General features: G+C 44.5%; 1 protein-coding gene across 1 annotated transcript; it reads right to left on the bottom strand.

The window, feature by feature from the left end:
* Positions 1-46,473: 46,473 nt before the first annotated feature.
* On the bottom strand, positions 46,474-104,862 carry TMEM260 (transmembrane protein 260). Its single transcript, XM_014598751.3, has 16 exons — positions 104,664-104,862; positions 96,888-96,919; positions 95,977-96,128; positions 78,050-78,227; positions 75,963-76,076; positions 73,090-73,269; positions 68,467-68,507; positions 68,147-68,230; positions 66,927-67,044; positions 66,331-66,503; positions 65,562-65,733; positions 63,499-63,647; positions 60,802-60,978; positions 58,687-58,740; positions 57,266-57,356; positions 46,474-55,551 (listed from the first exon to the last, which is right to left on the bottom strand). The coding sequence occupies exons 1-16, from the start codon at positions 104,764-104,766 to the stop codon at positions 55,279-55,281; spliced, it is 2,091 nt and encodes a 696-aa protein (XP_014454237.2). The 5' UTR covers positions 104,767-104,862; the 3' UTR covers positions 46,474-55,278.
* Positions 104,863-144,179: the final 39,317 nt, after the last annotated feature.

Here is a 144,179-nt window from a genome sequence, read left to right as displayed (position 1 = left end):
GCCAGGGCCTGAGCCTCATGGAGACAAAGCCCCTAAACATACAGCCCACTTGAATTAGCAGGAAATATTTAAAGCCTGCTTAAAAAAACATAGCAATGGCCAAATTATTTTCCCATACAGAAATGTAGGCTGCACCCAGAACCTTCTTTTCCATGAACAAACTGAAATGTGAATACGCTAATGACTTGCTTGGCCCTGTCTTGCTATGCAGGTACCTAGACATTCATCCACTTGTGCCTACAATCAACGGCGCTCCATTTGTGAATGCCCATTTTGAAACGCAAATACAGGCACAACAGGGAAGCAAGGAAACATTGGATGCAGCAAAGCTTAGATGAACTCAAATATCACCAACAAGAAACCATGGAAGATGATGACGGTAGCACCGGCACTGGAAAAATAGCCTAGGAAGCAGAGTTAAAGTGTCTCTGGAATAAACAAGGATCATTTAATATTTCATTTTTGTCATAATTAGATGGCAAAGGAAGTAGCAAAGTCAAAATCACAGTGGTGCGGTGTAGTGCTGCTGTTAATAGAGTGAAGCTATTGATCCAATCACTCATTTATTTAGGAGACAGAATTTTAAATCGGAATGAGAACACAGTTATCATCAGATCAGCTATCAGCTGGATGTCCTAGGCAATTAATATGCTCTTAATATAGTGCAAATTTTAAGTCCCAATTCTGTCCTCCAATGTCTGAGTGTAGTTCACACTGACTTTGCAGAGGCACATGGTTAAAGGACCTCTGGGAAGAAGAAAAGAATAGGAGATCCTTAACGAACAGAAAATACTACGGAGCAAAAAGACAAAAAGACTTGACCAGGCAGTGAAGAAAGGAACAGGAGGCATACGCTTCAGTGAATGTTGAAAACAGAGGATCCCATCTGAGGAGGGCGCCACACAGCCTGCCTCCCTATAATGCCAGCTATATTGTACATGGATTGCACACTGCCTGAACACAGAACAGAATTGGCCCATCGTGTGCATTGCTGATGTGAGTCAATTAATCAGTGATGCTAGCTCTGGACTTGTATGACTGGTTCGTGTTAACCATAGGGCCACAACATCTGCACGCCCAAAAAAGGAGGAATTGATATCAGAGGAAATTTCCAGCTAAATCTTTCATTTTAGGTCAAAATTCATCTTGGCATCAGCCCAAACTGCCATGTGCATTACAGGATTCCCATGAAGCACCACAGCAGCCCAGTTCCCAGGGAGATGGGCCCCTATTAGGGAAGGGAAGCATGAGGAACACAAAACTACAACTCCCATGAAGCAATGGGTGATGCTACAGCAGATGCGGAGGGTAATATTGGCCCAACTCAAAGGAAGAGATGTCACTTCAATTGAAAATGTCAAAATGAAATGTTTTGACATTTCCAAACCCATTTTTTAGGAACTTTGTTGTCCAATTTGGAAGGAAAACAAATGCTGAAATATCAGGATTTCCTCGGGGACAGAAATTCCAGTTTTCAGTCAGTTCGGATATCCATATTGAGATATCTCCCTTTTCTTCCATTGATTTTCATAGCCTGAGCCACATCTTGTAGAGAACTAGGGGCTATATGCTCAGCTAATGTAAATGAGTGTAGCTCTACTGAGTTCAATGGAGCTACACTAACTTACATTTGTTGAGAATTAGGCCTGCCATCTTTTGGATACTGCCTGCCGTCTTTTGGATACCTCCTGCCCCCTTTGCAGCCACATGGCACCACTTCCTACCTGTGCTTAATTATGTGGTCCACCTCCTTCCCCATTCAAGATCCCACAATATCCCTGTGATAACATCAACAAATGCTTACTTGGGAAAGTAACATTAGGGAAATGTTTAAAATATTTTAATGCAGCTTTTACCTTCTTCTAATGCAATTTAACAGCTGGAAACAAGGAGGTGAGCCAACTCTCTGTAGACCACCATCAAATGCTCAACAGAGAACCATTGGCTCCACAATAAACAAGCATAAAACACAAGGAACCAAAAACCATCTCACACATACAGTACACAGAACAAATGCTAAGTACTATCACTACCTGTTGAGACTTAGACCTTGAATGCGGGCACAGACTGTGTTCCTCCCACACACAAACCATCTTTTATGCAACTGCAACACTATGCTGTGATACCCACTCTTCTGGTTGCCCGTAGCAATATGTTTCCATGGCTGCTTCGGGAATCTCCAGCTCTCTCGCCAGAGGACAGCCCTCCCCAACATCCCTGACATTTCCCACCCTTATATGTTTCATTACCAGCATACTGAAATTTGCCATCGTAGGGGCCTTATCCGAAGCCTATTGAAACCAATGGAAATTCTACCCTTAACTTCAAGAAGCTTTGAATGGGACCCCAAGACGCTAAGAACCTACCATTCTTTCCCTAATTGTGTATGTACGCCTAGTCCCACACCTCTAAAACACGCAGCCCTTGCTGCTAGGCCCAACAAAACAGCCTATCATCTACTTCAATTTAAATTTGGCAGTCTGTTATTATCAGAATGACGCATCTCCACTCTAACTCATTTTAAGTAAATACGAGGGGGGTTCAGAGAGTAATGGCAATTTCAAAATAAAACCAACTTATGTGAAATGAGTGAGAAACTACACAGCAACCAAGAACGCTGAGGATGACCTTGTCAAACACACCCAGCATTCGCTGCCATGTAGAGACATGATGTGGGTCAGTCAGGGATCATTGCACACAAAATCGTTATATTTTGAAATTGAAGTTACTTTTTGGAACGCTTGTAACTAGCAATATTCATCCCTAGCAGGCCTTTTACGAACAGTTCAAACCATTACAGACCAATTGCCTAATTGGAATCTCACTGCCCAAAAACAAAAGAAAGGAAGGGAGCAAGCAAGCCAGATGGACAGACAGGTTCATTTTCTATTTTATTCAACTTTTCCATGCTGCTGGTATCACCAGGCACAAGACAAGGAGAGAAAGAGTTGACAGATGGGAATCTGAAGATGTAATTCAACCAGCCTTCAAGAAAGCTTACAGTGCCATATTATGGATTAATCCACAAGGTCAGCAAACATGGTAGAGGGGAGGAGGGAAGGATGACCATGTAAGCAGATGAAGAACTAACTTGGGGACAGGAGACTGTGGGTGTGTCTACACACGCGCATTTAATGTGCATTAGTGCAATGCAAGATGCATTAAGGGTATGCATCGACACGTGTGTGCCTTTAATGCATCTTACATTGGACAATTAGGATGGTACAATTAAGAGACAGGTAGACTCCAGGTCTCTTCCTAGCTCTGCCACTGTGATGCTGTCTGTGTCCCTTCCTACCTTTTGTAACTTAGTTCAGCCGAAATCATCTCAGTGATGGATTCTCGCTCTTGTTGCCTATATGATGGCATGATTTCTATGATTTCTATAATATGGCCCCCATCTCCACTGGGGCATCTAGGGCAGTCCTGTAATATGACTAATAATCAGGGATCCTGGTTTTCCCCAATTAAAAATCACAAATTCTCTGATAAAAAATTGCAAAATCTCTGATTAAACCCCTAAATCCATCATTACAATGAAAGGCCACTGTATATAAGAAGAGGCTGGACTGCACCTTGCTGAGCTTGTCAAAGCCCAATAACATCCTGCCCAGAGCAAGGGACCGGACGTGATGATCCTATGGGTTCTACGATATCAGTCAAACACAATGTTTTCTTGATATATTTACAATTTTAAAGCAACTTGGAAGCCTCCCAGTGCCTCAATCACTATAATAAAAGAAATTCTAAATACCTATACATTTTGGTATTTGATTTTGGGAGTCCCAGCAGGTCCAACCCGGTGCTGCAGGGCACAGTGGGGCAACGCAGGGAAACTCCTTGCCATTTCGAGCTCCACGCTGCCCTGGGGAGGCATCCCTTGCCCGCATGGCAGCGGTGTGGGGGGGGGGGAAAGGCCCCACTGCCCCCTGGGAGTACGTGCAGTGGCAGGGAGCTCTCCCCAGCCCCTCGCAGGTTGGACCTGTGCCAACCGGCACAGAGCTCTTTGCAAAAGTGCAAAGTCCGCACACTTCTCTGTTAAAATGGAGGGGGAAAAAAAACACGTTTTCCTTAGGAAAAGGGGAAACTCTGCATTTTTCTCTGTTTTCCTATGGGAATGGAAAACTCAGATCCCTGATAATAAGTCATTTAAAAAAAGAAGAGCATCACTGCTTCTGCCCATGATGCCAGACTTTGAGCTTCTTCTAGCATTTCACTCCAAGCACTTAACCGACAACAATCCTGCTCCTAGGAGTCCTATGCCATACCTGTGGACTGCTACTGCAAAACTTCAATGCCCTTTTCCACAAAAATGTGTCCAAGGACTGTTTCAATTAGCAGTTTTTTCTTCAACTTCAGTCCAATTGAATGTTCCCCTAGTACAGTTCCATGCTGATAAATACAATGTCATCGCATCTCATGTTTAGTGTTTGCTTAAAGATCAATAGGTGAGGCCAGTGTTAATTGTCAAATAAAACATAAACATTGCAAAAACACACTCGTCGTTATTTTCCCGCTTGGTGACATGAACCTGGAAATCCCCAGGTGACCTTATATTCTGGCTCGTTGCCTTTCAGCTTCTTTGCATTAGATTATCTTAACCTCATGGAAATGAAGGTTTTTAATTGATCATTTTAGAATACTACAGACGTGGCAAAACTTGCACAGTCTCATGAGGATTCCCTGCTGTAGCAGGGAAAAAGAGCTCCTTCCTAGGGGATTTCAGGAGCAGAAGCCAAGTTGCACCCGGTGAAAAATTAGAAACAAATAAAATGCCCTGTACATTTTGCAGTCAAAACATGCAGTGCGCGGCCATTATTATATTAGGGTCTGTTCTTACAGAAATGGTACTAAAATTAATTACATCATCAAGATATAGATATAGATCATTCTCTCTCTCTCTATATATATATTGGGTGTTTTATAGTGTATATGCAGGTATATTGCATGTTTTATAGTGAGTTTTATATATATCTCTCTATATAAAATATATATAGAGAGATATATATAATCTATCTATCTATATATCTCTATATATAATATATATAGAGAGAGATATAAAACTTACTATAGAACACACAATTATATTAGACTTTCAGCCTTCATTTCTTTCATAAGTTTAAGTTTCTAGTCCTTTCTGATACAAGGACAACTTTAATCATGAGAAGGAAGTAAAAGCAAAGCACTTTTTGCTGCCTGAGTCTGCAGGGAGCCTGAAGCAGTAACTCTAAAATCCATAAAATAACCAAAATATGAATTTTAACTCCAGGAGACAAAAACCCTAAAATCATTTAAGGAGCATGTGACATAGGATTGGAAGTGCTCTCCAGGGGCATTTAAAAATGTATTGGATTTTTTTTACCCCCAATATCCTCGTTAAAGAAGATTTCAGACCCTCGCACCTGCGATAGGTAAGAGCCTACTTCTTATTTCCAGTCTAAATATATTTATGGCTGGTCTCCACCTGTCTGTTCTTGTGCCAGCATTATCCTTCTGGTTAAATAGCTCCTCTCTCTCCATGGTGTTAACCCCACTGATGTATTATAGATAGCAATCATAATCCCCTCTCTTACCTTTTAAGCTAAACAAGCCAAGTTCTTTTAGTCACCTCCTGTAAATCAGGTTCTTCATTTCCCTGATCATCTTATTTGTCCTTCTAGGCACTGCTCCAGTTTGAATTCACCTTTCTTGAACTTGAATGACCAAAATTATATGCAGTATTTCAGCCAGGGTCTCACATGGCTTGCATAGTATGAAGTACTAATACTGTGTAGTTCTAATTCTTCGCTATCTATTGAAAGTAGATCTCCTAGGATCATATTGCTCTGTTCACATCTGCATCACATTGGGGCACACAGTTATCTTGTGATCAGCTAATACACCCGGGTCCTTCTTCTTCTCTGTGTTTTTTAGCTATAGTGCTTATAGCCAGTGTCAGTAGGTCTTTTTAGTGGCGCCAACATGCAGAAGCTTGTATTTGGCAGCATGAAATGTCATCACATTGTTCATCACTCCAGTCTTCAGGGCCAATGAAATCTTCCAGTATAACTGTCCAGTCCTCCTCTGTACTGAAAACACCTCCTCCAAACGGGTATCACAACCGAACGCCACGAGCACACTGCTGCTTCTCGTGTCAAGGTCACTAATGAAAAGTTAGTGCATCTTAATCATCAGTTCCAAGACCGACCATTGGGTAACTCCTGTAGAAAACCTTTCCTCCGTATGATGGTTGCCCCTTCACTGAAACATGTTGTCATCACTGCTATACCCAGTTCCTTATCCAGGCTTACAGTTCTCAGGCTTTTACCCACCTTCTCCATTTTAACTGAATATTTCCCATGTGGCACTGTATCCAATGTTTTACTGAAGCACTGATGGATTAGTGCTACTGCACTTTCCTTGTCTAAAGAAAAATACCAGGAGAATTTGTCATGAACTAATTGCCCTTGATAACCCCCTGTTGCATTTTATCCCATTTTCCATTTGGTTCCATGTTGCAGAATCAGAGGGTTGGAAGAGACCTCAGGAGTCATCTAGTTTAACCCCTGCTTTAATGCAAGGGGTACTATCCCCATATGATCCCAGCCAAGGCTGATCCTGCCTCTTCTTGAAAACCTTCAATGAAGGAAATGCCACAACTGCCCTAGGAAACTTGTTTCATTGTCCTACTCTTCTGATACTAAGGAAGTTTTTCCTCTGATATTTAATCATTATAAGGCCAGTCTTTCAAAATTTGTTCTAAACCCTTGCATGCAATTGAAACCAGAATAACTGGTCTGAAGTTGCCTGGATCACTCCCCCTTCCCCTTTTCCTCCTTCTTAAGCACAGGGATTATGCTTGGTTTCTAGTCATACACTGCCATCTCAGCACCCTAAAACCTATTCATGCTGCTGGGACATGCAATTTAATGTGCCATTTCTTTTCAGTATCGTGGCATGGGAATTATGTGGCTCCTTCTGACGCAAGGGAGCACTTGAGCACAGTTGAATTTTGCTTTTCCCTTGAATGCAATGAATTTCAACTCTACATTTATTCCCAAGAGCTGTCTTGACTTTGCCCCGCTCAGTACCAGACAGATTTATTTTATTCTTAACGCCATCCTAACTGCATAGCAGCCCCACTTCTTTCCTTGGTCTCTTTATTTGCCAAGCTAAAGAACCTCCCTATACTGGCTGGCTTTTCCTTTGCAAAGTCCAACTCACCTTGCTTTTTCCAGTTGTCACTATGTCCCTACACTTTTGATCTCTGAGATGGAGCTTCCTGTTTTTCCATCATTTCAACCTATTTTCATTTCTTGTAGGCTCTTTTCTTACTCCCCATATCCTCTTTGAGGCAGTTGTTCATCCAATTAAGTCTAGAACTTTTCCTTCAATTTTTCCTGTTATTGGGGGTGACTATTCCAGACAGATTTTGTACCTTTGATTAAGAAACTCCAAACCTCTGACACATTCCAGTCTCTGAGCTCTCAGCTGACTTTGTTAACCAGTTCATTAATTTCTCAAAGGGAAAAGTTTGCCTTTTGAAACTGAAAACCTTAGTGACCTGTGTTGGTTTATCCTTCCACTTAATTTAACCCGTGTCCACTCATGATCACTTGATCCAAGTTTATTCCCCATGATCAACTTTGTATAATGTCCTCCCTAATTACCAAAGCCAAGCCACTTGGGTTTAGTGGCTGTTTAGTGAAGACAGGGGCTTGCATCACATTCAGGTATAGCTGAGTGCTACCTTCACCAGTACCATTGATGTTCCAGTTTACATGAAGGAAGTTATCTCCCACAATCATGCAGTCCCCAGTAGCATTTATCTAAAGCAACGATGCTCAACCTCCAGTTCATAGGCTAGATCCAGCCCACAGAGCCATGTCACCTGGTCCATGGGACTCCCTATGCGTCTAGAAATGGTGGGTGGATTGGTGGTAGCATTAATTCCTGCCACATTTCCAGACCTGTGGGATGCCCCGTGGGTCACATAACACAGCCCTGGGTGACAGGTTGGGTTGGCACATGGGGTCACTCCTCACTTCGATCTGGCATATGGGTTTGGTCCAGTGTGTGGCTGGATCCAGCTTGTGGGGTCAAACTGGCATGCACCCATGGATAACATGGGATCTGGCCCACAGGCCAACCCTTGCTCCATTCATTCAGCCCATGGGGCCAGAAGGATGGACAGCAGTGATCTAAAGAAATCTCTATCCAAATCCAAATCTAAGCCTGGGGGATCTATGGCAGACCCTGAGGACTATCCCAAGAGAACCTCAACTACATTTCTTCTCCAAAGTGATTTAGACCCAACCCCAGTCTGTTTGATCTATGCACTCACATCTTATTTATTTGTAGTCCACGTAATGTTTCTCTTAATATCTCCCATTGCATGGCTCCTTTTCAAGATCAAACTCCTCTCCTGGTCATGTATTAACTGCACAGTTCTGTTCACTGAGTTTGTCCAGTCCATGGGCAGATTGGAGAGGACTGGTATTCTTTGACGTTCTACCTAAAAATAAGTGCCACCCTTGTGATTTTGCCAATGTAAGATCCAGCGGACAGGACTGTGGAAATGTTCAGAGCTGGAGAATGGGCTTGGTGGCCCAAAGGGGTCTCTTGTCTTATGGCCCTAATAATATGGGTTTTGCATGTGCTACTTGGCTCCCAAGATCGCATTTAACTTTACTCTCCTCTGTATAGTACATGCATCCCCACGGGCTCTGCTGAGCTCATTATGCTTGACTCCTTAAAGTGGGTTGAGGAACAAATGGTGATACCACCTGAACACTACCTGATCGTGACACCATTAGTCAGAGTACATCTGTGGTCCTTACCTGGACCTTTCTTTTGCGAGGAATTAAATAGTTTGTTATATAGACACTTAAATTATTGCCCCTGCACCTCTGAGTTAACCCCTCGCTGAGATGAATAGCACCTTTATAGACTAACTGCAACAGAGATGCATAAGCTTTCATGAGCAGCAGCTCACATCATCAGGTGCAATAAATAGGGAGGTTCACCCCATTTTAAAGCTTTCTCTGGGCTTTACTTTTTGCAAGAAGTAGAAGGTGAGGTTCTGAAGAACCCAATAAAAGCTTTGGCAAAGTGCCAGCATGCCACGTGGACTCTTTACCAGCTGTTTTTTGTCTTTGTTAGGTCCTATGGAAGTGCAAAGTGAGTTGATTACCTCATTCTGGAGCTTTACAGATGTTTGCATCACAAATGCTACCACAATTGGTATTTTCACTGCCTGTGAGTCATAACAAACCTGGATTGACCATGGGGCACCACCTCTCCTGTACACAAGAGATTCATAGATTCATAGATGTTAGGGTCGGAAGGGACCTCAATAGATCATTGAGTCCGACCCCCTGCATAGGCAGGAAAGAGTACTGGGTCTAGATGACCCCAGCTAGATGCATGTCCTCCCAACTCTGGGTTGCATCTTATTGGTGAGGCCACGTCGTAGAGCTGTCACTGCTGCGGTCCATGATGTGTGTTCTACAGATAATTACAAGACTGTTCTTTTGAGACAGCTCCCTCAGCATCTTTTGCAATCGCTGGTGGAACAAATGATTAGAAGATGAATCCCAAGCATTAATAAGAGAAAAAGAGCCATACTGAGTCAGACCAGTAGTCCATCTAGCCTAGTAACCTGTCTCTGACAGCAGCAAGGAGTAGATGATTTAGAGAGAAAGGGTATCAACAAGGCATGTCTAGAGTGATCCATCCTCCATCAAACCTTCCCTGGTATCACCCAGCATTGGCTTACACATGTCAGAGGTTTACAGCCCTGGCTGTTCTGTTTAATAGCCAGCAACTGGCCTGTCCTCCGTGAATTTGTCTAACTTCGTTGTGAGCCTGGATATCCTCTTTGCCTCTACAACCTCCTGTGACAATGAGTTCCACAAGTTAACTACACAGTGTGTAAAAAGACACATCTCCACTAATACCGGCAAGAGAGATTGACTGATACGACCGTCAGAATGTGGTGAAACTGGTTAGATTTTGAGCTCAGCTGGTGAGCGACAGTTTTTCCCATTCTGATTGTCTTATAGATCAGTATCATTTGCCAATATTATTGAGGATGTCTTTATCTCTTCAAGCACAGTTTAATTTACATGATTAAATCATGTTTTCTTGGTATCATCCAGAGATAAGTTACCTTCTTGACTGAATGCATTAGTGGAGCACCACTAGTTATAGCACAGACTGCTCAAACATACCCGATTAAAGGGAACAGCCTCGCATTAACATTCCCATATACCTCTGTTCCACGCAAAAAGGATACGGTCTTCAGCACTCTATTATGGAAAATTATTAACAACAGGAATATAACATTATTTGGCTGAGTGTATTTAGAGTTGTGTTAATATTAACAATGCAAACAATACCTTGTTTCCAGCTCCTGCCTTTTCTGGTTTTCGGTACACCTCTAATTTTGTTTTGTCCTCGCGCAACGTGCTCTTAAACACTTACGTTCCACAGATTTCAGGCTTGATAAATATTTAACATCCTAGAAGTCTGAAGCTTAGTGGGATTCCCAGAAGGACTCTATGTTTATATAGATAATAAGGACACACAGAGATGGGATTGTAAGGATTTTAAAACATTAAAAGCAAAAAACCTAGAGTTTTGAAAGAGAGAGAAACCTTCAGGCTTCAGGGCAAAGGCAACCTCTGGCTATGGGTGTTAAGAAGATACCATGCCTTTTCCAAAATGCCCACAGTCAGGAAGGCACTTTAACATTGTTCAGTGTCATTCAGGAAAATATTTACACCTGTTCTTAACTTTGCCCATGGGTTTATAGACTTAACATGCTTAAGGGTCGTCCTGACAAGGAGTGCTTTCCTGCCTCAGGGGGCAATTGGGCTTATTGGATAAAGCACTAAGTAAGACTCAGGACTGCAGGATGTTTGCTATGGTCCTTGGGGTGGCGTCTTCCCCTTTCCTTTGCCTCAGCTTCTCCACCTGTAAAATGGAACTGATGATGCTGACTTCTCTGTGAAGTGCTGAGACAGCCGGGGATGAAAAAAATGCTCCAAGCTAGAGCTCGGCATGGGGTATTATTATCATTGGAGTTAACCAACCGCTTTGTTGCACCTTAGGCTGAAGCATCTCATGCTGACTTTTGCTGGAGATTAGGTGGAAACTGTGTTTAATCTGGCAGGTCCTAGGTGTTGAGCTCCCAGCTATGTTGACACATCTCCTTGCTAACTTTGGGAAGATGCTATATTAGGACTTTTGATTTTTGCTCTCGCACATCCCGTCTCTCTCTCATACATGCTAGCATTCACCTCCTAAGCACCAGTAGGGGAAAGTATTTTGTCTGACACAAAAACAAAACCAATGTTAACTGCTTATTAAGTTGTTGGGTGCATAGGGAGGTGAATTTGGATTTACATTAGTCAGAACTAACACCAATTTTCAATAAAATATTAACCAAACACACACAGAGTTTACATGGCTCTATCCACTACTCCAATAAAATTAATAGAGTTAGATATTTGCTCTTACTACAGCAGCCCTATTTTCACACATTACATTCCAAACACTGAAATGACACTAAATTAATTTAAAACAAATTTATATTATTGTTATTTTAAACATTACTTAATTCAATTTCCCTGTTTGCAATGCCAAGTTTGAAAATAGGATTGTTTAATGTATAAAAATGATTCAACTCTAAATGATGAACATATGCAAGCTTCCCAAATGACTTCCATCTCTGACAGGTACATGGGACTGAAAATGAGCAAAACCAGTCAAATGTAACAGTGTGCCATTCAGAGACTGGTAGCACTAAAATTAAGAAAGCATTCAGCCAGGATTTCATTAATGTCTTCTTCCATACTTGGCTATATATCCATGACATCTCATCATGGGAAGAGGTGCCACAGATTTACTTTAGTTTAATTCCTGATTGAAAAGAACCCAGAAGAAAAAAAAAAAATTGCCATGACATGCAAACTAATATCATTATTACTAGTAGTTGTGGTAAAGTAAAACATAATGCAATCAATGTTCAATTCAGAGTCAAAAGTAATTACAAAATAAATAAAAAAATAAATCCATCAAGAGTCAGTTCAAGTGAAAATTGCATTCAGAAAATACCCTTGAATGTTGCACCAGAAAGAAGACAGGTGGCATTTTAAGTTAGCTACTCTCTGCAAATTATTGGGTCAACTATTTATATTACATTTATTATTATGCTGTATTTATGTCCCAACAGCATTGCCTTTACAAGTTCCTAATGAAGAAACGCTTGGTGCATAAGGAAGCAATAACCGTGCTCTGTATTGAATGTAGTTCTTATGCCAAAGAAAAAGGTGTTTTTTAGTTAATTGCATGTTGGGGAAATTTGTTGTTTAAAACAATGCTGCATGTCTCCTCCCTCCCTCTGCAAATTGCCAGGTTACTGCCGTGTTTCCTGTTGAACAGCAATTATACATAATTTGGTCCTGAGCTTTCCACCGTTGTCCTTATGGCATGAAGGTCACAATTAAAAATGTTCATGTAGGTATGTCTTAATTGCTGACGGCTTATACATGTAATAAAGTCATTCAGAACAGCAGCAGTGTCTAGACTTTTGGGATCAAAACATTACACACCACCAAAGTTCTATAATTACTCGTGAAAACGGCATCTCCAGAAACCTCAGCCAGCACCTCCGCTAGCGGGAATGAGCATTGTTCCGCCATCACCAACGGCAATTGACTGATTTATACCACCTGATCCATTTGTTTCCCAAAGGATAACTAATTTATTGGGGAAGAAAAATAATCACAAATGCAGCACATCTATCTATGGCTGTTAGGATTTTGCTTAGCAAAAATGCAGCTACAGTAATTACACCCAAGCATGTCAGCCTTACAGATTCAAATTAACTTAACAGTTTGGTATTCAGATATTCAGCTGATCATATTTATCTCAGTGATCAGCAACACATTTTGTTGTGGTCTTAGGACTTGATCCTGACATCCTTACTCACTAGAGCAACATTTGCTCCCATGAGTAGCGCTGAGTGGAATAGGATTGCTCATATAAGAATGGCAGGAACTCAACCTTATTTATTAAACTGGTTATCTGATCATCAGCTACCTTACATGATTTATTTGTATTTTCAGTGAACAAATATTCCTAGACCTTCTATTCCTACAAATTTCACAGTGATCGCCTATCACAGCAGTCTTCCCTGGCTAAAGAGCTGGATTGGATTTATTTTAGTAGTGGTAGGGCTCGTAGTAATAGGTGGTGGCAGTAGCAATAGTATTTAGCTTTATATTCACGCTAAAGTCTCAAAGCAGCTTACAATAAATGACACACAACTCATAAAAAACAATAGCAGACAACACCCCCAAACTTGAAAAACTCTAACCCACCCCACCCTATCCCGTTCCCATTTCCCTATTACCCTTAAGAGCAAACCCTCTTGCTTAGTCCAGCCATGCTTCCCAACCCCCATTCACATCTTGATATAAAGAACCTCTTTGGAGCTCAACATGTCTGAGTGACCGTGTGGGATTGCTTAATAATATTCTAAGCACACCACCTGTGAAGTTGAATTACCTTTGCAAATGTTCATGTTCTCATACATACCATGTTCTCCCATGTAAGACAAAAATCTTATTTTTGGGAAGACAGAATGAAGAAGAAAAGATTTCTGAAGCGTCGTAGTTTCATAGATCGGGGCAGAGCCTAGTGTTCAGGTCACTCACCCTCCCTTCCCTGCATAACCAAAAGCTGAAACTCTAGCTACTGCTGAAGATTGGTGTCCATGGAGATTGGTCTACTACTCTAATTTTGAAAAGAGCCAAGAAGTTTGCAAGGCTATAAAATAGGAGAAGAAAGACCAGGAGTAACTAGTAGACAGCAAAATTCCCAGAAGAAAGGTTGGCTTGATTAGTGGAACATCAAATTAGACTGGACATTAGGAAGAACTTCTTCACAGCTAGAGTGGCCAAGGTCTGGAACGGGCTCCCAAGGGAGGTGGTGCTCTCCCCTACCCTGGGGGTCTTCAAGAGGAGGCTAGATATGCATCTAGCTGGGGTCATCTAGACCCAGCACTCTTTCCTGCCTAGGCAGGGGGTCGGACTCGATGATCTATTGAGGTCCCTTCCGACCCTAACATCTATGAATCTATGAATCTATAAGATCATTAAAAAGGAGAGACGGTTGTAAACACCTGTGGAGTGGAGAACAATGAGACATTAAATCAACCAAATCCCTTAGCTATCTGTATAGGAATGCTACTTTTGTTGCTGGTCACTTGGGTTTGAAGCAGAAATCAAAGTGGACTGCTTCTATTCTGGGCAGAAAATTAGCTTCATTGCTTAAAACGTGCACCTCAAATTGGAAGAGACTCGTTTTTGGAGAAAAATGGTGCATGGTATGCAGGAAAATACAGTATTTGCAAAGTTATGGTGACATTTATAGCTTCACTCTCTATCTGTAAAACTCACTGCTTCATTAGTGTAAAAATAGTGTCACGTTATAGACTGGTCATTGCAGGTATTTTCTTTATGTGCGGTGCAGCTGGCAAACTAAGTCACATGGGTGGTGTTTCTGTCTCTTGACTGGATGACCTCAGCTGCGAAATGCAATATTTCTGGAGGCTAGATGGCAAAGGGGATGCCTTGACTGAGGGAGCAGCACAAGGTAAGCAGGCCTAAACATTTTTAGGACACTTAAAAATCATCTCCAGATCTCTTCTCTACAGGAAAGAGGAACGTGTACTTACCTGCGTCAGATACGTAGATATAATTGATGCAGTCCCTTCGTGACTATAAGGGAGAGGGGATAATTCTTGTCTCCTATGGAGCACTTTTCTACTGTGGATCTCAAAGCATTTTACAAAGGAGATCAGGCTTGTTAGCTCCATTTTGGAGAAGGGAAAACTCATGCATATGGAAGTAAAATGACTTGCAAGCAATCATCCAGTAGGCCAGAGCCAGGAAAACATCCAGGTCATCTAAGTCACAGTCTAAGGCCTGACATGCACAGATAGTAGTAGCTGCCGGCTGTATGCATAACACCTGACCCAATTCCCACTGAAGTCAGTGGAAAGACCCTGATGAGGGACCAGGCCCATAATGAATTTGCATGGTATTTGTACTCACGGGGTAAGCAGGCCTTTCCAGAGGGTATATGTTTTCTCCCACTACAGACATTAGCACATTTTTAACAAGCCCCCCAGCAGCATACAGTAGCTTTGTCCAGAATGGTCCAAATGCAAGCGTGGGTCTTCTGACGCACAATGCATCTCGATCACCACCACCACGACCTTTTTCAAAACTTAATGCTTGAAGGATGTCATCCCAATTTCTGTTTTTAAAGCACATATATTTTAGGCCTTCATTGAAATATTTTTGGACACTAAAATAAATGTCCAAGGAAGACTAGTCACAAAGCAACTTTTTCACAAATGGACTTTGAAGCCCAGGGGGATCCTACGATTCTTTCCCTCCCCTCTGGGCAAGATGAGGTTTCTTTTCTAGCTGGGAGAACTTTTCCAATCTTTGAATTCTCCTCTGCCTGATGAAGTGTGGTTGGGCCTGAAAGCTTGCAAAGACAGAACTTTTTTTTGCTACTATTTAGTTTATCTAATAAAAGATATTGTTTCTGCCTAAGAGTTTTGTCTGCCTCTGCTTTTTAGACAAACACAGCTACCACCTATATTCCTGAAACAAGGAAGACGAATATGTTCAGCTAGAAGCTGGCTACTGCATTTCCCAGAAAAAAGGGTATTCAAAATGCTGATGGAACCAAATCAAGACCTTTCCCATTTTTTTGATGACCTTCCTCCCCCTGCATGAAAAAAGCAACAAAAAAGAATGAACTCCGGAAAAATATTCCACCCTCAGTCCCTAACCCTCAAAAGCTTACACACTTTTCTAGTTGGTGTACAAACAAATTAAACCACTGCCGTCTTGGGGCATCGTTCCACAATGCAATTGTCCATTCCAGCCAGACCCGCTTGGCCCCAAATCAGGAGAGCTCAAGAGCTCCCACTCCACTGCTTGTTCTTCCAAAGGTCTCACAAGAGGGGCTGGGTCCAAGTCCTAACCCACCCTCCTTGCCCGGTTCCTTACCAAAGCTTAGTCCGGGTGTGTCTTGGGATTCCCTGAATTCACCTTAGACTGGGAGGAAAGAAGCAAGCCACTTCCTTCTTCCCCTGAAAAGCCCAATGTGGCTGTCTCTTTGCTTAAATTCATGGGTGCAAAGCCAAAACACTCCCTCTAATGGGCTCTACCACCATTACAATCCATCTTGGACCTTACATCTTATAGTCTCAGGAGCCCATCTGCCCTTTCACTGGTTTTGCATAAGCAGACAATATATTGAAGACCTATAATGCTTTATCCCACCAGCAACTGACCCAGAGACTGCCGCCTCTGTTGACGTATAGCCAATTTGTATTGACTACAGTCAGGGTACAATCCTAAAACTCCAAAGAGCCAACCCTAATCAATCAATTTATTAGCCAAAGACAGACATTTTTTTTTTTAAGTCATAGCAGTTTCTTCTCATTGGGAGGTAACTGTTATGATTCCAAAATAGATGTTCAAATGTACCTTTAAATATCTATATCCAACCTGGCTAACAACATACAGATGACAGGCGGTTTCCATGCTTTTTTGAAACTCATTTTGACCAAGTTTTACCTTTGGATCCAGGCACAGAAGCAAGTTTCTGAGGTAAGTTAGAGTGTGAATTTACAGCATGCCAGCTAGGCCACGATAACTGCTTACCTTCTTTGACGCTTGCATTTATCCCAGGGTAATACAGTGCACATGGCAGCTACCATGAAGTACCCGGCGCGATACTTACAGTTTGGTCAGTCAGCAATCATTTTATTATATTGATTTATTTTTGTTTGACCTTATCAGGCAGATGACTTTTCTAGCAAGACTAGGGCACGGAGATCAGGTTTTATAAATGGGTTGTTTTTTATGAGTAAGTACCATATTTGCTCTACCCCACACACATTTCCACCAAAAATTTGCCTTCCAAAACTGGGGTGTGCATCTTAAGTAGGGAAGCTGATTTTCTGCCCAGAAGAGAAGCACCCCACTTTGATCCCATCACCACCCAACATTTGAAACCAACGACTTAGCAGCAGCAGTGGCATTTCTATTCAGGCAGCTGAAGGAGTCAATTGACTTAATGACTCATTGTTCTTCACTCTACAGGTGTTAATGACCACCTCTCTTTTATAATGGTCTTCACGTTTCTCTAATCAATCCAACTTTTCTTATGGCAATTTTGCTATCTAGTTACTTCTAGTTCCTCATATAGTTTCATAGCCTTATAGATAACTTTAGGTGCTTTCAAATTTGCAGATCTGTCCACGGAGACCAATCTTTAGCAATGGTTACAGCTTGAGCTTCTGGCTGAGTGGAAAAGGGAGGGTGAGCAAGCTGAGAATTAGGATCTCTCCTTCCTTTGTGAAATCAGAACTCCGGAGAAATCATTTTTTCTTCATTCTGCCTTTCCAAAAAACACAGCGAGTGTCTTATTTGGGGGGGTATTGCACGTGAGGAAATATGGTATTTTTTCCCCCCCCCCAGGTTTTTAATGTTAATGGAAAGTGTTTACTTACAACTGTTACAAGTGTCAGCTAAGCTGGAAAATGATAAATAAATTCACTGCAGCTTTACAGACATGCTTCACATCAAGCCTTTCATCATTGCATTGGGACAGCTCAGCACTCTTAACGACGCGCACCAAAATGTAAAGATGACTGAAGTCCAACTGATCAGTGGCTAACTTAAAATGGATTTAAGGAACCATCTAACAGTCACCCATTGAATATTGAAGTCCAACTGATCAGTGGCTACCTTAAAATGGATTTAAGGAACCATCCAACAGTCACCCATTGAATATTGAAGTCCAATTGATCAGTGGCTAACTTAAAATGGATTTAAGGAACCATTTAACACTCACACATTGAAAATCAGTATCAATTGATTTCATATCATCAGACAGGTGCTGTATACAAGACATCAATCTTTTAAAGCCATCTTTGCTTGTTGATCACTCATGGTAGCAGTTACTGGGCTCTGCAGATGCCATCTTAAGATGAATTAATTTATTCAGAAATGTGTTTTCCCAACACTGGATAGAGGGGAAGAAGACAGAAAAGGGGCAAGAGAAAGTGTGAAGGAGGAAAGAGAATACTGCATCCTCTGACTGTGATTTCAAATGAGTTGTGTGTTCTTTGGTTGTACCACGGGAGATGTAGGATGGGCAGGCGGTTATCCTGGATATTCGATAGTGTTTTTCTGACAAGGTTTTTATAAGTAGTGGTATATACACAGGCTCAAAGATGCTCTGTCAAGTATAAGGAAGGTAGAGAACAGCAAATCTATGTCTCCTATGAAGCTCTTCGGATCTGACAGCTAGATCCTAGTACCTTTTCAAAGACAAGTGAGCTCAACAAATTAGCTGGCTACCAGGGCCAAACTTTTCACCAAGCAAATGTTGACCAGGTCCCACTAAATATGCATGCCTCTACATTTGCATATGTATATCAAGCAACTGAATACACAGCTGGATACTAGCATATGCAAATACCACGTTGTACAAGCAGCACCTCAAGTTGCGAGCACAGATGAGTTTCTACTTCTTGAGAAAAGGGGTCCCTCCCTCCTCCACAATGCAAGAGGATGGCTACGATGACATTGCAAAGGGTCACCGATGACTTCACCACATCCTCAGGAGTCCTGGACGCAGCCCTTGCCTGTCTCAGCGCTCCCACATCGCAAGCTGCCTGCCAGCCGCTCTGTGAGCATGTGCTTTCTGCAAGAAAAAGGAAACTATTTATTGTCTCGGGCAGCGCAGAATCGCAGCAGACACCGTCTCATGTCTGCTCTTCATGCGTGACTGGCATGAGTCCCACGGCTCCGTCGCTGGCTGCCAGCCAAGACCAGAGTGGCATGCACCTGTCCCTGCTGGGTGACCTGGAGACCCCGAGTTGCCCTAACTGTTAGTTCTTTTCTAACATCACGTCTACTCGAATTTACCTCAGGATTTCCCCCCTCTGGGTGCCAGGGAGCTGCACTGCTGCCAACTGCTTTGCCACAGATAAGGCAAAGAACATTCCCAAGCTGCACCTCGGCCCCCTCAAAGCATTCGGCTGTAGGCTGGATGGAGCAGATGGGGCCCAGGAAGGCAGCCGCATCCTTGACACGTCGGCGAAATACCCTAGCATCATGATGTGCGCAGGCAGGAGAGCAGGGCTGGTCCCGAACATCCCTTAAAATGCAGCCCGGAGCATGAGTGAATGAGAGCTCGCTTTGCTGAAAGCTCTCAACCATGGTCAGCCTTTTCTGGATCAACCTCTAATGACACCAGCACGGTCAGTGGAGATTCAAGCTCTCGGGCATACACCAGATCGGGGCTCCTGGGTTTGTCAAAAGGGTTTATCTTTCCACAAAAAGACCCGTGCTCCACTCATTGCAGCACTGCCCTTTCACTTCGCATAGCACAAGTGAGGGTGCCGCAGTGCTCTCAGTGGCCACAGTCATGCACCTTATGCCCTTATCATCCCTCCACCCCGAGTTTGGGCTTATGATAGATGATAACATTTTGCCCTCACATAGCGCTTCCACATGTGGTCCTGCGCACACTGTGCGCCCTTGTGCAAGAGAGGAGGATAAATGGCTCTATTTGAGAAATGAGGTGGAGGAGGCACATGGAGAGGAAGAGTCTCAGCAAATGTGCAGGGCTGAAGCGAGAATAAAAGACGGGTCTCCTAACACGCAGTTCTGCATCTTACCCATAAGATCATCTTCCTTTCATCAGTGTATGGCAACTTTTCCTCTTGAAGCAGCACCAACGAATGCTTGATGAATTGTTTTCCTATTACCTTGACGCTGGCTTTGCATCATTCATCCTCTCGCATTCTATTAGAGGGACATTTTCATTTAGCTTTAACAAAAAACAAGTCTATTCAATATAATCTGCACAAAAAAATTGGCAGACGGCATGACACCCTTCTTGGTTCTGTGAAATTCTGCAGATAGGGAGAGGGAGAAAAAAAAAAATCAGTAAATTCTTTAGCTAAAAAGAGACAAATCTCATTACATAGACCTCAGTTTGAATGGCTGGATATTGCAAATCAAAAGGGAACCATAGCAGTTGAAAGAAACAGTAGCTGCTCTGTGATCAAAAAGACAGGGAGCTTGGGCTTGTCCATCAAGGCATTGGTCTGAGGATTAGGAGAACTGGGTATAGCTCCCAGTTCTGTCACAGGCTCCCTGTGTGACCTTGGGGAACTCACTTGATCCTTTTGGGCTCGTCTGTACCACGGTGGTGGTGGGTACAGGCTGGAGGATCCACCTGCTACCTTCAGGCACACTCCAAACCCAGAAGTACACCAATGAGACCTCTCTGGGCTCATCACAGCAACTGCTCTCAAGCACGTATAACCTGGGTGTACCGGAGTGTGTACCCTGCTTTCCAGTAGAAGGGGATGGTCAGCAGGGTATACGTGCTGGAGATGGAAACTGCAGCTTGCTCACAGCTTCCCCTTCTCCAGTGTCTCTATAGAGGAAGACCAGGACACAAGATCTTAACTATATATATGGTTTATTCAGATCAAAAGGGCAGGGGGTAGAATATACTGGATGGGCGATAAAGATAAATATTTACATATAATACATTTCAAGTCAACAAATAACAGAACAGGTAAGTATAGCACTCCCCAAGACCCACAAGAGAAACCTCGCCCACGGATCCTCGGAGGGTAAGTATGTCCCAGCACTGGATGGGTAAGCACCCCCAAAATGTAAAGCACAATAAACAGTTACTAAACTCTCCAGAACAGAAAACACAACAAGCAATTCATAAACACTCCAAAATATAAGACACAGCAAACTATTAATGAACACTGCAAAATGTAAGGCGTGGTAATCCCAAATACCCCGCTCCTCTGGAGGAGTTTCTCTCTCTCTAGCCTAAACCCCCTCTGATGGGGCTATCCATTGTGTCCTTCCGCGGTGGGAAACCCCTTCCCCGAGAACTCAGGCTTCCTGGTGAGTAGGGGTCCAGCAAGGGTTCCCGGTGTTTCGTCCCCAGCGAGGCAAGCGGCTCCTGCAGTGAGTGCTCCATCTCAGCGCCCGCACGGGGTGTGTGGCTCAACAGAGAAGGGGGTCCGAACTGCCCCCTGCCCCTTCCAAGGTCCCTTGGCCCAACAGCAGCATCTGCACTGGTACTGGCCTCGTGCAGGGGTTGGAGACCCGAGCTGCCTCAAGCGTCTCCCAAGGTCCCGGTCCCTCTTGGACCCTCTGTGCAGCGACGCCTGCACTGTTCGGCCTCATTCTGGGGACCCGAGTCACCTCGAGTGGCTCCCAAGGTCCTGGTCCCTCTTGGACCCTCCCGGCAGTGACGCCTGCACCAGCTCGCCGTGCTCTCTCGTGGTGAGGGGTTGGGGATGCGGCTGCCTCCTGCTCCCGTCCGACGTCAGAGACTTCAGGCTCTTCAGGGCAACTGGAAGTGCCCTCTGGGTAGCTCTTCCCCAGCCCCGGCTTCTTCTTTCTTCTCCTTCCTCCTCATGCTGTGCACGCAGCTCCTTATATACCCTGTTGGGGCTCCGCCCCAAGATTGAAGACTGGCCAATCAGGGGGAGGTGGAGCGCAGTCTTCAATTAGGTCCGCTCCTCATCTCGTCCCAATGTCGGGGTGCGGCAGACTCCTCCCGAGGCTCCTCCCCTGCTGGTCTCTGATTGGTGGGTCCGCCCCACCAATTGCTTTGGCAATTCTCTAAGCCCAAGGAACCGGGTGAAGATCGGCAAGCCCGCCACACACACTAAAGGCTGAAAACTCAAGAGCAGCCTCAGAGACATCCCCCCCTCCCCACCCCGAGGGCCACTGCTGGCATCTTTGAGGGTTTAGAGGCTGCATATGGGTGCCAGCGGGCAGCGTGTGGACTGGTCCCTCCTGGGTGGGACATGCTGCTGACACGGTGAAGACCAAGTCTCTGTAGTAAAATGACATTTATCTGTAAAACTACAGGGAAAATATTCTCTTTTCCTCTGTCCTGGCTGTCTGAAGTGCAAGACCTCCATGGCAGGGGATGTCTCTCAGATGACTGTAAACAGTGCCAAGAACAAAGTCTCTCCCAGACTCCACCGGACAACAAGCAACACAAAAGAAATCTCCACCTTACCATTTTAGAAGTCAATGGACATTTGTAATCAACTTCAATGCATGCACAGGAGAAAGCCCAACAAGGCTTCAGCATGTATCGTTCTAAGGCCCATCAGTTATATGCTACTATAGCTATAAAAAAACCAGACATTACTGAAATAAGTTGGAGTGCCAAGGAAGAGGAAATGGACTCCATCGTAATTCTGGCATCCCTCCTCCAAGACCGAAGCCTTGAGTGACCTGCAAGCAACAAAGTGAACTAGCTGTAACAGCAGCAGCCAGGGCTGGTACAGATTAAACTGATGAACCAAAATGACCTGCCCATCCATCAGGGCACCCAACACCCAGGGAAGCCCCTACCAAATTAACTAAAATGACTTTGAGATTTACCCAGTCTGCCCAATGTGCTGTCCCTGACCAGCTTAATTAATTACCATCGTCTGCCCAGAGAATAGACTGGCATTGATCAGATTAAGTCAGTCAGATAATGTGGGGAACAGGCAAGCTGGCCACCAGCCTGGCTCGGACCAGATTAACTGCCTAAAATAATTGGGGATTTACAGAGGCTGCCCCTGAAGACTGACGCTAAATAGATTAAATAAATACACTGAAGACGGAGACTGTATTTCAGCCCATTTTTTCCCCGTTACATCCATATTTCTGACATTGCTGTGGCTGTGGCAGGGGACTAGGCTTTTATCTGGTGCTAAGAGCTGAAAACGTTGAGTAGCTGTAGGTTCCTAGGAAATTGCACTCTTCCTTTTTATTTTGGATGGGGGCATTTTGGCTGGTGGATTCAACCTCTGCATAGGTCAAACCATAGGCACCGCTGTTCACTGTACTCACTGAATAATGGCGGAAGGTCAGCAAGAGTGTGGCTGCTTGAAGCCGCAATGGAAGAAGAGTTGTGAGTCCAGTCCTAAGTCATGTGTCCTTACTGGAAAGAGAAAGAGTGTGGAAGATGTCTTTAGGATCAGGGGAACTCATAAAGCCTGTGAAGGAATCAGCTGTGGGCATCTGCAGCACAGGAGATTGGCTGCTTGCACTCGTAGGAAAACTATAATGTCAAGCCAAGAACCTTTGCTCTTTTTCATTATCTTAATATTTCATTTCAGGCATCTACCTGAATCTAAGGAAGTGGGACACTACCGTGAAGGGCTGATACTAATTGCACATAGGTTGGGCCATTCCTGACCCCAGCACTCAGAGGAGAGATCAAGGGAATCCCAAGGACCTGAGGCAGGCTGGGTTCCTGTGAAGTTCTTCTCGACTTACTGCCATTTTAATAAGATTATAAACTGGCCTCAAGCCTGTGGCTACATCAGGTAGCTCTCTATGGGCCTTACTTCTTTACATTCACCCTCTGTCTCAGCAGGCTGCCCCTTGTTCCTGCGCTTGTTAGCACGACTGCGCATGTGCACTCAAAGGACTATGGATTACTCTTATATATACAGAAGGAAGTGTCTTTGTCATTTGCTTTTTTAACATACAAAGGGGGAAAATTTGCTAAAGGGCCCCTAAAACATGTGCTTTGTAGGTGTTTGCCTCTTCCTCTACTTTTCCAGCTGAAATGAGTGCAAGACCACTCTCTTGGGTAATGAATAGGAAGGAGCATTTGCTAGCTTCTGTTATTCACCGCACAATGGGACTGCCACTCGTGGGCTGGGACGTTCCCAAGACTGACAGGGAATGGAAAGGCACAGAACTGTGAAGCAAGATGCTGTGGCCATGAGGCAACCTCTCCTTGGATTTCATCTTCCTTTTCTACTGTCTCGACACGTGGTAGACACAGGAACGTCAGGAACAGAGCACATACCCGCAGCCAGTCCAGGGGACTGGTTTAATTTGTGCTAGAGGAGCGTGAAGTGTCCAGACAGGCACCTTGGATTCATAGATTCACAGAAGCAGGGTCAGAAGGGACCTTGTAGATCATCTAATCCAACCCCCTGCCCTGGGCAGGAGAGAAAACCAGGCTCAAATGACCCCTGCCAGGTAGACATCAAGCCTCCTGTTAAAGACCCCCAGGGTAGAAGCCAGCACCACTTCCCTTGGAAGTTGGTCCCAGGTCCTAGCCGCCCTGACCATTAAGTAGTGCCTTTGGATGTCTAGTCGAAACCTACTCTCTAACAATTTGAGGCCGTTATTCCTTGTTAACCTGGGAGGCGCTAGGGTGAACAGGGTCTCTCCCAAGCCCTGCTGGTCCCCCCTAGTGAGTTTATAGGCGGTTTATAGATTGATTGAGAAAGCTAAAAAAAGAAAGAGAAATAGCACTTTCCTGGAGCAAGAGCAGACCTTTCCACACCTAGACACAAGGCCTTGGATCTGCTCCACCTGGCAAGATAAACAACACCATAAGTAGTGGCTTGTAAAAGCAGAGCACCCAATTGTCAGGCCTCCAACCATCCTCTCATCCCACACCTGCTCTGTGACCATAACGCTTCTCTGGGGTGCTGCAGATGGAGTCCCACAGAGATGTATGCAACCTCTTACCTGCTGGCCCATGTTGGAGCAGGGCTTTCTGCTCAAGGGTACATTCAGCTCAAGACCCCTTAGTGCACACACACCAGTTTAAGTCCTATGTGCTGGCAAAGATCCTCTTAACAGGTGCCTGGAAGCCCAGAGGCTGGTGTCATGTGCAAATGAATCCTTGGACACCCAACAGAGGTGGAAGACCCACTTTGGGGAGCACTCAGATGCAGCTGCAAGCCTAAGCGGTAGTGTTCAGCATGGGTTTTATGACAGAGACCTTGTTTTCCTGAAATGCACCACTGAACTTTATTCTGTATTCCACATGTGACATTACTATTGATGTGAACGGGAGCTCCCTGCATTGAGCAAATGCAAAATATACAATGAAAATCCTAACTGTGAATAAGAGGTTCCTCACCGCTGATCAGAGAGAAGACTTTTGCCCACAATCTATAAACAACACGCTATAAATAATAACTAGACATCGTGAATTCAGCATGCTGGCATGAGGGCACCTATGTTCATTTTCCCCCCTCTCTCTCTCTCTTTTGTTACTTCTGAAAAACATTTCTGAAACCATTCAGAAACGGTGGATGTGTTAGATCAGGTCATTCGGTCTTGAAATTCTCTGCAGTATAAATCAGGACCGACTTACAGAGACAGAAAGGAAATGAGCACGGAGGAGTGAAAACTATAGATCCACTCCTGGACTACAGTAATGGGAGGTGAGGTATGAATCCACAGCACTGCAGCACGGCGAAGACAGGAGATAAGAGTGTTCTGCAGATCCAGCTTGTTCTGAATCCAGCAAACTTGAGACATGTCTTTGAGAAGGGAAGTTTAGGGAAACACCTATAACACAGGATTCAAGGCTGATTCCTGGAACCCACGATCATTACAGGTGGTTGCCCTTTTCCCCATTTTCCACACAAACGCAGAAGCCAATTCTACCCCGCAAAACCCAAAGAGAAAATCTGGTATGAAAACAGAGGCCTTGCATGTGGTTCATGTAGACACATTTAATCTTAGAGCTGCATTTTTTTTTCTGCAAGTGTCCTCCCCTCCCTTCTTTTTAAATACGTGGTATTTGGCTGGTTTGCAGAGTGGACGACAATAGGGACAATGTCTGCTCGGATCAATATATATATTTTTTTTTGTGTGCACGTGAGAATTTTTTGGCAGAATCAGTGTTTGCAAGCAGCAGATAAAACTTTCGTGCTCAAGAACCACTGAGAGCCAGAAACAGCCAAAAGGGAAGCAAATCTCTGCTTAACAAGAGAAACATCAACTCATTGTTAGCCAGGTAGAGGAGACGGGAGACAGAAAACCAGAGGGCCTCCTTGTTAGACTATAAATGAAATAGTTGTTTAGCCATTACACTAAGACAGTAACTCTCTGTGCATGAACCCTCGTAAAGATAAAATCTAAATTTAGTTTACTCTCCTTATACAACACAAATGCATATGCAGCCGGGAAGCTACACAGCCCATCGATATTTTATTCACATCACACTCCAAGGAGCTCACTGACTGGAATTCAATAGAAACTGTTCTCTGTGTGAAAGTAATTTCAGAAAGTAATCTAGTTTATGGAAATGAAAGGCATCAAAACACAAAAAACACTGTTTCTGTACAAGTGCTTTGCTTCAAATATTTGACATGGAAATTTATATAATCCCTTTGGGGCACGCGGGTTTCACGAGTGTTAACATCTTTTGAAATGAATTTCACAAATGTTTATTTGGAAAACCAGGCAGACAAATAATTTAGAATATCAAGGCATCTTGTTGAATCAGCCCTAATGATACAGATCTCCGATGGTTGGGGAGGTTAAAAGGTATGCATTTTAATTGGCTGTGCGGAGGATGTCATTTTCAGGCGCTGTGCGCCATGCCAAAGATCCTTCCAAATTCTAAGCTTTCCAATACCTTCGCCTCGACTTTCTCTGTTCCTTAAAGAATGAAATGCAAACATTTTTCACCTTTTATTTAAATGTGGGAGGAATGTATTAAATACAGAACGGGCTTGGGGGAAAGACCTTAGACTTTTACCATTTATCTTGCTTTGTATATGACCTCCAGAATGGTAGCATCGGAGCGCCTCGCAAACATGAAAGAACATAGTCTTCCTGGCAGGCAGAGAAGGATTATTATTCCCATTTTGCAGAGAGATTGAGCAATTTGTCCAAGGTCACATAGAAACTCTGTGGCAGAGGCAGTAGCTGAACCCAAATCTCCAGTGGCCCAGCCCAGCATCTTACCTGAATAACTATATTTCCATCACATGAGGGCGCTGGTACTCGTACAGCTCACTCAAGGGATGTTCTTTTCATAGTCATGGCCTACTTCTTGATAAACCAATCTGCATTCAGGGTAGGCTTTGGGGAGCGTGAAGAAACTAATGGTTGAGCCACATAAGGGAAAAGGATAAATAATGAGGAGGAAAAGAAATATTGAAAGCTATCTATTCGGTGAACTCCATCCATCCTGCCCCCTGAAGGAGGCAAAATTCCTTCCAAAAAAAGTGTGTGATGGTGCAAATTAAAGATGATTTTAAGTCACAGGCAGAGGCCAGATTAAGGGTACTTGTATACCCGTAAAGCCGCAATGATGGCATTTCCTAATTTAAGTGCCTAACTTTGCAACCTTAACATTTTCTTGGCCATAACCTTTGCAACTCTATTTCTTAGGGGCCTTTTAGAAAGCAAATTGGATAAAAGCAGACATCCTCTTGTGGAAACCCTACAAAGTTCTCAGCAGAAGTGGAACTGAGTTAATATGCCCATTGCAGACCAGGCTCGCAAGCAATGACTGATAGCAGTGGCAGGTTGGTGTCTGGTATGTGAACCAATCACTAGGGAGGGACGAGTCACTCTATGTTTCATAGCTACTTGCTGACAGAGAGTTGGCAAGACCTCCCCAAACCTTTTGCTCTTCACCAGGTTCTGGAGAAGTGTGTGCATTATTGATAACCATAACCAAGACTTCCTTCCCTCTTCCCACACCTTCTCCTTCTTCACTGGTCCACCAGAAATGCGTCTTTTTGTCCCAGCTCTCCCTCAACTCCCCCTCTCCACAGCCTGCTTCTGCTGCTCCTTTGCCCTTACCCCATCCCTAAAATCTGTCTGCCCTACCTCTGCATTTCACCTCTTTGCAGTCCAGCAGTGCATCTTCTCCTGGATGCCTGGGTGATGGCTGTGGTAGAATGGAGAGCCAGGAGCAAGGCAAGTGCAAAGGGAGTCTTCAGCAAATTTAAGCAGCCAAAATGCTAACAACTTTGTAGCGAGCATTTGCCAAGCTCACAACTAGGCCAGACTTGGATCAGGTGCATTGCAACAAGGATTGACGCAAGGCAGATCTGCTTCACTACAGTTCATTTCCACTTCAAAGCATCTAAGCAACGCATAATGTGTCCAAGCGCCCGAAGACACCAGGATCTACCCACGAACACAGCGGTAAGGTTGTTTTAATGATGGATTCTTTTTCTTAATGCCGATACGAGGAACAACCGGTTCCTTTTAGATGAAATGTTTATACAAAAATGAGCAGCGCGAAGCAGATGTACCACGCAGACACATTTGGGAAAGCTAATGGCAAACACAATCTTATAATGCGGGGTATAAAAGGACCTTGGCTATGGTTGGTGCTAGCAGTCCTGCCTACAATCCTGCTTGCAACATTTCTGATTGTGATGTAAAATACAACAAAGTTAATGAGGAGCAGCTCTACTGAAGTCAATGGGTTCACAAAGTCAGCCCAAGATCTGCTTCAGGCCCACGCAACCCTGCATCAGGTTGGCCTGAAGCAGGCTGGCCACCAATTTTCCTTTTTGCTGGTGTCCTCGGTTTCCCAGGGGCTATCAGCCCCACCCCCTCCATTTCCCTAGCCACTTATACCATGCTCGTCTCCATGGTGTGTGAGCACCCTCTGCACACTCCCCAGTTCTGCAACTCCCCTCTCATTAAAGAAGCCAGCAAGTAACACAAAGCCCTCTGTTTTGCTTCAGTCTCCTTTATGAATAGGAGAAAGGAACAATAAGCAGGGGAAGCAGGAAGAAAAGTGGTTCAATACAGGGCATCAGTTTTCCTGAGAGAAAGCTTTTCAAAGCCATGCCTGTTCCATCCTCTCCCCATCAGCCGCCATCCTTCCACCCTGCCCTCTTGAAACCACGATGAAAGAGGCTTCCTAGCAATTGAATATTAAACTCAGATGATCAGTGCTGCCTAAGGGATTTGGATGTCCAGCTCCTGAAAAAAAAAAATCTGAACTCTTTACCTTTATTTGTGTTACTTATTTAACTTTATGCTTAGCAAGGTTTCGCTAAAGGCTCTAGAAACAATCGTTCAGTTGGCAGACTTCAATGTAGATTCATTGCCAGAGCAGCAGTTTGTTAGGAGAAAAATGCATCCAAGAAAACCTCAGAGTCATTTCAGGTAAACATGGAGGACTTGCATTATATAGCGTGACAGCAAGTATAGTCATACACCAGTAAAGCGGCAAGCCATTTACTGCTTTGACTAAAGGCTCCTGGAAGCCATGGGTATAATTATTAACACTGGCCCAGTAAGGGAAGCATGTCCCAACCATGATCCTTGAAGCCAGCCATCTGGTAGACTCATCCAAATTCCTAAATACTATGACTAGATTGAAGTAAGCATTGGATATATTAGTGTCCAACAACACTTGTAGTGATGAAAGGGAAGACAATAAGGGTAATCAAAGCTAAATTGAACCTCCGGAGACGGTGACTGCTTATACATGTGCTCAGAGGTGGGGCCTTTTAATTAGGGCAGTTCATGGAGAGCTGCTCTAATTAAAATGCCTCACTGTCATGTGTACAAAGCCTCTGGAGGTTTAAAAATGGCCGTGGGATGCTTTATCTAAGTTCATTCAGCAAGGTTTAGATAAAGCACCCCAGCAGCCATTTTTAAATGCACTGGGGCTTATACACGTGATGGCGAGGCCAAGCCAGAGGGTTCAGTTCATCGAGTCTGCTCGGAAGTGTCCTAATTAGAAAGCCAATGAGCACGTGTAGTCTGTGAAGAAAGACCTCATATATAAGCACCGGGCTCTTGTTGGCTAGCTCTGCCATGGGAAAGACCCTCTGAGCGACCGCCGTTCCAGTGCCCCACTCCCAGGTCAGCGCCTGGCATTGGTACCCCTTCGCCCTCCCTTAGTTATGCTACTGCCCAGGGAGGCTATACGATGCATAATGAGCTGTGTAGAAGATGGCATGGAGGCAACGGCACTGATCATGTGGGCAACAGGGATGGGAACAGCGGTTGAACGAGGGTGGCTGGGTTTCCGCAGAGGAGACTGAAGGAGGGCAGCATGGAGTGCCCTGGAGAGCTGGAGAAGCACAAACAGGAGGCCCAGTTACCCCAGTGGCCTTAAAACAGGCTCATGTCAGCTCATATCCTAGGAGCAGTGTAACTTTCCCTCCAGCTCATGAATACCTTCAGCATTTAACCTCCCCACACACACATTCACTACCCAGTCAAACAAGCCCGGTTAAGCCTCAGACTGAGCGTAACCTCACCTCGTTAGCAATGGCTATTTCAAATGAATGCAGCCCTGGGGCACCCGGCTGGAGCGCGCCGGGACACAAGCCCTGAAAACCATTTAGGATTATTCAAAAAGAAACAAACAGAAAGCCCCTTTTGCCAACAGAGAAGGAATTTTGCACAAATATCTAAGCCATCAAATGGGAGATGCTAGGAATATTTTTCTTCTCCCATTACGTCCAAAGCAGAATCCCAGGAGTGACACCGAGGACCACCTCCTCCTTCAGTGAGGCTTCCCCTCCAGGGACCCAGTCTCGTGGTAGCATGATGAAAACTCATCCTCTGCTCCCAGCCTATTTCCCTGCCCCTCGAGTCATTAGTCAACTCAACCCGTAACTCCATCTAAGAAGTTGTTTCCCCCTTTCCTCCAGCTGGGAGGCTGTACCTCCGAGCCTCACTGCTCTCAGGATCAGGCACCTTCTTCTAATACTCAGCCTAAATTTATTCGTGGCCAATTCACACCTGTTTGTTCTAGTGCCAACATTTTCCTTTAGCTTACATGACTCTTGTTCCTCCCTAGTGCTTTTGCTCCATGATGTATTTTTAGGCATCAATCATATCCCCTATGAGCCAGGGCTTTGATAGCTAGTCTTCAGTCTTCCTTCATAAGACAGGCTCTCATTTCCTGATCATCCTAGGAGCCTTTCCCTGCACCTGCTTCAGTTTGAATTCAACTTCCTTGAATATGGAGGACCAGCGTTGTCTATGGTTGTACAAGAAGATCCTATGAAAAATGATTACAAAAGTTAGAGAAAGTTCTACGGCAAGTGAGATAAGGGAGTATAGGGAGACCCCCACTAGTCCTGGGAAGCCTCCACATTTTGCACTTGCCTTGGCAAAATTACCCTGAACGTTTGTGAAATTCACCTTTTATTACTACAGGCAGCATTTTGCTTTGTATGATATGGGTTTATTCTGAAAGCGTTGTCCTCAGCTGGCTCAGATGGATGATGACATGATCATGATAGCCTTTAAAAACATGATTCTTTGGAGCTGGGTTACCCAAGCAATTGGGTATTTATATGGCTCCACTGGTAACAGAGACACTCCTTTCCTTTTGCAAACTCCCAACAAAGCAACCTGCAGTGGTTGGTAGGAGTCCAGGTTCTGCCTTTCTTTCTTGTGTGCATTTTCACAGTCCATTATTCTATACATTTGTTTAAACTAACACATGGAAACCACCACATGCCAACAGCCCAGCTTACCCAAGCAACCCTCCGGTATGCTCAGATCAACAGTCAACCCCAAGCAAGGGACAATCCTACAAAACCAACCCAGCCTGGTCAGGTCTGCAGTCATGGACGACCCCAGGATCTTGACTGATTCAGTCTAGCCATCATAAACAGCCATAAAACACCCAACCCAAGTTGCTCAGAACAAAGCTATATCACCAACCTAGCAAACTCGTGAGCCACCCAATGGCTCATCTGTCCCTGGGGTGTGTAGAATACACCACTGAAACAGCCCCACAGAAACAGAAGCTACGTTTCTAAAAGTTAATGTTCCTCAAAGGAAAATTTCACCTTGTGCTCACTCCTCCCTTCCCCGCCAAGAATAGCTTGTTGCTTTTGTTCCCTCTGAATCCTTGACATTGGTTCATAAACATGCCTTCCTTCTGGCTTCGGTACTTCTTGTGGCCCATATTACCGAAGCATTTGCCTAATGGATTCTTTAATGGATTTATCATCATAGCACACCCAGGAGGCAAGACAGGGCTTTTTACAGATAGGGAGCTGAGCTCTAGAGAGGCCAAATGTCTTAAGATGTCATGCAGAAGATCTGGGGTGAAACCTGGGATTGAATCTGAGCCTTTCATGCTCCAGCCATTGGGACATCCTTCCGCTCTATGAAACCTCTTGCTGCAGTCAGACCCATTCTCAGAGCACTGCCAATTCCCAGCGCTTCTCTCATGGGAGGACTTTCACAAGAACAAAATAGTCTTTCTAGAAGTTCACTCAATTGCTCACAAGACAACACCCATTAATTAATGAACTCCACTTCCATTGTTGACATTGGGTCTCGTTGCTATTTGTGTATACTTTTGGAATTCAAACGTATTTCCCTTCCAATCTATATACTGGAGTCTGTTTGATATCACTCTTGTATTTCAAATCAATGCTGCTTAATTCATTACCATTTGCAAAAAGTTTTTGTCAACAGTATTTAAAAGATGGTACCTGCAAGCTTTTCCTCCTGTGAACATCACACACACACACACACACACACACACTATCACGACCAGCATCAAGTGGATTGGTTGTGAAATCATTTGTTCTAAACTGTAATCAACTATATTGGATGCAATGCGTGTATGCTGAAAAGCGTATGAAAAAGGGGGCTTGAGGCCTCTTGTTTCTATAAAAAGACTACTTTCCATGGCATTTATTAATATTAATATGGAATGCTAGTCAAGAACAATACATAACAATAATGAGAATCTCAAAATCCCATCACATTTGACACTGTCATATCACCAGCTTAAGGATTAGCAGGTGAACTTTAGAGTTAAACGTATTGCTTCCCCATAATAATACTAATGATAATAAAAATAAGAGTAATAAAATCAGAAAGACTTCCTCCCCCCTGCCCACCCCCAGCTCTTAGAGCATTATGTGTTTTTGATGGATTTCTTCTTATTCTGGAGTGTACAGGAGCTTTGCGTTAAATGCGTGATTCGGATGGCAAGGTTAAAAGCTAACCTGAGAAGGAGGGAGGCTTGCTTATCTGCTTTCATTCCTGCCGAAGACTTACTTAGCCTAGGCTTTCTTTCACACTAACCCCTGACACTGACAGTCAAAGGCCTATCCACTAATACCCTCGTTTCAGCAGGTATTATTTTATATGCATGTATGTATATATATATTTCAGAAGGTTTATCGTGGGGAGGGGGTGTGCACGCATGCATGTATTGCAGGTTTATATACATATGCACACACACACACACTTGTAATATATATATGTAAACACCTGCATCTGTGTGTGTGCATGCACACGTGCGTGTGTTGCAGGTTTATATAAATATACATATGCACACACACACACAGGTGTGTACAATATATATACACACCTGCATGTATGTGTATGTGGGGGGGGGGGTGAGCGTGTGTGAGAACCCCCTCCCCACCCTGCAGAGTTTCATTTTAAACAATAAACTTACTCCAGGTGTCAGTTTTCGCTCCTATTTCTAAATGCATCTGGATAAAAAAAAAAATGCTGCAAATTTCATTGAAAATCCAAGCTATTGAGATCTAATCACTGCTTAAGCTGAGGCTTTATTCAAATCTGGATCACCAATAGGGCTTGAGATGTAAATGAAGTGCGCAAAGAGAAATAAAGCAAAAAGGGGAGGAAAAAAAAAATCTATGATAGCCTCTTCCTTCAGCCATTAGATTCGCAAGCCCTTATCAGCCAATTAATGCATACTAAAACTTTAGTGGCAGCATCAGTTTAACAGACCTAATAGCTGCAGCAAGCTCCGAGCATTAGCCAAACAAAACATACTTTCAGCAGCCTTAATATGAGACTGAAAAAGGTCAAAATAGACAGGCTTTACTGAATAAATCCCAAAGATCTATTCTAATTTCCACTCAAGGATCATTTAAGCAGTTCTTGGATGCTCTTTAGGATACTTTGATCCACGCCTAGTTTCATTAAAACTTTGTGGCTTGGTATTTTTAAACCAGATAGCTTCACTAAACTAGTTCTCCAAACGTTAGCTAAGCCGCTATGCATAAAACTACTTTCCTGTCATGGTGTCTTTAATATCACCTAAATACAGGCTGTTGCGATTTTGAAAATGAACCTTCTCTACATGCACTAAAGCTTGGGAATTTTTGCCTTTGTATTTGAAGGAGGTCTTGGGTTATACAGGAAAGGTGCTGTCTTCCTCCTGCCCTTTCCCCCTTGAAACCTAAAACTAAAATTATCTGCTGTACCTTATTTGTTCTGGAAGCAAGTTACACAGTACTTTTAACAACTGAAGTTTCCAATTGCAGGATTAGGAGCTAAGAAAACTGCCTGAAACCCCCCCTGAATGGCGTTTGAAATCCAGTTTCACGATGACAAGATGACCGCTCTCAAATCCCGGCAAAAACAAATGGTGTTTCCCATTTCTAGAGCACGCCGTGGTGATAAACCGCGTCTCACTGCCACGAAGGAAACCTTCTTGCCAGAAACCATCCTGTGCTCCCCTGGAAACAACGTTCGGCTCGGGGATAAGGCAACAATTTTCTCTTTTTCTCTGAGAGCTTGCAGGAGGCTTTATGTCTTCAGGGGCTTTTGTGGTCAGTTTGCATGACAGCAGTTAAGAGAATTACAGCAAGAGGGTTTCCAAAGAGGCCGGGCTTAGTTTGCAAGGGGAAAAAAAAAATAAACAAAGGATTAAAATGTTTTAAAAATTGGGGGTGGAATTTCCAAAGGTGCTCGCAGCCTTCCCTCGGCTCCTTTCGCCCTTCAGGGTAACAGTCCCACCGACTTTAGCAGGGGGAGAGCCCGGCCGATGCAGAGCACTGTTGAAAACCTCCATCTCACGCCAGACAAGGCAGTGTAAAATATAAGTGCTCCAGGCGGACAGGCTGGGGTGTCACTTCTGGACCAGATGTGGAACTGATTCTCAAAGGCAAACCTGCCATCCAAGGAGCTGCGCTAAAACAGCTTGCTTAGTGGTATAAAACTCTTTTGATTAGAGATTTTTTTTTAATTAATATATTGCACGCTCCAGATCAAATCATTTCCAAATCCCATTGATTAAGCAGAACTCAATCGTTGCAAAAAATGTCTCGATTGAGCAGGCAGAGCTCAATCGTTCTAAGCACCCGGTATGGCGCTCGCACGTTTTTACACTGTTATACTGGTAAAAGCCCTCGTGTGGATGCGTGGGAGGTGGAGGGGGAAGACTTGCACCAATAGTGATTCTCTTCTCGGTGGCAAGCATCTTCACACGGATCTAAGCAAGCCCACATCAGGGATGCTCACGTTAATAGTGAGCTGCAGCTACAACCGTATGTCAACAAGCCCTTCACCCAACTCCAACGCTTTAGTCACAAGATAATTCTTCCTCTCGACATGGGAAGAGATAAAGGAAAGTGGAGACACCGCTGTCGTGAGCTTTTCCAGATCCAGAAGGTGTGAGGTATTTGTGGGGCTGGGAAAGCTCGGTTGAGTTGGCTACCTCCAGCAAAGCCGGCTTTTGATTATGTTGATGAGAAAGACTGTAAACAAGACAACCATTCTTTGTTAATTAATTCCCTTCAAAGCTCTCTCCAAAAAAAAAAATCTTTAATTACACAGTTTGAAAAGCAGCGGTTACCCGATCAGCGCTATCAGCCCCACTCGCTTTTCGCTGTACGCTGCCACCTGACAGAAACATTTTGTTGTTTTCCCTGCTTCACACACCTAAGATGGGTTTGCATTAAATCCCGTCAACTCAACGCCTGACCAAAGTGCTCTGATGTCAGGTATAAAGAATGCCACCTACAGCTTAATGTCTGGAGAAAAAAAAATCCTGAGTGCTGCTAACAATGAACGGTTTTGTCTCCTTAATGCCCAGTATGCGATCGAGTGGAAATGCTACTTCCATCCTTAATCTACAAATGAAATTAAAGTTGTTGAAAGACACATGATAAAGCGGGATCCTTTGTTTCATCGGGAAGAGGGAAAAATTGAAACCACTAAATATTTTAGCAGATTTACCGAGTTTCCAATTAAACCTGGAATTATGACAGAGCCTGCATCTCGCTCGCATGCACGTGTGCACCCACACATGCCCATTTGCTGTTTGAATAAAATAAGTTCAACTTGAAGCCCCCCCTCCAACAGGAGGAGGAAGATGAAAGGAGTGGGTTTTATGAGCTTTCGAATTAGCAGCAGGCCAGCCTTTGGGAACAGGAGCAGCGGTCGGCCTGGGCACGTGGGGATCCCTAGGTCCAAGCAGGTAGAAGCAGACAGTGCTGGAGTGGTAGCAGTCTCTCACTGGGGGAGGAAGTAGATCTGCTAGGCAAGAGCACCCTCTGCCAGCTGGCATGAAGGTCTGGCTGTAGTAACATGCACCCCCCCCCTCCCCTTGATGGAGGAAAGTCACAGGAAGCAGCTTACAAAAGACAGATGAGGTGGGGACAAAAATCAGGAACAAGATTATAGATCAGTGACCGAAACGTGGGAGTGGTGAAACAGTGCAGAGCCCTGTTGCACGCTTCCTTGCCGTGCCTGGGTTTTCACCCTTCTCGCCGCAGATACCCCATGTCGTTCTGCACGGACCGATCCCTGCAAGACGAATGGAGAAAAAAGCAACCCAGCAGCCCCTCACTCCAAGATGTCAGGCACGTGGCCATCTATATCTTGGCCCTAAAGATAGATGCACCCACGAGAGATCAGTCGGAGTCCGCGCACCTCTCAAATTGTAACACACTGCAAAATTAGCAAATAGTTGAGAGATCAAGAACCATTAGCTGGATGGTGGCATCACTGGTCAAGTCCCAGCATTCAGAATAAGGCACGGGGCATGTACTTGGGAGTCCTGGGCTGATCCCGTCAGCCCTGCGGCGGGTTGCATGCTTGAGAAGCCTGGGCTGACCCTGCTCCCATTTGAAGCCAAGGAGAAGCTTTGTTGCGGGATGGAGATGGAGCTCAACCTTTCATTGACTGCTATGGGACAGGTGAGCAATCGGTCACCTCGGTTTCAACAGGGCCCGGACCCCCTTGGCCTTGTTTCTCAATTTATAAGCCTGAACCTGGAAATGTTGCTTGGGAGGTCAAACGAGCAGGTGTTGCTCTCGGGCACTGATCACCGTGCGTTAAACTGGAAGAATTATGGGGGATGAAGAATTATGAGGGAACTAGGAGACTGCACGCTGCAGAGGAGGAACACGGCCCGTGGGTACGGGAGGGAAAGATACTCGCCTGAGCGAGGCGCAGCGTTGCTTCTCATTCAGGTCCCACCTCCCCTGCACCATTTCCTCGACATTGCCATGGCCGACTAGTCTCCGGGGGCCTGACTGGACCTTCCTAAATTCCCTTGTTTGCTCTGTACCTTGTGGCACAAACTCAGGATGAAATTCATCCATGCAACGAAACAGCACAAATATGATGCACCAGGTTTGTCCCCCGAGTCCTGATTAGGGGCATAGACTCCCTGCCCAGGGGTGAGTATCATCCCTGGCAAGTGCTTGGAGATGGACATCTGACCACCATGCAAATGGGAATTTATGTAGGGAGATAACTGGCAAATCTTTCCCTGCAGTCTGCCCCTACTGTGCCACGTTAAGCCTCTCTGGGTCATCTTCTGCATGGGCTGACTCAGGGTCTGATCCCAAGTCCAGCTCTGCAGTGGTTCTTCTTGCAAGTTTTAGAGCCGTTTCCAGGCCAGGATTACTTGGGCAGTGCTGGAGGGATAGGGGCTGCACAGGAATCTGCTCCTAGCCAGAGCAAAGTCAACATGCTTCAAAATGTCAATAAAAAACCATGACTGTTTGTAAAAAGAATGAGGCTTTTCAACTGCCTCAGCTCTCCATGTGAAACCCTGACTCTGCCAAAGTCGACAGGAACTTCTACCATTGATGTCAGTGGGGCCATCGTGTTGCCTGCAGTAGTCTTAGTGACACAGACTCGTGTATCAACCGTGTTTCTTTGAACCCTGTTCCTGATGCTCCTTATGGCCGTGTCCAGATGTGCAGGGGTGTGCACTTGCAGCAGCAAAAATAGTAGGGGCGCAAATTTGTGCTATTTTTTGCTCTAGTGCATGCCCATGGACATGTGCTTTGTTGAGGGACAAATGGTCCCGTTTCGGGCAAACTGCCCTTGCGTAGCCCTCCCAGCATGCTAGAGGAACCACGGCACAACTGAAGGAGTGGAGATGCTCTGGCTGGCTGCTAGAGTGTCTCCGTGGAGGACCAAGCCTCCGTGCCTGCTGGTTCACGCTGCTGTTGCATGCACTGCACCGTGTTTTTTCCTGGTGCTTTTTTTAGCTGCTAGGATTTCCTGGTAGAAAATGTTGGCACCGTGCTGCAAATTTGCAGTGCAGGGCACATTTTCACATTTCCCACGTGATTTGTGGTGCCACAGAGGTTCAGGGCACCACAGCCCACACACCCGTGTTCCTCTGGCCCACGTGATGCACATCTCAAATGATTTGCATGGCTCTCTCAAGACGTGGGCCTTTCTACCTCTGCAAAGCTGTGGGGCTACGGGGCAGGGTGGTGGATATCTTCCAAAGATCGCACTCCTTGTCGCAGCCAAAGATTACTTTGCCTGTAAGTCTCCATGGCCCACCCTCCCTCCCTTACCAACTATCTTTTATCACCACCCTGCCAATACTGCAGACCTTGATTATCCACCTATCAATTTTTCAAATGCTTCTTCCCTTACAGGTAGGGGAGTTTACTGTAAAGATCATTCCCTCCCCGTGGTCCCCCACCAAACCCTTCTTTGGCTCTCCCTTCGGATGAGAAACGTCAGCCGTGTTAGGAAGCTGGTTTGTTGCGATTATGAGCAGTACTGTCATATGGTTTCCTTTCCATTTCTTGTGTTTGTTGAATCCAGTTGTCTTTCATCTTAAAAGCCCAGTTGTCAAGTGTTTGGGGAAGGGATTCTCATAGTGTGTAGCACAGCGGAGCTGGGACCTTTGGACATCACTGTCACTCAAATAGATGACAGCAGCAACAACCAAATGACAGAAGCAGTTACCCAACTGACTGAACTGCGGCCCATGGACTGTGTAGCCACCATACCCATGCAGAGTTAATACAAATGACAAGCCTTGGGAACTGGAATTTCTCTGGTATGAAAAGCATGAATCTGGATGACATATTCAAGGCATGCAGGTTAAATTAGGCCACTGCATCTTCATAGATCTAATCCTGCCACCTCTATTCATGTGGTCCCTTCTCTGCAACTACAGTGTACCAGTGCACCAACATAACGACAGTTTGGAGGGGTGAGGGGCACCTGGAGATCCTAGTACAGTTGACCCGAAAGCCCTATTTATCTTCAGCAACCTCTGTAATTTCCGAAGAGGGCAGCTGCAGCATTGTAGAGACTAACAAGGGGGCAGAACTCAGAATTTGATTGACCTGTTCCAACTTCTTCAGTCAACATTTAGAGAAACTTGGGAAAATAGACTAAACCCAGGGCTATAAACAATCTTTCTGAGCATTTGACAAGGACCTGGATGTTATTGCTAAGAATCAGCAATTCATGGTGCCTGCACATCCCTATCTTCTCACAACTTGAAGTAACGTTTAGCATCCTATGTCAGCGTCAGAAGACGTGGTAAGAAAGAGGCTGGCATTTAAGAATTTTTAGGAGAGGGGAGAATATATTACCCAAACCAACTCTATGAAGCCTTCCTGAAAGACAGATAAATGGGGGCCTTTATACTGCCAGCTCATCTCACCCAACAGGCAGTGGAGATGAGTCAAGGGTACAACTGGACAAAAATTATTGGAAGAGGAGTCATTTCTCTGAAAAACTGAGTTTCGGGGAGATGAAAACCGTGTGCAACTTTGGATTCAACTCAACAGGTAGTTTCAGCTGAACAAAGAGGGAAAAATCATTTGAAAATGTACTGAAACATTTAATTTTGGCATTTTTAAATGAAATAGTTTGCTTCAGGATACCTTGTTTGGAACCTCTTTAAATGAAACTTTTCATTCAAAAATTGGCATAAATTAAAAATAAATCATTAAACCCATGGATGAAGCATGCTGAAACAAAATATTTCATTTCATGTTGAACAAAATGGTTTTGGCTGATCCAAAAGGAATCTCTTTTTGGTTGATTTTACCAACCCTCCTCCCTCATAACAATTATCCCACAACTTTTCCATTTGGCCACTCAGCTAAAAAATTCATTACACTCTCAGGTCTAATCAAGAGCATCGCATCATCAAATATATAATGAATCAGGTGCAGAACCAGGAGATGGGCAAGTGCAACTTACTTTCTCCACAATGAGGCCAGGTCATCTGCTAAACCCTTGCTAACCCACCCTGATCCAAAAGGAGGAAGAATGCAGATGGAGGAACCAGCCAGGCTAAGCAGAGACACTTACCCGAGCAAAGGTCCTGCTGCCATTTGCTTTAGAAGGACGAGCAGCCTGCCCCTGAAAAGGAAAGCATCTATAATGCCTATCCATATGGAGCAAAAACATTCTCTGTCAGCTTTTGCTCGCTAAAAAGGAAAAAGGAGCAAAAGCATACTCGGTAGTATTCTTTGTTCGAGTATGCTGCCATATTTGGGCAGCATACTCAGATGATGCGCTCTGCAAACTCTGATACACTGGCTGGAACTCCACCGAAGGAAAAGGATATCAAGCCTCTGCGTGTGTCCTTCTCTGACACTGTCGGGAACGTCAGGCTCCCAAGTTCAATCCTGTTTGCAGAACAGGCAAAGAAGTTTTTAAAACTAACTGCTCTCAGGTCTGCTTCCAAGTGGATATGCCCACATGGACCTGTAGGCTCACAACACCCCTGCTGCTCACAAATGTTATACAGGAGGAAAGCATTGTACTGTCCAGCCACAAAGTACAGCCGCGGCAGTAGAGTCAGAGCTGGAGTCAGTGATAGCCCATGGCCACAAGTGTTTAGGCCTGCCTCCTTTTCTTGTACTGGAGCTGTTTCAGGTCAACTGTTTAAGCACAGGGATCAACATATGCTACAGGAAGAGAAGGGGATCCTAGGAACCACTGGATAATGCTTGCAGACAGATGATAGGCATCTTATTTTATCCCAGCAGGTAATTCACTCCCAACCCCACTGTTCAACTCTAAATCAAGAGCTTAGACCTAGTGTGTGCTAGGCCTGGAACTAGCATGTACTCACATAGGCTCTATCGCATCAGAGCCCAAGCTGACACACAGAGCCATCTTTTGCAGAGACTGTGTGTTCCCCCGCATAGTCTCTAGCACTGAGCTGGACAGTGGCCAAGTCGGGATTCCTACCACTAGTAAACCACTAGGGCTTCAAAATTAATGCTATATCCCAGGCCTCTGCTGAGTCATCTGTTAGGATGAGACACCCTCAGCCTGTGGTCGGATACAGACACCTAAATCCCTCTTCAGATGGCCCTTCAGCTGAGGTGGAGTCATGGAGCCCACGTGGCTGGAACTACACAGACCCAGGGCCCAGCTGCCTGCCACAGGGAGGTCTTGGTAACACATCTATGAAATCACCATACAGGCACAAGCCTGGGTGCTGTGGATAAACAGAGGCATTGAGTTCTCAAAACTGGCAATCCAGTGCCTTTCACTATCACTTAATTCAAAAAAAGGAAAAAAAAAAAGAAAGACCCTCCCCCCAAAAACTCAAGCCATGCAACCCTTAAGCACCTTAGAGGTGCATCTCTCATGGATGCAATACCAACAATATGGAGTCTAGCTGCCTTTTATATAACTGCTCTTCTCAAGCGGCTCAGCATTAGCTGCACTAGCCTGCTCTCATTTGATTTTTTTTTAAATTTTAAAACAGACCAGATTAACACACCTGCCAATTCTCCAGCTGTTACGACACTCCACTGAAATACTTTTAAAAGACCTTAACACACATTGGAAAAAGTCACAATCCCTTTCCCCTACAACCCTCCCCCCAACATGAAACACACCCCATCGGAGAGCACAAATTTAAAAAATAAACCCCAAATGAGAAGGAGATTAAATTATGAAGGCAGATTTTTGCTATGCAGGTCGAGAGCTGAGCTAGTTTCCATCAAGCTTTCACTTGTTCCAAGGCAGCTCCCATTTACCAGTATACACTGAGAAACTGGTAGGGAGTGGTGATGAAATCTTTTTTTGGGAGGCTGCAAAGGTACGTTCCACACGGAGATTCCCTGGTGCTTAGAAGTTACATTTGTATTTCATTTCTGTTTGCTAAAGGGTGTTATTTTTATCACATTTCTCTTCTTCCCATAGCTCTAGGAGGCACTTGAAGGATCTGTTAAATATTGTTAAGCACTAGGATCTCCAAATATCATTTTAACATGGAGTGCACATTAACAGTGGGCTGCCCTCTATAATATATAAAATAAAAACTTGTTGTGTAGCTCTGTTGCTCATGTTTGTTGCAAATTAACACTAGTCACTAAATAAAGGTCAAATGCCTGGGTATTTTAAAACTAATTAAGACAACTCCCCCCGCAACAACAAAAAAAAACAAACAACCCCCCAAAAACCATCCCCCAAAGCAAAACAAAAAACCCATCAGAACAAAAACCCCTTGAATCCATCCCAAATATTCTCTAAATTGTTCACTGCATTTTAATGCAATACTAACAGCTTTTTTTAAAAGACAGTTCTTTCTTTATGACAATTCCTATTTCTTTTCTACGTAACAGATGAGCCACTTTATAGCACAGTATTTGACACTAGAATTGCAAAGATTTACTTTTTCTCCAACACTGATGGAGCACTTTGTTCCAGATGCAAATAAACACTGCATATTTTTTTTCCTGAATCAAACGCACAATATATTCCTTTCTTGCATTCTCCCCATCTCCCAGACTTTTAATATTTATTGAAATTTCTATTTGTGCACCTTCAAAAAAAGTCAGCAGCAAAATAATGACAGATGCTCAAAGGCACGCGTCCTTCTAACGGTTGGAATGCTTGAATTTTATATTTCAAATAGCCAACCAAAAAAATTGCAGTAACGCACAGGACTTTTAACAATTAAACCAGCAATTTAACACCTTGCGTTTGTAAACAGAAAGCGTGCAACAAATGAAGGTCCCCAATGTATTGACATAAAAAAAACAAAGTTATAAATCTAAACCCTACATTCTGAACCACATTCCAAAATGTAAATAAGCGCACAAGCATGCGGCTACATATTTTTACAGAAGCAATTACAAACAAGTCTTATCAGTCCCCACTAAGTCAGAAATGCACACAATACTTATCTGTTGTGCCCTCTGCTGGATAGAGTACACAAGGCAAGCAATATTATTTCCAATTAATTTTTGGCATCATCACTCTGCATCTGCTTTAGGAATGCAAAGCGTGAAATTTGTAGTAGCAGGTTTAATATTTGATCCAGCCAAAAATATTTTTGCTACAAGGACTTACCTTTAGAAGGGTTTGTTTTTTTTTTCCGCCCCCCCTTCAACCCTCCCCAGTTTTGTTTCTTTGCCACCCAGCCTTGTTCACTGTCCAAACTAAAAAAAAAAAACCAGTCACCCAACTCAATACGTGGCAGGAATAATTTCATGCTGTGCAAAATTTGTTTAATTTCACATCCTGTAAGAATAATTACTTAGCATAATGCCACTTAAAAGGTATTTCCATCTGCAAATGCTAATGAGACGGCAAAACCTGAATCATCACTGGGAAGAATTATGGTATTTAAGAGTCACCAGTGCTCTCCAAACCCTGCCTCTCCCTCAGCAGCAGTGCCTGCAGGAAGAATTAAAATGAACTGTAACTGCAATTAAAAGACATTAAAATTTTGGTGTCAGATTGCCAGTGCACCATCATTTCTAACTATTGTGCTTTCTTTAGTTAAGAAAAAAAAGAAATCACCGGACATTACCAAAATAAAAACAGACAATCTGAGCTGGAAATACACTTGCATGGGTTTAATTTAACTTGAGAGAGTTGTTCCCCGAAACCCGCAGAATTACTGCTTTGAGTAACATTAACCGCGAGAATCAGCATTGCCAGGACGAGGGCACTACAATGATTTTGCTCCCTAGCACGTTCCAGACGAAAGAAATTGGAGGACTAAAGGGGGAAAAAAAAAAAGGTTAGATTAGCAGAGTTCTACAACAGAAAGGTTCATTACTATGGTGACAAGATCAGGCACAATGAAGAGGGAACAGAGATCCGTTTATGCTATAAATAGTATTAGGTAGAAAATGCTAGTAAGTACTAGACAGTAAATTATCTAGTGGCTGGGGGTAAATCAGAGAGGTTAACACTCTTGCGTGTACAGGCAGCATACTTCCAAGAGAGGTAAAACTCGATTTTAATTAAGATTTACTTTACAATGACATCTACCTGTCCCAAATGTAAAAAGGTTGCCAAATAAGGAGTACTACTTTTAAGTGAAAACTTTTAACTAGTTAAATTTTACATAACAGAAAACCGAAATAGGCAATGCTTAAAGAAACAGGGAAAAGAACTGAGGAAGTGACAAATGTGAATGCATAACAAAAAAGTTTCAAAGCAGTTCTTGGAGAAAAACAACCCCCAAACACTGCATCTATTCACATCATCCCCGCGCAACATATGGATCTATGGATGTTGAGTCAACGTGCTCATAAGAGCCAGATGCATGCACATATTTTCTTTATATTTAAAGCCAGATTACTCACGCTTTCAATAGTCATGGCTGCAAAAATGGGCTTTCCCTAGCAAAAGCTAGAAGAATCCTTTACCGGAATGCAAATCTGGAATTGACTAAGCGCAGTGATACAATTGATTAGTTTTAAGCAATACATTTATGAATGTGGCTTTCATACTAACCTTTCTGCTTCTGAACCACATCTTGAAATCTGCCTGCGAAACGAGGTTTTTTTCTGAAAGGTGGTAAAAACAGTCACACAAGAAAAATATTTCTTGGGAGTTATCTTATTTTTCCCACTTTTTAAAATGCACTGGCATCATTAGTTTAATGTATTAACCTCCTCAAACCCACAGAGTATCTTTTTTTCTCTCATGTTTTTTGCTTTATACAGGTAGAACAGCCCAGTAGCTGAGATGTCATGAATCACGGCTTCACTAAACATCAACATGGGCATGTTCAAATATTAGAATTTTGTAGCATTACAAAAAAGCAAAGCCTCTGGGTAAGACTTATTTGTATTTGTAAACCGGGCATATTTGGCATTAAAAAAACCTCATAGAACTCCGTTTGAACGAGACTCACAGCTGGTATCAATTGATGCCACCTCGTTGCTTTGAGCAGAGCCAGGCCAATACATACTAGCTCTTCATACTTATGTACACCCATTTTTTAAATGTTTTTATTTAAAAGCCTATTTTGCATTTAACAAAACATCCATCTGGAATAAGGCACACTTTGGGGGACAGAACAGTTAAGTGGCTACCTTTTTTGCAAGATAACCTCTGTAAGTAGGCTTTTAAAATCATGGGTGGATAGCATGCACTGCTGACCCAAAACTGAAAGTTTAAAAAACCAGAACATATTAACAGGGGGAAGGAGGGGAGGCCTGCCTCTTTCATTTCTTTTCCAAGACTGTGTTCAGCAAGTAATTTGTATACTTGGAGCAGAGAATCTGTATAACTTTTCTGATCCCCCCCCCTTATATATCTTGTAGCATATTTGGAAGTATACAAATTCATCAGAGAGAGACACAGAGCGAGAGAGAGACCATATTGGGGGAAAAGCAGTTCCAATTTGTGCATTGTTCTCCATCTGCCTTTGATCTCTGCATCTTAGCTTTAACCAAGCATGTGACAACACTAAGGGTAGAAAACAGGGTCCTCTAATTCACACAAAACACATGTTGCACTATTTGACATGCAATAGGTACCACATTTTAGCTCTTTCATGTAATGATGTGGGCATGCTATGAAGCTAGATTTCCCAGAGAAGTAAACCTTACAAATTTGCCAAGTGGAGTACGGGCCAAAAGTGACAAATATTTCTTGTTTTAAGATAATTCAGCAGTATTTTACCCCCCAAAACAGGATCTTGCCCCCAGCATCCCACTCTGGCTCACTGTAAGGCCGCTAGAAATAAAACAAAGCCAGAGAATACTTAGTGACACAACCGCAAAGACGCGTTCCTTGCTGAAACTCTCAGCTTCCACACACCTCGTGCTCTCTTGGGATAACAGCACCTGTCTAGGGTTGGGGCTCAAATCTAGACTGGCCAGACAGATCCAAATTAAACAGACTTTTAGAGGGTACTGACAATGATGTCTTCATTTGGTATCATGATCGCTGCAGAAGCTTTAGCTGCATGTTTGCTCATGTAATGATGTGCCAAGATCTTGTCCTTTAAATGTTCCCAGCATTCCCTGGAAACATGACTCATTCATTTGCGAGCGCAGGCTTTAGAACCATTTTGCATCCGTGACAAGTGTCAGGATGAGCGGGGCAGACAATCCTTCTCCAGCGTCTTCAGTGGGTGCCGTCATTGACCAGAAAACTTAAAAGGAAGCCAGAAATTGATCAGGACTCGGTTTTTGCTCAGATCCAGGCTCGTAACCTATCCCTGGGCAGGAGGCTGCCCTGGTGAATTTCCAAAATATACAACTAGTGAAACGCAGCAAAAGGATTTTGTGCTATTACCGTGTTGTTCTTCAAACTCTGCTGGGTGATACCATTTCCTGCAGTAAGCATAAAAGCACTGTAAGACATGGCAACAGTTCTTCTTTATTTGACTTGTGGCAAACAAAGAATGACGCAGGAAATTAAATTCTAAATTTAGCAACTTCTGCCTTAACAAAAAAAAAAAAAAATCAATGCACAACATAATATTTTAAGTATTTTCAATCCCTGTAACTGTTGATCTAAATTATTTTATTACTCTAGTTAAATATGGTGTGATAGTATCATGATCAAAAGCATTGCCAGACATCATGAAAGTTGCGATGCATCTTTATACCACACATGTAAGTGGTTGCAAGTGATTGAGATAATAGATGACCCTTTCCACCATATAAAAGGCAGCCCCCTGGCATCTGAAGGACTGGTCCCATGGAGGTATGCTGCTGTGAATAGGCATTTTTTATTACCCATACATACGACTGTAACAGTGACACAGCCAAACAAAATGCAACTGTTTTGGGGGGAGGAAGGGGGAAATAAAAATTCCTTCTATATTACAATTCCAGCTCCAAAATTATTCTAAAGCACAGAACGTACACAGCAAATGTCTTTGGGATGGAGAGACCTGACAATCGATCCATTGCTCCATCAACACTTTTTCACCGCGTCGAACCCTAATAGAGATTTTTCGTTATTATTTATTTTATTTTAAGCCGTCTTCCAAGGCAAACCCAGAATTTTTTGTTCCTCCCTGCGGAGAAGTTACTTTCAAGTCAGGGAAAGTTCTTGGCCCGCGATGAAAAAGTCCTTGCCAATTAGTACTCAACAACTTCAATTCATTTTTTTCTGGTTCAAGATGAGTAGGAGCCTAATAAGGCTGTGATAAAAGGGCAAAAGGCACCGAGAGCCAAAAGAGGATTAATGAGCTCCTCCATTTATTTGTCTTCCTAACAGCTGAACTGTTACAACTATTGACACTCTTCAAAAGGTTCCGCACTGAACTCCACCCAGGCTCTGCAGGCTCCAACGGGCATCCTCAAATCCAGAGAATAGAGGGGCAAGAGCTTCCTCTGTGTGATGCCAAAACCAACAAAGCCCCACGGATCAGGTAATGAAACTTCAGCTTTTCCCCCTTTGAGATTTATTTACTGGCAGCTGACGAGGGGCAAATTCAGCTCGAATTGTGTAGTCAAGGCCCTGTCAAGCCTTTAGAGGCACCCTTGTCTTGAAGCACCTTCATGACTGGCATTTCACTCAAAAGCCCCCGGCACTGGTCCTTAACAGCTTATGACATCACAAAGGACACTCCAGACAGATGCCTACATGGCATCCTGCAGCATTTTAAAAGAGAATTAGTGGTTTTAATTATGGTCGTAGTATGAAAGGGAACCATGCAAGCTCCACAGGAGACCTTTGATCAGACCCTTTTGCTAGTACAATGCCACGGAACTGTGACTATTCCTAGTAAGGGGCCTTTTCTTGCTGAATGACTCACCAGTGATCTTTGAATGCAGACAAGCTTCTAGCCCTCCCTCTTCATTAGTGAACATTTCTATACAGGGGCCTATATAGTGCTTGGAGTCTAGGAGCTATACAATTGGAGGGAAAAGAATCCCTACAGATTCTAGCCTCTACTTAGGAAGTGCTGAAGGACTCTGAGTGACTTTATTCATTAAAACAGGTTGCTATTAATTAACTGTCATAATAAAATAAAGAACTATTATTTGCATTTCTTAGTGTGCTCCCTTTAGTAATATGTATAAAAGATGCTTGTAACAAAAATGAATTTATAAGGGGGAGGGAGGGGGAAACTCCCCTCAAAAGTCTCCTTTTTTCGGGTTAGGCAGCAGGAGTCTAACTAATTATTAGGCCCAGTTCGGCAGGAGAACAAATAGAGGTAAAACACAAATATGAAAGTAATTAGGAAAATGCAAAACCCTGTTTACTTGGCAACTGATTCATGCAACTGAGACTAACGAAGAGCAAATCAGCTTTGCTTGTTTGATAAACTTAAGGGTGCCACCTAAGAGGAGCTGATAAAAAAAAAAAAATTAAACTTTGCCAGCATCTCTCGGCACTGCTGGTTAGGCGTGGAAACAGTCATATAACAATTCCTTCTGATAAAAAAAACCCAGAAGACAATGTGAAAGGTTTTAGAAAAAGGCATCTTGAAACTATTTCCGCTTTCAATATTTTACCTTTGCAGTTTTGTCATCAATGATAGGTTATAGCTGCAGTCGCACACAACACACTGCCACCTTCACCCTATGTGTTAAGATAGTGGTGTCCTGGGTCAGCATATCCAACGATATCCAAATCAAGGCATGTACCTTTCTGTGGGAGAAATAGTCTCCAACTTGCACTGCTCCCGACTAAAATATTTTATTTCCAGTATTTCAATCGGATCACAGATCTTTGCATCTCTCTCCTTTCCCAGTGATAGTAAATTTTACAAAAGCTTCCAATTATTTCAAGACTGTGCAGCTAGAAAGGGGACATCTAATCAAGGCAGAACTTGACTAACTATATTTGCCTGAATGGGTTTTCAATAATGTAGTTAACAAAAGCATTCAATAATTTGATGCCTAAATGCCTTCTGCTGTGCTGAAGGGCTGATTATGAGAGGAGAGTGCTGGTGTTCTTGTTCTAAAAGGCTGGTATGTAGGAATGTGTGATATTGTGTAGTTTCATGTGCACACTTACACAGCAATTGATAAAAACGAAGAGGGCACCATCAGCCTGAAATCTAGTCAATTAGCTCACAAGAGTTCAACCTACATCTCTGCCCCCCCTCATTTTCTGCACTTTTAAAACAGTATATTCCTATTCTTTTAACAATGTTCTTCTCTCCTCTGCTGATGTCTGAAAATCCCCCGTGCAAGAACATAAGTAAAGACAACAGATAAAGCCTGCTGTCAAATGCCCAAATACACAAAAAGAGGAAAAAAACCCCTCTTTTTTCCTCCAATGTTGTAATTTTTTGCACAACCAGCCAATCGGGGAATTACAAAGAGAAAGGGGGTTTATTTGTTTGCTCATTAAAACCTTTATAGGTTGTCGTTCACCGTGTCAAAATACAGATCTACACTAGAGATTTTGTTGCACAGATCTACACTACAGAGATTTTGCTGTGGATGAAAAGTGAAGAAATATGCATGCATGTGAATGAACACACACACAATAACTCCCCCATGATAAATTGCAGAGCCACATGATAAATATGACTTCTCCACCAGCTTCACCTGCACTCTGCTCACTAAGGCTAGGGACAGACATTCAAGAAGTCTGAGCCTGAGTTGATTCAATCTTTGCAGGTAAGTCTAACGTGCATTGCTTGAACCGATTTGGAGGTGTTAGACTGTCCCTTTTCGTTCCAGATTGCAGGCACATGCCTGCAGTAGCTCAGGCTACAAGCCAGGGGGTGTTAGAGCAGCCCTCCCTCCCCTTCCACACTGCTGAGCTGAGGGGGGGGGGGCATGGCTAGGCCCCGCAGGACACTCTGATTAAGAAGGGGTTCCCCCCTCACAGGTCAGCAAGGGAGCCAGCAGGGATTTACACAGCAATGAGATACACGGGGAGCATTTATCACCCCATCAGCAAACCATCTCTCATTAGTTCAAGGTCTTCTTAAGCAACTTGGAGGGATATTACCAGCTACCTGTTGATTAGATCCAAAGAGCCCTAAGCCGACACTGTCCTGTACGCCTTTGTCCCGTCTCCCACAGCACGGACTGTAGCCAGCATGTGGTCTGCTAGCTAATGCTGACAGGTGTCTCTGTAAGGCTGATGAGGTTGGGGGATAGCAGGAGGAAGCCAGGCAGACACAGCTGTACATCTCTGCCAGAGCTGCAACCAGGGACCAAAGGGGAGGGGCCAGCCCAGCTTTCTGGAGCACAGAGCCCAGCCCAGACAGCATGCTGGGATGCTGAGGGACTCTAATTTAATATAAACCAGGAAGGGGTCTGGGATAGACATTGCATAAACTGGTATGACCCAAATCAGTTAAGTCTGATACTACATTCATCCAGGTTTATCTTAACTGGTTTCAGCCATTTTCATACTGATTTACGTGCACTGAACCTGTTCTGTTACAGGTTTAAACCAGTTTCTGATCACTAGTTTATGTCTAACGTCTGTCCATAGCCTAAGGCATCTCCATCTCTGCTTGGTCCAACACATCAAATCCTCAGAGAACCCTTCACAGTTGCCATCTAAACGCCTTTTCTTTCTCCCTCCCACCAAGATTCAAACCAGATACAGCTCCTCTCTGCATAATCCTGCCAGGATTGTAATGTGTGATAGGCCTGAAAAAACAGAAATGGAAAACTTTGTATGATGGCAAGTAGGGTCCAACATGTGAGTGTGTGAAAATATGGTGATGCTACTTTAGAAAATGGATCTCTGAGCCCTACAGAGCTGGATTTATGATAAAAAAATCTGTCTTGTGGAGTCAGGTTAAGGTCAAACTCTTTAACACCCTTAAAACAGTTCTGGTGGAACATATATGGCATCTATATTATAAGTGGGGGATAAATCATAGGAAAGCAGGGCTGGAAGGGATCTCACAAAACCAGCTAGTCTAACTCCCTGCTCGGGGCAGGATCATCCCTCACTAAGCCATCTTAGCCAAACATCTCATCAACCTGCTCTTGAAAATTTCCAGGGATGGAGCTCCTACAATTTTAGATAGCTTGTGCCAATGCTTTGACCACACACAGTCAGAAAGTTCCTCCTAATGTCTCACCTAAACTATTGCTGCAGCTTGAGTGTACTGCTCCTAGTGCTGTGTCCTACAGCTATGGAGAAAAGCCCATCTCCATCCTCTAACTGCCCTTCGGGTATTTGAATACTGTTATCAAATCCCCTCTCAGCCTTTTTTCATCAGTCATGCTTCCCAGGCCTCTAATCATGTTTGTTTGCTCTCCACTGAATTCCTTCCAATCTCTTCACATGCTTCCTGAAGCGTGGGGCCCAAGACTGGACACAGTACTCCATCTGAGACCTTACAAGTTCTGAATAAAGCAGGAGAATCGCTTCCCTTGATTTGCAGGTGACACTTCTGTTAATACAACACAGTATGCTGTTGGATTTTTTGGCAACAAGAGCACACTCATATTCAGTTTATGGTCTACTGTAACCCCCAGGTCCTTTTCTACAGTTCTAGCAGAATAACCACTCATTCATACAGTCATAGAAAATAAGAGTTGGAAGGGACCTGAGGAAGTCATTAGTCCAATCTCCTACTCAAAGCAGAACTATCCCTAACTAGATCATCCCAGCCAAAGCATTATTTAGCTGGGCCTTAAAAACACCCAAGGATGGAGATTCTACAACCTGAGTAACCTGTTCAGGTGCTTTACTACTCTTCTGGTGAAAAAGCTCTTCCTGATATCTAACATAAACCTCCTTTGCTGCAACTTAAGCCCATTGCTCCTTGCCCATTGCACCTGCCACCATTGAGAACAGTCCAACTCCATCCTCTTTGGAACCACCCTGCAGGTAGCTGACACTGCTATTAAATTCCTTCCATCTTTCCTTCTGCAGCCTAAATAAGCCCAGTTCCCTCAGCCTCTCCTTAGAAGTCATGTGCCTCAGTCCTCTACCCATTTTCATTGCCCTCTGCTGAATTCTCCCCGATGTATCCACATCCTTTCTGTAGTGGGGGGCCCAAAACTGGACACAGTATTCCAGATGTGGCCTCACCAGTACCAAACAGAGGAGGAGAATCACTTCCCTTGATCTTCTAGAATTGCTCCTACTAATGCAGGGCACACTGTTGGCTCATATTCAGCCTCTTGTCCATGGTAACCCACAGGTCCTTTCCTGCACCTACAGTGCATCTACTACTCCCCCCAAACTTCCTGAGGGTGCATTTCATCCCATCTTCCAGATTACTGATGAAGATACTGAACAAAACTGGCCCCAGGACTGACCCCTGGGCCACTCCACTTGAGACTGGTTGCCAGCTACATAGAGTCATTGGTTACTACCCTCTGAGCCCAATGATCCAGGCAGTTTTCTATCCACCTTATGGTCCATACATGCAGCCTGTAATATCTTAGCTTGCTTGTGAGAATGTCCATATCCCCAGGCTATATTCTTTCCCAAGTGCCTGTCCTTGTTTACTTTCACCCGACTGACTGCAGACCAGTTCTCCAGTCTATCCAGATCATTCTGAATCCTAGCCCTACCCTCCAGAGCATCTACAACTACCCAACTTGGTGTTGTCTGTAAATTTGCTAAGAGTCCACTTGATCCCATCCTCCAAACCATTAATGAAGACATGAAACAATATGAGACCCAGGACAGAGCCCTGTGGAACCCCTGATACCAACTAGCCATTGAGTCATTCACAACTACTTATTCAGCCCAATGATCCAACCAGTTACATACCCACCTTACAGTACTTTTGTCTTGTCTATATTTCCTTGGCTTGACATCATTGAGAATGTCACAGGAAATAGTGTCAAAAGCCTTGCTATGGTCAAAGTAGATCACATCCAATGTGCTTCATACATCCACAAGGCCTGTCACGTTATCAGAAAAAGAAATCAGGTGGGTCAGGCATGACTTACTCTTGGTGAATCAATGCTGACTGTTCCTGACCACCTTGTTCTCCTCCAGGTGCTTCTCCATTATCTTTACAGGTATTGAGATCATACCAACTTGTCTGTAGTTTCCTGGATCCTGCTTCTTCCTTTCTTAGAGAGAGGCACTGTTTGCCGTTTTCTAATCATCTGGGACCTCACCTGACCTCCATGAGTTTTCAAAGGGGATAGCAAATGGCTCTGCAATTACCTCAGCCATTTTCCTCAGCACCTTAGGGTGCATTCTATCCAAACTAGCTAACTTGAAAGCATCTAGCTTCTCTAAGTAACACCTTACCTGTTCTGTCATAACTCTAGTCTATTTAACTGCTTCCCTATCTTTGCTGCCACCAGTGCTTGTCATTGGTAGCTGCCCCTAATTTGTGAGGAGTAAAAAAAGGCATTAAACACTTCAGTCTTCTCTGCATCATCCATAACTACTGTATTTACTTGAATTTAAAGCACCCCCCAATAATTTGACTCTATATATGGAAAATATCTAAGTTTGTTATAATTTTCCATGTATAGAATCTAATTATTGGAGGGTCATCTTTAATTCATCCCTACCCACTGCTGCAGGGGGGAGGGGGCAGGTGGTATGGGAAGGTCAAGCTGCTAGCCCCCTGCCACTTCTATGCCCCCTATCTGATCCCCCCCCGAGCTCTGGGCCCTCTCTTCTCCCCCTCCAGCCACTGCTCCCACTTCCTCCCTCCCTTACCCTTGCTCCATGGCAGGCTCTGTTCCCATTGAAGCCTGGGGCACTGAGCATAACCCCAGCCCAGCCCCCATAGCAGCTGTGCATGCTGCGCTCCACTGCTATGAGGCCAGGCTGGGGCCGTGCTATGGCTATGGTCCCAAACCCAGATAGGGGCCAGAGCCTAAGCTACAGCAGCCGCCTGCCCCCCCCACCCCATTGCCCTCATACTGGATTTTAAGAGGTCCGTCCCCCCACACCAATGTTAAATGGGGGGGAACCTCATCTTAGAATTAAATAAAAACAGTAGATCGCCTTTTGCACTCCATAAGGAACCCATTTCTTTGCTCTTCCTCTTACTCTGGACATACTCGTAGAATCCCTTTTTATTGCCTTTTATGTCTCTTGCCAGTTGGATCTCAAATTGTGCCTTGCCCTTCCTAATTTTCTCCTTGCATGCCCATGCAATGATCTTACACTCTTCCTTAGTACTAGGACCAAGTTTCCATTTTTTGGAGTACGCCTTTTTCAGTTTCAATTCAAAGAGATCGCCATTTAGCCAGGCTGCTCTCCTGGTGCACTTCCCATTCTTGTCTCATCAAGATAGTTTGTTCCTGTGCCCTTAAGAGCCTCCTTAAAAGTACAGTCAGTCAGCTTTCCCCTCAGACTTACCTCCCAGGGGATCCTGCCCACTAATTCCAGAGTTTGCTAAAGTCTGCTTTTCTGAAGCCCAATATCTTTATTCTATTGCTCTCCTTCCTTCCTTACCTTAAGATCTTGAACTTTTCTCATTTTGTGGTCAACATTTTTTTTTTTAAACAACAGTATTTATTCTTATAATGCATTTCCCCCTTACACAAAATAGTTCTGGACACCAGAATTGTACATTTGGCAACCACAAATGGACAATGTTACACTTCTATCTAGACTCGTGGTTCTCAAGTGGGGTGCTGTGAAATCCACTCAGGGGATACAGGCACCGCTGCAGGGGCCAGATGAAGCTGCTTTGCACACAGGGCTGTGGCATACGCATGCTCCTCTTGCATTAGGGTTCTCCATTAACCCTAAATCAGGAAGAAGGGCCAGCTTCTGCAGTAGCCCTACTTGGTCTGCCCTACTCACTCCTCTCAGAAACAGGTAGGACAGTTCTACCCGTCCTGTGTGCCTCTTTCTGGAAGACACTGTGCAGAGTTGGACTGCCAAGGGCTGCAGCATGAGCCGGCTCTCCAGTCTACATTAGGGTTATCAGAGAATCTTATTGAAGCAAGGAAGTCTACACGTGCCCCAGACTTTCCCAGTCTGGCTGCATACCAGGCAGGCAGGATAGTTTTACCCGGGGCAGTGGTGCGTGGTTGAGAACCACTGAGGTAAGCCGAGACCATACGAACAGTGGTTCTCAACCATGCAAGCCACCACATTCAAAAGAGCTGTAGAGGGGTGCCTTCACTGAAAAAGGAGAGAACCACTGATCGAGACAAGTGCTCGATTCCCACTGCTGCTAGTTCCATGTCTTGTAAAGAACTGTTCTCATGCTGTTAAGAACAGATTTCATTTTTAACTCCCAGTCTCAACGGTGTTAGCATTTCAGACTTGGAGAGTCAAATGGGTTCTATCCAGCCTGGCGCTTCACATCTTTTTTCCTTTTCCTCAGCCCATGCAGCTCTTTCTTCAGGTGTTTTACAGCCTGCAAAATGTCCACCCGCTGGGGATCATCCTCTGTTTTCTCTGTATAGAGGAGGAAATGTTTCACAATTTCAGAGAGCAACTCTTCAGGGTTGACATCTGTTTGATGCAGACGCAACATCCTTTCGCAAGCGATTGCGTAGTTTTTATGCCAATTGACTGGATGGTTTTTATGCAAGTTGACAATTTCCTTGTAGAGCTGTAGAAAGGAAAGAGAAAAACAGTTTCCTTTTTTTTTTTTATGGCATTGCAAAAGCACACAGTTACAGAAGATGGACATGATTATGATGGCCAGAATCTAGAATGGACCTCATTTTGTTTATAATTTGATCTAAGGTGCATGAAGCAATGCACAGAGTGCGAGCTGAAATTTCATTGAGCAGCAAAAATATCTCAAGCTACTACAATTTGACCAATTCTTTTTTATGACAGTTGCAGACGATGGAGATACCCTCAAACTACAACTTTACACACTGTCCTGAGAGAAGTGCTAGGTTACGAAAGAGATGTAACCTGTAGCGTATAAGGAAGATATCCACTCAATTGTTCGTAAGATCAGGAAAGCAGTCCAACTTCGCTGGGGATTTAACCATGTGCATACTTGAGAACACAGCTGAAGTGGGGGCTGCAACACTAACATGTACAAAGGAGGAAACTAGTAATTGTCTTAACCTAGTTTATGAGCAGGGAGAGGTGGTTAGCAGTGTTAGTTTGAAGTCAGGCAGAAGGCAAGGTAGATTTGCACCTTATAGACTAACTAAATCAGAGATGTATAGCATAAGCTTTCATGAGCCCAAGCTCGCTTCATCAGACTCATCATTTATGAAGTGAGTGTAGGATTGCAAAGGCTCTACATCTTTGATTTAGTTAGTCCATAAGGTGCAAGTCTACCTTGCCTTCCCCCTAGTTTATGAACATTTCTCTCTGTCACAGAATGACATACAGTGGCACAATTACTACTCATAGTAGGTCTACACTGGGTCTATGCTATTTCCATGGCACTCAAATCATGCCGAACGGCGTTACCCAACCAGAGGCATAGCTGAATAGTTCTACACCCCATGGAGCAGCAGTGCACAGGGAAACGGAAACAGCAGCAGCATCTGGGCTCCTGGTGGTGGCTGCTATTTTTATGCGCTCCCTAAGTTGGTGTCTGGGGTTCATGCCACACTTGCTCCCCCTTCATTACCTTACTGGCTCCAAATCTGCTCCCATCCCAGAAATGAAGCACTGCTGCTCTCAAGCAAGCTGGAGACAGATCTCAAAAGCAGTGGCTGGGGGCATCCTCGGGCTGGCTTCACTTGTAGGTTTGCTGTGTAGGGATCAGGAGTTTCTTACTGACTCTTGTCAGGAGCGCCACTAAATTAGTACAGACCCACCCTTCAGATCCTTGCTACCAAAGAGATGCGAATTAGAGACCGCAGATTGTGAGTGAGAGAGAAGCACAGCACGAGTCATTTCTGGAGAGAATAATTTAGAAAGTTATATTTGCTGGCCTACTGGCTTGGCGTGGCTACACACTGATGTGGGAGACCAGCCTACACAGCAAGCCTCAGGATGACTGCTCTACTAGCACAGGTTTAGGAGCCAAGCACAGACAACATCATTCTAGAGAACAAGGTAGTGACTGGCCAGCTGCTGCAATTGCCTGTCTTTACTAACTGAGTGATTATCTATGCAGATCACTCTGATTGCTGGGGGAAGCAAATAAAAGGGGGAAATAGGAATGAATACAACTCCTTTCACAATTGCCATGGATATAGTCTGCATGAACAAAGAGAAACACATACAGCACTTATCTTAGCAAGGTATGTGCAAGTGCCAAGGGCACTGTTATGATGTCAAAACACTAGAGAGAGCTCAACATTTACACAAAATAAAAAGGAAAAAAGGTATCAAAAAAAATCATTTACTTCGTAGGCAAACTTATAAAGTTGTGATTTTATATCTGCAGACACACTAGCTGCTTCTGCAAGGTCGAAGATGAAGAAGGCTGTTTTCATCCTGGAACACAATATAAACTTCATTAGCACGAGCATAAGACGTTCTTTAACCAGAACGAAGCCACGTCAGATTCTTAGAGAGCTCTTTAACGCTACAGAAAGCCCATGGTTACTGTATAACCTTTTTTATATCCAACTGCTTTCTTACTCTGTAGCCAAACCCTCCTCCCTCAAGACATTCCCAGCACATTCTACTAGTGAAAGAAAAAAAAGTGTATTTCTACAGGATCTGATCAAGGGAATTTATTCAGATTGAACTGCATTGATGTTAGGGACAGTCCGGATGATGCAGAGCAATGCCCTTGCCAGCAAGCCTTCCTCAAGTCCAGTGGTTCTCAACCTTTTCAGACTCAAGGCACCACTTGACTGCTGCAAGGCACTCCTCAGGAAATACCAGCTCCATGGCTTTCACTCAATGTTTTGAGTACAGAAAAATAGAACAGTAGTTATTCTGTTGCAAACAACATAGAAAGACGACAAGGCAGAATGTTTTTCACACTCTGGGTTCCTATTTGAAATATCTGGGTTTATCCAGTGAATCACTTCTACACACCTAACAGTGCTAACATTGCATGGCATCCTGCAGCACCCCTAAAGGGATCTCAAAGCACCCCAGTGTGCTATAGCCTGGTTGACAATCTCTGCTCTCTCCATTTTCCTTTGTTTATGAGGGGAAATATTAAAGTTTGTGGCAAGGCTACAACCATCTGAGGCACAGTCAATGACTGCCTACAGCACTGGAACTGCCTCTCAATTATAAAATTAGCAGCTCTTCAAAGCAAGTACTCCTGTTCCACACAGATCCATGCTCACATGTGTACCCAAAGACTGTTTTTCAAGATGACAGTCAAAGAGGGTTTATCTCTTCTTTTACAGAATTATTCTCAAGTCTTTTTGTGCTAATCATTTTCTCTCTTAAAGCTCTGATCTTTTATTAGCATTTTCCATACTGCAGGGCCTGAGAAGTTTTTTGTGGGGGGAGAGAAGAGGGGTGCGGAGGGCATTTGTGAATCACTGAAAGTTGACAGCAGTCTCCCTACTTCACCCTCTCTCATGCCCCTCTGCCCCCCACTCCAGCCACTGCAAATGAAGAAAATCAGTGGCAAATGACACCAAGGAGAATCAGCAATGAGGTAAAGTGCCGGTGGCAGCTGAAATAGAGTGATGGAAGAGTGTCTGACTACTACGGAGGAACATAAACCCACAAGGTTTGGGAAATACGGCGCTGCATAGCTATACGCTATGATTATGCTGACTACCTTGACACGAGTCCCATGCCAGCAATTTGGCATCACTAACTGCAAGTTGCAGAGGAAAGGAAGGAACCTCACCTGGCTTGCCACATCTCTTCATTGGCGACAGCCTCCCACGAAGATGGATCAAATCTAAAAGGAAACAAAAATAAAATTAAAGTCATCTGATCTACTGTACTGGATCCACCCTTGGTAGTCATGCAGCCGTTTTGCCATCTGCACACAACCATCTAACCCATTCTGCAAAGGGTATAAGCCACCAGGACAGAAGAAACAACTAAGGGACTTGAGGGGACAGGCAACACAGAAATCAGGAGGAATCTGCTCCTTCATAACTCGTTTTCTCTCTCTACTTTTCTACATGTTTCACAGTAGAGTCTCCGAAGAGAAGCACCCTTCAGAGCTCCGTTCATAGTTCTTCTGGAGTTGGCTGATTTGGCCTTAATGCTCTTTGACCCATGTAAACAGGGGAGGAAAAAAAAAAAAAAAAAAGAGACCAAGTTTCAGAGCTAAGCCCCTGGTCTTTAGCTGCCGGGTCAAACTAGTATGAACTGTACTTTAATACCACAGCTCTGAAAAAAGTAGTGCTCATATCTTTCTTTTGGATGTAGGATCCTTTTAAAAGCCCACGGACATATTTAAAAATCCAACTATGTTGTATAAAGGCTGTAAAAGGGAGGTTGAGATTCAGCAAAGTGCACTGTTATTGAGCAAGGGACTAGAGCATCTTTCTTAAATCTCATGGACCACGCTGGCATGTGGGGACGTGTTTTAGTGGTCCACAGAACAGGGGTAGCCTCAGTACATATGCTAATATGTTTTGCTGAATCACAGCTTCAGTGCTCATGGCAATATCTGGAAAAAGTATAAAAACTGCTGTGTGAGAATCTCTACACAGCTGTCAGTGCCCCCTCAACTCTGGCTTAAAGCGCCAACAAATGTCCAGTTTGGACACACCTTGCTAGTAGGGCTATGCGAAACAGCACCATTTCGTTTTGACTTCTGTTTTGCTGTTTCGAAGGGACAGTGTTTCATTTCATCATTTTGTTGCATTACGAAGCACTGTTCCATTTCAATTCATTGAAACGGTTTTGCTGTTTTGACGTTTCATCCATAGGCTATAACGGGGAATCATGAAAATGCCGAAAACTTTGTCATTTCTTGCCTGATTCAGATTAAAATTGCAGGGAAGGTACCCCTTCTGGGGGCATGAAGCCTGACAAGTTTCAAGCAGACGTGCAGAGGTTTCTAGGAAACTGCACCTACCTCAAACTGTTCAAAGCAAAGCTCATGACACTTGCTGGCAGTGGCAGCCTCCTCTCATCCAGTGCACAGATCTGGGGGCCCGCACCCCTGGGAGGGCTGCGGGGCTGTGCCAGACTCCTCCTGGGGGTGCGGGTCCCTGGATCTGCTTGTGGGATGAAAGGAGGTTGCCGCTGTTGCCTGGGACCGGTGCTGGGTGCAGCCCGAGCCCAGCGCTGGGTGCAGCCCGAGCCCAGCGCCAAGAAGATTGCTGCTGCTGCTGGCCCCAGGCAGCAGCGGCAGCCTCCTGTCATCCGGCACACAGATCTGGGGGCCTGCACCCCCAGGAGGGCTGCGGGGCTTTGCTGGACTCCTCCCAGGGGTGCGCAGATCCGGGGGCCCGCACCGGATGAGAGGAAGCTGCCGCTGCTACCTGGGACCGGGGCTGAAGCCAAGCAAGCCCAGCTTCAAAACTTGGAAACATTTCAAAGTGCCCTCATTCTGTTTCTAAGCTGTTTCAAAGCTTTTTGTTTTGGATTTGCTGTTTTGAGCTCAAAACACATAGAAACAGCTTCAAAATGAAACATCCAGCGAAATTTCGCACAGCCCTACTTGCTAGCCTTAATCATTCCTGTGACCCTAAGTGCAAGCCTCACGTAGAAACACTATTCATGATAGTGAGCAGTGCCAATCTGCACTGATTCTACAGTAGAGAAAGACTAGGATGACTTTGCTAAGCCAGTTTGCACCTGTGACCTCTGCACTTTTTGAGCCTGGCTCTCTGAAGGCAAACAGCTACATGCATTCACACTGCACACACAGCTCCTCCATTTGGGTATGCTGGTGGCAGAAAAACAATTAATAAGGGGGGAGTGGGGAAACCCACAGTGGAGTTCATGATTTAAGAGCCTAAGGAAGATAAACCTGGCAGGTAGCAGCTGGGCATCATACCTTCCGTAATCTTCAGTCCAGTTATAGATGCTCCTTGTAAGATTAATCCACTCTACTGGGTTAAAAACAGTTTTTGTAGAAACCAATTTATCACAGGCTCCCCACGGCCAAAGCGAATAGGTTTTTTTCCAGGTCGAGTCCCCCTCATGAAGCCCTATACAGACGAACACTTCCTTCCTATGGTAGTCAGAGAGAGCAAGCATTAGCTATGCAACAGACCTTCACCGGCAGTCGCACTGGGGAAGCGGAACGACCACGTGTGCCATACCTCTTTGGATAAGACCAGAGGAAGAAAATTAAAGAGGAAGAAATGAAAATGGAGTTCAAGAAACATGTGTTACTTGAAACTAATAAGGGGGGCGGAGGGGGACGACACAGAGGGATGACAACTGTTACTTGTCTCAGGAGCTAATGGCTCCCCTGCCTGGCAGCTGTTCATACCTGCGGTAGCTGTGAAAGGCAGTTTGTGGACAGGTTTCTAATGGCAGCAGCAGTGGCAAGCAACTCACTGAGCAGTCTTTGGGGATGTGTGATGGAGTCCCCTTGGCTGATCACGTGGGAGAAGGGGTCTTTCTGTGAGGTTCTTCAAACAAGCTCCCCCATGTAAGTGATGGGGGGGAAGGGGTGTTTTGATTCCCTGCTTTATAGTAAGGAAGAGGGAGATTTCCAGTTTCTTGGGGGAGACGTAGAACTCTTGCCTCCCTCCTGGTATTCAGTATGCCCCAGTACACTGGGGTCAGGCAGGAGGGCACTGGTAAAGAGATGGGCAAGCGTGGACTCCCAATATGCTGTGGGGGGTAGCTCAGCCCATCTTCTCTCTGCCTGGGCTGCAGGAGAGGCTGGCGAGGAAAGGTAGATGAAGGGAGTTCATGGAAGTCTGTACTCCATATCCATCTCAACTACTTAATAAGGCGCATCTCTACTCTGCCTTCTGCCTGACTTCAGACTAACACGGCTAACTACCTCTCTGCAGAGGGAAGGTAGAGCCAATGCAGGAACAATATGGAGCATGTCCACCCCCACAACTCTCAACACGTGTCCTTGCACCCACTCTTGGGTACAGGAGGAGAGGTTGACTCAACGTCAGCAAAGACTGAAGAAGGGGCTGGGCCAAAGCAGAGGCAAAGACTCTACCTTATCCCCATTTTGCTACCAGTGTTGTGGGCCCAGAGTCCACTTTTCCCATTCCCACTGGTCCCCCAAGTCCTTCCCGTCACCCTGCAATCCCTAACCTCTGCCACCAGAGCCAGACCCATTAAAGGCAGCAGACCAATGTTAAAACACACTTTGTAATTTTAAAAAAAGGAGCACTGCCAGACAAAAACCTTTAATAAAGATTTAAGATTAATGGCTCAGTATGCCTATCCATTAGCAGGGAGGAGTAGTACAGGAGCTCTCATTATATGTTAGCAGTTAAATAACGTGCTCACAACCACAAATGTCATCCCAGCTCTGACAGCGGTTACAACTCAAATAGTTCCTTGTTCGCAGCCTTGTGATCAGGCTACTACATCTCCTTGTTTCAGCCACTGAACACAAACAAGGAGACGTAGTGGTCCTACACCCAGCGCTACACTGTGTAACCTGGGATAACAATCACATGGGTATTTCACCATCACCTATACACTGGAGGCCCATAGTTACCATGGGGCTCACTGACAAGACCATCTCATTTTCAGTTTCTCTGGGTTAATCTGCACAGCAGTGATGCTGAAACTGATGGGCGCCTATACACATGCAGAGAGGCTCCTCATATGCTGCAATTACAATGCGCCACGTGGTAATTACCACGCTCCAGCAGACTCCAACGTTCTGTATCAGTGTTCCTGTGCTGAAAAATAGCGGTGGGGGAACTTTAACTAAAGCTCGTTCAATGAGCTTTAATTAAAGCACCCCCCGCTGCCATTCTTCAGCGGGAGGACGCTGATATACATGATGCACCAGGCGGTTTAATTGGAGCAGCTCTCAGAGCCGCCCTAATTAAAGCACCTCCCACCCGCCTCCCAGAGCACACCAATAGATGCCCTGTGGTCCCAGCCTGTACAGCACCTCCTGGATGGCTAAATTTTGGGTGTTTTGAAACATAACAAGAATGCTCTCCTGTGCACTTGGCCAGTTGGGTACTAGCATGCCGTGGTCCAGAAGCACATTTTTTCCTGACCATTCTTGGCAACCATCTCAATGCCTGAAAACCCTAAGACATTCAGCCTGGCTCATCTAAATGCAGATGCTATTCTTATTCATGTGAGTATCTAATCCTTTCTCCACTCTTCCTAAGCTATTTTTGTACGATGATTATTCCTGAAACACATTCATTCTATGCTAATCAGGTGGCCACAGTGTTCACGAAGGGGAAACTACAATGGTTAGTTCTCCACCTGCAACAATTTAAAGTACATAGGAACTTTGTTTTATTTCTTTAATGAACTACACCAACATCGTGTCGCTCTTCTTTGTGAATCACTTTTTTTTCCCCTTACTTTTGGGGGGGGGGGGAAACCAAATGATGTTTGCATCTGGATGGTGTTACTCCTGCATAGATATTCAATTTAATTGCAAAAATAATCTCACCGCTGGCGAGGAAGTCAGTGTAGAAAATTGGTCTTTTGGATGCAGTACCAGCTGCTACATAAACAATTTTTTACAAAAAAGCTTAAAGATTTTAGGAAAGCTATTACATATGAAAGAAATGCTTACTGTTTATTTACTTTGAGAAAATGATGGAGATTAAACGTGCGTGTTCCATCAGGTAACGTTCCTTCCACAGGATTCCACCGGCTTCCAGGAAAGGAGATGCCAGGTAAATGCTTAGCCACCTTGGGCAGATACCACTTGTAAGTCATCATCTACCATAAAAAAATTATAAATAAAACAAACCGTTTAAAAACCTGAACACAAAATATTGCGATGCGCAAAAGAAAGGAAAGGAATAATCTGCAGATTTGCACTGATTTTAAAAATTAGGCTGGATTTAAGGAAAAAAGTTCCTACAAATGCAGATGCATCTATAGACTGGAAATGGTACACAAGGTTTAGATGTATGCTAGGCAGCGTGCTTTGGTTTTGCAATAGGATCGCAAAAGCCCACTATACAGCTTTATTTTAAATATGCTTTGAATGCATTCGCTCACTTGTGACAAAATGAAATAAGAGATCTTTTCCATATTTAATAATTCTTACGTTTTCAAGGCTACCTGGTGAACAAAACCAGGTGTGCAAAACACCACAAATATAAATAGAAGAGGAATCAGAAAAGCAGTTCTCTGTTTTATATAAAAACTGCAACTAAGAACAGGGAAAACCCTATCCAGGGTATTGCAAAAACACACCAAAAGCAGGGGAAGATCCTCAGTATAGCAAAAATCCTTAGGAGACAATGCCAGGCCCCATTACTTCGGTCCAAGTTTGAGGCTGGCATGGAGGCTTGTGGTCAGCTTCCTCCAAGCCTTTTGCAAATGGATGAGATGCACGTCCCTTCTTTTAGCATCTTCCAGGTGTCTTTCCAACCCTGGATTTCTTCCTTTGCTGAGCAGCTGTAGGAGATATGATTCACTAACTTCTGGAGCTCTGCCTCATCCAAGTAGTTTTACCCAATACTCCTGTAGTCAGGATTCAGGCAGCCTTTCCTGTCTCTTATCTCTGTGGTTCATGCAGCTAAGAGGGGATGGAAGCCAGACAACTGACCAATGCCCCTTCCTTGCACTGGCAGCCCCTGGGTTGCTTCTGGTTGGGCACTGCCTCTTCTTCCAGGAAAAGCAAGATGACCTGTAGGCAGTGCTCCTCCCCAGAAACTGGGGGGAGAAGGGTAGCAAGAAGAGGAGGGTGCATGTAGAGAGGTAACATCTCATTGCAGGCAAGATGATCTTGGAACAAGGGGAGAGGGAAGGAGGAACCAGTCTTGCACAATAAACAGACATCTGCAGTGCGTTACAAGGCTGCAATTAAGGGCCCCATCCCAGAGCTTCTGCAAGAGTAGGAATTGCCAAGGCTGCTTTGAAGGCTTGCTGTCTCAGGAAGTCTCACTAAGCACAGCATCAGAGGCATTGGTACAACAGTCAGAGCAACCCAGCCCATCAAGGTCATTCCCTACAAACAGGGTCAGCCCATAAGGGAACTCGGGCAAGACTGCATGGTCAGAGCCAAGAACAGACATCTTGCCATCCCCCCACACTGCAGAGCATGTTCTCTTCAGAAAATGTATCTTCACTCCTTGCACAGACACATGCACAGAGTATACCAGTGCTCTCTCTCCATATTTTAAAGGGGTGAGGGGGGAAGCCTTTTCTTTTTTTAGATTTACAGATTCTCCGTATCATTCTTCCTTCACTTCTCCTTCACACCTTCAAATTCACATTGGGGTATAACCTTTGACCCTGAAATCCAGCTGCCTGGGATGCCATCTTGTGGGCGCACATGCTCCATTTTAAGCTGAGCCCAACAGTAATAAAAAACAAGTGAATCCTGGTGCTGATGCCCAGCGGGCTTCTCTCCAAAACCTTTCAAAAAAATAAGAGAGCCTCGAGACTTTGAACACATTTTCCAAGCCGTGCCCAGGCTCTTCAGTCCCTGAATTTTCAGAGTCGTAAACTGCAGGAGACGTTTATAAAAGAAAAAGTTAAAAATAGTATCACCCATCAGAAGAATTAAAAATATTAAGGGAATAAGGGAATAACTGAATTGTTATTCCCCAAATAAGGGAATAACTGAATGTTCCTACTGTAAAGCTACTGATGGCCTCTTACAGTTATTTGCTTACCTACCTCTTGATCTACTAGCGTCAGGTCAGGCCGCATTCCCTCGCAGTAGTGAACGTAACGGAGGGAGTTCCCTGGCAAGTCTCCTCTGAGCAAGAGTATTGCGTCAGGTGGCATGGAGGACAGAAGGTTTCTTGCAAACTTATCGACTACCTCGTTGCGGCTTTGATCACAAAGGCTAAACAGGAAAAGATCAAAACAGAAATTCCTCAGACTTTTGCAAAACATTGAGATTACCAAAACCATTTGATTTGATATGAAGTCATCAATGAAACTAGCATCTGGTCCTCATACAGTTCTTTTCAGCCACGTGTCTCAAGATGCGATGTAAAACTGAGCACGCCGTTCTCTGCATTTGACAGACCAAGAAATCAGGCTGCTACAGCTGAGGGCTCAAAGGCCTTGAGGCCACAAGACAGGGAAGTGCTTCCCTAGACTGAAATTGGAGAGGGAGGGACAGGGGGAGTGATACCCACACTTCAAAAAGTCTCTGATGTGTTGTAGATGAGGACCAAGGCAATACTGCCTCCAAGTTCATCTCAGGGTATAACCTTCAACCTTGAAATCCAGCTCCCAGGCCTTTCACCCCCTTACTACACCCTCCTCATTCACATCTGGAGTTCCCCCTCAGTCCTGTCCCCAAATTATTGGCCTTTTGGATGTATAAGAGGCTTGCTAATTTGAGAAGCATGGGGAGGTTTAAACAGAATCCTCCCTGCCTTTTGCAACAGGCCTGTGAAGCGACATCAGTAAGCATTTCTGGTGTATGTGTTACCTGTAATTGGCATAAATTTGACAAGTAACAAGGGCGGTAGCAGAAAGCCACTCCACACACTGCAGCATGCGGCTGTTCTCAAGCGCTGTATTTCCAACAGAGATAAGCGAGGCCAGCCCCAGCCCTGCTAGCACGGCAACAGCTGCATTGCTTTGCATCCAGAAACGTTCTACCTAAGGAACAACGTACACAGAGAATGGATCTAGCTGGCAGGCAGATCATAAATATGTATTTGTTTATAGCAGGGCCCTCGGCGCTTTCTAGACTTTCAGGACAGGACGATCTTTGCTCTGAGGAGCTCACAGTTTAAGGGCAGACAGAGATTAAGGATGAGGAACAAACAAGGATTTTTATATCTTTTTTTAAAATACAAGTCACACCTCACTTTAAAAGCATGCATTTCACGGGACCACTGCGCTCCTGCTGCACCTATTTATAAGGAAATATGCTTCGTATTTATAATTCTGAGCTCTATGCACTGTCTAAAACCTGTGTCCTCGGATGCAATCGAGAGAGGCGAGAATGGCCAAGGCCAGCGTGAAAGAAGCACCGTCCTAAAAGGATCGGACTGTAGCAATTTTTAAAATGAAACTCACCACACCCATAAACAGTGGTTTTGTAATATCCAAATTGGCTCTCCAAGCAAAGAATAACGAATAAATGCAGAGCATGCCAGTAAACAGCCATATCATCGAGGACTTCTCCTGCTTAGTCCTGTAAGAAACAACACAGCATGCTGCTGAACATGATTAAAAGGAAACAAAAAAGAAATCGTATTAAACTTGAAAAACCAGAGAGTGAAAGATCCAAGTTTTTCTATTGTCATAGGGTACAGCCAAATGTAAGGACTACACATTAAACATTTAGGGGCAGATTCTGTTCCACTTATTAGGCATCGAAGCAGATTTAGTCACCGAAGTCCACTCACGCACGTAACCGGTGGACTTGAATCTAGCCCTTTAAGTCTATCGTCTAGAAGACTCACTGGGCTGGCAGGAAAAGAAAAGTACATTTGGTCTCTAAGGTTGCTGACAGACCTTTGTTTGAAGGTGTGATGGGAATATGTGATCCCAACAATTGTGATTTGCTATTCCACACATGCATGGCAGGACATGTGATTTTGGGATCAGGGATCAGATCCCAGTCGCACCATACTTGCCAGTGTAGAGGAAGCCAGGGAACATTATACTGGGCTGTACTGGCAAGGTGCCTGACAATCAGCTGATTGTCCCATGGGCTGGTTGGAGCCCTATGTGATCCCTGGAGTCGACCAACAAACAGCTGATGATTGGCAGATCAGGAACACTTTGTTGCTTGAGCCTCAAAGTATCCTCAATCAGCTAATGATCAAGAGAGATCAGGACCCTAGGACTCGAGCCCCAGGGCACTCCTGATCAGCTGATCTTTGACAGGATCAGGACCACACCAGGGCCACCCAGTGCAGGCCTGATCATGCAGACAACTACCTGATTGTCAGTCAGTGTGGACCCCATCGGCCACACATTCAATTTAAGACGTGATGGAAATCAGCCACAAAGCTAATTACAGATATTTTGTGCAACAACTTTGTGGCAGGTTTCTTGTTTTTATTTAATCACCATTAATCCCCTACCCTTGTGATCAGGTTACCCTTTAAGACTCGATTCATTGGTTAATGACCTCTCAAAGGTAACGCCTGGCTGGGGCCTAAGAAACAGCAACTGCACGTTTCTGAAAAGTGTGCCCTGTGACTAAAAAGGTTTTATGCCACATGTCTTCAAGCCATCAATCCGTCGGTAAATAAAAACAAATTAGCGCATATTTTGCTCTGACTTACTGCACTGCTGCACATACACATGCAACAACTGCCAGTGCCTGGACGGTCCAGGACAGCTCTGCCTTCATGTGTGTCAGCTGAAAGCTGTGGAGAAATGAATATACGTTTCATCCTCAAATCACGGTCTGCACAAAACAAAACACATTTCATCCAAAGGCCAAAGATGGGCCCAGACCTGTAGGTCAACGTGGCTGCCTGCATATGTCCCAGAGGTCCCCCACAGAAGCTGTGACCTGAACAGCCTCAGCAGCACAGGGGAAGAGGTGGGGGGTGACATCCGAACCATACAGCTATGGGCAGGAGCTCAAGTTTGTACTCACAGCAGCATTTCTCGCATACTGGTTCCCGTCTCAGATTTGGCCTAAATGCAAAAAAGGACACAGTCAGGCAACTTTGCACTTAAAGAGCAGGCTGTTTGGTGGAGGGCCTGTCTTTTTATTCTGGTGGCATGGTGCCCAGGAAAAAGGAGCCCCAGCTGGTACTTACAGGCAGGGGTGGATCCGGAGTGGGAAGAGGGGGAAAGGATGCAATGATGCGGTTGCACCCCCTTTGATTTTTGCTCCATTCATACTTTAAATGCAACTGCCTGGGAGGAGCAGCAACATTTCCATTCATGTAACGCCAAGAGAATTCACTGACTGTGGCTCATTATCATCTCCCCAATTCCTGTTAATCTCTCTCCACTCCACAAGTGATAACAACCCTCTCTCTTTTTTAATGGTACGGATGTTCCACTATTCAAACTATCCTTTCTTCTGCAATTTGGCTGTCTGTTAGCCATTGCTGGTAATGTCGCTCTCCTATTTCACAGCCCTGAAGGACTTCTTTTAGCTCAGCCTAAAAACCTTAACTCAGGTGTGGCAATAGTATCTCAGCTGTAGAAAGGACCAACAGTGAAGCACTCGAGCTACTATCAAGATGATCAAGAAGGCTAGATTTTGTTGCATGAATCTGAGTAAGAGATGCAAATTTAACTATAACGACTGCAGGAGTAAGAATACAATATCCTTTGATGATGGTTTGCCTAGTTTGTTTGGTTTTTTTATTGTATTTTAAATTTATATACACTTAATCAAATTAGTGCATATTCCAATACTTATGCTTGCTTTTGACTTTGATCTTAAACTGAGTAATACAGCGCTTGCTCTGTATCACATTAGTAGGACTTCTAGTTTCTCTTCAACAGGAGAAAAATGTGTGTTGTTACATGTGATGATGTACCACACCATTTGCCCCCCCAACTTTTCAAAATCATAGATCCACCCACGCCTACATGCAAGATCATAAGTTATAACGCACATGGCAGCAACAAAGTTACCTTTTTGTCAAAGACAAAACCATGGCCGACATTTTACCATGCATCACTTCCCAATAGCCTACATAGGGATAGACAACTCCCAGCACAGGTGTCAGAGCGCACAAAAGGTATTGCTTGGCATGTGCCTTGGAGCAGACAGCGGGGAAGGGGCCAGGGCTGTGCTGCCACAACAAGGATCAGGCCCCTTGCGACTCCCCCACCATCTGCCTCTGGCATGCCAACATTTTACAAGAGGCTATGGGTGTTTTTGGCACTTGGACCAAGAAATTCGCTGACTCCTGACCTACGTTTCATTTTAAAACCCAGTTATAACATCATGCGATATGGTACATGCAGCATGAGGGCGCTCTTCATTTCAAATACCACAGCACATTTTTTTTCTGCCTACTCCAAGTATACCACACAGTTTAACACAATATGCACTGGCAAATACACATGGGTACCCAGCGTTTGCTTGGAGAATGCCCTGATGATGTGCGTGAGAGACAGACTGGTGTTGTGTTCCCACATCAGTGTCATTCACAGAATAAAATACGAGTCAAAATTGAGAAGTCTGGATTTCTTAGCCTCCGATCAACCTGAGATATTTAGACTGCCCTGCTCTTCCTGAAAGTACTGCAGCAGTTTACACTTGTTCACACTCCTTCTGTCCTCAAGCCACCTGAATGCAAAGCCATCTACAGAGGCATGCAAGTCCTAGTACCAAAGAACAGTTAATTCTTATTGGGGATATTCTAATTTAGCTGTTTTAACCATATGCATGGATCAGGAAAGAGGCTGTGTCAGAAGGATTTAAGTCTGGAGCACAGTAGAGAAGAGATCAATTCCACAAAGGAAAGTTACCACTTAATAGATTCTCATTTCTAGATCCTGACCTCTGCCCCTATCAGAGACACTCACAACACAGCGAGAAGCAAGAACAAAAAAAGTGTGGGAGAAATAAGCACAAATAGGGGGAAAAAATGCTCCTCTTCCTTATGATTAGCAATGTTTATTCTGGTGCTTCTGCTTGTAATAGCTTTCTGCTGAAGGCTGCTGCTGGTGAGGCTAAGAAATCAAACCTCTGGTGACCTGTAAAAGATGTTCCTGGATGATCAATCGGTAGCATTGCAGGTTTCTTCTCGGGTGGCTCAGAATAATGAAGTGGAATGTGCTGAGTGAGTGAAGCTCCTTTCCAGAGAACAAAGTTATACAGAAATGAATATTCATTGAGGGCACAGAGCTGGATCTACACAGTCGTGGAAGATTTGCACATTTTCAGGCCCATGCATTTAGGATGGGGGGGCAGGGGGATGAAAACACATTCCTGAAGTGGCTAGTTCTAGTAATAAAATCAACTGTAGCAGGTTCTTTTTCTTCTAGCATGCACCGGGTACTTTCCTTTGGACACCGAGTGCTACTGTATAAGGGAAGCAAGTAAGATGCCCTAAAAGGTATGGGGGAAAAAAAGTTAAACTTAGGTAAAACATTTCTCTGGAGGATTCATCTTCATGAAATTAGCCTCCAGGTTCATGTCTTCCATGATCACAGATTCTAGAAACTCTTCTTGCTAACGTAAGGATGATTACAAAATATGTCATTAAGAAAAGCAAACACAAAGGGAAAGAGATGTCATCTACCAGTGACAGACAGTCTAGTACAGGAGCAGGTTATCTCCTGGGATCTCCCTTCTCCTAAGTATAGGACAGCCTAATGACTGGGAAGGTGCTTTAGAGGTCTTGGTGATTTCCACAGTGTCCGACATCTACAGAGGTTTTCTGGATGATTTTGTGAGATAAAGAAATGATAGGTGCTGCCTTCAAATGCTCCTCCTAATACTGGAAGAAATGCAAAGGCATAGGGAAGCAATCTTTGGTCTCTTTGCCAAGAAAAAGAGCCTTGCCTTTTACCCGTTGACTGTATATATTGGGTCTATGGGGACAGCCTAAATCCCTGGATAACTGGGATATTTTTTAGTCTAACAACCCTCCTGTCCAGTTGTATACTCAGTATCCCTTTTACGTGGATCATCTGATAGAGGCCAAAGTACAAGACAGTCAAGCTCACAGGAGCATCTGCACTGATAATGCAAGGAAAGAGCCTCTTGATTCCCACTCAGTAGTTGACAATGGCTGTGCTCGTTGTGTCTGCTTGGATCAGCACATGCTCCTGTTGATGCTGGAGACCTGGGTGACAGCCTGACTATGCTCTCACCTGCAGGTAGTTAAACCCTGACCTCAAACACATTCCTTAACTGTTTGCTCGCCTCTGGCGAGCTTCAGATCCTGAGCAGCTGGCGCCCTGGGTCCTAGCATAACATGGGCTTCTCACTTTCACGTGCATGGTAGATGGGATGCATCTTGCCCGTTGGCCCTATTTCTGGGTGGAGTGAAGCCCAGCTATAATCATGCTGAAGAATGGATTTCTCACTTCCACATCCAGGCTACACGCTGCTGTTTTAGAGAAAGCTTCTCTGTGCAGGTGGGGCCAGTCTTTAGCTTTGCTGGAGTCCGAACGCAGAGCTTTGCCTTACAGGTGTGGTCACATTAGCAAGCTCCTGCCCTTCCTCCTGGGAATCGGGGAATATAACATTTTGAATAAATCCCAAAGTCAAAAACATATATTAGAGTTGTTGCCAGGCCACAGAGTTTGCTGCAGTGGTTCTGGACCTATCTGTTAATCTTTTTAAATCAACATGGATGGGAGAGAGGGAAGGCAGGAACAAAGGCATCTCAGGCCAAGATTTTCAGAAGTGATTAGCTAACTGATGTGCTTTCATTTTAGGGTGTCCTAAAGGGAACTGATTTTCTGAAGATGGTTGTCAGTGGAACAGCTCTGAAAATAGCCTCAAAGCTGCTTCTATCTTCCTACCTCTTCAGGAGATTTGGGAAATCAACTGCTTCAAACAGGAATGAGCAAACCCTTTGCTCGGGAAGCAATGAAGGGCTATAGGTGTGACTGCGCTGGCATCAAAACTCTGCGATGTAGCTAGTGCTTACATTTGACTTTTCTACACAGCACGGTTGTGGGTCCAGAACACCAGATTTCCCAGCTATGCCATGAGCTTTCCCCTCCCGCCTTTTGGTGGCATTTCCTACTTCTCTCTTTTTTTGATGGAAGAAGGCAGGCAAGGGAGGGAAGCTAAACAACTGTTCGATTTGTGCTGCCACAGGTCAAAATGGGAGCAGAGTGGCCAACCCCTGAAACTCTGATGAGTACACAAGCCACCCTCTACATTTTCAGGAGTCAAAATGTTTCAGATTGGGGAAGAGGTCAGGAAGCAGAAAACTCTTTCAATTTGAGTTAATATTTATACCAAGAACAACGTGAGAAGTACATCTTCTGAACAAAGACAACAGCTTGACACATTTCAACACCTATGCTTTGCCAAAGCTTGAAATCAAAAAGGAAAAGCCCAAGACTTTGACTTCAGAGGAGGGCAATTTAAAAGCATACTTTGTAACCTCTTATTTTTCATTTCTCGGTGCAATAGCCCGCTGCATTTGTACTTCACAGATTAGTACGTAAAAAAGGCAACTTTTTCGGTCACTGTCCCTGCTGGATGTTGACCTTAATGAATACAAAGAGTTCATTTTCATATTATTTCAGCACTACTATTATTAGTTTAGAAAGTGACCGCATTTACCAGATTGAACGTCCCATATTCTTCTCTGAGAAAGTGGGTCAAAAATCCTTTAAAAGTCGTCTGGTCTCCCCAGGTCCAACGTGCACAATTGAGGTAGGATGAAACAGGCAGGTAGAGATAAGGCAGCAAACCAGCCAAGAAGCAGAAACCCAACTTCAGCAAATGGCCTAGGGACAATTCCTGCACCAAAAATGTGTCAGATTGCATAACAATGTTTATTTCAGTTTAATCACGCTGGAACTTCAAGAACAGATAAAGAAAAACATCAAATATATTTACGTAGAGCTGATCTCTCAATTTATAGTAAGTCCCTACAAAATGCTATGTTAAACCTTACGATTTTGTGGATTACGAGGAAACTGCATCAAACTGATCTCCTTTGCATGGCAGGGTGAAATTTAAGTGAAGCAAATAATATTAGCTAGGACTCATGAGTATCATATTCATTGCATCTTTTACATTTAAATCATGTCATGACATGCATAGATGGCTAAGGCACTGCAAGGCTGAGATAACCCACTTTGCAGTGATTAAGAGTTGGCTAGTATTCCATCTGGCAAAAAATGCTGCTCCAATATAGCTGCTTGCATCATCACCATGATCAGGAGTTGGTTCTGCCATTTACTTTATCATGATTACACTGGCTAAATTGCTTAGGATAACTTTTGGAGTGGGATTTTCAAGACTGCCTGAAGAAGGTAGGCACACAAGATTTTCAAAGGGACTTCTGTTTATAACTTTTAAGTGCTTTTGCAAATCCTACCTGAGATTATTTCACACTCGGTTTGTCATTAGCAGCTTTCTCAATCAATCAACACTATTTCCTTTAGTGTCTGGGTTTATCTTGAAGAGACAATGTTCAAAAATCAGTTTCCACAAATAGAAAGATAGGCTTAAAGGTTGGTGGCTTAAGGCCCTCCAGAATGAAAGTTATCTTGGAGGATGTTTTATTAAATCGAGAAACTAGCCTATCATGGTTTTCTGAAGTGCACAACTATGGAATATCAAAAGTATTCCTGCGATATGTTACATCGGTATGATATTCCTTCTACTGGAATCCATGGAGCGCTCTTCCTCCTCTTCTCTGGTTAAAAGGGACTGTTTCTGGTAAATATACTTAGATGATAGTTCATATTCACCTCACCTGGGGCTTTATAAGTTGTACCGTCCTAAAGATGCAAAGCCTGTTTACTGGATCACAGACTGATTAAACAAATAGTCTTTGACACAACTGAGGCCTGACCCGTCAAACAGTAAACAGTGGGCACAGACTGGTAGCTGCTGAAGGGATCAAAGGCACAACGGCAATGTGCTCCAGAATCTACACCATATTAAAATGGGCAGGCACATTTGCAGGAGCTGATGTCTTTTGCACTGCATTTGCCCCAGCCAAAGCCCATGAGTTACAGTAACCCAGTTTGGAAGTGATGGATGTTTGATCTGCAGCTGGATCTTGAAGAAGGAAGTCACATTTTCCTTGCAAGCTGGAGGTGAGGAAGACAATGGTTTGCACCAATGATGCTACTAAATTGTTTAAACTTAGTGATGAGTATGACAGAACTGTGAACTCGCATCACTTCGACACACAGAGAACTGGAGACTTTAATGGAAAGAGAAGACAGTCTTTTGCTTGCTTTACTTTGATTCAGGCTGAGTTTGAGCCAGCTTCTCTTCATCTGAAAGCTAATTTCTTCTAATCCTGTGACATCCTTGAGATATGCACTATAGTGAGGTTAGTGTGCTGATGACCAGACTCCATAGCATCTTACAGCTTCGCCATCCAATGCCAGACAGATACTGAAGAGGATATTTGGAGAGGAATGACTTGGAGGCACTTAAGTGATGTGTCCTACGCAGCTAATTGTTTCCAAAGCTGCAGAAGAGTCCGCGTAATGGGGACGTGGTTCTTGTTCACTACCACCGTTAACCATATGAAGACAAGTCTTGTGGCTTCAAAGGATCTGGATTTGCATATTGCTGTCATCACCGGCCAGAAGCTGAGAGAGGTGGAGCCCACACTGCTTGTTACGTGTAACTCTTTACTGAACAACAGCCACCAGCATTTTTTAACATTTTTTGTTTGGAGGAAGATCATTGAACATGGTCTCATTTCCATAGGCTGGGTGCATCTACACACGTGCTTTACTGTGGAGCTGACTAATTAGCTCCGTAGTAAAGTGTCACAGATAACACATGCACCGGTATTAGGGCACAGTAAACTAATTAACTCCCCTGTAACAGTACTGTCAGAGACGGTACTACTTTACGGCAGAGTAATTAACTGTGCTGAAATGCATATGTAGACTGTGACCGGGGGCATAAATTGCCTGCCAAGGGCTTGCTCCACCTACTGCCTGCTGCCAGCCCAGGCCTGCTCTGCCCTGGTTTAAATTGCTGCTGTCCTGAGCACACATATAGATGCTGTGCCTGGAAGCAGTTTACTTGGGCTTGAACTGCTTCCGAGTTTATTGTGTTGCATTAATTTCACGTGTACAATAGATGCACCCAACTGAGGACTCCTGTAACGCTCGTTGTGGTACACAAGGTGTTCTTTGGGCAGTTAGAACACAGGCATCTACTGAATAAATGGACAGCTCTTCAATACTCATGATACTGAAACCTTCCAAGTCCTTAAAAAAATACAAAACCAGCCCATAGCTATGAGATCAGACTAATGGATTCTAACTTTATGATGTCTAAACTCAATCATAACCTTTCTCAGCATAGATTATCACTACACATACATTATAAATCAATACAAAAAAGAGCATCAAGATACAAAGCAATAATTTGGAGTTACAATATGCCCTTAAAACACACTAGAAGAATGACCTACTTGACTATTCTCAGTCAGGAGTAGTTAAGGCACTTACCATCTCTTTGAAAAGCTGCAACAGAACCCACGGTACAATGCACAGCACGTAAAACACTATGGTGTGCTGATTGCACAAACTAAGCCCACAGCAAAAGGCACCAACTCTAGATATCTGAAAGGAAGAAAGTAAAGTGCAATTATTCTTAGAAGTCTGGAAAAAATATACATACAATGGAAACAACATCAATATGATCTCTGGTCATCGTATAATGAAACGCAGCTATACTACTGGTATTAAACACTTTATATTGTCATAAAAATGCTACTATTTTAGTGCATTTATGGGTATGCCGCATGTTTTATATAAAAACTATTTAAGACATTTTTAATAAAGTTTATAATCATCAATAGCATCAACTTTTACACTATCTCTAGACAATATAAACAAAGGTGGGATAGCAATAGCTTTGCATAAGGAGTCCACAACTGACCCCCAGTGCTGCTCGCAGTCCATGTACTGCACGCAGCTCACAGGGCTGGGGCAAGGGGTCAGTCTAGCGAACTGCGGGCCAGGTTTGACACCCATGGTCTAGAACACCAGCCGAAGCCCAGACCATTGCTACAGTCAAATGAGCAAAGCAATTTACATCAGCTGAGGATCTGCCCATATATCTTCTGCCATTCAGCTCTGGCAGGGCAAGTCCTTTGGTTTTCTTGCTACTTGGGTACTTTCATGCTGACACTGTAGCCAGAGCTCTGCTTGCTTTGCTAGCCAGTTAGTGTCAGATATGTGAAACATGAATATTCATCCTTCACTCTGGGATGCAGGATATTGATGTGGAAAATATTGATAGCCTGACATTTTACACTGAATACGACTTCCCAACTACCAAAATCACACCATTTCACAACTACATACAAAGACCTTCAAACAGGCCTTTGGGATCCAGACAATCAAAAGGGACTGTTCAGTTGGGGCAAGCTAAGGATCAAGATGCCTTTGAAAAAAAAAAATTAGGCTCCTTAAGGAGCCTCTTAAATTGTACCTCTTAAACACAAAGCACTTTCAGATGTACAAAGATATCCAAAAACCTGAAGCAACGAAAAGTCATACATCCTGGCTGCAATTCCCATCGCAAATCACAAACCATAATTTTGAAAATGTTAAGCCACAGCAGGTGCATCTAAATATGCAATTAATGCGACTGAATATACACTGGCTCAATCTGAGCCAGAGTAAACTAATCCTAAAATTGTTGTCCCACACGTGAATTTAGGGGCAGTAATTTAGTGCGGTGTAGGACAGTACCCATGTCTGACAGGACTATCCTACACCGGAGTAAATTAATCTAATTTACACTAATTGCGGCACACAGATGGTAATGCTTTACTGTACATTTGTCTAATGCACAGCAAAGTGCACGTGTAGACGCACCCAGCGCTGTGGAGTTCAGGGGTTAAGTAATAAGCAGAAGGGGGGGGGGGGGGAAATGTTTGTAGTGATATTCAGGCAAAAGAAAAAATCTCCTCCAGAAATTCTAGACTATTTTCATATCCGTGGGATAAGTAAAAAGAAAACACAAGTTCTTAAAACTGATTTGAATGTATTATCTTCTCATGCAATGTGAAATGCAAGCCCAGTCCTAGAGCTGGGGAAAAGGCCTCGCTGAATCTATGTTTCAGTGGATTGCTGAATTTGATTACATTACAATATTCTGTAGACAGTCTTTGTTTCTCACAGAAAATATCGCCTCTTGGCTTGGTGGGGTGGGGAGATTAGAAACAAAAAATTGTCTATGCAAAGTCTAACTTCTCTGCAGAGCGTTTCAACAAAAAATGGGATTTTTCACCCCAAATCACTTCCACCAAATCTTCCACCTTGCTCTCTGAACAGCACTTAATAGCTTCCATTTTGACACCTGACTATTGGGCCAGATATAAGAGCTTTGCACCTCACTAGAGTAGCCAGGTTTTCATATGTGCTCAGCACTCGGCAGCTTGCACAGCAAAGGGATGCTGAGCACTTCTAAAACACTGGAACTTTCTATTTAAATCAAACTTAAAAGGAAAAAAAAATCTACAACTCAAATACAATAGTTAACATCAAAAACAAAAGAATAGTGCATGTTGTTCAAAACGGGTTACCTTTGCTCTCTCTTCCGCAGTGGAGGCCTCCTCAAAACGTACAGTAAGAGCCAGAAGCAGCCCCACAAACAGATTGTTTAAGCTAAAAACCTCTGCCGCAATGGACCACTGCCATGTTAGACGAGAAAATGAAAACACCCCCGCAGCAAGGATTCCTCCAGCATATGAGCCAGAAAGCCTGCAAACACAGATAACATGAAATCTTCTTTTCCAACAAAAAGAGCCTACTTTATTGTCCTTTTTAAACACACTGTAGCAGCAGAAATTATGACTGCCACCCAGCACCCTTCCAAAACATTATATGGTTACCGTATTGCTTCGCCTAATAATTTCCTTACACAATTAGGAAGACCAGCTATTAACCATGCTATATGCTCTGCAAGGCTGTGGATGCACGTTGTCAATGACCAATGGCTAGAGTGCCACATGCATTATCGCTATCAAGCATAGTGGTAACTTCGGGGATACGTGTCAGCTGAGAACCCCTGATGAGCGATGGCATCGTGGGTCATGGTACACCCAGCCAACGAGTCATGCTTTTAACCGGATACTCTTGGCTGGGAGAATCTGGGCAACGGTGCAGACTTAAATTCATCGAGACACTGAATTAAAAGTGGATTATGGATATTCATGACGGATGGCATTAGAAAGCTTTCCTATGGGTGAGCTTTGAGCTTCTTGGTGGGGGTGGGAAAGGGAACGCTGACGGCCTGGGAAGGAAAAGTGCACCTCAGTGCTAGGAGCAAGGCCAGGGATGAGAGGAAAAAAAACAGTATAAATTGCAGTAAAGCAGCAAGCATAAGGCACAACAGAAGCAACATGTGAAGCACAGAACAGCTGGACACTTGCAATCTCCCCTGGCAAATCCAAGCCTCACCACAGTAATCCTGGCCATCGTGACTTCCAGATTCGATTAGTCCCTGGGCTCTCCAGGAACAACGTTCCAAGACCCCATAGTTGCTACAGCTAATACTAAATCCCCATTAGGTGGTATATTACCCCCCCAGGCGGTGGGTAACCCCCCATAACATATTACACCAGCTCTTCAACAGATGCTTTGGCTTCCTACTCCATTCCAGCGAGAGTCCACCTCATTTATTTCAAGCTAGCTAAGAGACTGCCTCTTCCGTTGTGTCACAAAGACAGAGATGAGAAGGGGGCACTTGAGATGGCCGTCCGTGGGATTTAATCACCAGGGCAAAGGGTGGAAGACCCTTAACCCAAAAATTTAATTTCCCAGCTGGCCTGATTGAAGGCATGGGGGCAGAGAGGTGAAGGTATTCTGCTACAAAGCCATGCATTTGAGCTTTGCTCTGGACTCATGCCAAAGGCTACCCCAGTCAACCAAGTTGCAAGGGGGTACCTGGTCATCCACCCTGGAAACCGAAAGCCAGCTGGACAAGATGCTGGTCACAATGCTCCCTTGCGTGCCGCTGGCCACAGACAAGCGTACCACAACCATGCTTGCCAGGCGAGTCACTCAGACTGGAGATGTTAGCTTGGAGTTGGTGTGACCCAGTGAGAACGTATCGACATCGAGGGCACGGGATGGGTCTTTACAAGGATGGGGGTTAATTTATTTTGAAGCTTGTCACCACATTTGGCCTGTGGTTTTTATGCAGTCAGCAGGTCCCTCGATGCATGCAAACAGAACGCTTTGGCTGCTCAGAAAGATTTTCCTTAGCTCCTGCTCTAAATAGTTTTTAAATGTTTCTAAATAGTTACTGCGCCGATGCAGATATGGTTTGAAGGAAGTCGCCAGCGATGCCGCCTTCACCGGTTAATGAATCACTCAAGCAGATGAGCACAGCAAGTGTTTGCTTTTTTTGTTTGTGTATTTTTAAGGTAGTAACATTGAGGCAAGTGGGAGCGTACAAGCAAGGCCCCACCTCTACCTCACCGATACCAGGGAGCAGAAGCAGTAGGTTGTCAGTAAAGGCTCCTTTCCTTGCCAGAGCTAAAGCAACTTGGACCCATCAACCTTTAGGGTGCACAGCAAAGCTAATGGATCTAAGCAGAGGTCAGTGGGCAGCTCAGGCATTTGGGGTGAATGTCTTAAAACCCAAGGGTGGCCAACCGTTGGCTCGCACAGCCACTATGTGTGACAAGCAGGGACATCAGCAGGAGGGGAAGGGGAAAAGAAGGGAGCAGGGCACAGGGGATCTGAATGGCACTTAAGGAAGGGATGGGGATAACCTTGTGGGACCATTGCCTTAATCTATAAGAGATGGGAGGCAAGGTGACTAGCGGACAGAAATGCAGGAGACCTGGCCTCCCCCACCACCTTACTGGGTGACACTCTCCTTATCTGTAAAATGTGGTTAATGCTCGTCTCTCTGGAAAGTGATTTGAAATCTACAGGCAAGAGATAATGTAAAACAGGTCCAAATGATGGCTATAATGCGCTGAGGCATCTGACTTGCCATGGCTTGGTTGCAGGGAGAAGGAGGACAAGCGCCACTGCTACTTTCATTGCTAGGACAGATTTTTATTCTATTTTAGAATATTTATCACAGACCCGGCTGGTCCCAAACGAGTGCCCTTCACTGTGAAGCTCTTACAAGGTTTAACCATTCCCAGGCCTATTAGCTGGTTCAAGCTTTCCCCTACACTCCTACACCAGCAAACTCAAAAGAAATGCACATTTTGTGAAAATATACTTTTCAACACCAAGCTTACAATAGAAGAGAGCACTCTGCAACCCACTTCCCAAGAGAAAATACATACCCCCATTTGTACGTTCAGCAATTGGCTCCTGAAACAGTATAGGCTGCTTTGCACAATAGGATTCCAGCATATTGGCACTACTGGCTAAAGCTCACATAATCCCTAGTCGCCCTGGGCCAAGCTCCCAGATGTTAGCTCAGACCTAACCATTGTGCCTGAGGTTCTGATGACTTTCTGAATAAATCAATATAGAATCTGTGAGGAAAATGCAAAATTTGGGACTATTTTTGTTAACACTCCAAGTGATTCAAGTGACTCTCAGTCATCACTGTGATGCCACCTAGTCCTCCATGAGTCCCGGGAGGGGAGATGCAGAACCCTTTACAGAAACCAATTTCTGGGTTCCAGCTGCTAACAGAGCAGGAAGTCATGAAGCTCCTAAAATAATCCCAGTACCTGCCTAACCACAGGGGCACCAGACCTCACCCAATCAGGATTTTACCATACGGGCTGCCCAGGTACTATGAGCAACAAGTTTGGGTACTACCCGAGGCCTGTAGTGAAAACCCAAGGAAGAAGCATGCTTAAGTCTGCTTAGCCCTTTGGAAAGCCCACACTTAAAATGCTACATAAAGTACAAAACTTCTTTTGCTTTAGAAATAGTTGTGGCAGGGATCAGGGGAAGAGTTTCATAGTTGGTAGGGTCAGAAGGGACCTGAGCAGATCATCAAGTCTGACCCCCTGCCATGGGCAGGAAAGAGTACTGGGGTCAAACGATCCCGGCTAGGTGATTATCCAGCCTCCTTTTGAAGACCCCCCAGGGTAGGAGCAAGCACCACTTCCCGTGGAAGTTGGTTCCAGATCCTAGCCACCCTGACTGTGAAGCAGCGCTTCCTGATGTCTAGCCTGGATCTACTCTCAGTCAGCTTATGGCCATTATTCCTTGTTACTCCCGGTAGTGCTTGGGGGAACAGGGACTCTCCCACTGCCTGCTGGTCTCCCTTGGCCAGTTTATAGACAGCCACCAGATCCCCTCTCAGCCTTCTCTTGTGGAGGCTGAACAGGTTCAGGTCCCATAGCCTCTCCTCGTAGGACCTGCCCCGCTGACCCCTGATCACGCGAGTGGCCCTCCTCTGGAGGCTCTCCAGGCTGGCCACATCCCTCCTGAAAGGCGGTGCCCAGAACTGGACGCAGTACTCCAACTGTGGCCTGACCAATGTCATATAGAGGGGGAGGATCACCTCCTTGGACCTGCTCGTGATGCATCTGTGGATGCACAACAAGGTGCGGTTAGCCTTACTGACCGTGTCCTCACATTGGCGGTCCATGTTCACCTTGGGACTCGATAATGACTCCAAGATCTCTTTCTGCCACTGTGCTGACAAGAAGGGAGTTCCCCAGCCTGTAGGCATGCTGCTGGTTCTTCCTCCCCAGGTGCAGCACCTTGCACTTGTCAGTATTGAATCTCATCCTATTCTCATCCGCCCACCTCTGTAACCTGTCCAGATCTAGTTGCAGCCTGTCCCTCCCTTCTAGCGTGCCCACCTCTCCCCACATCTTAGTGTCATCCGCAAATTTGAACAAGGTGCTTTGCATCCCCTTGTCCAAGCTGCTGATGAAGATGTTAAACAGTGCGGGCCCAAGGACCGAGCCCGGGGGGACCCCACTGCCCACATCCCTCCAGGTCGTCCACCACCACCCTTTGGGTGTGGCCCTCCAGCCAATTTCTGACCCATCTGACTGCATAAGCATCGACGCCACAGTCGCCCAATTTTTTAGGAGGAAGTTTTTTTTAAGACGGAGGTTTTGTCTAGTTTAAAGAAGGGTGAAAATTTACAGGCAGTTTACCTACACAGGCCCTGCTTTCACAGAGTTTGAACCTAAGAAGAATATGCTTTGGCTTAGAGAGTGTACTTTTGCCTGAATACGTAAAAGTCCCCAGTACATAACAGCTGGATCACAAAGTAGTTATTTTGTGTAAAACGATGAGCATGACTGTTTGCAGCACAAACCACTACACATTTACCCAAGCCACCAAGGTAACAATTCCTATTTTAAGGGGGCGTTCCTCTTCTGAACAGGAGAGCTGTAAATTTGGTGTTAAGAGCATTTATACACATGGTGCGGGAAGCGGGGCACGCTTTAATTAGAGTGGCTCCAAGAACCACTCTAATTAAAACACCCAGAGCGTCATGTGTATCAGTGTCCCTGCACAGAAAAATGGCAGTAGGGGTGCTTTAGCTAAAGCTGAAATGATCCATCAGACTTGATTAATCGTTCCAGAAGACTTGATTGAGTCTGCTCTGACGCATGTTGGAGCAGCCTCAGCGTAGGTAATTACAGTGCACTGGAGCAGCCTCAAAGTACGTACGCCCTGTGAGTTTCTATGTCTAAGGGTCAATTCAACCATCTCCTATCAAGCATGTGTTAAATGCTGTCACTGCAAACCAAGTGGGTTATGAGAGTCAACCCTTTCTATGTGAGTTCACCAACCAGTCTTACAGGACTCTGGGGATGAAACTCTGCTTTTAGTCACACTTGGCAATTCCACTGCCTTCAGTTCATGCTCTTGGTGACACCCACGTCACCTTAGCAGATTCCGATTAGTTTTCACACGTGTATCCAACCACCGCTTTGTAAATGACTCAGCGGTGTCCTAGAAAGGGAATCAAGGAAAAACTAGTAGGTAGGACATTAGTAAATGCATCTCCCGGACACAAACAGTGAAATCCTTTTCCCTTGAACACATCTGCTTTCTCACACCTTTTCTCTACCTCTTGCCTATTAAGGGCTCAGTGCTACAGTGAGTAATATAGACCCCAAAAGACATCAAGGGAGCTTCCACAGAGGGCTGGGGGGTAGGAGGGAGGTCTGCTTGTCGCAAGTTTACTGCAGAAGCAGCTTCTTTGACTATAAACCCTTCAAGGCAGCAGTTGCCTTTTCCTTGTGAGTGTGCGTCTGAAGAACACACAGCGGTAAGGGCCTCTCATCACTAATGTACATCAAACTTAAAAATAAATGATTTTAGAAAAATGGCATTTTACACAAGCACTTTTTAGAGTGGGACTGACATTGAAACTCTACACCATAAAAAAAAACACCATTTCATTAAATGATGAAGCCATTCTGAACAAAAGATCTTTCTACCACCAATTATACAGTGAAATGGCAAGTCACCGAAGTGCTACTGAGTGAAGCTGAACGTCGCTCCTTCCATTTTGACTTGCCGTTTCTGATGCGCCAGGCCAGCAATGCTGAGCTGCTGGCAATCTCCTCCCGGTGGGCAGAAACACCTGTTCAATCTGAAAAGAAGTTTGGCCTAGAGGACTCACTGGTCCTGGTGCTCTCACTTCTGCAGCTGTTAAGGATGTGGTGCTCAGATAGAGAGGGGCACATGAAGGGGCAGATTACAGGTATTAAATAAACCAGGGATCACTCCTGGTCCTAAATATGGTAAGCACACTCCTCCTATGGGAACTGAGTTGTAAAGGGAAGGGGTCATAGCCTGACTGATGCTAATCTGTCTCTTTGTATTTATGGCTGGATCCTTTTGAAGACCCTAATTTAAAGCACTAACTTGGGCTCCTACAAGCCTTTTATCTAGAGCAAAGACTTGGCCAACTTTCCAATCACATTCATTTGCATCTTGTAAGTGATGGATCCTTCTTTCGAAGGCACTTAAACAATTCCATTAAAATTCAAATTAAATGAAGAGGAGGGAGAGAAAAATGAGAGTACAAACACTGCTGTGCACAGAGCTTTACAAGGCCTTCAACATGAGATGAAGCAGCTTGTAACTGGTACAAAACACCGAAGAAACCAGTGTCACTATCATGGATGAGTGAAATGATGCAGTCAAAGCAGTGGAAAGGGATGATTTTAGGAGCAGCATTTTGAACAATTTGGAGAAGAACAAAATTGGAAACAAGGCGGCCAAGGAGGAGATGGCGGCAATAATTCAGGTGAATGATGAAGGTACAGGCAGTACTCCAGGGGTTGTGATGGAAGATAGATGTATACCACGGAGGAAGGAGGAGAGGACCTGGATACTGAGAAAGAGGTGAAGACCATACCTTGGATGAAAGCATGAGTTGTCTAGAACACTGCTAGGTCAACTTTTTTCTCATAGTAGAAATAAAAATAAAAACCCTTGGTGTCTCAATCCTGACCCAATCCTTGTGTATACAGCAACTGTTCTCTGCTTGCCTGCCAGCAAAGAGAAGCCACAAAGCAGGCTTCCAAGGGATTCCTGGCACAGGGGTGTCCTCAGCTGGCACTGGGCAGAAGGATGAGGGTAAGCTGATCTCTAGGGAATTCACTATCATTCCACGTAGAAGGCAATGTCCCCTAGCCGATAGCATGGAGAAGTGCAAGGTACTCACTGAGAACATCCCAAGTTTGCCACATCTATTCAGGGAATAAGAAAGTGTCTAGCTAATGCTTTGCTAAAGGAGTTTTCACAGAGACTGTGGTTAACCTTCTTAGAAACCATGTGAGTGGAGTTAGCTGGGCTCTTGGGCTTCCAGTAACTAGTCTCCCTTAAATGTAGGGCAAATTGAAGGAGTCTTTCCCCAAATCCTAGTTACCAATGAGACCAGCTCCAAAAGCTTTTTATTTTTAACAAGGGGGAAAGGTTTTCCCCCTTATCAATCATCTAGACAAGGAGTTGGGAGCAGAACTACTAGAGGTGGGTAGAGAGCCACCCTTGACAAGTTGAGAGTATCAGAGACAGGATGGATGCAAGTTTAAAGCTGTCCATTCAGACGTGTTTCTTGCTCCTGATGTTTATCATTTTTTCCACTTGCATTTAAATATTTTGCTTTTTTCAGACACCAAGGGACATGGGCAGTCCCCTGTGACTTGCATTCATAAAACACAAAGATACTATGAACTGATTTAAATAAAAAATAAAGCAAGTCACTGATTTCACTAATGACTACATCACCCAACAGAAATCCTTCATTTAAACAATCAATTTTAATCTTGTTCTGCCTTTGTCCTTTTTACTTGTTTTCACAAAGCAAAGGCATCCTTATTCTTTGGTAATCATTATATACAAGAGTTTCTAAGTAAATATGGCCTTTATACTAAATATGGTACTACTTTTTACCAGACAGAATTATATATTGGCTACATTATTGTATGAATAAAAATGTAAATATCAGTCTAATTTTTTTTGTTAGAAAAAATATGAATTACGTTTCTTACTTAGTAGAATTTTTTTTAAACTTACAAGGCAAGTCAAACCACATTTAGGTGGAAACTCGGTTATGATGTATTTTATTAGTTGTAGGAAATGACTTTAAATGTGCTAGATAAGGAAGAAACAAAGTTAATGAAACACATCTTCTATTTACAACTCATCTGTTAAACCAAGGAAGCAGTACGTGCAGTGAGAGATGTGAACAGGTGCTGGTTATCATGTCCTTGAAATTTTTTGAAATAATAGGACTTACCCTTACACCTTGTTTTTATTCAGACTAGAAGAAGAAACAAGCTTTCCAATTTGTTTTTTTTCTAAATCTCAGTTGATTTATTAACTACGACTAAATGAGTTTATGACAATAACTACCTGAATTAACTGAAAAGAAGACAAAAGTCCGCTCCACACCTGCAGAAAAGGCCACTGATGGCTAAAGTTGGTCCAGCACTTCAAAAGCGCTAAGCCTAGGTGCTTCACCAGTGGTATTCACTGGTACAGCGGTTTGACTCTTCAAAATGTTAATAGCAAACAAAAAACAAAAACAAATGTGGTTGAATATTTCTTATTTAAATGTTAATTAGTTTAATAGATCAGTGAACCCAGAACTTTATATAGGTTGGCATGCTTTCCAATTTAAGTATACCAGATTTGTAAAGTATTTCTATTGACAAAAATATTGATTTCTTACATTAATTTTTATCCACCCGAAAGACAGAAGTGGCAAAGGAAAACAGAATAAGATGGACCAAACCATTTTACCAATGTAAATGGTACAACTCTCCATCTCTAACAAAATAGCTAATGACCCAACAGGTCTAAAGAAGAAACACTTCTGGTCATGATACCCTTCTAACAGAGGCAAGCTGGAGGTCTGACTATACCTACAACAGGTGAGCTTCTCATTAATTCAAAGCCACGATGCTTTCTACCAATGTCTTTAAATTTCTTGTTTTGTTTTTCAAATGACATGCTCTTTTTCCAATCCCCGATAAAAAAAACCCATAAGCAGCATTTGTGTTTCAATGCTAAAATAAGGACTATTTTTAAAAGGAACTGAAAATAAAACATGATTTCATCATTAGTGATACAAATAGTCCATAAACAGGACCTCTTTGTTTGAGTGCCTGTCACATGCCCATCTAATCACAAACACTTATTTAATGACAAAAGACTGTTTCCACTGCTCTTAGAACTGAAGAGCTAATACAGGTACTGCAGGGAATACTCAAGTAGACTATTCTTCCTTGAGTATTTTCAGTTGAGCAGCCACTTAATTTCTGACCGCAAATGCTGTCACTTATATTGCGTGAGGAAGTAAAAGGGAGAAAGAACACAACTTGATTCTTAGATCGCAGGCTGAATCTTCAGTATCAGCAGAAAAACCATCATTTGATGTATAAACTGAGCAAATGGGAGAGACCAAAATTGCATTTTTAAAGCCACTACCCCATCATAACGTTTCCAAAAGGAAACATTTTCCATAGCACAAAGCAAATTTTTAAAAGTACCAAAACACCACAGATTACAGGAACAAAGTATTAATTTAATCTGAGTGGTCTATCATCAGAATTTGTCATTAGACTCCTAGCAAAGTTATCCAATGGGTAGTAAGAGAGGTAGTAAGCTGTGTAAAACTGAATCATAGATTTATAGAAGGTGAGGGTTGGAAGGGACCTCAGGAGGTCACATCTAATCCAACCCCCTGCTCAAAGAAGGATCATCCCCAACTAGATCATCCCAGCCAAGGCTCTGTGTAGTCAGGTCTTTGTGGACACAGGACTCCAGATGTGGCCTCACCAGTGCTGAACAGAGGGGAAGAATCACTTCCCCAGTTCTGCTGGCAACACTTGTACTAATGCAGCCCAGTAGGCCATTAGCCTTCTTGGCAACAAGGGCACATTGTTGGCTCATATTCAGCTTCTTGTCCACCATCACCCCCAGGTGCTTTATATTTTGCAGAATTCCTGTTTAGCCAGTCCCTAGTCTGTACTAGTGCATGAGATCATTCTGTCCTAAGAGTAGGATTTTGCATTTGTCCTCACTGAACTTCACTGAATGAGGTTTCTTTTTTGTCCAATCCTCCAATTTGTCTAAGTCTCTCTGAATCCAGGAAGGCAGCAAGGTAGGGAACAGACTACCTGAGTCCAAGATGCATAAGCCTTCATGAGCAAGACCTTATAGAGTCTTTTCACTGGCCTCCAAATGCCTGTATTGAACACCACTATGTTTTCTAAAGCTTCCTGGCATCAGAAGGTGGAAGGATCTTAACACTCAATGACGGAATGAAGATGCTCTGCTCACTAGGGTATTTTTGGTTTGCTTATCATTGAAGGCTTCATTAAGGAAAAGGCAGAAGACAGAGAGGCTGGACAATGAACTCCTCTGCCAGCTGTGCTTAGAGCAGGAGTTGGACCAGATGACTTTGAGGTCCTTTTCATTCTTAGTCTCCTGTGATCTTATTTACTTACAGAGTGGACGAGTTAAAGGAAATAGCAATGCAAGAGCTTGTGAGCAGTGCTTTAACAACGTGGTTCATCCATACAGGCATTCATGCCTTGTACTCTACATAAACTACCAATAAAAAAGGACCACGATGATGGTTTTTAACCTGATTAAATCTTGGCCCACTGCCTCAGTGGCTATGTCAGAAATAAGGGCCACATTATTCTCCTTGACACGTGCCAGAGACATCCACTGACAGCAACTGAAGTTCTGGATGGAAACCTGAACGGCTGTTGTTACCAACCTCAGTGGGGTCAGGTTTTCACCTTGAGTACATAAATCAAGAGAATTTCTGGGGGGGAAAACCCCCATTTAGCTCAGGTTATTTCCATTCTTGCTTGTCAAAAGGAAACATGCAAGTATTTCAAGAGCTAGGATTGTAGACCATGATGTCAAATGCACGTCCAGGAGTAACGGTCTTATTTTTGTCAAGAACTTAGGACGTTCAGAAAGAGCTCTACGTGTGGCATCCTGAGCATTTCTACCTGGTAACTAATTACTGCTTACGACCCATTAGCCTGCCCCCCCTACAGACCATCTAACGGGCCTAACCCTAGCAGAACTGGGTTACAAAAAAACCCCATGAAACTAATTGCTCTTCATTACTCAGTTGTTTTCTGCAACTGTAAACTCAATGTTCAGTCCACACCAACTTTAAACCTGTAATAATAAAGATAATTTGAGGCAATGGCATTTTACCTCCGTTTCTTACAGTCCGAACTCTCCATGACGGGATGTATTTGCACAGCAGAGGTCAGATATACTGGTAACGGTGCTTAGATGGTGGCCACTGTGAAGACCCAGAGCAGACGTCCTTGAATCTTTTGACAATGAAACCTCATAACCTGAACCTTCCTCTGCATTCAGAAACAACAATGCCAAGCAGAAAAAACCCATAGCCTGGACGGGTGAGACAATCGGGGGCCTCCTAGCTGCTACAGCAACAAATGCATTAAACTACCACGCCAAGAGGTGAATGTTCTTAACCCAGTTACAGCAAAAGACCATGGAAAACAAGGATTTATGATAAAACTGTTGAGACAGACTTAACTTGAGGCATATAAGTGGGCTCCAATAAACCATTCGTACAGAGGATGAATACTACCACAAGCCCCAAACCTGGTATTGTGTGTGTTGAGCAGACCCATGCATGAAGCTCCACAGCAGTCAGTGGGGCTCTGCACGGACACAAAGGTTTGCCCACATGGATCAGATATCAGGAAGGCAGCTGTTAGAGCCCAATCCTGCAGGTACAGTTAAACTACACTTAACGGTAAAGGTTTGCAGGTCCAACCCAAGAGAAAGGACTATTTTATGTGGAACTTTTCACAGCTCAATACAGACAACTGATCAAAGGTCTCGGAGGCACAGAATTGCCATGAGCAAACATATACTGTTTATTGGAGTTATAAGCTTTCCAAGAAATACACCTGCCGATTAAAAAACAAACAAACAATGGTTTAACACAAACCATTAGAGCAACTTAATGAGCAGAAGTAACCAAAAATATCACATACACACTGAACTGAATAAAGAAAAATACTTCAGCATTAACAGGCCTCCAACACACAAGTTACAAAAACTATATTTCAAGTCGCTAAAAACTGGGAGGGGATGTGCTCTTTCCACCTCTGTAAACAGCAAGGGTATATTAATTATGGACCTATTACTTGATTCATAGATTTTAAACAATTCTTTAGAAAGTCGGTACACTGATCACGGAAACCATAAGAAGTGGTGTCGAGTTCCAGTGGCAAAAACTCGGCAGGAAACAGATTTAGCAATTTAAATGTTTTATAAGTTTTTGTAATTGCAGAAACTTTTCATAATCTGACATTTGTTAAAACCACTTATTAGAAATTATGCAGCACAGTAGCTGTGGAAATATGAGCTCGCTTCACAATTATAAAGTCAGCCTATGTAGCCCTTTCCTATTGTATGAAGTGGCATAAACCCCACGGCGGCCTATCAGCTAACTGGCAGGCAGGGGGCTGCTCTATTCAAAGTGAGAGATACAAGCTGCAGGGCAAAAACCTGGCAGCTCCCATCTGACCTCACAATCCCCTACTGGTGACAGCTCCAAGCTCCATAGCAAATTAGGCCTTCTCATATTACAATTGGAGAAGACAGATTCCATTAGCAGTATCTGAAATTGAGTGGAGAGCTGCACTGTTATCAGACTTGACTCATAAGCACTGCTATTAATCAGAGCTATGATAGCATTTATATATTTCAAGCTATCTGCTGCCGCTGTGATATTCTGCTACAAAGGGTTGATGGGACTTAGGAAAGGGAACAATAGAGCTTTCTGGGAAAAGCAGAGTAAATCAAGAAAGTCTATGACTTCCGCACATTCTGAAGGGATTGCGGTTTACATAAATTTTCTCCCAATTGGAGATTGAGCTCTTCCTCATCTTACACATGGGATTTAGTTGTCACTCAATGGTAACAGCTGTGAAAAGGTGAAGCGGCCCACCGCTCAGAATATTGCCTCCGCTTTTAAAGCAATTAACCCATGAACAGGAGGATACCTGGTGATATCAAAGGGATTAAGCTAGGCAGTGCATTATTAACATTTCCTTGAACTAATTCTAACTCTGACTAGCTGTCAGAAAAGACTCTTCAGTCTTTAAAAAAAAAAAAAAAAAAAAAAAGAGGAAGAGTTTTTGCCCTGCTTTTTTTTTTTCCTTCCAAATGAAGCACGGCTATTTGAGCCTAATGTGCCTACTTTATAACAAAATGCAAATGAACAGATCTGTTAGTGTCTTTAAACAGTCTAAACTCATGGCAATTTTAGTACACATATGAGATGGGGGGAGGAAAAACTGTGTGAGATCAATTAGCCAGGGGTCATGGCAGATGTTCTTCTAAAAGGAAGTTACTACTTAGGTACCACCTTCCATGCTTCCAGTCCCACTAAAACTTAGCAGCTACTTGTTACTTATGCCTAGCTGCTTTTGAAATTGCGGAGGTCGCCGTATTATGCTCCAATGACTATAATCGAAAATAATCTCTAATCTGGAAAATCCAAATATACCTCGATAAGATGATTCCTTATTCTGTCAGGTCTCCCATTTGCTGATGGTCAGGGGTATAACAATTGAAAAGAATAAGCTCCCTGCTTTGAGTGAAGTACTCCCCACTTGCTTCTGATTAAGAAAACAAATTTTTGTGCTATAGCCTCAGAACATTTGAAAATTGCCCTGGATCCCTACATTACCTGTAATGAAAACTCTGATAAGTCAATTTGTCTGAAAATGAACATAATCAAAATGTAAATGTGTAAAATGCTCCAAAACATACTTTCATCAGCTCAGCATACTGTAGGGGCAATGCATTAAATTAACCTCCCTCTCGCTACACTGCACGCAGCTGCTTAATTTCTATGCTTTTGGTTTAACTTTGACATGCAACAAAGGCATGCTTTTCTCTTACGCTCAAGTACTCTTTCAACTCCATCAAAAAGTTGGACTGTTCAGTGGCGACTACTGCAGGAGCAGATTGATATCTGAAGCACATGGGGTGCTTTTCCCTCCTGCACATGGCTGAGGGCTTTTCCGTTCCGCTTCTGCTTTATTTGAAGGACATACCCTAATTAAAAAAAAAAAAAAGAGTAAAATATAACAACTCTGTTCACCCTGCTGCTTTTCTCCTTCCATTAACAATAACAGCAATCCAGAAGGTACAAAAAGATCTTCCTGACTTTCCAGAGCACGTGAGACAAGATTTGTTCTCCAACTAAGCATCACGTATTGACACAATAAACCTTAGGTTTTTTAATGCATTAAGATTCTACCTATACAGTGTTATGTTTTGGGTGGAGGAAAGGCTTTGTCTTTTCATTTATGATCACCGTTTATCACACTGTATGCTGGTTTGGAAAAATGGCGTGCAATTTTAACACGTGACACAGGTTGAAGCAGTAGTTGGAATGGGGAAAAAAAAAAAAAAAGGGAACCTCAGCTGTTCAGTTTTTTCTTGCGCATTAACGCAGATTCTTTTCTTCTCAATACTTTACAAGAACTTCAAATGGTACAACCCACACGGAGAACAAAGCAGCCAAAGTTGCAAGAGGCTCTCCTGAAACAATGTCTTGTACTGTGTCGCCCCTGCAGGTAAGGTTATTTCACCAAAGGCTACTTCCAAAAACAACTCCGGAGAGGTCATTAAAATGCCCAAATTCAAAACCGCATACTTCCAGCAATGTACGAGACCAGACTAAACTTCTCTCCAGATCAGAGAATGTCAAGAATGCATCTTTTATGCAGAAGAAATTATACTCTGGCAATCATATAGTGGTTATGTTTAAAAGTGGTTATGTTTTGCAAATTTGCTAGTCTTTTCCTATCAGTGAAAACTAACAAATATTCGTTTAAAGGCTAAATCAGAGTCATGCTTTCTCTACACTGGGACTATAAATTCATTTTCTCTGCGTTACAAAACAAAAACGACTGATTTGCATCTACTCTCAGCACTTGGGACTGCTTTATCAATGCCATTTTAAGTTTGCTAAAAGCAATTTCTCGAGCAATTCAAAGATGAAAAACTCTTACTTTGTAACTGTGATGCTACTGTAACCGGATTGCTGAAATCGGGGCTTTTAGAAGTAAACGTGGTTTCAACTGCATTTTGTTTTAAGAAACGAAATCTGTGTTAGGAAAGAAATGGGAGCGTCTTTACCTCTATTCCAGCAGTAACCACAGTGAGCAGTAAATCAGCAAAATACATTGTTTTGACCTGCAAATGAATAGACTTGCAAGATCTCTCTTAAACAAATTCCTGGCAAAGAAATAAACCTGTTAAAAGAATATATATTTACAGTACACACATGCTGGGGGAAAGAAATGCTACCCTGTAATGGCGTGCAGCAAACGTGCCCTGCTGGTGGTTTTACGCTCACAGAAGAAAGGTTTTAGAGGTTAAGTTCAGGTCACACAACAAATGAAATTGTAACAACCCAACTGACATTGTATAATGTCTTCTTCCACTCAATCAATAGGGCACTGTTAGTCCTATTACCATAGAGATGGCTTGCTCCTTTCTGAAGGGTGTCTATTGTTTGACAAGAGAGATTTGCCACTTGAACCGAGTTGTTCCCAAAGGATACATACTTCATCAATTATTTGTATTCTTAACATCTATATATTTTCATATTAACATCTATAGCATACGTACAGCAGCACAGAGCAGTTGGCTATTTTTGTCTTGATGCTGAAGGCCTTGTAAAGGTCACTTAAATGATAATTGATGCACAAAAAAAAATAAGCATTTTATGCTCTTTTTTTTAAATTGCTCAGGGATGTCTATAATTGTTGTTTAAAAGAATGCAACTGCCCATAATACCTGGAAATCTTTCACGTGGATAACATCAATACTAAGCATTTCAGAAAATGTTTAAAGTGTGTAGATCAGGCACAGAAAGTAACATTTATTAAATGACCGTCTATAAACACTAAAACTAGATTTGACAAGAAAAAGACGAGACAGTATAATTTTGAACGATATTTGATACCCAAAGCCTTAAGATGCAGTTTATCAATTGACATTATTCAGATCCCATGATGTTCAACATAAAATATTTTTTATATATATCTATATATTTTGTATTAAGAGTTCAGAAAAGTGAGTTCATACACATACAAGATTCTGAGTGGTTACCGATTTAGACATTTCAAGTTTTTCTGTTGTTTTAAATACGATTCCAGGTCTATCAAATTTAAATACAAAATCCCCTGTTTTGCTAAAAGTAAAAAACAAAAAACAAAACACAACAAAAAAAAAAAACACATATGAACTAACGCATCAGTTTTGTAGTCTTTAATAAAATTAAATAGTTTCCGGATGTGAAAAAAGACTGTTTACCTTCAGTTTATGACTTGAACAAACCAATTTATTATTTACTGAAATTTAACATTAGAATAGGCCCTTTGTGATAGTGGAAGGAGGAAGAAAATGTATAATAAAAATTAACCAGAAATGTTTAGGACAGGAAAAAGTACCCTCTCTCTGTCTCTCTCTCGCTTTTTTTTTTCAGTAATTAAACCAACTATTATTATTCATTGTGCCCTGTCACCGTGCGCTTGGTGCTGTACATAGTAAGTGGTAATTCCTACACTCAAAGCACGTTAAAACTATGGGACTTTTAATTGAAGACATTAGCGCAACTATGTTTAGGATTAAATGAAAAATGATGAAAGCAATTTTTATTCATAAATTATTATTCAAAAATGTCTAGGAAATATTAGGTATTAATACTGCAAAACACGGGCATTTTAGTGTATAGTAAAAATACTGTCTAAAAAGAAATTCGATGTTTAATTTTAAGTTACGTTCATTTTATCAAAATATCAATGTCTTTTTGGACAGAGAGTTTGTATAATGAGAGGGGACTGATGTAATGCAATGCTGTGAGTTCTCATCTCCTACTGAAGACTGTGGGAGTTGAAGGTGCTTAGCTCCACAGGATCTGGCCCTCTTAAATTTTCTCATTTATTTAATGTTATTTTGTCTGCCAAAGAGATTTCTCCACCGAGGTGAGAGCTACATTTGGTAAGAGAAACTGCTTTTGCCCACCTAACCTTGGTTGTTATAATGCCCGACGTTATGTGCTTGCACTCAGAAAACATATAAAAAATTCCTACATGCTTTCAGATTTTGGTAATAATTTCAACAATGAAATACACTCTATTTCTACGAGAGATGAAAATCAGAAACTGTTTGGATCGGCTGCCATAATCCTCTCAAATATGGGTCAGGCTCAGGTTAAGAGTAGAGGAAACTTCCACACCGAAGACAACTGGGGTTAACATAAAATATCCCAAATCCCAAGCAATTCCAATTGTTTCCTTTTTACAGGGTTAGAGGTCTAGACCAAGTGGATGGGATATGGTGGCTCGCCTGATTTCTCCAGTTGGGGGGGGAAAAAAAAACAGCAAAACCACCAAAATAAACGGAGTAGCCAATATTGATCTTTGCTGTTTGAGATTATCCTTCCAGGAACTATCCTCCGTGAGAGCATCTCTCCACTCGCACTGAAACTAGAATATAGCACAGGCAGGAGGACAGAACAGGTACCTCCGCCCGACCGGCAGCTGCCCCTCTGCTTGAACACTAGCAATTCAATTAAGTTTACAGTTTACCGATAGGTGAAGCTCATCTCGTTAATTTAAACAAACGGACCATCTGCATCTTTACATAATGACAAACTTCATTAGTTCTGGTTAGTTAAACTGATGAGTGATTTGTGATAATGAGACCGAACAACTTGTCACTCCTTTGTAAGATGAGAGGGTGGGGTGTTTTTCTTTTAAATGAGAAAAAAAAAAATCTTTTGTGAAGGAAACAAGGTCAGACTTAGATTCAACTCCTGTTCCTTTAAACCAAATGAACTGATTACAGTTCACGGAAAATACAGGGGAGAAAATGAGAGCTAAAAGGCCGGGCAGGGGGTGGGAGGGATGGGGGGGGAGGGCGACTTCTGGTTCATCTCACCGACTTCCTGAAAGGCCGTGAAAGTGAACCAACAAAATGAGGCCGATGATGAGCGTTACTTTACCTGAAAACTGTGTAAAAAAGCAACGAGGCTGCAGCTGCTCCCAGTAAGGCACAGAGGAGATTTACTCGGTACGCGATGGAGCCAAAAGGGAACAGACCAATTACCAGTTTGGCCAGCAGAGTGAACAAAGGGTAACCGGGAGGATGAGCAACCTACGGACAAATCAGGAAAACGGATCACAAAGTTTCCATGCAGCTGAAATAAAAGGACGATGGCATCCCGAGACACCCCCCACCCCCACCCCCCCGATTACCCTGGCACTTGACACGAGGGTCTAGCCCCCAAATCTAGGGGGCTTTGCACAGCAGCTTTTCTGTACTACCTTTCTGTGCCAATTTTAATTTAGCAAATATTTTCCGTGGTGGCTTTGCCTACACACATCACCAATAATAATGAACCACCCAGAAGAGAGGTGACACATTTTATTATCGTTTCTTAAACTGCGTGTTGTTTGGGTTCACAGTATATTAGGGTCATTCAAAAGGCTGTTTTTAAAAAGCAGATTCTGAACTATTTTATTGGTTAGCAGTTGAAAGACCACACTGCTATCGGATTACCACCACGCTGACAGTCCTAAGGTCTTGCCTAAAGGGATCATGCACCATAATAAAGTTTATTAAATAATAAAACTTATTAAAATTGTTAACCCGATTTATTTTATTCTCCCCAGCTTATACAAAATTTGGGTTGATAATAAGCCAGCTACTGTATATACAGTAAAGCCTTTGCTTTATAATTTAGTTTAATTGGATTTAAAACTTGAAGTAAATTGTCGCGTGCTGTACTTATAAGTTAGTAAAAACTGTGGTTTGAAAATAAATTAATCTACTTTACTCCATGCTTAATTAAACTTCCTTAATTCCTAAAACTGTTAATGAGAGCATTGATTAAACAATAAAACTAATACTTACTCCAAGCTCATATGCGGCTGTGATCAGCTCCCCTGTGAAAAAATAATGTAAAACCAATAATTACTATTAGGAAATGACACTCCTCCAAAGTTTTCAAAATCCAAATGCTTGCATTGGGGTTTTGCATTAATTTGACTGGATAAAACTGTAAATCTGTAGAGATTTAACAGCATGAAATTTTCTAAGAATATTTTCTCCCTCTGATGTCGCTGAACAAAATATCTTTTGTATGTTTTCACAAGACTTTTATGGACAGATAAGTGAAGGTATAGGTAGGCTATGTTCAAGAATAGCCCCCAAAAAATTCAAGTTAGAGGCATTATGTTAAAAAAAAGAACAAAAACGAAAGAAAGAAATTAAACTTGAAAAGCTTCATTCAATAACTTTCAAGCAAAACATCATAAAGCGTGCGGATGGCTTACACTGCATTGTCTCTTAGCAACCTAGTTATTTCTTAGGGAAAAAAATACAGCTTTGTATTTTTAAATAGAGTCAAGATAATCACTGTTCACGTGTGCCTTTGCCAACGTGTTTAGGAGTATCTATTCTATGAGGTCATATACATAATGCTGCAAAGAATGACATTAAAAAGTGACCTATGTACCTGCTAGTGGACACAACTCAACTCCACTCCTTCATGGGTAAGAGAGTTCAGATTTTACATTTTGTCTATATATTTTATGCATTAAAAAGAGAGAAAAAACCTGATTTGAGATGATCTATGGCAGCACAATAGTGGTAATATTTAGCATTTTTATAGTGCTCTACTTCAAAGTGTTTCATAGTCCAATCGTGTGTGTTAAGCAGATGCAAGGCAGGCAAATTCATTTAAATACAAGGGCCACAACGCAAGAAGTAACAGAATTCAAAATGAAGGTTGACTTTCAAATCGCTAAACAGACGAACCAGAAAGCTGAGCCACTTTGGATAATTTGCTACCTGCTATTCTGAGTGAGGGGATTTCTATCCCCTCTCTCAACCAGGGAGATTCAGTCTCTCTAGTGGACTAACTGTTATTAGTCCTTTTTATTATTACTATTCTACATTTTTCAGGCGCTAGCATCTGTGACATCTCTGTCCCACAATTACATGATACAGATGAAGCATGACCGGCGTCGTTGCTATATAAAGGGCGAGCTGTATATTACAAGGCGTCTCTTTATTCTGCAAGCGATTAGTTTATTATGCACTCACCCAGAGATAAGACTTGTATAAATCTTTAAAGAAAAAAAAAATCTTACAGTTCCAGTAAACAATCAAGAAGAGAGATGCAAGTCAAGCTACAATTCCTGTTAGTCTCTGCTGTAAAATTGGGGATATCATCTAAAGCATTTGAGAAGCCCACGGGACGGCCCCTGCTAGCATTAAAGCCTCTAAGATGCTGGTTTTGTTGTGCTGCCACTGTTTGCTATTTTTATGGCTCCTCTATTTTAGGAAAGTTTTAGCGTATTTTGAGATTTACAGAAAGAAGACAGGATTCCCAACTCGCTCGGCCTCAAGTCAAAGCGTTTGCTCCAAAGCAGCGCTGGCGTTTCAGAGGCTTTATGAAGCCGGGAAGCAGGCAGGGCTTGATCCTGCCGCGGAAGCCAGTGGCTTGGAGACACGGAGTATTTTCTGCTGCCCGGTAGGATGCACACCTAGTTGTGACTCGCTAAGCCAGGCTTGTCATCTCCCATGTGTCTTGCACTAAAAATCAGTGGTGCAAGGAAGTGGGTGTAGGGACTTGGGGTAATAACCTGGCCCAACTGACTGAAGGAAAACAGAAATTTTTATATAGTCTTCAGCAGCATGTGAGCCCATGTGTTCAGATTCAGCAGCTTCACTGCTTTGAAAAATACTAGAGCTGTCCATAGGAGGTAACCACCCCTGGGTACCTATTCAGTGGCAACACTCAGGCACGCTGAAACACACAGTGCAAAACCCAGGACAGCGATTTAGAGAAGACAGATCATAAGTCATCACATCCATTGTGCGAGACAGGCTTGCACAGCAAACCTCTGGTGTATGATCCAAATGATGCACCCATGTTGCCTATCCCCATCTTCTAAGATGGGCCCTCATTTTCCTTTGGAAACACCTTCAGAACCAGAGAACATCTGGAAAACACTGCGTTCGGGAAGGCAGCGCCGTGAATATCTGAATTAGCAATTACGGTGCAAGGGTGCATGTGGCAAAAGGTCACACTAATAAAGAAACCTTTGAATTCATCTCCCTGACAGCTTAACAGTGCCATGAGAACTGTATACCTGCCCGGTTGGTAAGGAAGCCAAATTCTTCCTTTTCGAACTTGCTACATTAACAGCAGGTAAAACCAGGCTCAAGCACTCTTGGCAGCTGACAGTTTGCTCTACTCTCCAACCAAAGCCTAACCCTATTGCATCAAGCCAAAAACAGGGCAGCGACTTTGGGGAACTTTATCAGAATCCGTCTAGGATATGTAGGTATATATTGGTGTAAAATGCCTATTATTGACCAGAAAGATTATGCCCTATTATCCTGATGACTATTACTATGGTATTGAGTCATACTCTGGACAAGACAATGTGTATTCAAGCGACCATGAAAAGCTGTGGGAAGAGTACTGCCAGCTTCTTTCTTAATGCTTTAAGTATCAAAACCTCTAAGCCATTTTATGGGCAAAGGGCCTGCAAATGTCCATTTGGAAACTGAAACTGTGTATGCGACAGCCAAGGAAGTGCTACTGCAAACATGATAAACTACTAAAGATGTGTGATCTGTAGGACTAGGAGCCAGGAACACCAGAGCCCTAATCCTGCCTCTGGTATTCACTCCTCCTGCAAAATTTAGTCAAGCCACAGCCGTTTAAAGCCTTCCTCAGTTTCCCCAGCCATCTGGAGAATGAGAAGGATATGGGTATTACTTAATGTTTATGAAACACTCTCCAAACCGACGACCTCTTACAAGCCTCGGGCCAATACACACTGGCTCCAACATGGGCTGGGTGGCTTCAGTGGCACATCAGTGGTAGAGGGCTTTCCCCACATCTGTGCTGGGGCCAAACAGCTGGGAAGCAAAACACTCCAGCACCACAGGCTGGATCCAGTCCACGTGCCATATGTTGCCAACCCCTGGACATTACTTGTCAACAGCATGTAACGTGAATATGAAATTGGGGTGAACTCAAACTCGATTAAAAAAAAATTAAATAAGAGTGATGTGGCATTACTTGAAACTCATAATGCAAATAAGAGTCTGTTCACACAAGGTTCACACAGAGGGCCAAAAGGGACTTAACTTGATTTCTCAATGAAATTGTTTAGGGGGAAAAAGAAAATAAAGATCTGACAGTGGTTAAAAACTGACCTATTCCAACTGAGCTACTGTGTAAAACATCAGAGAAATGCTTTTTTGAACTCAAAGGCATTTGATTCATTTTAAGCTGTTTTACCACATACAGATATTTTTACATTCGCTGTAAATTTTATTCTATTGAATGTAACAGTAATGGCAAAGCAATGTGAAAAAGTTGCAGCTAAAAATAGATGTCTCCCGTGTGTCCAGTATCCAGGTTGGAGCCATATTGGTCTGGAGGCAAAAGAAATCAGAACTGGAGGTAGACGTGATATCTTTTATTACACCAACTAGATTTTTGCAAAAAAAAATTAAAAAATCTTTAATTGCAAGTTTTTGGGCACAAGCTAAAAACAGATGCACCTTTGTGGCAATTACATATTAGGGCTCCAATATACTTGAAGAACAATTTTCTCTTCTTTTTTTTTTAAAGGATTTTTGAAAATATTGGGACATCTACCTCAAAAGTTACCTACATGCTTAAACCCTGATCCAGCAGAAATTTAAGCACATAGGTGACTGAATCGCATCCGTAGCCCTCACTGATTTCAGCAGAAGTGCTCTGTAGAGCAACGTTGTGTGCTTGACCGGTTGAAGGTTAAGTGTCTTAGGACCCAGGTGCTCAAGGACAATATCTACAAAGGAATTTGTCCATGGAAAGAAAACTTTTTGCCTCTTAAGCACAAAGGTTTATCATGATCATAACCCTTTACTAATTGCTTTGATGAGAAGCAAGATTTGAGAGGCCGGGGCCAACTTGTACAGGTGGGAGAGGTATTAGACAAGCTTCTGGGCTGGACGCACTGAAGCTCATCGCATTCAGCCACTGAGGAAATGACATGTTCCTGCCAGTTCTACTAGTGGGACAAGCTATGGGAGTGCAGACTACAGACCCATTTGTGCAAAATATTTTACGTAGAAGCTTGCATGGAAGGTTAGAAAGAGAAGGCTGGAAGTGATCCGCTGTCTCAGTGAAGTCCAGAAGCACAGCCTCAACAAACATGGCCCATGCAGCCAGCGGCAGCCTCTGGACCAGACAGACAAATGAAAGGAGGGGATGCTAACAGACACGGGTAGGCTGGGACCAACATACGACAGAGGGAACCCACCGCAACTCATACTGCACTCCCACACCCGTGGCAAGTGTTTCAGAGTCTCCCAGAGACGTGAACCACAGTACAGGAAAAACGAGCACCTACCTACAACTTCATCTTATCCGTAACCTCACCTGGAGTCTAACATGCACAGGCTGTTAGGAACCTCTCTAGAAAGGGACCCAAAGACAACCTGTCAAAGTGAAATAAGTCATTCCCTACCCGTAACTTGACAAAGCATCCTTCTCGTTGAAGTCCTGCGAGCTGGGGCACCCACCCTGCTAAACAGGAAAGCACCTTTGTGGTGTCACAGTGGCCCCCCACACCTAACAAGGACATTAGGACTAGCATGGGGAGGGCCTGTACAAATATGCATCAAAATACAGTTCCAGTCCCAAGAAACCTACAATATAAAAATGGACAACAGGTGGATAAAATGAACGAGAAATACACACTACCCACCCTGGAGGGGTGACTGGCAGACGTTGTTGCGTGCATCTTTTAAACAAAAATTATCCCCAATACTTGCAATTACCATACAAAAAATTTAAATAGATTTTAACCTACGACCTAATCAGAATGGATTACATCATCCTGTTACACTGCAAATGTCCAGAGCTGTTCCACAGAACTGACCGCTCCACGCAACGATTCTGATTAAGATCATATAGATACATCTCCCGTCCTGACTTATTTTAGGAGGTCGCATGCATCAGTTGTAAATCTTGACCACCACTTGTTAACAAACAGAGTGGTTTAGAGAAGGGGAGCAGACAAAAGACAGATGTTTACAATAAAAAGTTAAAATGCTTTTTAGTGGAATCAAAAGTCATCATCAGGGATCCTGGCTCTCCGATTTAAAAAAATCCCCAATTTTCAGATTTAAAAAAAAAAAGTCACCCCAAATCAACATTTTTCTGTGATTAAAATGAAACACGGCATATACATATATAAAAATGACTAAATTCTGTCTCTCTCATGACTTTTTTAATCCAGAAATTAGGGATTGTTTTTAATTGGAGAAAACCAGGATCCGTAGTCAGGTCCTGCACTAGCTGCTCTATGGAATGACAGCATAAAACCCACATCTTGACCTTAAGTCCAAACTGGAAGTGCCCTGGGGCATGGATCTTTCTTTTATTCTGCAATATATCATGTCTAACCATACAAGATCCCAACGTTGGCTGGCACCTCTAATGATAGTTGTATTACTTCTCCACCTAAAAAGAATAAATACAACCTGAAGCCATGCTGCTACTTGTAGCACGATACTTAATGTACTTGGGGAATAAAAGGTGCAGTTACAGCCCATCAAAAACACTTTTTGAACTATGAAATTATCATCCATTTTCCATCATCTTTAAATCAAACAGCCATCATTTGAGATACCGTTCAATTCTGTGTGACTGTAACTATACACACACACTGAGTTTGCGTTCCCTTCAATTCCTTTATACAATACTGCCAACACAAAGCACCTGTGTATTAAGCAGGAAATTCTGTACCTTGATTTCTTTAAGCCATTAATAGTTGTGCAAAGACAACAACTGAAAAAGGGGGGTATTTTTAAATATGCATATCTTGTTTTTTTAAATCTATAGTACCATGTTGCTTTCAATTCTACAATTCATTCTTCCATGTAAATCCCACCCATTAATAAATGGCAACATTCATTTAAGTAGGGACATGAAATAGCTTGGATTCGAAACTGGGAGCAACCAAGAGGCTCAGACTGGAATAAATTACTCAAAGCTCTTGGAGGAGGCTGGGAAAGAGAAAGCAGCTCAGGGCATCATATCAGTAGGAAATAAGGCCAATGCTTGATAACACAGCATCACTCAAATTGCAGCTAAACCCATGTCACACCAACACAAAGTTCAAGCCACCAGAGCAACCCTAGGACCTACAAGATGTCCCAAGAGCTCAAGAGAGGTGTTGCTTTCGGTTCCACAGATGAGGTGTTTCTCCTTTTAGGACAAATCAGCGTTCAGCAAGAACAGCATATTTTAGTCTGCTCAGCTCTGATTACACAAACTCATGCTCTACATGTCCGAGTTAGTCTACAAGGTACAAATCCACCCTGCTTTTTGCCTGACTTCAGACTAGCGCAGCCACGACCACGTGCCGCCAGGACTGCAGCCAGACACCAGCCAAAGGCAGGCGAGAGGCCAGGCACGAGCGGTTGGAGACCAGGGCCAGCCTTGAAGCCGCCCGGCAAAGGCTGCGTCTCATCCCCTCGGACAGGCGGGACGCAGACAAATCTCTGTCCCCGAGCCAGACACGAGGAAACTAGCAGGACTTGGGGCTCAGCTGTGAAAACACCCCTCAGGGGTGCAGATGGCACGGCGACAGGATGCAGGACCGCAGCGGACGGGCACAGGCTGCGCCTGGGGCAAAGCCAACCATGTCCCAGCCCCTCTCCCAGAGGAAACCCCACCTGGGGTGACCTCACCACGGCTCCAGGGCCCTGCCCAGCTACTCTCCCCGCGTGGAAGGGAAGCTGCACGGAGGAGGCCGGCGCGCTCTGCCCTCCAGCCCCTCCGGCACGGGGGGCAAGCCCCGCAGCCCTGCCCGGGGCACAGGAGTAGGTCGGAGCGTCGCCCAGCCCAGGGGACCCACAGATGCGCTGCGGGCACCAGCGCCTGCCCCACAGCAGCGGCGGCGGCTGCGTCTGCCCCACCAGCGCCCCTGGAACGGCCGGGCGGGCGGGCAGCAGCGCTGCAGGGGGCATGACTGGGAGACGGCTTATCCCAGGGGAGTACGGGGTCAGCCCAGGATGGGGGCTTTGCCTGGGACAGCGGGGAGGGTTAACCTGGGATAGGGGCTTAGCCCAGGATAACTGGGGGGGGGGGGGTTAGCCCAGGATAAAGGTTTAGCCCAGGATAGCACGGAGTGGGGTGGGGTGGGGTGGGGTGGGGTGGGGAGGTTAGCCCACGATAGGGGTTTATCCCAGGCTGGTGTGCATGTGTGTGGTGGGGTGAGCCCAGGATAACAGAGGAATATTAGCCCAGGATAGTGGTGGTGAGAGTAGTTTATCCCAGGATAGAGAGCGAGTGAGTGTGTGTTGGGGAGTCCAGGATAACAGGGGAAGGCTAGCCCAGGTTTAGCCTGGGATAGTGTGTGGGGGGGGGGCAGCATGGCCCAGAGTGGGGGCTACCTTGAGGCGGGGGCTTAGGCTGGGAGCGGGTCACGCCGGAAGGGGGCGTTATCCCGCGGCAGGGGGGGCTGGCGAGGGGCGGGGGTGGAGCCGGGCCTCCCCGCACGAGTCGGAGCAGGGCTCGCCGGAGACGGCGCTCGGCCGGGGGAGGGGGAGCCCGTGGCGGGCCCTCGCCCGGCGGTTCTCCTCTCCCGGGGCAGCGGGGTACTTTACCCGAGTCTCCCCCGGGCAGGGCCGGCGGCAGCGAGGCCGCGTACACGGCGGCCACGGCGGCGCCCAGCGCGGCGGCCCCCGCGCCCGCTCCCCGCGCCGCCATGTGCCGCCGCCGCGCCGCTCTTCCGGGGGCGGGCCGGGCCGCACCACTGTCGCCGGCTGCGCGGGGGGGGGCGCGGGACGCCGGGCTCCAACCCCCCCCCCATTCCGAGCAGCGGGGGGTGTACGGCTTCTCCCCCCCCAGTGCGTTGGTACGTCCGGAAGAGGCAGGGGAGCGAGCCATGGGCGCCCCCTCCGGCGCAGCGCGGTAATGCAGGCGGGAGAAACCACTGCAGGGAGGGGGCAGGGGGGGGAGGGTGAAGGGAGAGACCACCGGAGGAAGGGGTGGGGGGGAGTGGGGATGCTCAGGGGTGGCAGGGAGTGGCATGGTGCCCCTGCTGGCCCATGGGTCCCGCCACCTGCACCTGTGCCCACCGCAGCCTTGGCACCAAGCCAGTGGGGGGCAAACATTGCAGTGTTGCCAACTCTCAGGGTGTTTGGTGTTTTTGAGAGCGACCCCCAAAATCATGAGAGCTGGCCATACGGTAATTGGCCTCTTGTGCCCTGCTCCCTGTGCCATCCTGGCTATGCCAATCAGCCCATCCGCCTCCTACAAGAGAGCGTCCCCCGGGCCCGTCAGCAGGGCTGCACCTCTGAGCGGCGCTGGTCCCCCACCGCAACACCCGCCCTCCGCCTTGCAGCGACGCTGCTCGTTCTCCCACGCACACGTTTCTCCTCATTTTCCTAAAAAACTCAAGCTCTGTCTCCAAGCCGGGCTCCCTCCTGAGGCCTCTCCCAGTCCCCTTTCATTGCATCGCCAACATCTGCGTGCCCAGGTGCCCCTCTGCCTCCTCTTTCAAAAATGCCAGCTCCGCAGAGAAATGCAAGGATCTACAACTCGTGGTTCAGAGATGATGCCTTTTATTAGATCAGCTGAAAACTGGCAAAAAAATCCTGCCTTTTTCTGCAAGTTTTCGGACTCATGCACCCTTCATCAGGCTCAGGGAAAATTAAAGATGGTAAAAAGTCCCCGTAGGCAGGAATAAACTCACTGGCCTTAATGGCACGTGCCGCTCCGGGTGTTATAGGAACAATTCACTGCTGTAGGCCGAAGAGGAGTGAAGTCAATGGTGTTTCGCCAGTGCCACGAGATGGAGAAGCAGCTCTGTAGTCCTGCTGCCTAGAGATTTTGCTCTGTGTTTCTGGTTTGTTTTGAGCCGAAGGTGTTGTTAGGGCATTAGACAAATAATAAGGATCTAAGCCCTGAATAAGGCCATGCAAAACACCGATTAAGCAACAGACCGAAAGTTAATGGTGTGCAGGCTATCAGTGCCAGCTCACTGTATGGTAGGAGTTAGGGAAGGCAAATAGAAGTAGCGATAAGGGAATAAAATGCACCTCCATAGAAATAAATCATTATGGGATTATTCAAAAGGCTAGCAAGGCCATAACTGGAGTACGGAGGTAGATTAATGAAAGGCTTTGAATACCTTTGAAAATGGTATAGAAGAAGGTAACTAGGATAATAAACAGTCTTCTGGATTACATCAAAGTGGAGACGTTAGGCAAAATTAGGTTTGCATTCGTTAAAGGAGGAGATTAAAAAGTGACATGACTGAAATGCTGTATATCAAATGCTCAGCAGTACGGTGAAGGTCGATGCTACAAGATCATTTTAGGGCATCAAAAACCAGAAGGCACGAATTGAAACCGAGGAGGGTATTAAGGGAATTTGGGAAATCTCTCTTCCCAGCGCAACTGGGATGCAGGGAGACGGAAAAAGAAGCAGCAGCTTCACGCACGCACAGAAGTTAGCCAAGTTGCTAGCAGGAACCAGTATTTCAGGACAGAAACATTGGCTGCAGAGTGGATTAGACCAAATTATAGCTGCCTTCCATTCAGATGTGTTACTACTGCTTGGCTCCCGGGTCACCAAGTGAGCTTCAACATACTGAACTTGTTGGCAGGTTTCAAATGTTATTGGCTGAAGTTCATCACGGAGAAGAAAAAGATATGTTGCAATCCTCCGCCAGCCATTGTCACTATGGTAATGAGAGGGGTCATTGTTCTCGTACACATTGTAGCTGCTAAATTGTACCGTTAGCAGCAAAGTGCACAGTCAGTTTGTTCATTGATTGCAGGCTGGTGGCGAGGCTTTTTATCCAACATGTGGCTTATTTGCAGCATTTTTCCTCTTTGTATTTGACATGAAAAAGGAATCAACAATGTTAATCATGACTGAATAAAACCATAATGACACTGCAGTAGTATCTTAATCACTTATATCAAAGGGCAGGGCAATACTAGACAGGGTTGGGTAAAAATGAAAAACATTTTTTAACTGCCCTGTACATTATTTTATACCTTTGTCAGGGGAAAAGTATTCAATATTTAGGAGACCCGGAACAAAGTATTTGGATCCAACATGATAAGCAGGCTCAAAACGGCTTCTCTCTTACTAAACAACTGTTACATTTTCAAGGACTGGGATTTCAACATACCTTCATTGTCTGCATGTATAGTTTGGTATAGTTGGGAGATACGCATTTTTATGAAGAGAGGAGAAATATGTCGAGTAAGAAGCTCGCCCTTCTTCCTCAGGCACACGTACCAAGGTGGTAAATGGGAGTCTTGGAAGCAGTGAGCCCTGTACCTTCATTTTTGCCAGTGCTTTTTGTTCACTCACAGATGGTAGAAACATGCACAAAGCAACATCCTTCACCAGGACAGTCTCAAACTCACCTCTGTGCCCCTAAGCAACTCAAACCAACCCCCCCGGGCCTGGGGGAAGTCTGGATAATAGACCAACATTAATAATAACATATTCTTTAAATGAAAAGCACCAAAAACAGCTAAAACCCTCTTTCTGGCTGTGTCCTTGTGCTACGTACATTTAGTAAAGATGCTGGAACTTGTGGCACTAGAGCGTGCTCTAGTGGTACGTCGGCAAAGTAAATGCTCCTTGTTTGTACGGTCTGCAAGTGCAACGGAAAGGAAAGCATTCTGGCTTTTGGCAGGAGGCTATTCCTTTTATTTTCCTGTTGAAATTTCGCACCTTTGATACTTTTCTCTCAAGGTATCAGAAAATACCAAAGGCAGAGAGAGAAAACAAACAGGAACTTACCAAGTAATTTAAAACACAGCTTGAAAACACATCTCAAAAATGCCTGTGTACTTAGAGAGTTGTCTTTTACCAGGCTCCATTGCCGATTTTACTCCTGAGAGACAGTTTAGAGGAAGCAGGAGATGGGAATGGAAGAGTAATACTTAAAGCAAATTCTGTTCACCCATGGCAGTGTCATTACAAACTTGAATGAGCACAGTTATTGCAAATAAATAAAAACAATGGACCAGAACCAGTTTTACATAAGAAAATACTGAAATACTGTTCAATTAGTCCTAAGCTTTAGTTAAACCTTTTCTTTTGCTCATCAGGTGATAAGGTTAATACAGAAAGCACTCAACTGCTGTACTTGTGGAACAACAGTCAGCATCCATTTAATGAACTTGCATGTATACACATTTAACAAAGCTTCAATTCTGTCATCATTGGCTCGCTACAGAATTTAAAGAGCAAAAGTAGCCAGCCCATTCTTCACTGCAAACACTGTCCTTACATAATGAAGGCACATACTAAGGGGTGGGGGGAAACCTGTAATGATACAAATAAACACTGCTTATGTATTTAAACAAGGAGTTTGGCAGGCTGTGATATTTATCCTGCACAGAGAAGCCTGTTTGAAAGGATCTGAAGATTATCTTTATTTTAAAGTAGTTTCAATAAGCAGCACTTTTTTCATACTTGGAAAAAAAACAGATGCTCAAAACACCACACTGACGACTGCATGAAATCTCCTGACTGGCAGCAGGGTGTACCTGACCCCAAAGCATCGTACTGACCGAATAAGCAAGGGCAGTTTAAATGTTCCAGTTTGCATCAATCTGAACCCCGGGTCAGAAGCGGTCTGCAGTCTTGGGCCCCGATGCTAAAAAACTATCATTTTTCTTCATTTATTTATTCCCATTGGTCAGCTAAGCAGCCAAAATGGGGCTGATTGGAGTCTTGCCACTCAGTCGGTTTGTATGGTTTAGTATTTGCCAGGTGCTAAACCACATCCCTTAGCTTGCATCTATAGTCCCTGGAATCCCACAGTGGTCTCTCCAGGTAGCAGCCAAACCCAAGGTTGCTTATCTTTCAGGAGCAGGTACGTTCTGTACTGCATGGCCACACAGCCACTTACACATACACATCAGTTTACTCATGTGATCGGTCCAATTGGCCTCAATGTGTGTTTTGCAGGATTAGTGATTTTTTTTTTAAATATTTTCCGGTATTTCTATAACCAGCTTAATTCTGCCCCTGAAATGCAAAATTGACTGAAGTCATTTCCCTACATGAACTTTTTCTTTACCATAATTTTGAACCTTTGTACATCCTGCTTCCTCGATCCAACTCGCTTCTTGTGGTTTTGTTCCTGGCTTGCATTTCAGACATCCTGAGCAAAGACAACACCTATTGGTTTCAGCTGGAACGATGAGAGCCGAGCACCTCTGAAAATCAGACCCCATATGATATGCTAGACTGCATGTAGTTATTTGTCCGTGTGTCTTAGTTACATCATTTAAGCCCTGGTTGTGTTGTCTGAGCTGTACAGCATCCTAAAGATGTCCCTAGGACTCCATGCAGGCCCAAAGATGGACCCAAGCCAGCCAAATGACAGGATCAGAGAGTGTGGTGGCAAAGGATACCTAAAACCCTAGTCATCTTCAAAGGGTGTACATTTTACTCGCAGGAGTACTTCTACTGAAGCCAATGAGATAAATCACATTAGTAAAACCTTTTGCTCCTTGTTCTGTCATCTGCCACCACTGAGAACGGTCCAGCTCCATCCTCTTTTGAACAACTCTGCAGGTCGTTGAAGCCTGTTAATAAATCCCTCCTCAAACTTCTCTTCTCTAAACTAAATAAGCCCAGGTGTCTCTCAGCCTCTCCTCATCAGTCATATGCCCCAGCCCCCTAACCATTTTTGTGGACTCTCTCCAACTTGTCCACATCCTTTCTGTAGTGGGGGGCCAAAACTGAACACAGGACTCCAGATGTGGCCTCACCAGTACAAAATAAAGGAGAAAAATCACTTCCCTCGATCTACTTGCAACACTCCTACTAATGCAGCCCAGGAGGCTGTTAGCTTTCTTCACAACAATGTCACACTGTTGGCTCCTACTCATCATATTGTCCACTGTAACCCCCAGGTCCTTTTCTGCAGAGCTGCTGCCCAACCAGTCACCCCCAGCCTGTACTGGTGCATGGGATTGCTCTGTCCTAAGTGCAGGACTTTGTACTTGTGCTTATTGAATTTCATGAGATTTCTTTTGGTCCAATCCCCCAATTTCTCTAGGTCTCTCTGAATCCTAGCTTTGCCCTCCAGGATATCTGCTACTCCCCGCAGCTTGGGGTCACCCCCAAACTTGTTGAAGATGCAGTCCATCCCACTTCCAGGTCGTTGATGAAGATATTGAACAAAACCAGTCCTGGGACCAACTCCTGAGGCACTCCACGTGATACCAGCTGCCAAGTAGGCATCAAGCCATTGATTACTACCCTTTGAGCCCAATTTTCCATCCATCTTACAGGTTCTTAAATTGTACATGGTTTCAGCTCAATATCCTGTCTGTCAATGAGCCTGGGAAATGCTAGGCCACCAGGGCGTTCAAGAAACGCTATGTTCTCTATTATATTGGGCCACTCTTTTGATAACAGATTTTGTTGTTGTTGTTTTTTCTACCTTTTCCCCTCCAGGTCACTTTGCCAGGGTAAGGTTCAAGGCCAGAACCACAATGAGTAGGGCAGTGGTCCTCAAACCTTTTTAAAACTCAATGCACCCCTCCTTACTTCATTAGACTTAAGATACCCTTCCATAACTTTTGTGAATTGAGTGGCACCCAATTTAAAAAATGTGTGTGTGTACACACAAAATATCTCTTAATCTACACACCAGGCAAAGCAATGAAAAAGGGTCTTTTAATGGGAAGTGTTGGGCAACGATGTAGCTGTAGGCAGAGCTACCAGCACTGTTTTTATTTCTAGAACTACATGCCATGACATCTAATGAAACAGTATTGCCAGACTTGCAGCTGAAGGGGTCTACAAATCCTAGGGCAGGGGTGCCAACAGGCCAAATCTGGCTCCTGTTGTTGTGTCATCTAGCCTTGAGGGCTCCCCACAGGTCTGACAATTCAGTAGTGGGGGACCGGTAGCACCATTCATCTGTGGTCAGATTTCTGGACCCATGTGGTGCTCCACAGGCTGAATAGCATGGCCCTTCACACTAAATCAGGCATGCAGGACAGTGCAGGGCTCAGTCTTGGTGCACAGGGCTGGGCAGTGGCAGCACGAGGCCCAGGACATAATTCTGGCACAGGATCCCAGCTCCTGATCCTGGCATACACGGCTGGGCGGGGGGCGAGGGTCTGATCCCGGCATACGGGGGCAACTCAGAGCTCAATCCCAACACTTGGGAGCCAGTTGAGGCCTTGCAGAGGCAGCAAGGGACCTGATCCTGGTGTGCGGGGCCCAGTCCCACTTGCAGACTGGCCCTGCAGCCCTCACCTGACCCGCAGGGCCAAAAGACTGAGAAGTTCCCATTCTCACTAGGGACCGGCTACAATGCTAGGAAGAGGTTTTTACCTTGTACCTCCAGGGGTATGATATGTGGCCTCTGGGATGCTCTGTGCTCACAAAGAGCACTGTGATGATAAGCCTTATGGTCTGGTTTGGTTTCAATTTTAATAATATGGGAACAGCTAAAGGTCCTTCCCCGACCCCCAGCCAGGCCAAAAGTCAAGACTCTTCTCCAAAATATAGACATGTGAGAGCCCACGTGGCTATAAGAAATGTTTTATCAATGGGCAAAACAACAGATTTTTCTCTAATCTCATACACAGAAATGGCCAATCTGTTTAAGATGAAACCTTCCAAAAAATTCAGCTTGAAGCAGAAAGTTGCCATGGAAAATCTGAACCTGAGCAATTGAAGGTATGTGCTAAAATACCTTTGAAAACTTTGGCCTTTCTCAAACCTTCAAAAATGCCAGTGCTTGTACATGCTCAGTAGAAACATGTCTCAGCTGCCTCAAGTGATTGATCTTTGTGGAATATAATATCCTACTATTGCTACCAGTTCCTCTGTTAAGTCAAATGATAGAGGTCTATGCTATAGACCTAAAGGTCTGACCCCTGTTGATGGCTCAGCTGGGGTTCAGCAGAGCTCCCCACGAGAGACATTCTGTTTGTTCCATGTCTTAAAAATGAGGAATTACATTAAAATCCTGGCGCTAAAGAAAGTTGAGGTTGCAAAGCTAAGCATGCAAAAGGTAGGAAATGAAAGAGCTCAGGATGCCTGGGCAACCTTAATTTACCTCGCCACCTCCTTGTGCATATGTATTAGGACAGGGGCTGGATCTGGCCTAAAAAGAGATTGGAGCTGGCCCATGACAGCATGCAGTAAGGGGGAGAATCAGTGGCACGTGGTGGGGGCACAGGCACTGTCTCTACCCTGTACTATGCATTCCTTGGCCATATGCCACCAGTCGCCTCTATAGCACTCAAGTCTCCCCTGCTGTGTATCTTGGGTCCATCTACTGCAGCCTCTGCTTCCCCTCACTGCTGTGGGCCATGGGAATCAGCCGCACTCGGTAGCAAGGGGAAGCAGAGGCTGCTGTGGGGGGATCTGAGGCACAGAGCAGGGATTGCTGGTCTGCAGCAATGTATGGTCTGCAATAAGATCCTATTGCACCTTATTGATGATGCAAGAGAAGCCCGATCCCAAGCTCCCCCTGAACCAGCAAGAAGCAGGCTAGTAGTACTCAGGCTCCCACGACCAGGAGCCCTAGGCACCCCAGCTGAGGGGCTCCCTGCCACGGGGGTGCCCCATGCACCCTCAGGGCTGAAGGATTCCTGATGAGGCCCTCTTCCCACCCTCGGGATGTGGGGAAACCCCCAGGGTCAGAGAATGGGTATGAAATCCTCAGACCCTGCGGATTGCAGCTGCTGAGATCTCTAGGGCTCAGGGGTTTTTCACCGGACAAGCCCCCTGTTTGCTGATGGGGCTCCCACCTGCAGGGGAGACCCTGCACATGCAAATTAAATCTTGATAGCAACAAGCTATAAAGTTAATACACATTTTCGAGGTCTAATTTTATATCTGGTTGGAGTTTTTAACTGGGTGATTGCTACTTTGCAGGTGTAGCTGGTTTCCAGGTAACTGTCCAATTAACCAGGTAATTGTTCAATCCCTGTAATGGGTAGAGGAGGCCATATCAGTCAACCCATATCTTCTGCAGGGGCAAAATACTAATGGCACATTCCTGACATTTTTGCATGTCCAAAATAAGATCCTGAGATGCAATTTGCTGAGTGCTCACAGTCCACAACTGGACACAAGTGGAACCTTTCTCTGAGCAAAGCGCAATGAAATGTTAAGCTCTCTGAAAAACTCTTGTAAGCATCTAACACTGGGCCCCCAAACTTAGTATATTCTTTTTTTTCTTGAATATATTCGTGCCTGAGTTCCTCATCCCTAAAATGGGAATATTCCCCCAAGGTTGTCACAGAGATAAATTCTATATATGCATTCAACTATTACTGTGATATGTGTTATAGAAAAGTCCCTGGGGAAATGAACTTAGAGCAGGGTCTGAATAGTGGCCAGTCCATTGGGCTGTAAACATAATGAGGATAAAATTAATTGCTGAATAATTCACTTGCTCCATGTTTGCCCTCTCTCCTTTGCACTGGATGAGGTAGTGGCCTTGGAAGGGAGGATCCTATATAATCATGTAACTGAAAGCTTTACCAAGCGACCTTGAATCTGGCCTTCGAGCTCTTGACGTTGGCTATGGACAATGGAAGAAATTACAGTGTGTTAAAAGAGGGTGGGATTTGATGGGATTTATCACATACTAGTTGCTCTGCAGGAACTCTTCAGGAGCCTGTCTCAAGTGAAAACTGCACCATGGTATCTCAGCTCTGTTTCACTAAGGAGGAGGCTTCCCCACCTACCATGGGGTAAGAATGGACACGCAGGCACTTACAGCAGAACAGTAATACATGCTGCCTGCTGCTTTAAGAGCTGCTGCTTCACTTTCCTTGATTTTTGTGCCATGGCATAATTCAGGTCCTCACAAGCCAAAAAAAGAGGGCGGAAAAATTAATCTAATTTTTCAAATGCTGGAACTGCTAGTGCAGAAAATAACAGGGTGACGGACTGAATTCTGCTCGTCGTTACACTGGTCTGAATGCCACGCAGTTGACTGACTTTGGGTGCGTTAGCCCTGATGTGGTATAACAGAGAGCAGAATTTTGCCTAGAATATGTCTGTTTTCCTATAGTACTATGGTATTTAAGGGAAATAGGAAAAAAACTTTAGCTCCAGCCTCCAAACAAAATCTCCTGTATGCTACAGACCCATCAGACCTCTAAACTGCAAATGGGAGCGTAGAGGAACTCAGGCTTATTTGAAGGTGATTTGCTTGCAGGAGTCAGAGTGCTGATGATTGTGTGTGAGACATTAGACAGAAAAAAGATCCAGAGAGATACAACTTACTAAAACTGTCATCTCCCACTGCGGTCAAGGTCATTGTTGCTGTTAGTTATATGTCTTGTAAGCACCAGTCTCATAAATTAAACTACCCAGGGACTAATCTAATCAGCCCAGATGACCTTTCAGAAACATTTGTGCGACAGTTGTTACACGGCTTTTCTCCTGCATATGAACCCATGGATGTTTGCATTTAGAAATTCACAATGATACCAGCATTATGAAACTTGTTTGGAAAATGAGCTGTTTTGTGACCATCTGTAATGAACCACAAATGGACAACTATATCAAATCCACACAAACCCTTCATAAACACAGCTTCTTGCACTGCAGCTCATCAACTGAAAACATTACCAGAGAAATGATTACAAAAAAACCCTTTTAAAATGCATTCACCTAGCTGCACAAATTGTTCAGAAACATTATCACTTGGGTTCTGACCAGAACTGGTAAATTCAAGAGTGATATATATTTCCTAAAGACCAAAGGAAATTCAAATTCATTTTACTCAACATTTGGATACCTCTAAAATAGGCAAAGCAAAGTATTGGTCACATCCATCAGTAAGTGTTACTTTTTCAACTCCCTCCCCATATTATTTTCTGAGGGGATCGAGAGCCCAGTCCTGTGGAGGTATATGCACAGTGGCCATTGTCTACACATGTGCTTAACTGTGGAGTAGACTATTAGCTGCAGAGTAAAGCATCACTGTCTACACATGCAACAGAATTAGGCCACAGTAAACTAACTAATGCTGCAGTAAGATAGTAGTGTTGGGGACAGTACTATCTTACGCCAGGGTAATTTACTGCAATTAAATGCACACGTAGATTCTGACCACGGGCATAAATTGTGCCCAGTCAGCCCAGCCAGCAGAGGGCCAAACTCCTTCCTGCCACCTAGCTACACAGCTCCACATGTGCAGCACCCTTGTGCCCCAGCCAGGCCCTCCACTGCCTGATGCCACCACCCAGAGTCCTAGCCCTAGGGTAAACTGCTCCACTCTGGCTCAAATTGCTGCTGTCTCAGGTGCACATGTAGACACTGCACCCATGAGTAGTATACTCCAGCTTGAACCGCTCCAGAGTTTACTGCTTCACATTAATTGCACATGTAGACGCACTCAGTGACATCTTTCATAGCCCCATGGGTGGGCCAGCAGCGCACTATTTCTGGTGAAGCAGTGGCTAAGTGCAAGTTCTACCAGGGGTTCAAAAGTGTCCATGGCCCAGACATTACCACTTAGATCCTGCAGGCAAGGAGATACATCACAAGTCTAGACCAGAGATCCTAATTCTGGTCTTGCACCAAAACATCTTGCTTGACTAACAGAATTACTCCTGATTTACACCACCGTAACAAGTCAGAACCAAGTCCATGCTAAAGTCACATAGCATATTCAACCAGAAGAGACTACTTGTTTTTGTTATTAGATTTCCATCCATCTGCTCAGCGGTAACAATGAAGTCTTGTTTCTCAGTCCGTTTCTGTTGTCTGATGTTCACCAAACATTTGCCCACAACTCCTTGGCTTATGCCTGGGCCACTAGGAATTCATCTCCCATCCAGTAACCTACAGGCTGCAAACCACTTAGCTTTCAAGGCCTAATGAGATTGGTTGGCTTTAGTTTTGGCTGGTAGGGCCATACTTAACTTTCAAGAGTAGGTGAGTTTGGTTGTCTTCAGATTGATTATTATGTCTACAAGTAAAATGATTATGCAGATCATGGGCTTTCCCTCTGCTGAAAAGAAACAGTTAGTGGACATATCCAGCAGAAGGTGTAGCTGTGACACATGGACAATATATAGGAAACACCTGAAAGCTTTGGAAAATTATCACCAGCCATATATTTGGAAAACCCTTCATGTTGATTGGAAGGACAGAAAAATGAAGCAAGCACCATTAACATTGAATCCATGTTTATGTGGCACCAGCTCCATTGGACAGGACATGTTATAAGGATGCCTGACAGCTGGATCCCAAAACAGGTCTTATACTCCCAATTCACCAATGGTCACTACTCAAGAGGGGGCAAAAGAAGAGATTCAAGGACATCTTGAAGGCCAATCTGATGTAATGGGATATTAACATCAATTCCTGGGAGACATGAGCTTTCAATTGTCCCCAATGGCACTGTGATGTATGACAAGGCATTCATTATTTTGAGCAAACTCACCTCACTATGGAGACAGAAGATTAGAAAGACAAAGGGGCAGGACTCTGATCCAACATCACCAGGACCTGCTCCTTCCTCCCATCTCTGTATTTTGCCATGGAGGATTTTTGCCGCGTGTCTGCAGCTGAACATGTGGATCTCAGATCTCCTCACCAGTCATCTCCAGACTCATTGATGACTTCCCTCTTTACTGGAAGACTGCCCCTGCTGACAGCTACTTCACCATCAATATAGTAAAAATAGGTGACCTGCCAATTCAGTAGAGATGCTTGTTCTCAAAAGGTTCAAGAACAAAAGACAGATTTAAAATAAACGAGAATATGTTCTCTCAATAACTGACAAATAATATACAAACCAAACCGTAGTGCTAACCTTAGGTTAGATATTAAGAAAAACTCTCTCACTAGGAGGGTGGTGAAGCAGTGGAACAGTTACTCAGAAAGGTGGTGCAATCTCCATCCTTGGAGGTTTTGAAGACCTGATTACACAAAGCCTTGGCTGGGGTGATCTAGTTGGGGCTGGTCTTGCTTTGAGCAGGGGGTTGGACTAGATGTGACCTCCTGAGGTCCCTTCCAACCCTAATTCTCTATGATTCTACAAGTAGCCTCTCTGCAAAGGGGAGAGTACATACATACTCAGAGATAATTAGCAATACATCTGCATGTGGCATTAGTGAGACTTCTTCTGGGGTACTCTGTCCGGTTCTTCTGTCCACATTTCAAAAAACCTGTTGAGAAATGAATAATACGGCATTCAGAAAACTGCTGTAAGAATGATGAAGGTCAAGAAAACCTACTAAACTTAAGAAGCTCAGTCTATTCAGTTTAATGATAACAGGCTATTTGTTCATATACTGTAAGTACCTTTTAGTGAGTACATTTTTGAATAGCACAGGGTTGTTTAATCTAGCAGGCAAGGACCTCACAAGAGCCACTGGCTGGAGGCTGGAGTTAGATAAATTCAGATTAGAAAATAGAATCTGCATATTTTAAAGTGTGGCAAATTGTCCATCGGAACAACTTAGCTATTGAAGTGGGTGCTCCTCCATCCCTTGAGGTCTTCCATTTGGTGTGGGGGCTAGATCCTACTCCACCTGTGGGTTGTAATGGACTTAGGAACTGAAGTCTGATCCTGCATCCCTGAAAACTGGTAATGCAAAAGGTGGGAGGGCCCCCGTTCTCTTTGTTTCGTACTGTAGCTTAAGTTTGAGGCTAAGGCAATGGTATGTTCCAAGAGGAAGCTCATTAACATTTTTCAGGGACCCGAACAGGGAGGAATAGACTCTTACTTAGGCACCTACTAACTGGAATAGGGTCTGGCCCTGCTGTTCTTTTACACAAGAGGCTGTAGGTTACTCACTCTCCAGGGCATGCTGTTTTTCTAAACTTTCCTCCCTGCCTTTAGGAGAGTGGGTGAGTGGAGGGTCTTGAGGGAGCCGATTATTGTGCCTTCTGCAGAAAAGAAGTGCATTTTTCACTGGTATCGATTTTTGGAATGGCATGAGACATTTTATTGTAGAACTAAATTACCCCAGACCAGCCACCGCACGGGATGGGATGAGTGCTTGCAGAATGTTTCATAGCACCTTCCTCTTGAGCAATGGCAGAAACCTCTCTATCACCCAGGCATGCCCCCTTAATGTCTCAGGCTGTACATCTCCCCAGAGCCCCGTCATTCAAACTGCTGCTGATCCTCACTGATTCCTCCTCCGCAGTCTCGAAGACATGGCCCATTCTTTCTTGCACAAGTCTTTATTTGTGCATACTCCACTGGTTCGTGTGCGTTACAGAGGTTCTCCTCTGTGCTCATCTGTGTAGGAAAGTGGTTATAGCCATCCATGGCTGCAGGGCACTGGCTTCTTAGCTCAAGCTGTAGCAGCTCACACTTTTAGCTCTGGAGGTATCTAGTACAATCCCACATGTGCTGGTTACGCAGGTGTCTGACATGCATGCACAGTTCATCTCATCCCTCCACTCTAACTATCTTCCCCATTCTGGACTCCCAACTCCTTGCGTAGCCCTCCACTCATCTACCCTCCCATGGGAAAGATAAGGGCTTGATTCAATGCCCCCAAGCCTGAGTTGATGCTGCTTCAGGTCTGCAGTGGGGGAGCTGGAGAAAATTCCTCTTTCCCATCTCTCATTTCTATCATCCAGTGCAGCTGAACAGAATGAATTTGGATTCACTTTCTACAGAGAACACAGGGCCCAGTCTGGCAGGGTGCTGTGCCCTACCAGGGAGCTTGATCCTCCCAGGGGACTTGATAATAATAGATAGGTCTTAAGTAGCATGTTTCTCTCCAAGGTACTTACATGGTTTCCATTACCTGGCCATCATAATTATTAATGCATTACCTTTTCGGAGCACTGAAGGGAGATAGGTTGCTGTTATTACCCCCAGTTTAAAGACAGAAAAACCAGGGTACAGAGAGAAACAGTGACTTCCCTGTGGTCAGAGGACAATCTGTGTCAGAAAGACAAAATAGGGGTGCTGCATCCTGGATGGTAGTAATGGCTGCAGGGGCTGGGCCGGTTGTGGCGGCAGCTGCCATTCTTGTGCCCCTTCTAAATGGGCACCCAGAGCTGATGCCCCGGTTGCCCACCCCTCAATACACTACTGGGAAGAACAAAGAACTGGCCTTGTCCCCACTAACTTCCCACCTAGCTCCCTACCCACTGGTCCAGCCTGTCTCACCAGTATCAGAATACTCTGTGAAGAAAGCTAGTTATCTTTTCCCCATTTCTCAGATGTAACAAGAAGCTGAGGCACAGAGATGCAAAGTGACTTTCTCAAGGTAACGCAGCAGATGAGTGTCAGGGTCGAGACTACAGCCCAGGCCTCCTGGGTCTGAGTCCAAGTGCTCACTTGACAAGACCAGACTAAGTGAGCTTTCATTGACTTTGTTTTGCCCTAGAAATTGTGGGGTGAGTGAAAGAAGTGGACCACTCTCCCAGGAGTGACCCATTTCCCTGTTAAAATGAATTCTGAAAACTGGAGATATCGTCAAGCTCATCACGAGGTGAAGAACTGGTGCAATTCTTTCTCCTACCAACCCATTCTAATAAGGAACTGCAACAGAGCAAAACTTTGTCATTGCCCAACAAGATAAATCGTAGAACAGAGAATACCCTCAGTTACTCAAGACATTTGTGTCGGGTAGAAGCAGAGCCCCGGGGCAGCACCACAGCCTCATGGCTAACACGTCCTCCAGTCTGATCAGAGGTGAAGACAGCCCCATAGTGTGAATTCTCTTTATGCACCACTGCAGATCGGCAGCAGCTCTCTCATTGCCTATGATGTTACAGAGACGGGGAAGCAGCTAGGTGAGAGGAGAATAAGACCTCATCACTAGTTGCAGCCTCTAATCCTCAGCCTCTATAATCAGTTCTAAAATGGCCATCAAATCTTCCCCTACCACTAATTGAAAAAGTGATGTCAGCCATAATCTGCTGCCCGCATTTATCTCCATATATTTAGACAGTTTTTGCTAATGCATTGTTTCATAAACATATGTTTTAACACACACGCACAAAGGGAGAAAGCCCTGAACACTCTGTACCGGTTATGGAGACTAATGCTTTAACTATTACTTTTAATACTAATGTCAGATTATTAAAAACATAATCCAGTCTACTGATTGGGCCTCGTATAAGCAGGAGGATAAGAGGGTTTCTATCCATGCATTAACACATTTCATGTAGAGCAAAGCCACTTTCTTCTTCCTAAAACATAAGGTCATGAACTAATAGAAGCTTCACTTCAAGTGGGTTTTTTGTACTTATGACATCCAAAGTTTAGTGAAAGTTAATCTGTCGGTATCTGTTATGCTAGGGGCTCCACGGAGTAAACAAGAAATAAATGCAATTGCTGTCGAATTTCGCTATTAAGGTCCTGTCCGTGCACTTAAAATATTTCTGTTTAACTAGAACAGAGACCCATGCTAAGAAGCACTCAGCCCAAAGCAGCTTTGTGTAAATGTGCTGTTAAGAGACGGAAATAAAGTAAGCTTCCCAAATCTCTCCAAGATGGACAGATATCAGGACAGAGAGCAGCTCTTTCCCTTCTCGTGTTTCTATTTCATTCTCTTGCACCTCTCTCAGTATCATGACTTTATCCCTCCCCCCAGAGGCCAGCCCGTACATCTGTTTCTTCCCAAGCAAACGCCAGTTTTCATGGACCGTTTGGCAAAGGAGGCAGCGGGGCAGCATTCCTGGCATCCTTGTCCTAACAAGGGAGCTTGTCACCTCTCCATTATGCTCTGCTTCTGCCAACCTAGTGCCTGGCAACACGAGTGTCTTTCCTCCGCCGCCACCCTGACCTGGGTGTTTTCCTCATTTCCAGTGCGGCAGGCTGCATCGGTTCCAAGGACAAGCCCCTTCTCCCACCTTCTTCAGACATGTAACCCTGGGGCAAGCCACTGAAGTGCTCATTACAGTCAGAGCACACCTGGTTTGCAGACAACCCCCAAGGTAGCTGAGATCTGCATGAGTCTCTGAAGTGAGCTAAGTCCAGCTCACTGACCCAAATCCCACTGATTTACTTCCTCAACTAGGGCTGCAGAGTCTGGCAGATGAGTCTGAATCTGAGGCCTCGGATCATGTAAGCAGAGCTTCTTGCAGAGGTGAGGGTCCCTTCTCCAGGGGAGGCTGGCCAGCCAGCTGCCTCTCTCTGCCTCTGCTCAGGCACTTGCTTCTAGCAGCTCTGCTAAGTTGCTCCAGCATCCGCGTTTTTACCAAAGGGCTATTAGGCTCTCTCCAACGGAAATCAATTGCTGCAGGGGCACTGGCTGCTTGAGCAGGAACACAAAGGGATGGGGAAAGCCAAGCAGGAGAGAGTTGCTTACAGGGACACGCTATGGGAAGCAGCTCTGCAGTTTCTCAGCAGTGCTTTAAGCTTCAGAAACAGGCATCCAAGCCCATGATGAGATACATGGCATATTGATGTTGTGCATCCCAGGGGTGAAATAAAAACTCTGTCCAGCCATACAGAGCCAGCACAATTTGTGCACATGCTCATTACTGAGAGAGATCAGCAAGAAAGTCAGGTCACTGCAGTGGAGGATGGAAGAGAAAGCCTCCTCATAAAGTAATCGTTCAGTTTGGAGACTTGAAAATAAGTTATTGGTACTGTGAATGTCTTGTCTCCATTTCGCATGCAGACCTTTTCCCACTTAACAGCTCACAGTACAAGAGAGGAGGGATGGACCAACAGTTATAGGCCCCAAAGGACCTGGGCTCATGTCCCTACTCTGCCAAATACTTCTTAGATTCTCTTGGACAAGTCATGTAGCCCCTCTCTCTCTCTGCCACGATAACACCTCAGTACAATGGGAGTAACATCACAAGAGTGTGCTGGGCTACACACATTACGGGTTGTCAGGTGCTCTGGTACTCCAGTAATGTGGGCCATGCAGGCACCTGCAATAGAAACTATGGCAGAGCCTGGATCATTCATGTCTGGGTGGTTCACAACCAGCTTAGTTTGCAGTAGGTTGCTGAAACAGGGATGAGGCAGTGACTCTACTCTACTCAGGGTCCTGCAGAGCTGATCAGAGAATCAAGACCCTTGAAATAAAATCTGCAGCACGCAGCTATGGAGCACCACCACACAGCTCCATTCCAGCGTGAGTTTATTTAATGTGTAAGCCAGTGGTTGGCTCTCGAGCATCCTCATTGGACTTGAGGCAGCCCTCCAGGTCTGTGTCCCATTGCTGTGAATTGAGTGACACCCAGTTTCAAAAACTAACATATATATTACAGTGCTTGCTTCCTTACAGAAAGGCCAGGCAGTGGGGGTGGGGGATTGGCCAGGCAAGATAAAGCCTAAGTCTGTTCACGTTTTGCTTATCAATTCACAATCCTGGCCATTCTTTAAAAGATCTGGCAGTGCCCAAAGGGTGCCACGGCATCGTTGAGAATCACTGGTGTGACCCATCTGCATTGCAGCCATGCATTAAATATACATACATACATACATCTTTGATCTTATAAAACAAGCCATGAGAGGTGCACAGCCATGCAATCATAGCTGCAATCAACCTGGCAATATTTTGAAGCATACAGGGTATGACTTACATGATGACATTTTTTCCCTGATGCTCAATGGCTATCCCAGGACATGTATTGTGATGACAAGGCAGTCAAGGAGGAGAGCATACGGAAAGCAATTTGATCCATAAACACTTTATATGGCTTCTGCCCTTAATGAAAGCAAACTACAGCTCAGAGAAACCAAAATTCTCCTTTAAGGTGAATTCCTTGTCTATCTAGCAGCCTATGATTTTAATAACAGAGGTCTCAGAAATGGGGAATTTGATTTAATTCCTTCAAGTCTTGCAACTGAATCAAAAAAGACAGGTCTAATTTGATGGCAGCTTAATTTTTTTTCCAAAGATACAGGTCATGCCACGTGCTGGCATCACTCTACTTCAGTAGATATATTACCTGGGAAGGGCTCCAGCAGGTGCAGGCAATGTGGACAAGAGAAATGCCACACAAAGAAGTAAGAAGTATCCAGAGAAGATATTTTTCCGAAGTGATAGTGAGATGTTCTGTCTAGCAGGTAATGTTCCTGCAGGTCTCGAGTGAAAAGCAAGCTGCAGCAATCATCTCACAAATGCTTTGCAGAAATGGAAGCTGCAGTAAGTTGAATCTACAGTAAGAAAGACTGCTAAGGGGGAAGATATGCATTACACTTAGACCATACTAAATCTGGAGATTGTTAAGTAGTGTTAAAGTTAGATCATGCTGCGAGCAGTCACACATTGAGGGTTAATATCCTGCACAGCTCTGACTTGCCACTAGAGGGCTGATGAGCAGAGGTATAGCTAGGAGCCAGGGCACCTGGGCTCTATCGCTGCTGCGGGGAAGAGGAGGCCTAAGAGCTGTGCAACCTGGGATACTGGAGAACTGCAAATTGCTTGTTTTATCTCCATGGAGCAGACTGAAGTTACCCTAACAGGACACTTGATACAAGTTAATGAGCTTTAATGTATGCACACTCATGTTTTAAGTGCCCTTAGTATGGTCTAAGTGTGATGTGTAACTTCACCTTAAAATGGCTGAGGAGCAGTTGCATCAGAGAACAGAGGTTTAACTGACTTACAGTACTAACAACCTGCAATGAACAGCTCTCTGGACAGCGTTGCTGAAAAACCTACCAACCAAAGGTTTCTGAAAGTCATGAAAATGACTGAAAGAACAGCTAAAAGACTGTCTAGGACCTGGTTTTGCTACAGGAGGAGGCAACTCAACACTGGACACCCTTACCTTCTACAAAGCAACATTTTTTTCTATACAGCTGCTTTACCATGAGGACAGGAGAGGAGCTTGAAATTTAAGTCCCTTAACATAGACTGAGTTTACTTAGGATTCAAGAGCTTCAAAATGGTGAGTCAGGGAGCAGTAGAAATATGAAGCTCCTCCTGAAAAAAAGCCCTTGCGTCTGTTAGTGACAATGTTGCATATATCACAAAAACATGGGGATGAGGTCTCAGGTCACTTTTACACGTGCTTCAGGGGTGACTGGGGAGCGGCACTTTAATTAGAGCAGCTCTGAGAGCTGCTCTAATTAAAATGCTGCAGTGTCTTGTGTATCAGCAGCCCCACACTTCAAAATGGTGGCGGGGTGCTTGAAGTAAAGCTTGTTCGACGAGCTTTGGTTGAAGCGCCCCCACTGCCATTCTGGAGCGCGGGAATGCTGATACACAAGATGTGGAGGCTGGCTGGAGTGTGATGATTACCCTGCTCCAGCAGACTCAATTAATCGAGTTTGCACTGACTTGTAATTAGAGTGTATCGAAGCAGCCTCCACACTCATGTACAGGCACCCTCGTCTTTCTGAATACAGTGCGCGTGGCTTGAATGGTATGTTTACTCTGTGTACTTGGCAATAAATGGGGAAAAAAAAGCATTTGTGAACATTAATTAACTGGTTATTTCAGTAAAATGAGCCTCAATTTCCTGCCCTGCTTGCAAGGCATAGTTTCATCAGTACCACCAGGCAAAGTATTTGCAATACCACCCCCCATCAGTGATCCCAAGAAGGAAAAGCTGGTTTGAAGCTGTCAATTGTCATGCCATCCACCTTGATTTAGTGGAGTGTTTTGAGAAAGAGTGTCAGAAGAGTTTGAGATCAGCAGTTAATGACCAGGTCACTTTGTATGAATTGGCAGAAATCCATGTACAGAGCCATAGCAAGGCGGTGGTGAGGGGGGGTAACTGCCCCAGGAGCCAATGCAAAGGGGCACCAATAGGAGCTGCCCAGCCAAGGTAGGGTGCGGGACAGAGCCACAACTGGCTCATTTGGGGGGGTGTGGGGACAGGGGGAGGGTGGCTCCTGCCACTGCGTGCATCCCTGGACAAGCATGGGAGGGATGTGCCCCCTGGGTCTGTGCACAGGGCAGGGGTGGACTGCCACTGTGGGCTTTGCCCCAGGTGCCAAACTTCATTGCTAAGGCACCGTTCATGTAAATGTTTCAGCAATTTCTTCCAGAATAATGCCAACTTTCGCCACTTAGAAAAAACAGAAGCCAAAGCACATACAGTAGCAATTATTTTGGATGCTCTTGCCAGTTGGGCAAAACCTGACTGTCAAAAAACTGAACATGTGCTAGCCAAGAATGCCCTCATTGAAACCAGTACAAAAATCAAATAACTAAATAACTGGTGTTCCATGCCTATGACAACCCACTGCCAGCATTTTCAAGTATTTGATCCCAATCAAGCCAACCATCTTGACTTCACATCAAACAATATGCTTGGTGCAATTCCCACATTTGAGGACAATATTCTGGCAAAAGCCAAATTCAGTGGCTCCATCGGAGCAATTTTCACTATGAAGTGTTTTCATGTTGTTTACTTTTAGTGCGACTTAAAAGACCATTTTCCAACATTGGCTGTTCTTGCTTTATCAGCTAGTGCCCATTAACAGTGTCAACTGAGAGACGCCATCTCCTTCCGACAAAGGTGTGGAATCAAGGATGCCCACCCTGCTATGTGCATGTTTCAAAGACAGCTCTTACTGCAAGTGCAGCTGCCATGTTTTCTGTAAAATAAACTAACAGCTAAACTTGGCAGTAGTCAAAGATTTTAGCTGTTCATGCATTAGTATTGATCATGGTTCCAATAACAGATGTTTTACTGTTGAAAAGCTCCTACTTCATTGGTGTAGTGAAAACTTCTTATCTGGTAAACTTTCAGTGAATGACTGATTTGGATTATACTTCTGCCCAAAAATATATTGACTGCTACCGTGCCAAAATCAGTCATTCACCAGGAAATCAAAACCTCCTCCTTTATGCTTTAACTTCCCTTAAATCTACAACAACTACAGCAGTAAAAACATCTTCACTGGCCATGTCTACACAAGATGTTTAGTGTGCGCTAGCTCGTTACTGCTGTACAGTAGCTCATTAATACTGCACAGTAGCGTCATCAGGCACTAACCGTAACAATGCTACCTCGCAGTAGTAATGAGCTACTGCACAGTAAGTGTCACTAGGTAACCATGCTGGGATGCTACTTGGTTATTCATGCACTAAATGACTGCGCAGTAACCAGGGCCGGACACAGGCACAGGTGAACCGGGTGGCTGCCCAGGGCCCAGACAGAAAGGGGGCCCAAAGTGGTAATTTTAAAATTATTATTACCATTATCTCTGGTGAAGTGGGGCCCGATACTAAAAGTCTGCCAGGGGCCACCAGGAGCCTAGGTATGGTGCTGGCAGTGACAACTGTGTGACGTGGCCACTATTAGGACAGTGAGGCGGTGGGACAGATTGCCTAGGGAAGTTATGGAGTCTCCATCGCTGGAGGTATTCAAGAAGTCAGATAAGCATTGGTCAGGGGTGATCTATGCATAGGTATGCCAGTGTCCTACTATGAGTATTTCCTATGTTTCTGGGCTTTGTTGGTTGCCATGTGGGGCCAGGAGAGAATTTTTTCTCTGCCTCCTGCTGCATGTGTAAGGGTATGCTTTTTTAAGCCTTCCTCAGAGATATTTAGTATTAGCTGCAGCTACGGCTGGGGATGTTGAGGGGTGTGCCAGTCCTCCAGCTGGGTTCCAAACCCAAAGATTCCTGGCTGGGTCTTGCCCTTCTGCTCAGGGTCAGACCCCTTCCCATATCTGGGGTTAGGAAGGAATTTGACCTCCTGGTCAGATTGGTATGGACTATGTGGGACTTTGTCTCCCTTTGTAGAGGAGAGCATGGGTCTCTTCCTGGGATCTCTCGAGTGTATTTTAACAACTTTTGCAGCAGCAAGATGTTGACCGCCATGGTCCCCCATGCTTTACCTGTGGCAGATTATGGTGTTATGTCTTGTGCTAGATCAGGGTTGACTGTGTAGTTTTGCTAAGAGGTTAGACAATGGATTTGTGTAGGATGGTTTGGATAGGGATGATCTTGCCTCAGGGGTTGGACTAGATGATCTCTGGAGGTCCCTTCCAGCCCTACATCTCTATGATTCTATGAATTCTCCCAAGACAACAGGAAACACAAAAGACTATGCTGGCTGCCCGGAGTTACCCACATGCTAAAGTCTTGTAAATGCAATCACATCCTGGAACCCTTTGCAATACTCTCCTTTCTCTCTTCCTCAGTCAAGAAGACCTTCTGTAGAAGAAAGGAGTAGTGAAAAGGCGAAGGCTTGGAGCTTGGATCACTCACAAGTATCTTGCTGAAGCTGGTGTAGCAGAAGCATGAAGTGGGGTCCTTGCTGCCTGTCAGATTAACATCCTTCACTTTTGGCACAGTTGCCCAAGGCACCCAGTTGTGCGGGCCGGGCCCCGATCCCGCCCTCACCGCCATGCACGGCGGTGATTCCGATCCTATTCTGGCCGCCATGAGCTAGCCGGGGGCAAACCGGGGTCGTACCAGACCCGTCTCCGGTGCACGTGGGCTGTGGCCATCAGCCCGGACACGCAGGGTGGGAGAGAACCACGAAGCGGCTTTGCGCATGTGAGTTAGAATTAGTCACGGAGGCGTAACGGTTGATTGAAAAGATTGTTTACTTACACCCAAAGATGGTATTGGTGTAGGCTGGATAAGTTTCCAGGCACAGTTCCTGCTTGAACCCTCGTTGGAGGACTCTGACAAAGCGATTGCTCCCACGGAGTTTGCTAGGCTCCGCGGGTCCGGTTAAGTTGGGTTTGAAAAGTTTCCCCGGAGTTATTCAGGCTCCACGGGTCCAATAAGTTTTCCCCGGAGTTTGCTAGGCTCCGCGGGGTCCGAAATTATAGGAAAGGGATACGTCTAGGATTGCGCTCGGCGACAGGGAGAGGCTAGAGGTGCGGTTCATTCTTCCCTCCGGAGTAGTTAAAGCTCCATGGGTTCGGTTATTAAGCCTCTATTGCCTGCTTAGGAGAGGCACGCCGGGTCCGCGAGGGTCCACAGCGCTTGGAGATCTTCACACAGAATCTCTCTCTCTTCCTCCCTCCTCTGGCTTGGGCAGAAACTACCCAAGCCTTTTGTACGGCTAGCAAGCCAATTGCTAGCTGCCACGTGTGCCTAAATTAGGAGTCGGCCAATAACGTGGCGCGGACCCTAATACAAATGGCGGGAACTTCTTTGCAACGTGTATCACTACGGTGCAAGAAAGAGATGCGCCCTGCAAAGAAGCTACAATTCGGCGGGAAATCCCCCGTTGCACTAGAGTTCTCTAGCAGCAGAGACCTCTACCGTGCAAAGAAAGCGACAAATTTGGCGGGAAATAATTTAGCAGTGCCGAAGCACACACACAAACAAAAAATCACAACTTTGGGTTGTGACACCAGTATGCTCCTGGCACTGCAGCCTGATCCCCTAAACGTCCACCTGACTCCACCCCAGGGAACAAGCCTGGGGAGATTCCCTGTGGATGATAAAGCAGTACAGGCAAGAACCTGGCTCAAATACTCAGTACAGACATACTCAAGGTGGCCCTTAGCAATTAAATTACCATGCAGTTTAATTTACAGGCCATACGGTACAGCAGATTAATTTTTTTTCATAAAGATGAGAATCAGAATTAGCAACGCAGATAAGTGCATTGAAATATTATCCTCTTACAGAAGGACCAAATCCTAAATTCTTTACTCTGCTTTTATTTCGTCTTTACTTTTTAAAAAATCAATTATGTTTATTAAAGCAGTTCCTGGAGATGGCCTGAGACAGGGGCCTCATTGTTTTGGTCCTGTAGAAACACAGAGTATTTGACAACCCTGTCTCAGAGAGATAACAAACAGGACAGTCATGGGGTATGGGAAAGGGGTATAACATACAGTGCATTTGGGCAAAAATTCCATTAACTAATTTATGACTTGTCCAGTGATTTGAGCATATATTGTCCTGAAGAGCAGTTTAGAATGCATTTACCCGGGCTCAGCCTTGAAAAATTTTGTGCAATATAAAACAAAAACAATTTTTTTTCCAGGGGGGCGGCAGGCGGTTAGTATAAATACACAATTCCAGGACTTTGAGAAAACAATTATTTGCGTGTGTTTATATATCATAGCATATTGCTTTCGAGGAATGTTGAAAAAGTAGCTTGACAAGTTCATCTGTGGACACCCGCCAGCTGAGTGAATGGCTGCACTCACCGTTTACCCATTCTAACAAATGATAGTAGTGCTCTGGCCATGGCTCCACTGAACCGAACGAAAGACATGTCATTTTCAAAATGGTCCAAAATCATTATTTCAAGATGGCTGCCCTGAAGAACACTGTATGTCAACAGAGGATCACCCCACCTAAAAGAGCTCCAGTTAGTGGGAAGTACCACAGCCCATTTGGTAAGGAACACACACATGTTCATGCACTTCTACTCAGTGATCCGGCTGTGCTGACTTCCCCCATGATGCCTGAGTTGATTCAAAGTTGGCTTTCAGAGCCCTTGATGGCTTGGGCTTAAACCACCTATGCAGCCTTCTCTTCTTCCAACTCCAGAATCTCTCACAGCACTAAAGTCCTCAGGAATAAGGAAAACTATGCACTAGGGTATGGCATTGACCTTTCCACATGGCTCACCTCTAGTTCTAGGGCTCCCCTTATGAAGACATTGCAACAATCACAAGCCTCATTGCTTTCAGGATTTTTTTTTTTGGCTTACCTCTCTCTCCCGCTGTAGCAGTCTCTCCCATATTCCACTCACATGAAAGGGAAGAGGAGAGAACCAAACAGCAGGGTATTTGAGGATTAAAATACATGTTGGCCAAGGATTTTTTTTTAAGGCTGTAACAAGTGAGTGTCCTGAGGCTGGTCTGATCATTGGCTTGGCCACTTGTTTTAGGGCTAACTGCCTGCCTTCCTTTCCTGCCATGCCTTGATGATAATAATAAAGAGATGTAACTAAGGTGGAAGGCTGCCCATTTACTTGCCCTGGTGACAAGGGTGTTATGCACAGCTCTTACCTTCCCTTACTGTGTCCTATGCCTCTCAGATGTTCCTCCAGTGCCTCACACTGGGACCCAAGCTCCAGAGTTTCACACGGGACTCTCACTCCGCACTGGAGGTCATGGTCCCAGTGCCTTTACACTGGGCTCTTCTTCTATTCTATTGGGCTCCCAGCCCCTACCATTACTTCAAGTCCCCAGTCCAGCTTGAGACCCTCGTGGTCCCCTTCACTCAGGGCTCCCAGCCCCTACCATTCACTCAGGGCACCAAGCCGCACCTTGGGATTAGGGCTCTGAGCCCCATCCCCCTGGAGCCTCGCTCCTAGCTCCTCAGTACAGCCTCAGAACTCAACTATGAGTCTGGGTCCCTCTACCTGACCTGGGCCCTGCCTCTGTACTCACAGTGACTGGGCCCTGCCTCAGTACCCACGGTGACTCTGGGCTCCTGCTTGATCTCACTACCCCCCAGGGATATGGGGACTGGGGTTATAAGGTGCTCCATACTCACCTTTTACTAGGGAGGCGACTGGCCCGGCATTTCCAGGGACTACCCCACCACAGGCAGCCCCACCAGACCATCCTTCCCTAGTAGGGTGCAGTTTTGGGTCATACCCAGGACAGGAGCCTCCTACCATCCCCATAGCTCCAGACCTTACCTCCAAGGTTTTACGAGCAGCAGCTCAGCCGGTGGTGTCTCTCCAGCTGCTGGCAGCAGACTGCTGCCTTGCTGTTCAGGGCCCTGCTCTTATGAGGACCAGATGGGCCCCATTCCCAATTAGGCAGCCCCGCCTAATTGAAATGGCAATCAGCTGCAGGCTGCTCTGCTGCTGCTCACACCTCTAGGAGTAACAGAGCACATCTTGTGCTGTGTTGCAAAGCCCCACAGATATAACAGTGATGACTGCATATAAGGGGACAGATGGATGGAGTCAGAGAGGAAACAGGTCATATATTGCACTCTTATAATATAAATTCACTTGCCTAAAGCAGGGCAGAAAACCAAGGCTAGGCTCATGTAGCCAAGGTAGGTCCTTCTAAGAATAAAAGCATTCCAATCAGGCAACAACAGGACAGACATTGTCCACAGGAAACTCCATTCCTGCCTCTCTAGCAACCCACAGCCTCAAAGGATCCCCCCGACATCTCCTAAGAAATTCTAGACCTTTGCTACACGCCATGAAAGGTCTCAAACACTATATAGTAGTGAGGCAGAAAAAACAAGGGGAGAAAGAGTGATAAAAACTGTAGGCAAAGACAGGCAGTGAAAGTTTGAAACATTACTAAATTTGGAAATGTATACTGCTTAGCAGATCAGCGAATATTGAAACAAAATGGGGCCAGAAGCTAATTATATGGAAATATTTCTATTTGCACATTTCACTGGAAGGCAAAGCAGAGTGCAACTAATATATCTCCACAACTGACGAGAATATTAAGTTTTCTATCATTTTCCTAGCTTGGCTACCTTTCTCAGCATGCGTTCTCTCCTAGTTCCTATTAAGGTGAGAACAGAATCAAACTCATTAATTGTCTGCATTTTAGATATGATAAGAATTTACTGGCTGGCATTAATTAAACTACAAAACAACTCCTCTTGCTGTGGTGTGCATTCCAAGTTGGAGCAATTAATTCACTCACTTAAACTGATCAAGATTTAATTACCATCACTCTGTGCAATTACTCCATAATTAAAGTAATTTGGTTCATTTCACTTGCTGACAGTGTCATTGAACAGCCATTTATAGTACCAAAAGAAGTGATAATTAACTTAAAGAACAGCTCCAGGCAGTTTAACACAGACTTTCAGTTACTCCTAAATGTACCTATACTGAAGGAAGGGACAGACCTTCAAAGACAGGTGGGATCTTTGATAAATGTTTGGCTTCTTTTTTTTTTAAAGACAAAAATACTGTAACCAACACATCACCACTTTGAGCTTTATATTTGTCACTGCCATGCACATCATTTAATTCAGGACTTTACCCATAAAAACTCTGATCTTCCTAGTCCAGAAGAGCACATTCATACTATACTCTTCCCTGGCTATTAGCCACAGAGAGCCCAAATCCCTAGCCAGACAGTTCAGAATTACTTGAGATTTTTGTCACAGACCTCATGCTATTTGGCATTTCTTGTAACATGCTCATGGCTGCAATCAAGAGAATATTTGCTTCCATGAAAAATGGAAATAATTTCTGAGTCCTTGGGGTTAGAGAACAGCTTAAAACCTTAAAGCAAATGTATCTTTGTGGGTGAGAAGGTAAAACTCTGGACCTTGTTACATGGAAATTTTGGGTGGCTCCTGAAGCAATTAACCCCTAGACTGTCCACACATTAACACCTTAAAGTGGTTTTAAGCACTCATTATGCAGCTCAAAGTTATGCCACGCCATGGCAGAATTATCTCTGGTCCATACTACCCAGCTCCTGTTCCATTAAGGCGTGGCCACTCCCCACAGATGTGTCACCCATGTTGAAGTCCTCCAGTATCCCAGGATCTCTCACACCCCCATCTGTAGATATAGGAGCCAATCCTGGCTTACCAGCCCTCTAGTGGCAACTCATAGCTGTGCAGTTGCAGGACAGTCAAAGAAGTCTTCTAAACTAAGAGTGTGACTGCTTCAAATTTCAAGCTAGCACTAACGCTGATCAACATTTGTGTGGTTCACAGCAGAAAGTGTAGCAATGCCCTATCTTGTGATTTTAAAGCCAGTCTTATGATCTTTGGAGGGGTTGGTTTTTGAGCACATAGGGTGGAAATTACTAATATTAAAAACTCAGGTTATTACTTTATGGTTACTACTGCTAAATACAAAGAAATAACATCTGTGTAAAACATGAGCTACAAATATTACTACAGCCTCCATGCATACATTTGGGTAACTGTACTCCTTCAGTAGTTACTCCTTCAATGAAAGCTTCTGCCATTGACTGGGTCGAACACTAGAGTTCAGCCCAACTGGGTACGACATACAGAAACTCTATCCTTAATGCTACCAAACATCAAAAAAAAATCACAAACACTGCGCAAATGCTTCCCAGCTTGCTACTAGTTCTAATTATTATTAACATATTTCTTATAGTCCCAAGGTTTAAAGAGATTACTCAGCACATTTTCTATATGTGTGTGTGTGTGTGTGTGTGTGTGTGTGTGTGTGTGTGTGTGTGAATATATGTACATATGTATGTATACATACATGTGTATGTGTGTGGGGGGGTTCACTGATAGATAGATAGATAGATAGATAGATAGATAGATAGATAGATAGATAGATAGATAGATATGTAACCCTTCTGTTGGTAGGCAGCAAAAAAGGCTGGGTTCACATTTCAGGGTTTCCTCATAAATTATATCAGTGGCTTGAGCCCCCACCCAGAAATCTGGGAACACTAAATTTGCTGGGGTGTCCCATATAAACCAAAACCCCTCCTCACAAACAGTGTAAACACAAAAACCCAAATTTATTACAAAGAATAAAAACAAAAACAAAAAACCCCAAAAGGAAACACTAAATATAATTTTAAAACACTATTAACTACACAGCAAAGTCTATAGGTTTCACCCATGCCCAGCAGTCTGGGACCTGGGGCTTCCCAAAGGGTAGTTCTGGGGGCCTTCACCCTTACACCAGCCCCTCAGGAATGGGCTGGAGATGGGGATCCACACCAGAGAATCCAATGAACTGCTCCCTAGGTTCACTGCGCCGCGGGGAGCTGCTCAAGAGCATGGGTCCTTCTGCATTGCAAGGGCTCCGTTGCTCCTGGAGAAGTGGTAGAGCACTGACCTCCACTTCTGCATGGTGGCTTTGAGGGACTGACTGCAGCTTTCGTCAGCATACTGCACCCCAAAATTCCCAGTCCCAATCCCAGCTCTGCTGGGCAGAAAACTGAAAAAAAAACCTCAAAGGAAAGGTTAGGCCTATCTAGGCTTGGGCCTGAACTACAACTAGTTGTAGTTGGACCACGGGTATAGATGGCTATACCCTGTACAGGAGGGATCATGTAGAGAAAAGGGGCGGGGGTGTAGCTCTCTATGTTAAGGAAAGCTACGCGTCCCTGCAAGCCGATATTGGCAACCAGGGTGGACGGCTGGAGACCCTCTGGGTTAAAATCCGTGGGGAACACGGCACAGGGGACACAATGGTGGGAGTCTATTACAGACCTCCCACCCAAAGTCCTGAGCTTGACCAGGAGTTTGCCCAGGAACTGGCTGAGGCAGCTTGCTCCAGGACCATGGTTGTCATGGGTGACTTCAATTACCCGGACATCTCGTGGGAGGATCGCTCAGCAAAATCTGAGCGGTCGCAGAGCTTCCTCTTGAGCGTGGAGGACCTCTACCTGACTCAAGAAGTCTATGGGCCAACGAGAGGCAAAGCGCTGCTTGACCTGGTACTGGCTACTGGGGATGGCCTAGTCAGCGACCTAGTGATTGATGGGAAGCTGGGTGACAGCGACCACGAGCTGATCACCTTCACCATCCGTCGAAAAGCTGGCAAGTCAGTCAGCAACACGGAAGTCCTTGACTTCAGGAAAGCCGACTTTGACAAGCTCAGGAGGCTTGTCAGTGAGGCCCTAAGGGACTGTGACCACAGGGAGAGGGGAGTTAAAGAAGAGTGGTTGCTCCTCAAGGGAGCGATCCTCAATGCACAAACTAAGTCTATTCCATCTCGGAGGAAAGGCAGCAAGAGGGCACAGCAACCCCCCCTGGCTCTCCAGGGACCTAGCAGACCTCCTGAGGCTAAAAAGAAAGGCCTACAAAGGATGGAGGATGGGAGTCACCTCCAAGGAGGATTATTCTGCACTGGTCTGGTCCTGTAGGGAGCAGACCAGGAAAGCCAAGGCTGCAACTGAACTCCAGCTAGCTTTGAGCATCAAGGACAATAAAAAGTCCTTTTTCAGATATGTGGGGAGCCAGAGGAAAAGCAGGGGCAACGTTGGACCCCTGCTGAACCAGATGGGGCAACTGACAACTGACGCCCAGGAAAAAGCCAACCTATTAAATAGGTACTTTGCGTCGGTCTTTCATCAGCCCCATGGGACGCCCATGCCCGCTACAGAGCCGGGAAGTCCGGGTGAGGGTGATCCCCTGCCCTCCATTAATGCTGACTTTGTGAAGGAACATCTTGAGAAGCTGGATACCTTCAAGTCAGCCGGCCCTGACAATCTTCACCCCAGGGTACTCAAGGAGCTGGCGAGCATCATAGCCCAGCCTCTAGCGCGGATCTTTGAAAACTCTTGGCGCTCTGGTGTAGTGCCCGAAGACTGGAAGAAGGCCAACGTGGTGCCTATCTTCAAGAAAGGGAGGAAAGTGGATCCGGCTAACTATAGGCCCATCAGCCTGACTTCTATCCCGGGGAAGATCTTAGAAAAGTTTATTAAGGAGGCCATCCTTAATGGACTGGCCGACGCCAGCATCTTAAGGGATAGCCAGCACGGGTTTGTTGCGGGTTGGTCTTGCTTGACCAATCTCATTTCCTTCTACGACCAGGTGACCTATCACCTGGACAAGGGAGATGAGATTGATGTCATATATCTTGACTTCAAAAAAGCCTTCGATCTGGTGTCCCATGATTGTCTCTTGGAGAAACTGGTCAATTGTCGCCTTGGGTCCTCCACGATCCACTGGCTGGAAAATTGGCTCCGGGGTCGGACCCAGAGGGTAGTAATTGATGGAAGTCGCTCATCGTGGTGTCCTGTGACCAGTGGGGTCCCCCAGGGCTCTGTCCTTGGACCCATACTGTTCAACATCTTCATTAATGATGTGGACACTGGAGTCAGAAGCAGACTGGCCAAGTTCGCAGATGACACCAAACTTTGGGGCAAAGCATCCACACCAGAAGACAGGCGGATGATCCAGGCTGACCTGGACAGGCTCAGGAAGTGGGCGGACGAGAATCTGATGGTGTTCAACGCCGATAAATCCAAGGTTCTCCACCTTGGGGAAAAAAAACCCGCAGCATCCTTATAGGCTCGGCAGTGCTATGTTGGCTAGCACTATGGAAGAAAGAGACTTGGGGGTCATCATTGACCACAAGATGAACATGAGCCTGCAGTGCGATGCTGCGGCTAGTAAAGCGACCAAAACGCTGGCTTGCATCCATAGATGCTTCTCAAGCAAATCCCGGGACGTCATTCTCCCCCTGTACTCGGCCTTGGTGAGGCCGCAGCTGGAGTACTGCATCCAGTTTTGGGCTCCACAATTCAAAAAGGATGTGGAGAAGCTTGAGAGAGTCCAGAGAAGAGCCACACGCATGATCAGAGGTCAGGGAAGCAGACCCTACGATGACAGGCTGAGAGCCCTGGGGCTCTTTAGCCTGGAAAAGCGCAGGCTCAGGGGTGATCTGGTGGCCACCTACAAGTTTATCAGGGGTGACCACCAGTATCTGGGGGAACGTTTGTTCACCAGAGCGCCCCAAGGGATGACGAGGTGGAATGGTCACAAACTACTACAAGATCGTTTCAGGCTGGACATAAGGAAGAATTTCTTTACTGTCCGAGCCCCCAAGGTCTGGAACAGCCTGCCACCGGAGGTTGTTCAAGCGCCTTCATTGAACACCTTCAAGATGAAACTGGATGCTTATCTTGCTGGGATCCTATGACCCCAGCTGACTTCCTGCCCTTGGGCAGGGGGCTGGACTCGATGATCTTCCGAGGTCCCTTCCAGCCCTAATGTCTATGAAATCTATGAAATCTATGAAACTAGCACCAAACCACCCCACTTGGTTGGGACATAAACTACAAAAGGGACAAAAGGAGGCCCAGGCCTATCTCACTGGCCCTGGACTAGGCAGCAAAAAGCCAGCCAGGTCTATAGTGCACTGAGGCTTGGATAAATAACAAGTAGTGCCAGGTCTCACCCAGGCTTAAGCTGTGCTAGGCTTCACCCTGGCCCAAATCTGTCAGCCAAATATATGGCTGGGGTTCAGCCGCACAGCTAGGCTGAAACGCAATAGCTGTGAAACAACAAAAAGGGCCCAGGCCTATGGCTGGAAATCCAGTCTCAGCTACACCGCTGTGCTGATATAGTATAATTATGAAACAGAGGGGGCCAGGCCCATGTGACCAGTTACTGCCAGGACTCATTCCTGATCAGTCTGCTCCAGGGATTAACACCCCCACAGTATTATCCCACTCAAGGCCTGTATGGCCAAAACTGCCAGGACTCCATTCCTGATCAGTTTGCTCCAGAGATCAACACCCTCAATCAAGAAAAAAATGGAGAGAAAAAGGAAGGAAAAAGAAGTGTCAAACTGCAAGACAGACTTTTTCTCCCTCCACCTGAGGCTTTCCCGTCAAACAACTTACACTCGCCTCTCCAGTGAAGAGCAGGGGAACCACCCCCCAGCCCTCCATGGGGAACAGTTTTTCTGGCTCCCAGTTCAGCTGTGCAGCTCTTAGCAGCCCAAGGAGAAAGAGAGTGTCATGGGATCAATCTCCATGAAGAGTCTACCTCCCCACAGGAGGGACACCTCTTACTTGTCCACCATGCCTTAGTTGTTACAATAAAGATAAGGAGGAGTCAATGTTGTCCCATGGGGTTACTCACGGTGTGATGTCCTAGTGATCATGGGCTCCACCTCCCCTACACCACATCCGGACGCCAGCTGCGTTGTTACCTGGTATGCATGGTTCCCTTGGTCAGTGATATCAGGTCCTACAGCTCAACTGCTCTGGCGGGATGTTGTCCCTCCGGAATCTGGCCCAGGAAATAATCAAAACAAGTAACTGTCCCAAAAATAGTGTCCCTATGGATGAACTGGATTACCCTTTTTCTCAGGCACAACCCCTTCTAGGCATCCACTATCTCTCAGGCTTAAGGATACCTCAGGTCAGGCTGGCCTGGCGCACTGTGTTTGCACGCCTTCCAGTTCAGGGCTTCTCTGTAGCCCCCTCAGCTTCCCCGGTTCAGCTACAGCTCCCTACCCCTTCTTTGCCCTGGCTCTTCCTTCTGGGGCCCTTTCCCAAGGGTAAGCATGGCCCTACTGGGCTCCTACCAGTGTTCCCCATCTATCACTTTTCCCCCCTGCTGTGTCTGTCTGTTCTTTAAATTTCCCAGCTCATTGCAGCTCTTTGATGTCATAAAGTGCCAGGGCAGTGTAATTCACTAATCCCCATGCATCTTCTGTGTCCCTGTAGGTAAGTCTATTGGGAGCTCTGTCTCAGCCAGGCTCTACTGTGCCAGAGCTTGGCCCCCAACCTCCAACCTTGCCACACAGTGGCACCAAGTGGACCCTTCTATTCGGGCTGCTCCATCACAGTGAGAGAAACCTTAGCTGGGTTGTTCTTATATACCTGGTGTAACATCACCCAAGCCTCGTCCAATTAAGGAGTGCCATGCTGCAGCCTCTCTCTTACTCAGTCTGCCTGGAGAATCTTCTGCTTCCTCTGGCCAATGAGGTCAGGGAGTTTTACACATTTTGCCCAGATACAGGCTCCAACTTGCCATGTGCTGAGTTTGATAGGCTTTTTATAGGGGTTCAACGATGGGTTTGCCTATGATAACAGAGGACTGGACTTGATGACCTCCAAGGTCCTATGCTCCCATGAGGTTGGGTGTTTGGACTGGCCCTTGACACAGAATGAGTGACAGCTGTACTATGGACCCTTCTACCATGCTTGTTAGGAGTCACCTGCTGATGTTATTTTCTTGTGTTTCTTTTACTTTGATCCAACTAAAAGCCACTTGTTTTCTGACAAGGCACGGAGGAGAACGGATATGAGGAGGCTGTGTGGAGTAGCCATTGTGGTTATAATGGAAGTTGGCTGTGGCCACAGGGCAAAAAAGGTTGTTTTTCATGGGGTGAATGCTGCTCAGTACAGGGATCTGCCTGACGCTACTAGAAGTAGAGTCTAGTACAGGGGTGGGCAAAATGCGGCCCACCAGGCCATTCTATCTGGCCCGCAGGGCCCCTAAAAATGTAGAAAATTAATAGTTATCTGCCCCTGGCTGCCTGTCACGTGGCCCTCGATGGCTTACCAAAACTCAGTAAGCGGCCCTCCACCCAAAATAATTGCCCACCCCTGGTCTAGTATGCATGCCTTTAGCTGTTTCTGAAGTGAAGAAGAGCCATGATTAACCCAAGATCTCCTTGCCTAAATGTGAAGAACAACCCAGAAATGCCACTACCTACAGCTGTGTTGATGCTAAGGGAGTAGTCAATGACATGGTTTCACAGCAGAGCTGCTCAATAAAGCACCTAGTCACAAAGAAGGAGGAAATCAAGCGCTGTTGCAAGCAACAAGTTCATTGGCAGAGAAGTAGAGAAGCACACTTGGTACAATTCTGAACGTGAATATTGTTTGTATACTGCTAGCTTAGCAATACGGTTAATCAATAAATGCAATAAAGGACGACCTCGTTTCAACTGGGAATACAGAATTTCCTTAGACATCCAAGTTATATAGAAAACTCTTTCTAGACTGAGATCAATTATACAGAACAATATTTTGGTAGAGCTCTCAAAACAATTATTTATTGTCTTTTGGTTGACTCAGCGGTAGGCATATTAATATCAGCTCTACCCAGGAAAGAAATTAGTTTTTTCTTTTAATGAAAACAGTACATTATTTTTAAGCTTTTAAAGGATGAAGACTTAAAAAAAAAGGGAAAAGAAGACTCTTTAAAAATTGCTTATTGGCATCCTTTTAAAATAGTCAGCAATATGCTGCAATAGGTGGACCTTAATTCATGCTAACCTTGCACACCTAAATACCATTAATTCATCAAAACTAATAACGTTAATTCCTTCAAAAATGAGATTAAAGACAGGCACCCCTTGCAGTCATAATCTGTGAATGATGGCACTAAAATGAAACCTACAGTATACAATGCTACCAACCGAGTTTTCCAAATCTAGTAAATTGCAACCGGCAACCAATTCACAAATCCTCAAGACAATATACATTATCTTTTGGGAGGTGAGTGTTTGCATACCAAACAACAAAAAATACCATGCAAAAATGTGCCGCGTTATAATTTATCTACCAAACTCATTTTTAATTGTCAGAAGAACATTTCTCTATGCAAAATAATAGTGCAGTCAGTAGAAACAGTAGGATATTTAAGATAAATCAATATCTCTTTAAAGAAGCAGTAAATACATATTTGTTTTATTTCAAGCAAATATGCTGGGGACTTAAGAAATAGACTTTTAAATATTTTAGTCTCAGAACTCACTCCTTTGAACTGGGATGCAGAGAGCAATTTCCTCTGTTTTTAATGGTTGGTGTGTTATTCAGTGTTCCGGGGAAGGAGCTGGGCTGAGAATGGTGGAAACTAAAGGTGCGTACAAAAGGGGTGCAGAACAAGGAGAATTCGTGTGAGCTACGACATTCAATCTGGGGTGCTAGAAGGTAGCACAGTCTTCCAAGACACTAAAGGCCAGATTCAAATTGTTCTTCTAGGGTAATGGTTCTCAAACTTTTTAGACTGAAGGCACCTCTTAGAAAATGCCAGCTCTTAATTTTTGCTTGTTTTTTGAAGACAGAAAAATAACAGAGCAATTCTCCTCTGGCAAGGAACTCAGAAAGGCCACAACGGGATAGAGTGGTTGTAACACAGTGGATCCCTGCCTGGAATCTCCGGGTTTATCTTATAAATCATGTCTGCATACCTAACAGCACTCGCACTGGGTGACATCCTACAGCACCCTTGAAAGGGTCCAAAGGCACCCCAGGGTGCTACATCACCGGGGCTGATAATCACTATTGTAAGTACCTAAGTAGGATTCGGGTGAAATTTAGGCATCTTAATTCCAGGAAGTGACCCGCAGAAGGAGAGGCAGCTCTTTTAATTCGTACTTTTAATCGGTATGCATTTTGTTTAGAACAGATGCCAACACTGGACTCGTAGCCTCCATTTGCTTATGAGTTATGTTGCCATTTGCTTAAGGAGTAAATGGAATTGTGAGTGTATTGATAGGGACACTCCACTGAACCTTACTCTAACATTTCCATTCTGCACCCGTGCGTTACAAGGCGATACCTGACAACCTCTGTCAGGGCTGTGGTCCAGGGCCTGCTGCACTCAAAGGAAATCCTTTTATTTCCTTTGAGAGAAGGACCTGGGGTTGCAATGGACCAGAACCAAAAGATAAGCCAACAGCATGCTTGTTGCAAAACACACACAAAAAAGCCAGCAGCATCTTAGGTTGGTTGCATTAACAGGAGTGTCACTTGCAAGTCAAGGGAAGTGATTCTTCTGCTGTATTCAGCACTCACGAGGCCTCACCTGAAGTACTGCAGCCAAGAAAGATGTGGACAAATTAGAACAAGACTAGTGGAGTGTGCTAAAAATGATTAGAGGCCTGGGAAATATGAGAAAAGACTGAAAGAACTATGACTGTTTAGTCTGGAGAAGAGAAGACTGACAGAGGATGTGATCATAGGAAATATCTATAAAGAAGATGGAGATAGTCTATTTCTGTGGCTGCAGGGGACAGGGCTGGGAGCAATGCTCTCCAAATGCAGCAGGGGAAATTTAGGTTGGACATTAGGAAGAACTTTCTCACTATGAGGGTGGTCGGTCATTGGAACAAGCTACCTAGAGAGGTCAGGGAATCTCCATCCCTGGAAGTTTTTAAGAGCAGGTTGCAGAGACACTTGACTGGGATGGTTTAGTCAGGGACAATTCGGCCTAGATGACCCCATGAGGTCCCTCCCAACCCTACACTCCTATGATTACTACACTGCTAGAAAGATGGGAAGATGTTAAGGCATCCCAGAATTGACTGCCTTCTCTTAATCATTTCTCAGTCCTATCACTTGCCGTCTTCTAACTTGTTCTTCTAAAACTCCCTTTCTAGCAAAATGGAGTGACTGCATGGCCATAACCTGGACTTCCTTCCTACCACATTCAGGGACTCTCACCTATGTCATCATGGGGCACAGTGGACTTTCTCCAGCTTTCATCATTTGAAGGTTAGGTCTAGTCTACAGGCCAGACATCAGGGTGGTATTAGTTAGTATCTACAGTACCAGTGTCACCCCACTGCTGTCATAACCGAGCTCTTCACAGCCTTTTGCATACTTATCCCCTCCACCTCTCTGTGAGGAAGGTCAGCAGGTAGGACAGATCATGAGCTGAGAACCAGGAAAGCTCAGTAAGTTGCCTGCAGTCACAAAGTAATCTTTGGTAGAGCAGAGACTTAAGCTTAGTCTGACTGTGCTGAGCTAGTGCCTCACCACTGACCCGTCCTTCTCTGCACCACTCTGTTGTATCAACCACCCTTTGTTGAAGGACCTCCTCCTTGCTTTCTCCACTCTTTAACAAATAAAAGCAATGCACACCTGGAGGAGGACGCTACATTAGATGTCCTCACTGTCATCCTCACCTAAGACTGTTTAATTCTAAAATTAAAACTAAATCTACAGCAGTGCACATTACTGTAGAAGGTGGAGGATGGTTGCCATGTTAACTTCTATTAAATTAAGTGGGAGGGAGTTGCAAACTATGCATGACCATCTCTGCACTGGTCATTTCCACATCACAAAAGCTGTGACAATGTCTGGAGTTGCTGCCTCCCAGACAGTCTCGCTGACTTCTGAGGGGCACTACACAGAGCTCAGGATGTGCACGCATAGACCACCCACCGGACCAGCTGGCATGTTACCAGTGCCACATATAGAGCTTCACACCTACACCTTGCACCAATCCCCAGTGCCTTATGGGTACATGCAGTCAGTCGGTGACATTGAAGTCTAGATGAAATCTCTCTCTTTAGGTACTGACCTGGTTTCCCATCAAAGCAGGTGAGCTTAGAAGGTGCCTGTATGGACAGCAAGCCAGAAGAAGGCAGCTGTTTTAGTGTTGTTTGTGTGTTGGGGTTGACTGAGAGCTCCTGCACCAAAAAAAAAGCAGAGGACATCAAATCACACTGCAATACATCCATTCAAACTGCCCTTATGCCTTCCCACACACAAGTGATTTTAAAGTACTTAGCTTCTACCTCTGTCTGGCATTCATGCACAGGGACTTGAGTGCACTGCACAGATACAAGCAGCACGTTGGGTCCATAGTCTGTTCTGTTTGTTCTGTTGTTTAGCCAACGTGAATTACTGAGAATGAAAAATTGTTCAAAGTACCTGAAGAGAAGGAGCTGAATGCATGCTATGACTCAGCCAGATCAAACTCAGCCAGATCTGGACTGCAGTGGCAGTGGCATGGGCTCAGGGCTGGTGGCTGCGTGGGTCTGTACATCTGTACAGCCCTACCAGAGGGCTAGATGGAACGGTTTCGTGGGCTGGATCCAGTCCATGAGCCGTATGTTTGACACTCCTGCTGTAAACAGTCCAACACCAAGTAGTCATGGTCTATTGTAGGCTCCAGCAAAAGACCAGACGTTGTCAGCAATGGTGCCCAGTAGTTTAGAAATGTAGCCAAAAAAGAGACTGAATTGTTGGATGTTCCACTATGAATTATTTCAAAGCTAAAAGACCTGTCAGGGTGCTCATTAACTCTAGCAGGACATTTCACCAACACTGCTTCACTTGCCCCACCACAATGGTGATCAGAAAGGAGGGAAGAAAACTATGCAGCAAGGAGGGTGTTCTTAAAACCCTATGTTAACAGTGAGAAGTGGTGCAATGATTTTTTATACCACAATTGAATTCTGCCCTCAGTTATGTTGGCACAAGTCTTGCCAAAGGCAGTGGGAGTTACAGACATCCCAGAGCCCAAAGCCGCTGCTTTGCATTATTCCCTAAATAGCAATGAAAGAGCAATTTTGTGCCTGTATAATTGCTCAGATGAGATAGATCACATACATATGCCATATTATATACATGCTTCATTGCACAAAGCTTTTTCTGCCATAGACTTTAGCTCACATCCCAAAACCTTTCACTGCACTTGGAAGAATAACTGGTTTGGCTAAACTTTAGGGTCACTTAATCATGGGACCCAACTGGAATAGCTGGATCCCAAGGCCTCAGTGAACTCTCAACCACAGCTCTTTATTTAACACTTATTAATATTTGTATTACTCCAAAGTGCTTAGTTGTGACCCCAGAACCCCATTACAACAGGTCTGTGTTATAAAGTGCCTAAAACAATCCCTGCCCCAAAGCACTTCTAATCTATATGCAGGACAAGAGGTAGCGTGGGGATAGGACAGATAGGGCAGCACAAAACCACAAGACTGCATTGTCTGGTGTGATGGGCAGGGGTCGCAGCACATAGGCAGCCTGCTTGCGTTCAAAAGTTTTTGTTCACTTCATAGTGGAGGCAGGTTTTGAGGAGGACAGGCATCTATTAACAGGGAGCATCTCTCAAGGGTGAGTGGCTGTGTAGGGGAACATGCAAGGGTCTCCAAAGGGTTAACAGGTGGGGTGGTAGG

This window comes from Alligator mississippiensis, chromosome 2, assembly GCF_030867095.1.
Source record: "Alligator mississippiensis isolate rAllMis1 chromosome 2, rAllMis1, whole genome shotgun sequence".
Taxonomy (NCBI): domain Eukaryota; kingdom Metazoa; phylum Chordata; order Crocodylia; family Alligatoridae; genus Alligator; species Alligator mississippiensis.
This window is presented reverse-complemented; position numbering and strand designations above follow the sequence as displayed.

What these genes read in the sequence shown, in the direction of transcription:
- TMEM260 (XM_014598751.3), bottom strand. Translation starts at nt 104,766, where the DNA reads ATGGCGGCGCGGGGAGCGGGCGCGGGGGCCGCCGCGCTGGGCGCCGCC. An exon ending in CAGCCGCATATGAGCTTGGA is followed by an intron (nt 96,129 to 96,887) that starts GTAAGTATTAGT and finishes ATTTGTCCGTAG; the next exon opens with GTTGCTCATCCTCCCGGTTA. An exon ending in TGCAGCTTTTCAAAGAGATG is followed by an intron (nt 73,270 to 75,962) that starts GTAAGTGCCTTA and finishes TTTTTGGTGCAG; the next exon opens with GAATTGTCCCTAGGCCATTT.